Source organism: Anguilla rostrata, chromosome 2, assembly GCF_018555375.3.
Source record: "Anguilla rostrata isolate EN2019 chromosome 2, ASM1855537v3, whole genome shotgun sequence".
Classification (NCBI taxonomy): domain Eukaryota; kingdom Metazoa; phylum Chordata; class Actinopteri; order Anguilliformes; family Anguillidae; genus Anguilla; species Anguilla rostrata.
Genome location: NC_057934.1, coordinates 32,974,401 through 33,117,184, shown reverse-complemented (window position 1 = coordinate 33,117,184; position 142,784 = coordinate 32,974,401). Strand labels below are relative to the sequence as shown.

Here is a 142,784-nt window from a genome sequence, read left to right as displayed (position 1 = left end):
TGTGAAAACACAGGGAACAGCAAAGAACACTCATGATAAACAAAACAAAGGGTTGTTGGCCTTCACAAATCAGGAGGCGGGTACAAGCCATTGCATTTAGTCACTATAAAAGTAGAATGTTTCCATGTGTTTAAGAATGAAAATATAGCTCAGTAATGGTCTTGTTTATTTTATGTTCTTTATCAAGGGTTTGAATAATTCCATCAGAGCAGAAGTGTACTCACTGTTCACTGTTGCGGAACTATTAATATTGCTATAGTAGCATACAATATATGGCAGGTGATGTCCAGACAGAAAATTCAGCCTGGACATTGCTTACTATGCTTGATTCTTCTCCTATTCATTTAGTTCATGCCTTTGTTGGAGTTAAAATATGTAACTGAATCATATACTAGAATTATATTTCGATACAAGCTTGTTTTTACTAATATAACTTTTATTTTAATATTATTCACTGTATGTCTTATACAATTAATACAATAACTAGTCAATAATATCTATAATTGTAACTGATGTCTAAAACTGTAGTCTAGATGGAGGGAGCCTGGGCATGGCGATGGAGTTCTGCCCAAGCTTTCTCTCAGAAGCAATAAATCTGACCTTAGTTACTAACCTTACTTGGGTTTTACTTACTTACTTATACCCGACACCCCTACTGGGGTATAGGCCGTCGACAAGGGACCGCCAGAGTTCTCCACTAAGTTCTCATGTTGTTCCCTTGTCTGCGTTTCTGTAGCAAGTGGAGTTTTTACGGGGCAGGGGTGCTAACGCTACGCCCAACCCTCCTCCTTTCTCATCCGGGCTTGGGACCGACCATGGCGGAGTTTTACTTGGGTATTAGTGGAATGTAACAAGTGAAGATTTGCTAAGGCTTAATGTAAACAGAAGTGAAATGACATGAACGAATGAGATGCATGATCAGAGGGACAGCCCCACTATGGGATTTGGGCGTACGTCTTGTGTAAACCGAGTCCCGTTCTACAGGATAAAGAACACCAATTATTTACAGTTACCGCCAATTTTTTTTGAAGTCTTACACCTTCAAAATTAAAAGGAACAACATGAGCTTTTTTTGGGCCACGGGAGAAAAAATTCGCACAAAACGGCTTGTCTGGAGACCCCGGCTCAAAGAAGCAGTCGGTTTTACACGCGCCCTCCGTCCCCAACGTAACAAGCGTCCGTGCTCGGGGCCCGCGATGTGAATGCGATTCTCTGAAACGCTGCGTTTTTTAAAATCTCTTTCTGACCAAAACGAGAGCGAAGCCCCCCCCCCCCCCCCGTAGCGGGGCGTAATTACCGCGAAGCTCCCGGGACTCTCGGCGCAGCTGCTCGGCACGCGGCCTCTCGTTCGCTCGGTGCGGAGTTGGCGCCCGTCGATGGCGTGGCTCCAACCCAGTCCCCGCCGGAGTCTGGAGGGAGGAGGAGGAGGAGGAGGAGGGAGGCAGGGCCCAGCCCTACGGCTTTCCATGGGCGGGTCCCACAATCGACCAACTCAGGCAGCGTTAATGTCGCTCTGGGGACAGCCGTACACGCGTAAGTAATGTGACGGGGGGGGCAGGTGTGTGTGTGTGTGTTTAGTGTGTGTGTGTGACAGAGAGAGTGAGAGAGAGACTAAGAGAGAGAGAGAGTGTGTGTGTGTGTGAGAGAGAGAGAGAGTGTGTGTGTGTGTATGTATGTGTGTGTGTGTGAAAGAGAGACAGAGAGAGAGAGAGAGAGAGAGAGAGAGAGGGGGGAGGGTAAATCAAAAGGCTTTATTAGGCCTGTAGGTTGTCCCCTATGCAATCCAAACCCTTTAAAATTCTTCTTCAGATACATTTCTCTCTCATTTAATCCTGGTTATAGCAGATTATAATCCTAATATCGATGATGGACAAAGATTTACATGTTCTTGGTGTCAACCCCAGCTCTACTCATCTTGATGCCGGGAAAGTGCTGTTTGGTGGTGGGGGATGAATCGCTGATAATAATATATTTACAGAAAATCGTTGAGACAATCTCTTAGGCCACACACCCAAGCCATGCCAGCTTTTGCTCAAATTTAATACATTAAAGAACTAAAGGTAATAAGATAAAATGAAGTCATCAGGACAGCATGCCGTTGATGTCATTATTGGGAGGTGTGACATGCAGCCTGTTCTTTTTTGGTGATGTAGAAAAGGGCTGGTCCCAGATCAGCCCGAGCTCCTGGAGCGAAGGGCCCCTCGGTTCCTCTGTCTGTTCTCCTTTTGGAGATTTGAGTAAAACAGGACCTGACCGCTTCACGCGGAAGGCAGCGCACGTAGGAGCCTGTGCCTAGCGATGGCCCAGCCCGAAAACCAGCTGAATGCTGCTCGGCTCCTCTCTCCTCCTGGCTGCGCCGCGTCCCTCCCCTTCGCCCCAACCCCCATCCCAGTCCCCCCTGGTGCACGGGGGGCAGGCTGCTGCTTTAAAAGCTGTAGCCTGCCGACGGTCATCAGTGCAGGGCTGGGATTAGACCTCTGCGACTGCACGCCTCTGCCTCCGTCTCACTCTCCTCCTCCCTCTCTTTCTCCTTTACTCTCTCTCTCTCTCTCTCACTCGCTTGCTTTCTCTCTCTCCCTTGCTTTCTCTCTCTCCCTTGCTCTCTCTCTCTCTCGCTCTCTCCCTCTCTCTCTCTCTCCCTCACTCACTTGCTTACTGTCTCTCCCTCTCTCGCTCTGTCTCTCCTTTGCTCACTTTCTCTCTCTCTCTCTCTCTCTCTCTCTCTCTCTCTCTCCTCCCTGTCCTTGGGTGAGCTCCCTGGCAGTGCTCGTCTGCCGCTGTGGGATCGGCGAGCCGGGTTTTAGCCCAGCGGATACGCCCGAGCGCGCTCCGTCTCCGGGATACCGAGCGGCGGCGGGGGGGGAGAGCCATGCCGTCCTGCCGCGCGGTCTGAGCGCCGCCGCGGCGCAGCCCAGCCGTGAGGTGAGTCCCACCGCTTCTCCGTTTACCCCCTAGCATCCCGCGTTCAGTCAGCCCGTTCGTCTCTGCTCTCTCTGTGTTTGTCTTACTCTTACGTTCTCCGTCGTTTCATTTCCATTCCCCCTCTTCTCCTCTTTTCTTAAGGACGCTTATCCGGTGAAAGAGTGATCCAGGAGGGTTTTTTGAACTGTTGCCATTGTTTTTTTGTTTTTTTTCCTCTTTCAAGTGAGGGCAGCAGTGAGAACGGCATCCACTAAATGTCAGACTGCTAAGATAACTTTAAACCTTAAATAAACTCCACTCCCTAATTTTCAGCATCCCAGCCTACCCAGCATGCGCTGCTTCTCACTCATTCTATTACTGTATTCTGTAGAAAAGTCACTGTAAGCCGAAGACTCTCTGAGGGGTTTGAGGCTCTGTCTCCATCGCTCTGCTGTCTGTCTTGCTCTGAACTGGTCCGCCAACTGCTGAACACGTGTTGTATTCTTTGAGGCTAACTCTTATTCTCATTTGTAATATCAGGCAACTTGCGCAAACTCCAGTGTTGAAATTTACAGGGTTACAAACCCCCCCTCGCTAGTAGCCTGTACCTGGAGTGTGCCACGTGTCCGGCTAGCGGTACACCTGTGGTTGGCACCGGGACTGAATTGGGATGTGGATGTGCACCCAAGTGTGGCGCAAGTGCACCTGTCTGTGCGGTTTAGTGCCTCTCTCCTTCCTGTCTGTGCAGTTTAGTGCCTCTCTACTTCCTGTTTGTGTGGTTTAGTGCCTCTCTCCTTCCTGTCTGTGCGGGTTAGTGCCTCTCTACTTCCTGTCTGTGCGGTTTAGTGCCTCTCTCCTTCCTGTCTGCATGGTTTAGTACCTCTCTACTTCCTGTCTGTGCGGTTTAGTGCCTCTCCTTCCTGTCTGCGTGGTTTAGTACCTCTCTACTTCCTGTCTGTGCGGTTTAGTGCCTCTCTCCTTCCTGTCTGTGCAGTTTAGTGCCTCTCTACTTCCTGTCTGTGCGGTTTAGTGCCTCTCTCCTTCCTGTCTGTGCGGGTTAGTGCCTCTTTCCTTCCTGTCTGCATGGTTGAGTGTCTCTCTACTTCCTGTCTGCACGGTTGAGTGCCTCTCTACTTCCTGTCTGCACGGTTGAGTGCCTCTTTCCTTCCTGTCTGCATGGTTGAGTGCCTCTCTACTTCCTGTCTGCACGGTTGAGTGCCTCTCTCCTTCCTGTCTGCACGGTTGAGTGCCTCTCTCCTTCCTGTCTGCATTACCACTGTCTTTGTCCCTCTTTCCATCTTTCCCTCAGTCTTGCTAATCAGTTGTTCTCTACACCTCTCTTTATGTGCTTGTCAGCCTTTTCCCTCAAGTCCCGAGGAACACCAGAGGCTTGGCCGTTGTGTCCTGCTGTGTCACGCTCGTTAGCTTTTTATTGCCCGGGATGGCTCGGGCATCAGAAAGCGTGCGCGGTTTCCGTCTGAATCTGTCATGCACGCGTCACGACGGCGGCCAGAGAGCGTCGCCTGCGTGTCGGTGAGCAGCCCCACCGTTTAAGAGCCCGTTACCCACCCCGAGGGGTCAGGGGAGGGGTCAGTGGGCGCGCTGTGTCTCATGAATGTTTAACTGCAGCCTGTTCCCCACCGACGCAAAGCCTGGTAATTGAGGTGGAGTCCGTCTCAGTGTCAGTCAGGGGCAGGGCGGGGCGGGGCAGGGACTGTCACTCATCAAGAGTCCCGGGTCTATGCCTGCTCAACCTCGGGGGTCGTGGGTCAGCCCCTCCATAAAGCACTGTATCTTCCGCTCTCCGTTTGTCCACCTATCTACATTTTTAGCTCCATCTTGTCTATATCTGTAAGCAGCTCCTATAGTGCTTCCTGGTTATCTGCCAATTGGCTCAGCTAACACGGAAGAGCCAACTGGGAGATAACCAGGAGCTAAAAACTAGATGGACAAATGGAGACAGGAAGATGCAGTGCGCTACCGATACTCACCTGTAAGTCAGTGTCCGGTCCGCCCTCTGCCTGTCCGGCCGCGGTCCATGCCATGCTATGCCACGCCCGCCCCTTGCTGGTCTGGTGCATCCCTCCTCTGCCAGGCCCATATGGACACGCTGCCCGCAGGTGGCAGGCTGTGGCAGATGGCTCATCTCTCCTGCGCTGCCCACTCGCTCGCTGCCCGCCGCCACACCGAGTGGCCCTCGTGTGCCCGGGCTGGCGGCACTTCCGTGGGAGAAGCCTCAGAGAGAGAGTCCGCACCTACGCCAACGGCTTTGTTTATGGTGCGAGGCTCCGCATTACTGCTGCATTGGAACAGACTGCTGCGTGGCTGCAACTGCTACTATGCAAAGAACTACTGCTAAACACAGGACTAATACTCAACACAGAACTATTACTACACACATAACTGCTACTAAACATAGAACCATTACTAAACACAGAACTACTACTAAATACAGAACTACTACTAAACACAGAACGACTACTCAACACAGAATTACTACTAAACACAGAACTACTATTACTGCTAAACATATCTGATGCAAGGTGTCACTTTAAGTCAGAGACTCTGTAACAGAGCAATTCCAAATGTGATCTTCTCATTGGCCCATAGATTCAATGCGCTTATCCCAAGTAAAAACAAGCTAATTTATCACAATGTTAGAAATGTTATTGATGACTATAGCTGCCTTAAACATTACACCACATGAATACACCGTGAGCAACTTGGAGATTTGAGTGTAAAAACAAAACCAAATTGAAAATGTACATGCATGCCACCGGGTCACACGTGACCCTATATTAAAACTTAAATGCGACCAGCATATTGATTTAGATAACGAGGAGAGACAAATACACGGTGATCAATTCCACTGGGGAGATCCTAGCAGTACGTTTGTGTTCAGTGAGTACATAGTGAGTACATGACAGTCCTGGGTTTCCATAGGTGCATAACAACATTACCCTTTCCTAGAGGCGTTTGTGTAAGGGCACTTGTCAGTGGGAGAATTTGAACCCTGGGAAACAACCGTTGGTATAGTTGAGCAGTTATACCTACATTCAGTAACATTGTTACGGTCAGCGAAGTCATCCGACGTAATAATTTCTGAAACGCATGAACCGATTTAAAATGCACGATTCAGCGGCACATGTTCAACAGACCTCTTTAAAGCAAAGCTTCCTCGCTGTGGATGCCGCACGTAATCCTGACAGGGTAAACTACTGCGTCCTGGAACGTACGGTCCTCTGCGCGAGTCCCTTTGCTCGCGCGGCATCCTCGGCGAGATCCTCTTCCGCCCCCACGGTTTAGTCAGCGACAGCCCCCGAGGAAATGGGTCAGCAGGCGGACGGTCAGCTAAATGCTGCCGATCGATAGGGATGATGGGAGCCGTAGAGCAGGGCCCGGCCATTAGGCATGCCGAAAGCTCAGGTGCCTCCTTCGCTCATTTGCTGACGCTGACGGTCGACCCTGACAGAACCTGCTCTCCGCTGCTGCTGCTGCTGCTGCTGCTGCCGTGATTGCGTTAGAACGTGACCCACGGCCTGTTCATCAAAATGAAATTTCTGTCAGACTCACCGCAGGATAGATTCCTATGAGGTATTTCCATTATAATTTCGAAACAGAAGAACAATCATACGTCCTTCCGTTTTGTTTAAAAACGATGTCATGAAGCTGCAAAAAATTCAAAAAAAAAATTATTCTTTGAAAGATTTGAAGCCTATAAGAAATGCAACAGTGCAGGTTTTTGTAGTGCTGATTTGTTCTTGAATGTACATACTGTACAAAATCAGCCTCTGTGGGATGGGAGTGTCAGTTTAGCACAGAATTAGCTGGATCCTTTGCAGCAACCAGACTGCAGTACAGTATTAGTACAGTTTCATCATGATACGTCAGTATACATTCGATATCAATGAAGTATTTCTCTCGTTCTCTCCCCCCCCCCTCTCCCTCTCTGGTGCTCTGACTCTCTCTCTCTCTCTCTTTTTGTCTTCTCTCTCTCTCTCTCTCTCTCTCTCTCTCAACAGAGTCCACCGCACGATGTCTGTCTCACAGCCAGACGAGACTGAGCATGTGTTTGGTGAGTGCCCTCCACCCTCCACTCTACACCCTACACCCTCTGTCCTCCGCCCTCTGCCCTCCTCCATCCACCCTACGGCCTCCCCCTCCACTCATGCCTGTCTGAGGCCCGCAGCAGTCGGCCATTTTAGCCCCCGGGTGAAGGCTTCATAAGGATGGGCTTTGTCAACAGCCTGGTTCATAGAATAGGGGATATGTCCTCCATTAGGCTTCCTTGGCCTATTGTGAAGTCAATTGGATTACGATAATAAGAATGCAGAGCTTCCTGGAACACAGACGTGCAAGTGGGCAGTGGTGAGGTCTTTTGTGTGGGCTCGGCCTTCTGTGCCAGGAGAGCAGCCATTTCCCAGGGCCCATTTCCTTGATGCACCAGGATTTGGCATCTAAGCCTATTGGTTCATGGCCTCAGTGTGCTCACTTCTGGTTAGCAAGGGCAAAATCCAATCACTGTACAGCATAATTACTATTAATAATTAACATAATAATTACTTTCCTGATGCTGAACTTTTTTGTGTTGTTTTCATGCTGTTAAATTGATATATGAGTAATGTAAGATATTAATCTTGAATTCTAAAACGGAACCTGCATAGGAAAAAAAGTTAAAACGTGTGTGTATGCAAATGTACTATCCTCCCATTTTGGAGAAGCACAAATAACTGGACAATTGGGTGCTCAGCTGTTTCTCAGCCAGCTGTACGCTGCTGCATCGCTAGTTCATGCGTAACCCTCGTCAGACATCCGTAATCGAACCTCAGCTCAGTTGAAGACGCGTGTTCAGAGTTAGTCACCCTATACAAGCAGACAGCATTAAACAGGCCTCTCGTGTGTTAATGAAATGCTCAGTGTAGCAGACCCAGAACACGGCGTTCACCCAGAAACTCTGGGAGGACAGACGGGATTTGGGAGAGGGACGGCTGGTGGCGTGGGGCGCCTGGTGGACAGCCCCAGAGGGAAAAAGGAAAGAGGCCTGCACTGGAGACCTGGTCTGTTGTCTGGTCCCAGGCCTGCAGGGCACGGACCTACCATCCCCCTCCCCCCCGTCCCGCATCATCCTCAGGGGAACGCGGCCGGGACGCGAGCGAGGGAGTTACGGGTTGGGGAGGTGAGGGGAGGTCACCCTACGGGGTTTGGGGGAGGCGGTGGTCTCATTTGCTCTCCCCTCCTGATTTATTTACAAGCTGTGAAGGATGCAATAACGGGGGGGAGGGGAGGGGGAGGGGAGCTAGGGGCGGGTCGATATTTAATGGAAGTAGGGGTGAGGTGGTGGTGGGGGGGGGGGGGGGCAGTAGAGCAGGGAGCAATAATGCCTTATGAGAGCCTTAACGGACTCAGCAAAGTGCTCCGCTGTCCGCGGGAAAGAAATACGTCCGCGGCTGCTGTCGCCCGCCCACCGCAGCGCGGGGGCGTTCGCCGGGAGCGCGGAATATGCGAACATGAGCGACGCGCTGCAAAATCACATCACATATTCTCACGCACCTAGTGATGAGTACGGCTGCGCGAGGCTCCGATGCATTTATTGCGTCCTGCAGCAGACTGGCTGCGGCACGCTCGCTCGCTCGGATACTGCGGGTTTCATAGATCTCTGGCGGCGGTGCGGAGATGGCGGAGGCGGGAGGGAGGAAGCTGAACGCCGCCGCAGTGTGAATGGCGGGTGTTTCAGATGGCCGCTCTCTGTGGGGCTGTGCTCTCCCCTGTAGTGTCAGCCAGCAATCTGATTGGGCAGGAAGACCAGAGTCAGCCTGACTCAGGACTTCACGGGACCCAAGACCTCTCTGCTTGTGTGTGTGTGTGTGTGTGTGTCTGTGCCTATCAGGACTTTACGGGACCCAAGACCTCTCTGCTTGTGTGTGTGTGTGTGTGTGTGTGTGTCTGTGCCTATCAGGACTTTACGGGACCCAAGACCTCTCTGCTTGTGTGTGTGTGTGTGTGTGTGTCTGTGCCTATCAGGACTTTACGGGACCCAAGACCTCTCTGCTTGTGTGTGTGTGTGTGTGTGTGTGTCTGTGCCTATCAGGACTTCACGGGACCCAAGACCTCTCTGCTTGTGTGTGTGTGTTGTGTGTGTGTCTGTGTGTGTGTGTCTGTGCCTATCAGGACTTTACAGGACCCAAGACCTCTCTGCTTGTGTGTGTGTGTGTGTGTGTGTGTGTCTGTGTGTCTGTGCCTATCAGGACTTCACGGGACCCAAGACCTCTCTGCTTGTGTGTGTGTGTCTGTGTGTGTCTGTGCCTATCAGGACTTCACGGGACCCAAGGCCTCCCTGCTTCTGTGTGTGAGTGTCTGTGCCTATTATACTGAATGAATATGTTTGTGATGTAATAAAACCTAGCAGCCCACGCTGGGAATGGTGCTTGCGATGAAAGGGTTCTGAGGGCCCAGCCTTGCATTGGACCTGCTGCATGGCTAATGGGAGAGACAGGACAGACTCCCTGCAGGGTATCTGCCTGTTTCTGTATGTTAACACCCATCCTATGTAAAGACAAGCTAGATTTACCCCTTTTATCTGCCTGTTCTTCCTCCTACAATGAGCTTCTGACTTTTTAATGAAACATTTGTAACCGGGACGTGTAGAGACAGGGTTCGAGAGCTGTGCTCCACTCTGCCGCACAGTACTGCCGTACGGACTGGAGTCTTTTTTTTTTTCCACTTGAATTGAACAGATTCATCATTTCCTGTCACACTTTTATTAGCGGGTATAAAAAAAAAAGAACTTTTATTGAGAAGCAGAATCAGACAGGATCGCGCTTACACAGACAGACACGGTTGCTACTCGCAGAGTAGTCCACCGCTTTGTTTCACAGCTGCCGCTTACACCAATTACACAGACACAATTGCGCAATTTGCCAATAACTGCCCAAAAGAGGAGCTACTCAATTCTTCAGCCGCGTGTAATTGACGCCGCAGGCACAACCATTATGGTCCACCGTCCAGCTTGCCTTTGGGGCGAAAGGGACAAGCGAGGGGTCAACAAGTGCATCTGTCAATGCACCGCACATCCCGGCTTCAGCAAAATTGTTCCTGTTCGACCTTCTCCGACGGGGCCGCCATTCCTTAATAACAGTACAGAACAATGTAATATTCACATTTGGAGACTGCATTTCATTGCGATATGGCAGAGAATGTCATTTGCTTGGATTTAACTGTGAAATGTACCTTGAAATGTCTTGCAGAATGATCTTTTTTCTGTAGGGCATGACAGTTTGTCTGTTTTTGTTTTGTTTCTATGTGATATAGCATCTTAATGTTTATAAAGTGCTTTTGCTGAGGTAATATTACTGCTAATGATTTTTCCTGAGTAAACAAAATTCTGGCCTGGCAAGACATGAATGCGCTTAAATTGCAGCTGAATTCCAACCAGGTTGTTGGAGAGCTAGTCCTGCCCGTTGATTCACATGCAGCACATCTACATGCACCATAAACTTGCATAATTAGTTGGAATCTGAAGAGGTTTATTACGCAGGAGCTCATAAACAGCTTGTTAAGAATAAAATATTCAAGAGTTAATTCCAAACGTGAAGATGACAATTATGTGGGCTAGGAAGTTCCAGTTTCAAAACGGGAAACAACAAATCATTAAACGTCAAATCCAGAATGCTTAGTTCATTTGGTGACACTTAAATTCCCATTCAAAATAGTTAGAAATTCTGCAAGTGACTAAAAAAGGAAAGAGGATGCCTCTAAAAATGGATAGAAAATTGCAGGGTAGTTCTGAAAGGAAACAGACACATTAATTGCATGGATTTTGTGACAAATCATGTATTGGATGAAAGCCTCATATTTTCAAATTCTCATTATCTGATCTAGATGTGAGGTTAAGGAAAAATATTTAGCGTCTATTTTATGGCTGTTTTGTCTCAATTTCAACGTCTGCGACATCTAAAGGTGTGAGAGTGAATGCTCATGCTGCTGTACCTGCTAAAAACCTTTATGCTGGAAAAGCAGTGATTATTGAAGTCCTAGTTTGCATCTGCGCTTGAAAACGGCTACATTAGCTTGGATTTCAATTGGAATCAGTCTGAATGCAAATCTTCAGAATTGCTGTTTTGAATATTGACTGCATTTAAACATGGTCTCAAGCATGGTCTCATTGTGTTGGCTAAATTATTTCATTTAGTCCACGGGCACAGTCGAGTGAATGAACAAATCCCCAATAAGCAGACTGCAAGGTGCACAACCTTGTGAATGTGGGGATGTAGATAATTAGCGAACATGTTAATTAGCAGGCTCTGCAAGGGATAAACATAATGAGGAGTCTATAGGCTGTGAATACAACTGGGTCCAAGGCTAGTCCACATGACAAGGGAAAATTTTACAGCAGAACTAACCATTTTGAGATAATACTGTAAGTGTCAATCCGTTCCTTACTGACAAAATATTTACATCTACATGACTACAACACTCAAAAAGGCAGGGAATGGGGAATGTCTGTGATTGTTTCCATGCATTAAAATAGTTTATATTTTCTGTTATTTTGAACTTGATATTACCCTTTATTGTTCAGGAGAGAACTGTTCCTGCTTTAATTGGCTTTCTAGATGTATCCAGGAGATTTTCCCTCCTAGTCTGGCTCTGGTTCAAACGAGATAGCATTTTTCCTGTTAAAATGTTCAATTTAGCTAGTCAAACCCTCAGAGTTCCTGTGACTTTCTGTTTATACATTCAGGGACAGAACTTCCTTTCTTCCATATAGAGAATCTATCTAAGGGGTTTTCAGTATGATCTTGTGTTACACAATGGTGATTCACAGAATTGTATGCCTCGTACAGAATTTAACAGCAGCGATCAGAGAAATATATGAATAATTTATATTGTGCACAGCGAACCACTTAGCAACAATATTCAAGAACACTCTGTTCCTTTATACATTTAATTCCCTGCGGCTCAGTCTTGGTGGCAATCAAAAACCATAGTGAGGAAACAGATCTGACACAATAAAACACATAGTTAACAAAGAAGGTGATTGACATCAAACTCAAATTTCAATAAAGGTGGAATTTAATTCTGTTCTGGTGCAGGCAACTCTTTCACAGTCACGGCTCACTAATTCCACGAGGTGCACCTTGTGCTAGGAAGAATGGAAATCCCAGACCTCAGAAATCAGATTGTCTGAAATGCACCTCCCATAAAATTCAGCTTGCAAAACGTGTCCCGCCCTCATGCATGGCTAACATCACCGCTGTAAAATGTGCAGAGCCGAAATGGCCGTGCAGATCTAATCAGCTTGTGTGTTAGTCACAAACCGGTAATCTGCAGTTCTACACGTCCATGGTCCTCCACCCTTTCGAATGCTCCATTGGGGCCGGTATGAAAGAAGGTGAGATGACAGCATCGGCCCTGCCGTAGAGCTATGCATTAGCCCCAGCTGGCAGCCGAGGGGAGGCGGTGTGCAGAAGGCCATTAACCCATCGGAAGCCGGCCCACTTTGTCCCTGATGAATCGCCTCCCATCACTCACGCTGGTAATCTGCCAGGGCTGACAGCTTAATAGGATCTCCCTCCCGCTCCACAGTGTCAGCGGGCTTTATGGGTCGTAACGGAGAGCGGCGTAAAAGTTCTGCGGTTGGCGGGCTCCCCGTGCGCGCGCACGCACGCCGCCGGCTTGGGCGCGTCCGTGTGCGCGCCTCGCGTAGCTTCGGCGCGTCCGCGAGCGTCTTTTGCGCGCACGCGTGTTTCACGCGCGGAAGTTCTACGTCTGGTGGACCGTCCCTGTTTCTTACGGTCCGCGTGTGAAAAGCACTGCGGTTCGCCTTCTGCCTCTCCCATTGCACGCAGTGCTCAGCGAGGGAAAGGGGTCCTTTAGCCTCTTCCGCTTGAGAAATTACATTAGGAGTGCCATTAGGGCAAAGGCATGGTGCTGGCTAATGCAATTATCAGAATATGAACTCGCTGGGTGAGTAGAATTTTCATATAAAAGGCTCCTGGTGCCAAAAGACGTTCGGAGAATAGCTAACAATAAAGAGCTGCAATTTGGGAACGTGTGTGGGCCTATGGCTGGGGTCAGGAACGCGCTGAAGGTTCATCAGGCAGATTGCACCGCCAGGTGTGACCAAACCTACTGCACTACAAATCAAATCTGCATCTCCCACAGTTTTTGCCTGATGGATGTTACTTCGTGGTGAAAGCTGTGCTGTACCTCAACGTTAATTAAAGGAGCTGCAGAGTCGTCCTTTCATCCTGTCTAGAAAAATATTTTTCGTTGCGTGTGCATGACTGACCAGGAAAAATGAAAAGACTGAGATAGAATGAGAGAGCCAGAGAAAGAGGATTTTAAGGAGAGGAGTTTAACACAAATGTGTCTTGGCTTGTTTTAACATTAGCTATTAACGGTTGAAGGTTTAATGGGTGACATTGACTGTCGTTTGATACGAATTACTTCCATCGATCAATTACAGCGAATGCTGCTGCTGCTGCCCTGAGCAGGTGTTTCTCTCTCTAGGCTGGCAAGGGTGACTGCCAGTTTGGTCAAATTCATGCTGCATTTTGAATTCATCACTGTTTTGAAAAGCAATGAGCGTCGCACATGAAATGCCCAGAGCAAATTTGGTCAGGAAACTCCATTGGTCAGCTTCAGCGACTACATTTTCTCATATTCAACCAATCACATACACACATCACTTCATGTTTTCATACTCAACCAATCACATACACACATCACTACATGTTTTCATACTCAACCAATCACATACACACCTCACTACATGTTTTCATACTCAACCAATCACATACACACACGACTACATGTTTTCATACTCAAGCAATCACATACACACCTCACTACATGTTTTCATACTCAAGCAATCACATACACACCTCACTACATGTTTTCATACTCAGCCAATCACATACACACATCTCAAATGGAGCACCTTTTTAAACCAACATTCTGATCTCTGGTGCTGCTCTTTGCATGCTCTGCTTGCTGCTGCTCACAGGATTGCTGCTCACCCTCCACTACCCCAGCTTCCACCCGTTGTTTGGATCTGCTTCTAGGTACAGAGGGGGTTTTTGATATTCCTCCCATTTAGTAGGGTAGATGTATCATGGTCCCTGTTTGATAGGATAGTGCACGCTGGTGCATGCACAGACGTTCCTAAAGCTTATCCATTCATTGCCAAACCAAAATAATTATATTGCATGAGTTGGCCTGACTGAATTGTGTAGATAAGGCACTCGTATGGGTTCATCGGCCGCGGAAGATCAGACATAAAGGAAAGATGGCATGATAAGGGCCAAGGTCAGTGATAGATCAGAAAAAGTAGCGTTTGCTCTCAGTTGCATGGGTGTTTTTGTGTGAACTGGTTGGAAAACATGACTGGGTTTCTATGTGAGGTGCATTGCACAATTAAACATTGCAGGTCTGGAGCCAGGCAACATGATTGCTCCCATTACCTGCAACAGCACATACAGAGCCATAGAACTGCCATGAGATGGACATCTGCCCAGACAGAGACCGAGACAACAACCTAAACATAACCTCTCCATCAAAAGGCCTAAATCTTAATATTACTTATCGATTTCCCTATATTATTTTTACCACTGGGTTTTTGTTGTGATTAGTGGTCAGATCATCTTTCATCGCACAGACACTGATAACAAAGCGATGCTGGTGGGTGTCTTGCTGACTCCTCCCACAGCTTGCTTATAGCAGAACAGCACCAGTAACATGAATGAGCTAAGCTGACATACAGCACCCAGTCACCAGAGAGGCTCTACTTGAGGCCTGAGGTGAGTAGACCAGCCTGGTCCCAGCTGTGCCATTGAGAAAGACCATTGGACACAGTGGACACTGGCGCGATGGATTGGGTCGGTGAACATTATTGAGCTGTGTTCTTCTCATTGCTCACATGCTCAGACTCTCTTGGGGTCTTTTGCCACAGATGCAACATGATCTACTTTCCCACACGTGTCTTGCGAAACATAAGGATATTCTGTCAGTTACGTAAACTGCCGCTATGTTTCGCTCTAGCTTTCATTGTGCCATGTTGTGCCACTTTTTCATACAGCTTTCAAATTCATACTGCGACCAGCATTCTGTACCTTTTCCGTTTCCATTTGCCAAATTTATTGGCCATAAAGACAATTTGGCAGGATTCAGGCCGAGCTCAAGGAAGACAATGGGAAAAGGAGGCTTTCATTGCGTTGTGGATTTTACAAGTACAGTTCCTGGCTTCTGAAGGCAGCCAAAAGGTGCTTGTGAAAAAGGTAATGTGCAGCTGGTGGCTGAGACGCACCACGGTTTATTAAACAAGAAACCCAAAATGCTGCTAGGGTGGCAACACAAGCAAAACACAATTTAATTCCCAGGTCACCAATAAACGGCACTCTTGCTTGGTTCAATCAAAACCAATGTGAATGTCTTTCCCTGCTCCCCCGCCCCCATCCCAAAAGGAGAACAGATACAGATTACTGCTGATTACCTGGCTGCCTACAGCTGCAGCTGCAGGCTGACTTAACCACTGCCCCCTGCCCTCCATTGGCAGTTGGCATTGTAACCACACCTCTCCTCCGCAGTCTTGTTTTTAATAATAAATAGTTGTACACTTGCCTACAAGAAAATTTGGCATACTGTCTTATGTCAGCGTGTAGCATGTCATCCTATTACTTCATGTTATGCAAATACAAAAGACATCTTTTCAAAAGAAAATAAATGGCAAAGACCACACGCCTGTTGATGTCCAGAAGACAGTGACTGATGGGAAAGGCCCCGGTGAAAACGCGCTCTCCGCAGAGCGGGTCGTGCAGAGCGCCGTCTCATTAATGCAGCCGGCTCGGATTGGCTCGTACCCCCCATTTCCCAGTGACAGCCGGGCAGCGGGCGACCCCGTCGGCCCCCCCCCCCCGCCTCCGTGACACCGGGGGCCCCAAAGGGACTGCCGTCAAATAAGCAAAACTCAACGCTGCGTCTCTAGGGTTGGAGGGGGGGCACCTGAATTAATTGAATGTCGGCCCCTTTCTGATGGCGGTCAATGGTTCAGGTCCAAGGAACAGCTGCAAAGAGCGCAAAAGAGTACTTTAGCCACTGCGAAAAGCCAATTCTATGTTGTGTACATTTGTTGTGTTTCCAAAGTGTTCATTCATGGGATTGCAGTATTTTATCATACTGCACTGGGATCCTTGTTCATAAAAAAAATAAAAACTTAATTACAACAATGAGTTATTTTCCCATGTTCATGAAATGGATGAAATTGACAGATTTAGTATGCTGGGGCTACAGCTGATCTAAGCCAAATTGTATTATTGGTCTTGTGCTGTAACCTTTGTGGATTTCATACCTTAATGTCTAGACATTAAATCAAATTCAGTCAAAAAAGGAGTAAGCTGACATTATATCTGTGATGAATTGTCCCTCAGATCTGAACGAAGCCATTCCTGAGACTGAACTACTGGACAGCAGTCTTCAAAAGGCCCGGGCGCAGCTGTCCGTCAAAGCGAGAAGGCACCGCCCATCTCGCTCGCGGCTCCGCGACAGCGTCAGCTCCACAGAGGGAGAGGAGAGTCTGGAAAGAAAGGTGCGGAGATGACAACGGAAGGTTCCAGCATCTGAATTTATCACCACAAGCACACATAGTTTAAGGAAGTGTGACCATTAAACACAATTTTTGTACGTTTGCGAACTAATACACTGCAAATGCAGTTCTTTCCTTAACTGCAAAATAGGTGCTTGCATTTTTAACGAACAACAAAAAGGTTACAGGTCCATGAGTTGAAGGAAATGTCATTCAGTCAGCCCTAAAGAGAGACAGTATTGCAGGGAAAATTCCAGATTGAAACTGAAAACTGGAATGAAACTGACAGAGATCATGATGAATGCATATGCCCACGAGCTCTCGAGTGGCTCATTAGGTGGAGCCATGAGCATGTGCTGGGCCCTAGTCTGAACAGCAGTCCTGAGTTACGGCTCAACGCTGGTCTTCCACCGCAGTGGAACACAATTGGCTAGCTGGAGGGTGGGTTAAATCCCACAGGCCCCTCCTGCTCGGTTGGTGGCAGGGGTGTGTCTAAAGGGGTGGCACGGGGTGGCCCCCTGAAATATGGTTGGCCCCCCCTGGTGCCCCCTCAACGCCATTGGGCTAGAGTACTGTCAATCTGACAATGCCCAACGCCATTGGATCAGAGCGCTGTCAATCGCTGCCTGACTCATGTAATACCACCTGTATTAGGGCACAGGGCACTGCACAAGAGCCTGAAAATCATGCCCAATGTTTTCGAAGCCAATTTTCAACGCTGTATTTATTTCTGATATAATTTTCTGTTTTTCCATGCCCCCCCCCCCCCCCGACTGGTTCCTGGTCCCCCCTGTTCCACCTCATCTTTAAAATCCTGGAATCGCCCCTGGTTGGTGGTCAGATCCCTGGCCATGGCCCCATCTGAGCTTTGATCTCTTCTCGATGTTTTCTTCTCTGCTTTCTGCCTGTCCAAAATAAAGCAGGAAAATATGAAAGGAGGGTGGAATGTCATCTCCTTTCAATAAAAAAAAAAAACTTTTTGAAGAAAATAACTGTTTTTTTATTTTATCAAAGTAACAATTCAAAGCATTGCTGCAGCAATTGAATTGACCAGCTTGTGTACTGTAATGGAAACCTTTTCAAAAAGGACTTTGGATGAATCAAAGCTTCAAATAAATTTCTAGTGGTTTTCAGTGGCAAAGGCCATCGCCCAATTCCTCTGTAATTCTCAGCATGCCCTGTGATGGATGTTACCTTTAAAGATGAAAGCTGTGTGTGTTCAGAAACTATAAGAAGTGATGAATTACACGGATGGTGATATGATGTGAATGGGCTCATTGCATTCTCTGAATCTACCAAGCTTGGATGTCTATGCAGTACACAGCTACCCATATAAATAAGTATACTACAGCATATGTGAAGCATAACTATATAAACTTCAATTACACTTCAATTATGCTGAGGTTTGCTATAGAATAGTATACACGGTTGATGTTTGTACAAGAAAAGCCAGACATGTTTCAATGTTCCTCCTGAATCAAATGAATATAGAAAATGAAGTTATTATGAATATGAAGTTATTCATGTTTCTAAGCACTAATTCACTTCTATATATAATTATTGGGAGTATATTGAGTTGCTGAGAGTAAAGTAATGGGTTAAATATGACGGTGATTCGTGGACCTGTGTCTTTGTCTCGGAAGTCACTAGACAGCTATGGCAGCCCTCTGCACAGCGCCCGCTCTCCCCTCCACTCGACCCTGCGGGGATCCTCGCCCTCCCCGGACTCTCTGCTCTCCTCCTCGCCCGTGCCGAGGGGCCCCGCCTTCGCCTTCGACGCCGCCCTGGTGCGCCGCGCCCCGGGGGAGGGCGAGGCGGCGTCGCCCGCGCCCAAAGGACGCTACAAACAGCTCACCAACACCTCGTCCCAGGAGGCCCTGTGCTCCAGCCCGACCAGCTCCCCGTCGAAGTCCTGCCCGAGCTCCGACGGCTCGCCGCTCTACGCCCGCCAGGAGCGCCGCCCCGAGGGCGAAGGTCAGGGTGAGGTTCAGAACGCCGCTCTATGTGGTTAGGGAACTGCGCAGCCCAGGGGTTGCAGGTTTGAATCCTAGACGGGGCACTGCTGCATGTATCCTTGAGCAAGGTACATAATCTGAATTGCTTCAGCATATATCTAGCGGCATGAGTAATGGATATAATGTGTGTGATATTTCTCTTGAGACTATACTTTCTCTGGCTAATTAACTACTGCTCTACAATCCCTGACCTTTGCACTTGTGTTTGCATTATTAGTCACTGGATAAGAGCATCTGCTAAATGGCAGTAATGTACTGTAATGTACATGGATGCTATGTTAAACGTGTAAGTTGCTCTGAAGAAAAGCATCTGCTCAAACAATGCTTTATGGCTTGATGGCCCACAGTAAATGAACAGTTATGTCATGGAGACATTTGTGTTTCAGACGACGCCCATGACAGAAGCCTGGTAGAGCCAGACAGCCCAACGGTCATCCTGGATAAGAAGACTAAGAGGAGATTCCTTGATCTGGGGTCAGAAGTTATGCAGGGTGCTCTTATAATGTCACAGATCGGCAGCCGTAGTGATCATACTGTACCTGTACCTCATTGAAATGTTCAAAGTTTTATCAAACTGTTAATATAAACATTTTTTTACATATTCATTATGAATGCATGAATAAAACTAAACGAAATATAAATCAAGCAGCTAATTCAGTGCAGTAATGGGAGAGGTAATTAAATAGCAATATCTATTGATGTTAGTTTGTTTTAAATGAAGGATAGATAACTGCCTCCTCTGTCCTGACAGGGTCACCCTACGACGCTCTTATGGAAAAGTCCGGAAGGAGAAGTCCAACAGGCTATCAGTGGGAAACCGGTGAGGTCACCTTATGACATGGTATTTAAAGGAATAGTTTAATGTCTGGGGTTTTCAGTATAATTTTTCTTTTAGTTTTTGCTTTCATTGGCCCAGACAATGCAAGATATTTTAGATACGCTACATGGCCAAAAGTATGTGGACACCCCTTCTAATTTGTGGTTTTGGCTACTTCAGCCACTCCCATTGCTAACAGCTGCATAAATTATTTTTGCATTTATATTTATGTACAGCTGGAGCAATTTCCTACAGTACCTTAGGCCACTGCTTTCAAAAAAAAAGATGTATAAAAATTTGATGTATATAATTGTGAATAAACTAATCTGTTCACATGCACTCAACACAAAACCGCTCTACAAGCTGCTTCAGAGTTATTGAAGTGTATTGTCTTGCTTTAAGACCACAAACCCCCCCAAATGCTCCGATACCAGCCATCGGTCATCAGAAACTGATAAGATCTGTAAGCATGTAAAATATCCTTCAATGGACATAAAAATTGTCTGGGCCAATCAAAGACATACACTAAAACTGAAATCATATTTATTTTAATACCTCTAATATCTCTATTTACTTGAACTATCCCTTTAAGTCTCTGTACCTGGTATACATGAACAAATGTGAGGCTTTATTTTAGTCATAGTAGTTCAGGTCTGTGAGAGGACTTTTAAATATTGATTTGTGTCCTAGTCTATTGGATGAGATGCCGTGTTATTGAGGGGCGGCACGCTTGACAGCATGCAAACAGAACTGTCTGTGCCTTCCCGGTTTTGGCGGCCCTGTTAAAAGCCCCCCGTGGCGTATCCTTGTTTCCCCCCCCCACGTCTGGCCCGGCGCGTCCCCCGGCAGGGAGCCCTCGGAGAGCCCGTCCCGGTCCTCGGGGCCCCCCTTCGTGCCTTTCTCCTGGTTCAGCGACAGCGCCCGGGGCTCCGCCTCCTCCTGCAGCACCGCTTCCTTCTCCCCGAAGGGGGCCTCCCAGAGCCACAGCCCCCGCAAGTCCAGCTCCCAGGTAGCTCTGCAGCCACCGCCTTTTCACTGGTATTGTTCAGCGTGTGTTTGACCGCCAGTCCGTACTTATTTCATCATTTCTGGAGTAATAGGAATACTCAACAAAAAAAAGTTAGTGAATGAACGCCAGGGAACGCGTTTGGACATGCTTATTAATCTATGAGGGACGCAATGGCTGTTCAAGGCAGATTCATAAATACTTGGTGCATCCAAATATTTCCCCCCTTTTTAACTTTCATACAGAAATGCAAATACGTAAGGGTACTGAAAAGGAAAGTGAGTAAAGTTTGGACGTCTCTGAACAGGCATTGTAATTTTTTGGACTTAAGCTTTATGTGCTGTGGTTTTACTGTGTAAATGAAACCATAAAAAACATCAAAGATCAAACAAACAAAACTGGAGCAAAATCAGTCTCTGGGTCTCTAAGGGACTCTTCTCACAGGCCACATTCATCTGCTTCCAAAAGCCGCTAGCTATTTTTTGTCAGAGGTGGTTGCTTGGAGGGGGGGCGTGTCCAATCGTTTCTATGGTGACATTGCCAACAACCGCGGAGAGAACTGAAGCCCTCGCGGTTGTACATTGTCGAGTCGAGCGACCAAGCGGTGAAAGTTGAAAAAATCCAACCGCCGAGAGGCGGCAGAGTGACATCGAGAGTCTGCGGTTTGTTTCAAAATTCGAGGTAGCAAGCGTCCCTTTGAAAATAACAGAGGCAGCTGTGAAGGTAGTGGCCTCTGAGAACAGCCCCCAAGGCTAAATTAATCCATTAGCCTGACTGGCTGGCCTAATACCTTTGAGCTAGAACAGGTATGAGGTGCTAATAGAGGTGAACACAAGGAATCAAGCACAAAGGAACTGGGGAAAAGACAAGAGAAAGGCATGGAATAAAATCCTGTCTTGCCTTTGATGTCTGCCATAGCCCTGACAGACCTCAGCCTCCAACTGACTTGAGAGGGGAGAGTCGTTATTTGGATCCTGTGTGGCTTCTTTCCACTGCGTCAATTCCTTCTGAGAAAAAGTAGAGCCAGGTGCTATATTTACACAACGGACCATTTTGTGTTATTTCATCCCCAATAGAAATGGAAAAACTTCTGTCAATCAGATGAGTTTGCAATTGTACTTCTTATGGTGAGAAGGCATTGATCCAATCTCACTTCGGCTGTATTTAGAGCGAATCACAGACAAACAAACAATCACAAATTCCTCACTAAACAATGAAACGCTATGCAGCTATAAAGAACAGGAATGTGTACACCACTTGCTTGTTCAACAGTGACTCAACAGAAATACAGTACTGAACCCTTCTGGATGGACACTTTGAAAGGATTTAAAGACAGGCTTAGTTTAAACTTAGTCTAAGCTAGCAGAAGTTCTGTGACTTAAAAAAAAACTGTGACCATGGTAATGTGATCATTTATATTTTCATTTTTACTGTATGAATGGAATCCATATTAAGCACATACATGTGTAAGACACACTAAATATATAAAATGTAATTTTCTATTTCTAAAAGGTTGTCATTGCTCTCAGCAACATAAATTTATTCATCAACCAGACATGCAGTGTATATATTTTACAGGGCATACATTTATCTCAAACAATACCTCTCTGGTATTAATAAACAAAGAGGCTTTACAGGATGCTTATTCCTGGGTCATTGTTCATTAGAAATCCTGCTCTGCCTAGAAATAAAACCTCAAAATGACAATGATGCATGAGTCAGAGCACCACAGCCCTGCAATGGGCTTGTATCAGTGTGAATTTGGACAATTAAAAATAAATATTGAATCTTCAGATTGCACAGTTGCACTTTTTTCCACGAAAGCAGCCGCAAACTGTTTGTCCCTTTTCACATAACTCTCTGTGGCTTCATCCAAAGAGCTCTCGCACCATCTTGCATTTTAAAGATAAAGGTTTTGAGCTTCAGAAAAATTTGATGCATAGCCTTTGGGTTGTGTTTTTTCCCCCAGCTTTCCAACGTAAGGCTCTTACTCATGGTTGGCATAGCAATTAGAGGCTCCGTTGAAAAACAAAGCCCATTTAATTCCCCGCGGCTGCCTGGCCGGGAATAATGGCTTTCTAATAAGCGTGGTATCCGGGAGAGGCAGCTGCTGCTTCTGTTCGGTCCTCCGGGCTGCGCGGCGGCGGCTTTCGGGTCCGCCGTCCACGCGGGGCCCGCTCTGTCCGCGGCACAGGATAACAGGACGGGTCATATGGGGGCGAAACCACGGCAGCTTAGCCTGCGTTATGCCACTTTACCGCGCAGCTAGAGAGCGTCTCGGAAATTTCGAACAACGTTCGCGGCTCGGTTTTCCTCTCAAAAACCGCAAGCGCCCCAGTGTGAGCTGCATGTTCAAAGACAGATGAGAAATCCAAGCCTGAAATAAGAAGCACTTGACGGCTGTGCCGGACCTGGGGCAGTCCCACCGTAGGCTACAAGGTGATTAGCCCCTATAGTTATATAGAATATAGAATAGTTTCTAATTACACGTGGAAACGAGAAATGTATCTAATTAAAATCTTATCCGACAACCCAGGTCCAGTGCACTTGCTGTTCGTTAGGTAATTAATAAGGACCGCTCAAAACGTTCTGTTTCTACCAGAGCGTTGTACCTCTAAATTATCGATTTCCGTGCTCTTTGAACAAAGTAAATCACCGGCACTAATGAACATTGAAATGTGTGCCCACCTTATCCCTCGTAAAGCTGCTCGTGGTTAATTGCCGCTTGGTTTTATTGATCCCATTATGGTCATTGAGGTCATTTCAGATATGAATGTGAAAAGGTTGGGTGTAGTAAGTACATTACATTGTGCTTGGTTCTGGTGAAGACATTCCTAATTCATGAAAATACATTTCTGTCAAATGACAGCCTCTAATATGTTTCAGATCTGTTCACAGAGATTGTCTTTGATTGTTCTCAGTAGAACTTTTTTCCCCTCAGTATTTAAATTAACCCGTGTGACAGTAGGCCTATTTCTTAGCCGAGAGATTGGGTGGCCCTATCACCTGCCGGCTTCTCTCGCTCTTGCAGGACTCCACTCTCAGTGATGAGGTCTGCCCCCGGAGCCCTCGCGTGTCCAGCGGGTCAGTGGAAGAGTCCCGGTCCTCGCACCCGTACAAGACCCTGTCCCAGTCTTCAGACGAAGTGAGTGTCCACCGGGGGGAGGGGTCGCTACATCCTTACCCGTCTCCTCCATTCACCAAACTGGAAAGACTGCCGATGCTTAGCTGGTTGAGATACCGTGCAACAGTTCAGAGGAGGCTATATATCATTGCACCCGGCCAATCATGTGACTTGGCTTGTTGCAACTAGAATTCGTCAGACATGTTGGTGTGAGGATGAGGAAATCGGTAATGTTCGGTAAAACGGACTCCCTCGCGGCTACTCTGGTCCGCTTCGGTAGCTCCGTGCTGATAGGGTCGTGCCGCTACTCTTCGCCTGTCCGTCACCGCCTGAGAGGCGGGCCCCGCACTGCTGCTCGGTCTGACTGAGGTAGAGGCCAGTGCCCGTTTATCGGTCGGCTTGCCTCCTCTGTCGCTCCGCTCGTTACGCGAGCGCAATCAGCGGTTTCTGGGCCCCTGCAGACCGTAGCTGTGGAGCAGCTTCCTACTGCCTGCCAGTTTCAGATAGCAGCAGGGAGGCTTAATCACCGCCGCAACTTAGCTGCGCGTTTCATTGCACGATAGCTCATAAAATCCACGGACGTGGCCTGAATCGCAACTATGCTATTTGTAACGTGATTTAGATATTCTGTAAAATCACCCCTAACTCTGAGTGCTGCGAAACTCTGCAGTCATGGAAATATAGACCATTTGCAGACTACAAAAACAGTTGATTGTAGCTGAATAATTGAGACTATAACTCTCCTGTCTGTATCAATATCTCTATTTTAAATGTTAAAACTACCTCTGAAACCTGTTGTTCTGATTCTGATTTTTACATAAATTTACTGCTGCATTTGCTTTAACTGTAACCTCAGAAGAGTTCATATTTGACTAACTGTGCAAGGTCCAGCTGAACTACGGTCGAAATCGTGTCAGTCAAGGGAAATGTCAAAGGAATGGAAATCAAGCTGAGCCATGCTAATTCAGTCCTCTTTGGGCACCCCCGGGCCCTGTTCTCCAGCTCCTGGACGAGCCCCTGTGCTTGGTGTCGACCTGGAGCACGCAGCAGGTGTGCCAGTGGCTGAAGGGCTTGAATATGGAGCAGTACATCCCAGAATTCACTGCCAGAGACATCGACGGGGAGCAGCTGCTGCAGATGGACGGGAGTAAGCTGAAGGTGAGAAGGGCGGAGTGGCGTACAGTCCCGCGGTAATACTGGCCATTCGCCCCACTCTTCTTCTGTGGAATTGTGCCGTGTCAGCCCTGTAGGCATGCCGTCGTCTCTGTTCGTTTATTGAGCGGATGCAGAAGTGCACCGCTAATGCAGGCGTGTTACTTACGCTAGTGTATAAACCCAGAGAAAGCCATTCATTACGTGAGTATTACATCAGTCTTTTAAGTGCCATCTACTTGGTGTGTACATAGTACATTTAGTGTAAAACACTCAGAACACCACAGTTCCAGCGACGAAGGTGCCTAGCGCTTCTATGATGGTATGGGGTGCATTTTTTGACGTGACAAGGCTGAGGCCTGTCATTACTTTATGGCACTGAGTGACCATCGCCCACATTAAAGTATTGTTTTCTGCAGAGAGGGATATCTTTCAGGATGACAGTGGCCACAGCCACAAAGCACGAGCCTCCCAATGGTTTCAGGAGCACGATTCTGATGTCGTGACTGAGTGCATGTTGTGATATGACTATGACTCAGTCACCTGATCTGAACATAATCCACCGTTGTTGGAATGTTCCGGAACGTTGTCTGAGATGGCGTGTTCCCTGTCCATCAACTCAGTGCGAGCTCACTGACTTTCTCAGGGAAGAGTGGTGTCATATTCCTCCTGCATAATCCCAGACACTGGCAGACACTATGCCATGAGGCACACAGGCAATAATGGCCACACTTACTGGCCCTGCACCTTAATTAGTGAATTGACATTGGTGCTAGCATTTTTGTTCACAACCTGTACCTCCAACTCAATAATTAATACAGACATTATCTTCACAAACTGTACTTACCAAGGTACCTGTTATGATTTTGGATTCATTTTTTCATTTTTATATTTTTTTTTGCTCAGGAGATGCCCTCATGGAGGTTGACGTGCAATGCTTGGTTCATTTTTTCATATTACAAATTTCGGTAGCCGTTTTATACTGCTGGTGTTAGTGCAGCAAGTGGTACAATTGCAGTAAAGCACCATCTGCGAGAATACAAGAGCAATGTCACGCCCGGATGCAAGAATCAATATAGATATGTTCAGCAATTACAGAGAGGCACACCTCTGATAACATCAAGGGCCCTGTCCGTGCCCTTGAAGCTGTACAGGTGAATATCAATTTCACCCCAGAACCTTCTAGAAAGGCCAGTGGCTCATGACCCCGCCACCGAAGCAGGGTCATCCACAGACGTGACACCTTTGTGGATAACAGGAAGCTACAAAGGCTTCCATGGCGCAGTAAAGCACTGCACCCTGACCGGCAAACAGGCTCCTCCGGACCGTCGGGTCTCAGCTGTTTCAGTGCGGTCAGTCCCCTCATTAATTCTGAAGAGCAGCTGTAGAGCTGGGCGGCGCTGACCTCAGTCAGCAGGGCTGTACATCACGAGCAGGACAGCGCCCCCCCGGAATCCATAGCGCGCGGCGCGAGGAATCTAAATCATGTGGGCCAGCGCCAGGCCTGCGGGGGCGGGGTCACCCAGCAGCCTGCCCCTCCCCCCCCCCCCCCCACCGTCGGGGGGCACCGGCACTGCAGTCTCTCTGTAGGGCGGGGCCGGGCTAGCAGGCTAGCACGAGCGTGTCCAAAAGCAGGCCCGGCACAGGGGCCCTAAAAGCAGAATAAATGACAGCGAATTAAAGTTTATGGTGCGTTTTATGCTCACGAGAAAACGGCCGGGATGGCCGGGCTGTTATTTAACCTGGGCTGAGCTTGGCTGACAAACGCTTTTGTAAGACTGCCGATGGGTACCGACGCTACTACGTCTTGTCCCAGACATCACTTCCTATTAGCATCTTTGGAGTGGCCTCAACCCAATGCAGTGATTTGTTTGAGTCTCTGGAATATTAAATCAAATGGTACGGTGCCTTGTTGCCACCTAATGGTCTGAACTGCAAACTACACTGCTCTTCAAAAATATTGCAGGAATATTTCTATTGATTATCTATAACATTTAAATATATTTGCCCTTCTTAAACACCTTATAGACTTAATATACAGCAGAAGGAGCTTTAATGTAGCGTGTTAAGGTTTGACCTTGCCCAGAGGTAGGAATATTCACTCTTTATTGGAAGGAAAAGTGCTGACGCAGGCTGAATCTGGATGAACTGTGACTTATACTACTGTATGCTGTATTTTCCGTATGCCTTCCTGTCCTAGCTGGCTTTGCTTAGTTTGGTCGCAGCTTGAAAGGCTTGTTAAAGGAATGCGAACAGATACAGCCCGACATTGTCTGTCTGTCTCCCTGACTGAGCTGTGCTTGCTGCTCAGGGCCTTGAAAGGCTTGTTAAAGGGATGCTAACAGATACAGAATGACATTGTCTGTCTGTCTCTCTGACTGAGCTGTGCCTGTTGCTCAGGGCCTGGGTGTGAGCAACTCATCAGACCGCAGCGCTCTGAAACGCCGCCTGAAGGACATGCACGCCGCCGCCGAGAAGGAGCGCAAGGCCCAGGAGAAGCTGGAGAAACAGAAGGAGAAGCAGCGCAAGAAAGAGCAGGAGCAGCGCAAGAGCTAGAAAGGCCACTAGAGGGCTCTACACACACACACACACACACACATATATACATATATATGCACACACGGACACAGACGTACACACACATGCACGCACACATGGACACACACGCACACACACACACACACACACACATACATACATATATACATACATACATACATGCACACACACACACACACACACACACACACGCACACGTACACACAAACGCAAAGCTATTTAGTGGTATGAACTCCAAACTACACAGCTCTTAAAATATTGCAGGAATATTTCTATTGATTATTCATTACATTTAAATATATTTGTCCATCTTAGGGTATACTTTTTATAGACCCCTAAAATACAGCAGAAGGAGCTTTAATGTAGCGCATTAAGGTTTGACCTTGCCCAGAGGTAGGAATACGCACTCTTTATTGGAAGGAAAAGTGGTGACGCAGGCTGAATCTGGATGAACTGTGACTTATACTACTGTATGCTGTATTTTCTGTATGCCTTCCTGTCCCAGCTGCCTTGGCTGAGTTTGGTCGCAGATTTAAAGGCTTTACGATAGTCTGACACTAAACAAAAACTCTAAAGATTTCTGCCCTAGGCCTAAGCATATCTCACAAACATGTCACACAACTATAGACAAAAGAATCCATCTCTTCCTCTCTTGGGATCCATCTATTTTTTTTTTCTTCTTTATTTCTGTACCACGAACAGAGGAAAAATAAAACTCAGTAGAATTCTTTGCTATTATTATTATTTTTTTGTTACTTTCTTTAATTACCACTAATTTCAAAATATAATAATAGTATACCATATTATAGAAAGCCACTCTCTGCCAGAGTGTCAAGTTAGCTGTTAACGGCCTTTGTAAATCTGGAGATTACCTTTTGCCTTTTTACCTTAAAAGATGTCCTCCTTGGCTTGAGGTTGTTGTTAAGCAACCAACATGGTGACCTTAGCTCTTCTGTAAATTCCTTCCGTGAGACTGGCCCAAATATTCAGATTCAATATCTAGATGACAGAAGAAGTCGTTGAATGTTGGTAAAACATGAATACTTGACTTACTGTGAACTGGGTATCCCCCTCCAATTAATGAAAGTTTACAAGGCAGTCATGAAGTGAATGTGTCAAAACATAAAATCCAGCATATAAGGAATATATTTGAATATATCTCAGAATATATCAAGCTGTAGATTCCATTTCACATGAAATTACGCTTTTTATGGTAAGGACTGTATTGCAAAATTCTTCCAAGCTTGTGAAATAGATTCTACAATTTATGCATGGAATTGTGTGGTTGAATTTGAAATTATCTTTTATATATTTTGAAATATTTTTAAAAATATTCCTCATATTTCGGATTTAATACTTTGCCATGTACTGTTACTATCGAGGTCACACATATATGAGCTGTACTGTATAAGAGATGACACTTTTTAATTGAAGAATGTTCCTAAATGTATTTGTTTATGAAGAACATAGTGTGATTGTTTTTCTTGGCTGTTGTCAATGTTGTTGTGTTTCAAGTTGAAGTACTGTATAGTGCAAAGAATGCATGTTGGTCTCCAACAGAATGAAACGTTGGAAAGAATTTTCTCTTTTTCTCTCCCAATTCCCAACATGTAGCAGTGACAGAAATGTGTAAGAAAGATGCATTGCTGTTTTGAATTGATTTACTTGTTTAATTATCAATTTGTATTGCTGTCATTATATTACAGTCCTATAATTTATTTTTCCTTTGGGCAAATTCATAACATGACATGACATACAAATGACAAAAGTGTTATGAGAATGTCAATTGATCATATTAAAGTTTAATAGGCCTTACAGGGCCTCAATGCTGCAAGTCTCTGATTAAACAGGAATTTTTAATGTTATTAAAACAACAATAATAAATGTAAACCACAACTAAAGATACATTTGCCCATGGCTTTGTTTAATGCACAGCTCCCATTGTACACTATTTTAAACCATCTTCTTTTCTGCAGGATTGTCTTTGTGCACTTGTATGAACAAAGACCAATTTAACTTTGCCAAGTTTTGTGTCGTGAATTAATTTCTCCTGCCTTTGTTTAATTTGTACAATATGTGAATGCTCATTAAAACTCTGACAAAATAGCCTCCTGCATCTGCTAAAAGATTTCCCCCCTTTATGGTAATTGTATTCTGTTCAGTTACATTGATACTTAAAGCTTAGTTGACAAAATGCTTCTTCAAATGTTCCTCTTCAAGAGCAGTCACATCATAAGTAAATCTTTTTTTATCCGTCACAATAAAATTCTGTCAGAGATTCTAATATATATCCTGCTTAGTTTAATTTTTAACTGTAGATTTCCTTAAATTTCATGTCCTGCCCCTTGTCTTACTAACTTGTTTGAACTATTTCTCCAAAATAAATGAATGAATCAATCAATCAATCAATCAAATAAATCAAGGAAAAATAAATAAATAAACAAAAACACAGTCAAGTTTCTATTTCTCTTTGGTCCCAAATAATCTTTCAAACAGCCTTCAAAACCAGAAATATAAATTCCAGTAATCCCAGTACTAGCAGAAAAAAAATCAATGTCTGCTGCCCTAATGCCCCATTTGCATTTGAATGGATATACCAAGTTGTTTTGTTTTGGTTCATTTTTTTAAATGGCTTTCTTCATTTTAGGTTGTGTTGAGGACTGACAAATAATAAAAGGTAGTTTTGCAGTCTAATACTTAATAGCACCAAGATTTTCAGACCAGCCTATACTAATTCACATTTATTTACTTTGACATGCCTCCACCTGAATAATCTGTGTGGTCACATTATTTATTATTTTTTCTATTATGAGGGAAGATTTTTAAATAGAATTGATCAATTGATAATCATTAATGAACACAAATTTTTTCACTGCATCATTTTTAGAGAACTGAACTGCCTGCTGGTTAAAAGTTATATAATTTTGTTAAATTATAATTAATAATTTAGAAATTGCCTGCGTGAATGTGAGACCAAAAGGAAGAAATCAGGGCCAACAGAAATAGAGTCATCCCAAGTTTATAAACTGTTTAACTTTTTGGAACCAAGACTGACTACATAGTTCACATATATTGGGGTTATGCAATTGCAATATCACAATAATGCATGTACTGGGTGAATTAAAATATTTGTCACATAGAATGTAACAATGATATAAGTTATGTTGCTACATAACAAAGTCTCCCGAGACTGTGCGATGTATGAATTCATAGTTGAGATATTAACGTATGTCGTGGAACAAAACGTGACACTCTCTTAAGCTTGTTACAGTAATAGAGATGCCTACGGGAAGAAAAGCATTGCAAACCTGCCGAGGGAAACCCACGGCTCAAAATGATAACTTACTTTCGGGTTTTAGGACAACAAACTGCATTGTTACTGTCCACCTACATTGGTACTAATAAAGAGCAGTAGTTCAAAAGTCTCCCGTCATGTTTTTATATTTAACCAATCACATGGTCGTATATTCAAGGTAAACATTTACATCCAATCAGCGTCAGGGATGCTTGAGCCAAACATGGCGTTTTGTCGGTGTGCTAATGCTGTTTCGGTCGAGTGCTGTTAACGAAGACTGAAAGACGATATACAAAAGTCAAGACGTCTTTAGAGGTAATGCACTGTTGTCCTGTTATTTTATGGAAGAAATTGCATAGTGTCTGTCCTTTTGAACATTGCGTTCCTTAGTTTTCTTGACCAGTAAAGGTGTGTTTCGCGGAGGGGGCGCATGTTAGCCAGTTTTTTCTACATAAATACAGATCGAAGGGAAACTGGAAATGTTCTAACTGTTATCCGCTATTAAATAACTAAACTACGTATCTAACTGGCTAGATGTGTAATACCTTGCTCAAGGAACTGATCGCCAGGTTTCGTTTAACTCGCATACTTAGTAAGTTAGTTATGTACTGCAGTGGTTCCCAACCTCAGTCCTGGAGTACCCCTGTGTATGCTGGTTTTCGTTCCAACCACAATTGCAATACCAGAATTTTAAGTTGTTAAATTTTCTTAATTAGTTGATTTTCATGTTTAGAGGGATTATTAACCAACTTTAGCCACATCATGTCAAAAATAGCCATAAACAATAGAGTTACCATGTTCATATTGTGCTTATTGTGCTTTATTGCAAACAATTACATATAAGAGGTTACAAACTTTTTGGACCGATTGAAAGACTGAAAGAAAGTTTAATTTCCTGCAATTTATTGACACAGTGCAGGTTCGACTCCTTATCATTTTCTTTGTCTTTGAACTCTATCTTCCAGATGGTTAGTTTTAGTGGCCAGATGTACACAGGATGACCAGTTAGAAGCCTATTGACTCACTTCAGTCTTGACTTTGATATGTTAAAAATAATTTACCTTTTAATGTAATTGTTTGTAATGTAGCACAATAAGCACAGTGTGAACATGGGAATTTTATTCTTCTGATGTAATGAACCGAACCTTAAATCTTAAAAAATAGAAGGAATAATGGTAGAATTTAACCAAAAATGTCCTTAAACTTTAATTGATCAAGAGGCTGTAACAAAACCAACATATACAAATGGGTCACCTGTACCAAGTTTGAAAACCATTAGACCAGTGGTCTCCAACCCTGGCTGCAGGGTCTGCTGGTTTTGAGTTGAGACCCAAGACACCAGGTGAGTTGAGTTGATTGCAAGCTATTGTCCTAGCCCATTAGTTAATTAATTTTGTAGTGCTGGGCTAGAACAAATACTTTCACCCACACCAGCCCTCCTCAGACAAGATTTAAAACCTCTGCTTTAGACAATATGGGTGCATGTCCTAAACAGAATGTGTCATTGAATGCATTGAAGAAAATTCAGTACCAGCCTCTGCCTTCAACTCTCAAAATTCCTCTGTTTTCTTAATTTGGAGTACATTCAAGATGCACAATGTTTTTTGACCATTCATCTTCAATGCTGCATTCACTTAAACCAGGCTTTCTGCAATTCTGGGTTGCGTCCGAATAGTCAAAAAAATGACGTCCTGTGTCTTTTCCTAAACACTTTTCCTTGACCTTGATGGAAAACGTCATGAGGTCAAGGAAAGATGTGAAGGAGAATTCATAAGGATTTCCTGTAATCCAAAAACAGTAACACTATTTCACATTTTGAACTCCCTGCCACCTCTCTCAACAATTCAAATGCTCAGTCCGTGTATTTAAGATCATCTAATCAGTCTACTGTGCTAATCTCAGGTCTGCGTGCGCTCTGTTTAGTTTGTTTTGGGACAGCCTTGTGCACTCTTCTCGGCGTCGGACTCCCCGGAGGGTACTTCAGCGGTGCCGGCGGACTGCGCGAGGTTCCCGGGAGGATGAAGGTGGTCAACCTCAAGCAGGCCATTCTGCATGCGTGGAAGGAGCGTTGGAGTGACTACCAGTGGGCCATCAACATCAAGAAGAACTTCCCCAAGGGAGCCAAATGGGACTACCTGAACCTGGCAGGTCAGTGTGGGCAGTGGTGAGGGGGGGGGAGATGTCGGGATGCACTTGTTAGCGATTCTGTTCTGACCGTATACATGTGATTATTTTAGCTACGGTAAGGGGAATTATTCAGTGTTCTCTTATTGATTGCTGTGTTCTCTAAATGGCGTCCAACTGAAAATGGCGAGTGACGTAGATTGGGATTGTGTGTACCAGGGCTGCCCCGCCCGGTTCCTGGAGATCTATCGTCCTGTAGGTTTTCACTTGAACCCTAAGAAAGCCACACCTCATTCAGCAGCTGGAGGTTTTGTTGAACTGCTAATTGGTAGGAACAGGTGTGCCAAATTAGGGTTGAAGTGAAAACCTACAGGATAATAGACCTCCAGGAACATGGTGGGGCAGTCCTGGTGTATGCTGTGTGTAAGTGGATTCACCAGCCTTAAGAAAGGACGGGGCTTCCCTTACAAATTTCCTTCTGGTCCAGCAGCCCCAGTATTGTAACCACTGGTCCAGGACGTGTCGGGGAAAAGTGGTGCTGCTCAAAATGGCGCACAGTGAACAGGTTTATTCATGATTTTCACAGTGAAGCTTGCGAGGGTGTGAACGCAGTCCCCAAACGTAGCGTGCACAAGCACGTGCTGGAGGAAGACACTTTGCTGGCCCAAGCCATCGAAAATCTTAATTCACTGGCCCAGAGAGGTTTGGAAGATGCCCCAGGGGCAAATGGGGATCTGGAGGCCCAAATAAATCCTTGAACACCTGTCTGATTATTAATGCTAGAGATGGAGAACAGTCAAGGTTTTCGAGCCATGTCTATTGCCTTCTGATATTCATAATATTGCGGACGAATGAAGAAAACATGGTTGAGCTGAATATATATATATATACACATATGTGTGTGTGCGTATGTATTGTGTATATATATAGTAATAAGTACTGAAAATGACAAAATAACAGCTGTATGACTCGTGCCTGTCTTCCTGTACAGAGGCTCTATTGGAGCAGGCCATGATTGGCCCATCGCCCAACCCCCTGATCCTGTCCTATCTGAAGTACGCCATCAGCTCCCAGGTGAGGAGGAGGAAGGGTCCTTAGAACTTTGGCTGACCCCAGCACTGCAGTCAGAGGGAACTGGGTTGCGAGAGTGGGGGAGCGATCACTGTTTATTTGGTTCGAGGAGCTTTCAAACAAATCAGAATCAGAATCAGAATCGAATTTATTGCCAAGTACATTTACACATACGAGGAATTTGCTTTGGTCAACACACCGAGGCAGCCATCTGCGGCGCCAACTTATTAGATGAGAAATGAGAGGACAGGAGGAAGGAGGAGGAAGAAAAACAGTCCTTTCAATGAAACGAGAGGGCACTCGTTTCATTGAAACGAAGAAAAAACCTCAGCACATAGCAACATCATAAAAACATTACAAACATTACAAACATTACAACAAAAACTCGAAGACTTGCACATGTGGTAGGGGGTAGGGTGTCGGGGAGGGGAAGTGTCGCAGCACAGACACTGGGGGGAGCGCGCAGCCGCTCAGGCGCAGCGCATCAACCCTCAGCAGACTGCACTGTAACGGGGGAGGGAGGGGGGGTGGGAGCCAAGAAGGCGTTGAGTAGGAGGTGGTGTGTGTGTTGTCTTCATGTGCGTGTGTGTGTAAGTCCATGGACTTCATCTCCACCACAGTCTCAACATTGTCTCTGCCGTCTGATACTGATGACGAGGACACGGCCGTTGCCGTGGAGATAACCTCGAAGAGTCCTGATCCAGAGACAAAGTTCCATAGGAGCAGGGAGGTGGGGGTAGGGCCGAGCATCTGGCTGCATAACAATCCAGGAGAGTGGAGAGATATCAGCCTTCCAAGGCCGATGTGGGGGAGCCAATGAGGATAAGGATTGTTTTGGGTTCAGGCAGACTTCTGCATTTTTCGTCTACCTTTAGTCCTGTGGTTCTCTCAGCGTTGTTCCAATCATCCGAATTAGTGGCCCATTTCAGTGAGCCGAACCGACAACTTCTCCAAGTTGGTATCCGTCATGCGAATTTGCGATCCAATCGCATCCAGTTTGCGATTGAGCTCACAAATCGCTTGAGTCTGAGTGTTGACAGCCCTGCCCGTTCCCTCAATGGCGGGCAGCTTCCCAATTAGTGCTGCCAACGCCTTCGGCATTTTGCGATAAATCAGGATGCTGCCAGCTCCAAACAGCAGAAAGCCTGTTATCATAATTCCAATCAAGTAAACGTCTTCAACATCCTCAACGGAAAGAATCGACAGGCACACGACCCTCCACTCGATGAGCGGCGTCATCTTATCTGTAACCGTGCGTTTTACACTTGAGTTTCTAGAAGTAATGATATATGCTGTATTATTAGTTCTTAAATATTTTGCTGAGGAGTGTACACTGTATGACGCTTTTGGAAGACCTCACTGTCTGGGTCTGTGAGTTAATCTCTTTAAAATGTAACTTTCCCTCCCTCAGATGGTGTCGTATTCAAGTGTGCTGACGGCAGTAAGTAAGGTGGGTGCACATTTTGTGTTTTTTTTTTGGTTTGTTCCTTGGCACTAGGGTTGGGGTTAAATTCCATTCGTCTAATTCAGAATAATTTCAGCCAATTCATCTCAAGTGGGAGAAATGTCTGTAATGTTCTGTGTGGGTTTTTAATACATTAACTTTGGCAAGTTTTGCGAAACGAAACTGAGTGGTCCCCCAGTCACTGTCGCCGCTCATATAAGGGGCGGTCTGAAGTGTGTCAGAATGACTGACAGGTGCTGTTCTGCGTTCCCCAGTTTGACGACTTCTCCCGGGAGCTGTGCGTCAAGTCCCTGCTGGAACTGATGGACATGTTCTCCCACCAGCTCAGGTACGGCCAGCCCTTATTACGCCCTAAGGAACTGGGCTTGTAACCGAAAGGTCATAGGTTCGATTCCTGGGTAGGACACTGCCGTTGCTTCCTTGAGCAAGGTACTTAACCTGCGTTGCTTCAGTAAATGTCCAGCTGTATAAATGGATGGTCTGGTGCAGAGGTTCCCATGCGTGTTGAGATCCCTCTTGTGTGTAGTGCGGGGCTATGTTTGGGTGCTGGTACAGAGGTGTAGTGCAGGGCTATGTTTGGGTGCTGGTACAGAGGTGTAGTGCAGGGCTATGTTTGGGTGCTGGTACAGAGGTGTAGTGCAGGGCTATGTTTGGGTGCTGGTACAGAGGTGTAGTGCAGGGCTATGTTTGGGTGCTGGTACAGAGGTGTAGTGCGGGGCTATGTTTGGGTGCTGGTACAGAGGTTCCCATGCGTGTTGATCCCTCTGGTGCGTAGCGCGGGGCTATGTTTGGGTGTATTTTTAAGACGTGCGTAGCATGGCGCTATGCTAGGTGAAGCGGCGCTCTGCGTGGGGAACAGCGCCAGGGCCTCGTGCGGGCCTTCGCTGACCAGCGCTCTCCTCTGCTCGCGCCAGCTGCCACGGGAAGGCGGAGGAGTGCATGGGGCTGTGCCGCGCCCTGCTGGGCGTGGCCGTCTGGCTGCTGCAGGGCTGCGCCTGGTACGCCAAGCGGCTGCGGGAGCAGGGCGAGGCCGGGGGCGCGGGCGAGGCCAGCCTCCGGGCCTGCCAGGAGCGCCTGGAGAGCCTGCTGCTCAGCACCAAGAACAGGGCCCTCATCCACATCGCCCGCCTGGAGGAGCAGGGTCAGTCCTCACTGTGCGTGCGTGTGCGTGCGTGTGCGTGCGTGCGTGCGTGCGTGTGTGTGTGAGTGTGCGTGTGTGTGTGGGTCTGTGTGTGCGTGTGTGCCTGTGTGTGTGTGTGCACGTGTGTGTCCGTGTGTATATATATGTGTTTGTGTGTTTGTGTGTGTGTGTGTGTGCGCACGTGCGCCTCTGCATGTGTGTGCGCACGTGCGCCTATGTGCATGTGCGTCTCTGTGCACGTGTGCGTGCGTCTCTGTGCGCGTGTGTGCGCGTGCGTCTCTGTGCACGTGTGCGTGCGTCTCTGTGCTCGTGTGTGCGCATGTGCGTCTCTGTGCACGTGTGCATGCGTCTCTGTGCTCGTGTGTGCGCGTGTGTGCATGTGCGCGTGTGTGCATGTGCGTCTCTGTGCGCGTGTGTGCATGTGCGTCTCTGTGCTCGTGTGTGCGCGTGTGTGCATGTGCGCGTGTGTGCATGTGCGTCTCTGTGCTCGTGTGTGCGCGTGTGTGCATGTGTGTCTCTGTGCTCGTGTGTGCGCGTGTGTGCATGTGCGTCTCTGTGCTCGTGTGTGCGCGTGTGTGCATGTGCGCGTGTGTGCATGTGCGTCTCTGTGCTCGTGTGTGCGCGTGTGTGCATGTGTGTCTCTGTGCTCGTGTGTGCGCGTGTGTGCATGTGCGCGTGTGTGCATGTGCGTCTCTGTGCTCGTGTGTGCGCGTGTGTGCATGTGTGTCTCTGTGCTCGTGTGTGCGCGTGTGTGCATGTGCGTCTCTGTGCTCGTGTGTGCGCGTGTGCGTCTCTGTGCGCGTGTGCGTGCGTCTCTGTGCGCGTGTGTGTGCATGTGCGTCTCTGTGCTCGTGTGTGCGTCTCTGTGCACGTGTGCGTGTGTCTCAGTTTATGTGCGTGTATGAGAGAGAGAAAGACAAAGAATGTGTGAGGGAGTGACTGTCAGAAAAAATTAGTGTGTGAGAGTATAACAGCACAGAATTATGTGCATGTGTGTATGTGTACGTGTGTGTGTGTGTGTCAGCTGAGACTTCTCCTGTCATGTTTTCACGCACTAAGCTCAACCCATATCATTTTATGCCAGCCAGAGCATATAACTGGTTTTTAGGTTGTTTACAAGTCTTTCTTTTCTTCTGTTCAATCAATAAGCTTCTTGGTCCAGCGTAGAGCAAGCTGTGTCCAGAGTGTCAGAGAACCTCGGCGGTCTGTCCAATCAGACACTCAGAAGCAAGCTGGAGGAGTGCCTGTCATTGGTGAAGAGGTAAGAGCACACACTCTGGTTGGTTGACGAGCTGAATTTTCTTACTTCCAGATCTGACTGAAAGCGCATGGCTCCCTGAAGACTTCTCTGAAGTCTTTTCTAAGAGCGTACATATCTGGCTAACTTCTGGTGGTGTGACATAATTATGTAAATTCAGTATAATTTTAGTTTTCTATTGTACAATAGTTTTTTGTTCGTTATTGATTATATAGGATTTATACATTCTCCATATAGTTCCATCAAAGTGTTTTTTGGTCTGCATTTTATCATACAGTGACATATATGCCTGTATGTTTTCTACCTACTGATAGGCAAAAGATATTTGACAATCCCTAATCTGTTGTTGGTTCCGTGTGTATTTCTGCACAAGGATCGGTGTGACTTGACCATGGCTTATAACACAGTGCCCCCTTCCACCTTTAGTATCCCCCAGATGCTGACAGTGCAGTCCGACCCTCCCTTGCACACCTCCTTCCCTTCCGTCCACGCCTTCATCATGCTGGAAGGTACCATGAACCTGACTGGGGAGACGCAGCCGCTGGTGGAGCAGCTGATGATGATCAAAAGGATGCAGGTGTGTTGGCAGCAACGGCGCCTCTGCTGGATGGCTTCGGTAGTGCAACTTTCCTCGAACGCTTGCGCTCTTGAACCTGACTCTAGACAAAAATCTGTTAAGAGCATTGTGACTTAGTGCTGGGCAACAAAGCTAATAAATGACAGAGTATTCTTGAGTGCGTTGAAAAATTACTGAAGTCAAATAAAGTCTGATGCAGCAGTGAACCTCCAAAGTTCAGAGGCCTCATGAGATGTTGCCCGGGGAAAAAAAAAATCATTCCTGTGTGTTGGGTGTTGACATGACGGTCGGAAGCACGGTCATACGTGTTCCATGCAAGGTTTCATCCCGGATGGAGACTTCTGAGGCGCCCGCCTCGATCGAATTCAGTGCCGCCTCGGTGGATTTCTCTCATTTATAACTGCAGCGGCGGCATTACTCCAGTTTGGTGCTGTGTTACAGTCAGCACAGTCCACCAGGAAAGAAGAAGAAGCTCTCGAAGAAGAACTCAGAACTACAGCACCGTGTGCGCAGAGTATGGGGTCAGAGTTCGTGGGGTTCATACAGGCAGCCTGAATCTCGTGTTCTTCTGCGCCCAAGCACGTCCAGTATTTTCAAAAAGGTTTCCGAAATGACATGCTATCGGCTTAGTGTTTTCAACCTTGCAGATACGGCCCGTGCACATACCGTAGCCGAATTTTTTTTTGAAAGCAAGTTTGCGAGGAGGAGTGGGCGAAAAGGCTTAGTATAGTCACCTTGTGATCATTACTGGCCTTTAAAAAAAGTATCATTCACATTGCTAACAGGATGTGGGAAATTTCGTCACGTGATCACGATTGAAGTACCGCCTCTGCCTCATTTTGAGCCAGGGAAAACCCGGCCATGTGATCACCAAAAACACGTCACATGATCACGTGGAAGCTGCATGGCCTTGCTCTTGATTGGCTTATCGGCACCCAACAGAAAGGAGTGGTGGTGTTCACTGCCAAGTAGGGCAGGGTTACGGTAAAATAGATGAGACCACGTGCTGCATGTGAGCAATGTTAGTTATGGCTCTCACTGAATATTTGCTGCTTATTATTATTATGGTTTTTTTGCCTGGCCCTGTTGTGATTTATTCTGTCAGGATGTAATCTGGCCATGCCTCAGAAGGGCTTGGCTGCTGCTAGCTAATCAATCATCTGGCTGTGGTAATGTTTCAGGGTCCTTGTGTCTTAACATAACATAACATTATGGTTGGCAACTAAGTGTATGTGTCTGTGTGTCCGTGTGTCTGTGTATCCATGTGTGTGTCTGTCTGTGTGTCTGTGCGTGCGTGTGTGTGCGTGCGTGTGTGTGTGTGTCTGTGCGTGCATACGTGTGTGTGTGTGTGTGTGCGTGTGTGTGTGTGCACGCGTTCGTGTGCATGTGTGACCTCCACAGCGCATCCCAGCCCCCCTGTTTGTGCTGGAGATCTGGAAGGCCTGCTTCACCGGGCTGATCGAGTCTCCGGAGGGCACGGAGGAGCTCAAGTGGACCGCCTTCACCTTCCTTAAGGTTGGTATCAAGAGTGCGGTCAAACACTTCTGATCCGCCGCCTCGCGTAACCGTTCCTCGCGATGAACCGCTGCCTCTCACTGAACCGTCCTTGTGCTCTCCGTTACTCTCTCTCAACGTCTCTCAGATTCCCCAAGTCCTCCTCAGACTGAAGAAGTATCCCCAGGGAGAGAAGGTACAGGTAGAGTTGTGTTCAGGTTTCACACAATACTTATTACCTTAGATCCTTTTTATGAGATCAAACTTAACGGGATAATTAACTTTCTTAGACTAAAACATAATCTTATTTTAGTTTTAGTTGTTTTTGGTTGGCAGTTTCTGTGTGCAATTTTGGGCACTTTAGATATTTTCAGACGTTTCTGGTGATCTCTGTAGGCTTTATCGTGGTGGGTGGGTGTATGGGCATTCAGGCGTTTGTGGTCTAAAGCCAGCAAATCACCAGGAAAATCTGAAATGTCCTCTGTTGCACACAGACACTTACTGCCACTGTTTTTCAGAGTTTGTTTTCTTTCAAACGCCATTTTTTCCGGATATCAGGACTTCATGGAGGACGTGAACGTGGCCTTTGAGTACCTTCTCAAACTCACGCCCCTGCTGGACAAGGCCGACCAGAGGTGCAAGTAGGTGTCTCTGTCAGAGAACGCGCATTTCAGTGGGTTTGGAGCCGTCTGACGGTTCTCTAGGGGGCAGTGTGGTACAACGGTTAGGGAACCAGACTTGTAACCTAAAGGTCCCCGGTTCGATTCCCAGGTTTGTACCCTTGTGTGAGGGACTTGAATCGCTTCAGCCTATCTATAATCTGGCTGTGTAAATGGATATGATGTAATGAGAAAAATAATACAAATGTAAAAGGCTGTGTGAGATCAGTGGCTGTGATGTAACATCTGTCGTCTCGCAGCTGCGACTGTCTCAGCCTGCTGCTCCAGGAGTGCAACAAGCTGGGTCTGCTGTCGGAGGCCAACACCGCCAACCTCACCGCCAAACGGTATGGGGGCAACCCCCCCTGGTTTTTTTTTTTTAGCTGTGACCTCATAGAAATGCGAAACTTCAACCCCCCCCCCCCCCCGGTCTCTCGCCCAAGTCCGGCGCTGACCCCTCTTCATTCTTCTCTCCCGCTCTTTTGTTGCTCTCCTCTCTCCTCCTCGCGTCGTCTTCTTTCACTTCCTCCATTCTCTCTCTGTCTTCAATTATCAATGCTGGCACCCTTCCTGTGGTCTCTCTCTCGCTCTCTCTCGCTCTCTCTCGCTCTCTCTCGCTCTCTCTCGCTCTCTCTCGCTCTCTCTCGCTCTCTCTCGCCCTCTCTCGCCCTCTCTCGCCCTCTCTCGCCCTCTCTCGCTCTCTCTCTCCTCTCCTCTCTCCCTCTCTCCTCTCTCTCCCCCTCTCTCTCTTTCTTCCTCTCCCCTCTCTCTCTCTGTCTCTCTCTCTCTACCCCTCTGTCTCTCTCCCTGTCTCCCTCTCTCTCCCCCTCTCTCTTGCTGTCTCTCTCTCTACATCCCTCTCTCTCTCTCCCTCTCTCTTTCTCTCCCCCTCTCTCTTGCTGTCTCTCTCTCTCTCTCAACCTCCCCCTCTCTCTCTCTCTCTCTCTCTCTCTCTACCTGCCTGTCCTTCCTCGTGCTTTGATTTTCTTCAGGGCTGAGGACAGGGAGTACGCCCCACGTCTGAAGACAGCCGAAAACGCAAACATTCAGCCCAACCCGGGGCTCATCCTGCGGGCGGAACCCACCGTCACCAACATCCTGAAGGTGCCCGTCCTCCTCCTCCTCCTCCTCCTCCTCCTCCTCCACCCTCCCCACCCCCTCTGCACAGGACAGCACACTCGGTACACCTCACTCGCCCTGTCTGATCCAGCGGTCACTGCCATAGGATCCCCTTTACTGTTGTGGTTAATGGTTCTCACAGCCCTGGTCCTGGTGGGGTCCTAGTGCCTGTTAGTTTTCACTTTCACTTTAAAATCTGCAACTAGTTCACACTCAAGAGACCAGGTGACCTGAGTTGGCCGTGTAATCGCCAGCTCTCGCTGAACAATCGCTGTGCTTGTCAAGTGCTGAGTAACAACCAAAAAACCAGCAGGCCCCGTGGCTCTCCAGGACCAGGATTGAAGACCAGTGCTATATAACTGCTTCAAGTAACAAATCTTGGCAAACTGACTAACACAACAACTATATGACTTGCAGTGACATGTAGGGTAGTAGAATCATGAATTTTGTGACTAAGTAAAAAAATAAACCTTTTCACTCAGCAAATGCCATTATTCTGATGTCATATGCTGTTTGTTTCAATGCCGAAGAGCCGTTTTTCCATTGGTCTGGTGTTCATTGGAGATTGTTGAAAAATCCACCCACTCTGTGCTATGGAATGCAAATGTAAACATATTCTCATTATAATAAGCCAGCTTCCAAAGTGGCATTGCAGATGTTTAAAATGATTATTTGACAATCTGCAGCAAATGCACATTATGACGCCTCTACTGCCTAGCGGACAATCCATTGGTCAAGATGCACGACAGTTTGGTGCCAACTATTGGCTAGAACTGAGGTGGAGCTATTGGCCTTTTTGCTCGCGGGCACACCCGTGGCCGGCTGTCCGTGTCCGTCGTCCGCTGTCCGTCGATCACGCGACGATATCTCAGGGAACCTTGAGGGAATTTCTTCAAATTTGGCACAAACGTCCACTTGGACTCAAGGATGAACTGATTAGATTTTGGTGGTCAGAGGTCAAGGTCACTTGTGACCTCACAAAACACGTTTTTGGCCATAACTCAAGAGGTCATGCGCTAATTATGACAAAGTTTCACACAAATGTCTAATAGGATAAAATGATGAAGTAATGACATGTTGTATCCAACCTGGCTGCTGGTTGGCGAGGGCATACAATCGCGAAGGTGGCATTTCTAGTTTGTGTGTAGGGGGTTTTCTTGTACCCTGCTGTCCAGTTTCACATTCAGTTGCATCCACTTCCTGTGAACTTAGAGCACCTCGCTGATTTCCTTCCGTGTTTTCACTCAACAGATGCTTGCGTACCAACTAGGTTCCCATACAGCACAATGTACATTTTATTTTCTTTGGCCTTAAAAGTGAGGGACTTCTAGCGTCTTGCCCAATCAAATCGGTCCTCAAGTCAATCAGTTTGGCCACGGCTACGTTGTTTTACACGTTGGTAGTTCCAACAGTATTTCCAGTTCATTCGGTAGTGCTTCCGCCTTCACTGGCACCCATGTAGTGAAAGTCACGGCCAGAATGAAGCTAGCTAGCATGCTGAAAGGGCGTTCCTTTCCCCCCTCCCCGCTCTGTCTCGCACCCCCTGCAGACCGTGGACGCGGATCACTCCAAGTCCCCGGAGGGGCTGCTGGGAGTTCTGGGACACATGCTGTCCGGGAAGAGCCTGGATCTCCTGCTGGCCGCCGCCGCGGCGACGGGGAAGCTCAAGTCCTTCGCCAGGAAGTTCATCAAGTGAGACTCAGGGCGTGCTTTTCCCACCAGCCCCCCCCCCCCCGTTTGACGGGAGGCCTGGCAGTGGCGGGGCATTGCAAAGTGGAATGTAAAATTCAATGAATGAATAAATAAATCGATGAACAAATAAGTAAATTAACTTCAAAGTTTGAGCCCCGGTAGCATGTAAGTTTCACTTTGCGTGGTGCTCCTCTTCTTGTAACAGCGTGGTTGTCGGTCTTGCGAGGGGAGGGGAAAAAGGAAATTATGAAAGACGGGCTTCTTTGTCTTGCACGTGAATCTCTGGTCTTTGCTTTCCAGGCTCAATGAGTTTCCCAAGCACATCACCGGTGAAGGATGTGAGTATTTCCCCCCGCGATGAATCATCCCTGCTCATTTTACAACTCATTCTGAAATTCTCTCGCCTGTTGCAAGCAGGGACACTTCAGGATTCTGAGGCTTTTCTGCTGCCTGTACTTTTCACTTCCGTGTTTTGAAAATAAGTTCTGGTCAGTTGCTTAGTGATAGAGCCCTCTAGAACTGGTCTAAAAACAGCCCTCTAGAACTGGTCTAAAAGCAGTCCTCTAAAACTGGTCAAAAACAGACCTCTAGAACTGGTCTATAAACTAATGTGAGTGAGAGAGAGCTCCAGTGTTAATGTGCATGAGAGAGCTCCAGTGTTAATGTGAGTGAGAGAGCTCCAGTGTTAATGTGTGAGAGACCTCCAGTGTTAATGTGAGTGAGAGAGCTCCAGTGTTAATGTGTGTGAGAGAGAGCTCCAGTGTTAATGTGTGAGAGACCTCCAGTGTTAATGTGAGTGAGAGCTCCAGTGTTAATGTGAGTGAGAGAGCTCCAGTGTTAATGTGTGTGAGAGAGCTCCAGTGTTAATGTGAGTGAGAGAGCTCCAGTGTTAATGTGAGTGAGAGAGCTCCAGTGTTAATGTGAGTGAGAGAGCTCCAGTGTTAATGTGAGTGAGAGAGCTCCAGTGTTAATGTGAGTGAGAGAGCTCCAGTGTTAATGTGTGTGAGAGAGAGCTCCAGTGTTAATGTGAGTGAGAGAGAGCTCCAGTGTTAATGTGAGTGAGAGAGCTCCAGTGTTAATGTGTGTGAGAGAGAGCTCCAGTGTTAATGTGCGTGAGAGAGAGCTCCAGTGTTAATGTGAGTGAGTGAGAGAGCTCCAGTGTTAATGTGAGTGAGAGAGCTCCAGTGTTAATGTGAGTGAGAGCTCCAGTGTTAATGTGAGTGAGAGAGCTCCAGTGTTAATGTGAGTGAGAGAGCTCCAGTGTTAATGTGAGTGAGAGAGCTCCAGTGTTAATGTGATTGAGAGAGAGCTCCAGTGCTAATGTGAGTGAGAGAGCTCCAGTGTTAATGTGTGTGAGAGAGCTCCAGTGTTAATGTGAGTGAGAGAGCTCCAGTGTTAATGTGTGTGAGAGAGAGCTCCAGTGTTAATGTGGATGAGAGAGCTCCAGTGTTAATGTGTGTGAGAGAGAGCTCCAGTGTTAATGTGCGTGAGAGAGAGCTCCAGTGTTAATGTGAGTGAGAGAGAGCTCCAGTGTTAATGTGAGTGAGAGAGAGCTCCAGTGTTAATGTGAGTGAGAGAGCTCCAGTGTTAATGTGAGTGAGAGAGCTCCAGTGTTAATGTGAGTGAGAGAGAGCTCCAGTGTTAATGTGTGTGAGAGAGCTCCAGTGTTAATGTGAGTGAGAGAGCTCCAGTGTTAATGTGAGTGAGAGAGCTCCAGTGTTAATGTGTGTGAGAGAGAGCTCCAGTGTTAATGTGGGTGAGAGAGCTCCAGTGTTAATGTGAGTGAGAGAGCTCCAGTGTTAATGTGAGTGAGAGAGAGCTCCAGTGTTAATGTGTGTGAGAGAGAGCTCCAGTGTTAATGTGAGTGAGAGAGAGCTCCAGTGTTAATGTGTGTGAGAGAGAGCTCCAGTGTTAATGTGAGTGAGAGGGCTCCAGTGTTAATGTGTGTGAGAGCTCCAGTGTTAATGTGAGTGAGAGAGCTCCAGTGTTAATGTGTGTGAGAGAGCTCCAGTGTTAATATGTGTGTGTGAGAGCTCCAGTGTTAATGTGAGTGGGAGAGCTCCAGTGCTAATGCGAGTGTGTTGTACTGCCTGGTCTCCTGCAGCCAAGTCGGCCTCGGTTCGGGCCCTGCTGTTCGACATATCCTTCCTGATGCTCTGCCACGTGGTGCAGACCTACGGGTCTGAGGTCAGTCACTTTGCAGTCTTTCCCGACATTACATTACATTACAGGCATTTGGCAGACGCTCTTATCCAGAGCGACGTACAACAAAGTGTATAACCATAACCAGGAACAAGTATGAGGAAACCCCTAGAGAGAAGTACTGGTCCAAGTACAGGGAACAACCGCATAGTTCAGCTTGGACCCTGATGGTTTAAACTGATTAACACTAACAACGAGAACGGCAACAACGCAATTTATGGAAAAATAAAAATAAATAAAAATACAAGTAGTCGTTTAGACAGTTGATGCGCCTAAGTCACCTATGAAACAGCTGCCTAGTTACAACCCTAAGTTTAGTCATTTACAGGGGGGAAGGGAGGGATGGGGAGAGGTGCAGCTTGAAGAGGTGGGTCTTCAGTCGTCGTTTGAAATGGGTCACAGTCTCAGCTGTTCTGACCTCCACAGGGAGGTCATTCTACCATCGTGGGGCCAGAACAGACAGGAGACATGTTCTGGAAGTGCAGGTGCGAAGAGGGGGAGATGCTAGGCGTCCTGAGGTAGCAGAACGGAGGGATCTGGCTGGCATGTAGGGTTTGAATATCTTGTGGAGGTATGCTGGGGCTGATCCCTTGACTGCCTGGTATGCTAGGACCAATGTTTTAAATTTGATGCGAGCTATAACAGGCAGCCAGTGGAGGGTAGTGAGCAGGGGAGTTACGTGGGAGTGTCTGGGGAGGTTGAAGACCAGACGAGTCGCAGCATTCTGAATGAGCTGCAGGGGTCTGGTGGCAGATGCCGGTAGTCCAGCCAGGAGAGAGTTGCAGTAGTCCAGGCGGGATAGAACCATTGCTTGGACCAGGAGCTGGGTTGAGTAGGTGGTGAGAAAGGGGCGGATTCTGCGGATGTTGTATAGGAAAAATCTGCATGCCCGGGTTACTGCTGCAATGTTGTTGGAGAGGGACAGCCTGTTGTCCATCATCACTCCGAGATTCTTGGCGCAGGGTGATGATGTCACTACGGTGTCCCCTAAGGAAATGGAAAAGTCGAGGAGGGGAGAGGATAGAGCATTCCGTCTGAATTTGAACCGTTTAATGCTGGTCTGTAACTGAGCAGCAGCAGCAGTCAGTGTTCACAAATACTGAAAATCTATAAGCAGATCGGCTCACTTCATAAAACTGGCCTGTGGGCACAATTGGTCACAGTGACTGTTGTATTGCGCTTGAGTAATTGGAAATTACCCATAAACCCTTTGGCACAATGCTGCATTTATTCTATTTTCTTCTGTGTTGACTTGAATGTATTGACCAACTATTCTTTAGTGAATGTGATTCCTCTTTGATAAAAATAGTTCTTGATATAGCTATGCTGTTTACTTGCAGTACTGGTCTACCCGGTGTTTTCCTGTCCGACGTCATCATTGTGTTGTTCAAATTTATGCCTCGGAAGAACATGTTAATGTGGCCGGTTTCCACAGAATATTTTATTTCACCTTCTGCGTATTGTCATTTGTGAAAGTGAGCCTACTTGCCTGTCTTGGCTTATGGATGGTTCCTGCCCCTCCAACCCTTGCAGGTGATCCTGTCTGACCCCAGCCCTTCTGGGGAGACGCCCTTCTTCGAGACCTGGCTCCAGACCTGCATGCCGGAGGAGGGGAAGACCCTGAACCCGGACCACCCCTGCTTCAGGCCCGAGTCCGGCAAGGTGGAGAGCCTGGTGGCCCTGCTCAACAACTCCTCCGAGATGAAGCTTGTGTGAGTGGCCGTTTCTGCTCTGCCTGCCAGGGGTCAAGGGTCAAGGGTCAAGGGCTAGATGTAGTCCTCCTCCCACTCTCACCATGTGATGCCGACCAGGTGGACGGTATAGTTGTTTCACGTTGGCCTCCCCTCCCCTCCCCTCTGTCGCAGTCAGATGAAGTGGCATGAGATTTGCCTCAGCACGCCGGCGGCCATCTTGGAGGTGCTGAACGCCTGGGAGAACGGGGTGCTTTCGGTGGAGTCGGTGCAGGTGAGTCTCGGTTTACGTTCTCCTGACCTCGCCGCTGATTTTTGAACGCCTGGCAGGATGTACGCACGTGGCCTCCGTCTCGGTACAGAACTCCTTTTGCCTTATTCTGTTTGCTGGACAGCTCGAGATTTCTGCCCGCGCGCGTCTCATGACCTTTCTCGGTCTCATCCTTCCCTCTCTCCCCCCCCCCCCCCCACCCCCCCGAGCGCAGAAGATCACGGACAACATCAAGGGGAAGGTGTGCAGCATGGCCATCTGCGCGGTGGCCTGGCTGGTGGCCCACGTGCGCATGCTGGGCCTGGACGAGCGGGACAAGCCCCAGACCATGATCCGCCAGCTGATGACGCCGCTCTACGGGGAGAACACGCTGCAGTTCTACAACGAGCGGTGCGAGGGCCCGGAGAGACGGAGCCGCTGTGGGAGAGCGTCTGCTCGTTTATAGTGGTCCTCCTGGCTGTTGAGCACCATTCCCCTTTACAGTAGCTTGGCTAAAGTGTGTCGTACATACTTTTCAGGCCAATTTTAAGTCATTGGTTATATATTCAAAGCTTGTTAGTCTGCCCCCTACAGGCAGCTTGCTATCAGTAGATTAACTTTGTGGCTGTTTCTGTGCCTGAATTGACGTGTGTGCACCTCCTCCTCTTCCTCCTCCTCCACCTCCTCCTCCTCCCCCACCACCTCCTCCTCCTCCTCCTCCAGGGTGGTGATCATGAGCTCCATCCTGGAGCACATGTGCGCCGACGTCTTCCAGCAGACGGGCGTGGCGCTGCGGCCGCCCGTGGAGGGCCAGGAGCCCGTCCCGTACCGGAACCTGCTGCCGGCGCGCGAGCCCATCCGGGAGGCGCTGGGGAAGCAGTTCCGGGCCGTCCTGCGCAAGGCCTGGGTGGACAGCCGGGCCCTGCACCTCTTCGAGAGCCTGCTCCACATGGGCGGGGTCTTCTGGTTCACCAACAACCTGGTCAAGGTCAGAGCCCTGGGGAGCAGGGCCCTGGGGCGGAGTGTGTTTGCTACTGCAGCTGCTTAGAGTGCGTAGAGTACCAGCATTAGTGTGTAGAGCAGTGGTCTCCAGCCTTGGTCCTGGAGAGCTACAGGGTCTGCTGGTTTTTGTTTTCACTTTAAAATCAGCACCCAGTTGAGACCCAAGACACCAGGTGAGTTGAGTTAACTGTGTAATCAACTGCTCTAATTGATTCATGAAGTGCAGAGTCACTATGAAAACCAGCAGACCCTGTAGCTCTCCAGGACCAGGGTTGGAGACCACTGGTATAGAGTAACAGCATGGAGTGCTTGGAATATTTATAACAGTTAACATGATGTAGGTTAAATTTATGAGTTGAACAGTAGAAAATTCCTACGGGAATATAAAGAATGAGTAGAGAACATACTGGAGGTTGAGGGGATTTTAGAGAGGGTAAATTGTACAAAAAGGTTTTTAGCGACCCGTCGCACAATTACAACATCGCACACACAGCTATATTTCCAGTGTAATAAATTATACGGTTCCTTGTTTTGTACAGTTGTATATATCGCTGTAAATATTTTTGTTGTGTTGTTGCTGCTGTTCTCATTAGTAATTTCCGTAAGTTATTTAAGTAATTTCTTTAAATTTCTTTGCTGGTTACTGGTAGGCTAGCATCGACTTAGTGCATAGTATAGCATAGTGTTCGCTTGCTGTTGGCAAAATAATTACATTGGTTGGAAAGCTGCATCGGAATTATGTGGATCCAGGGCCACTTACACGTTATTAATGTGTGCGTGTGTGTTTGTGTGCGTGCGTGCGCGTGTGCATACGTGTGTGTGTGTGTGTGTGTGTGTGTGTGTGTGTGTGTGTACGTGTGCGTGCGTGTGCATACGTGCGTGTGTGTGTGTACGTGTGTTTGTGTGTGCATACGTGCGTGTGTGTGTGTGTGTGCGTGCGTGCGTGTGTGTGTGCGCGTGCATGTGTTTGTGTGCTCATACCTGCGTGTGTGTGTGTGCGCGCGTGTGTGTGTGCATGTCCACGTGTGTCTTTTTCAGGAGCTGCTGAAGGAGACGCGTCAGGAGTGGGCGATGCGGGCGGTGGAGCTGCTCTACAGCATCTTCTGCCTGGACACCCAGCAGATCACCCTCACCCTGCTGGGCCACATCCTGCCCAACCTGCTGACCGACTCGGCGCACTGGCACAGCCTGGCCGACCCGCCGGGCAAGGCCCTGGCCAAGTAAGAGCGCGGGCACGCCGCCGCCTCCTCCCCCCCTCCCCCTGCGCCCGCGTTCAGCCTGCAGAGCGTGCCCGCGACTCACCTCCTCTCTCTCTCTCTCTCCCTCTCTCTCTCCCTCTCTCCTCTCTCTCTCTCTCTCTCTCTCTCTCTCCCCCTCTCTCTCTCTCTCTCCCTCTCCCTCTCTCTCCCTCTCTCTCTCTCTCTCTCTCTCTCTCTCTCTCTGTCCGCAGGCTGTCCGTGTGGTGCGCTCTCAGTTCCTACTCCTCCCACCACAAGGGGCAGGCTTCGGCCCGCCAGCGCAAGAGACAGCGAGAGGACATTGAGGTACGACACACGCGCAGACACACATGCGTACGGTCAAACGCTTGCTCGCGCACGGCAACGGATTCATGAAGTGCGTTCAGTAGAACAAACGTACCGTTCTCTATCTGGGTTTGGTAGAGAACTGAAGGATACCCTGTCATCATGCATACAATCCTTCATCACAGTTGAAAAAATACAGCAGTTGTGATTATCCATATTAGAAATAGCAGTCTTCTAGTCCCCAGTGCTCAGGTTCAATAGACAAGCATGATGGTAAAACCAGGTGGACAAGATGCGCTGTAATTTTATGGTTAAAAAGTCATTCATACCTGCTGAAGACCATTATTTTGAATTTGTGCGGTTTATGCCTAGCAAGTTCTTACAACTTCTGAACTGTAGAGGACGCAGTTACTCCAGGGTGTGAAAGCAATGGGTATGATTTTGCAAAATAGATTGTGTTGTCTCCACTGTTTGCAATCCACTAACTTGTGATTTCGAAAGTTAGCTTGGGTACTTCCTCTTTTCGCCACACTTCTCCGGAAACCTTTGGTCTGCTCCATTGAATAAGTGAAGGCCATTTCATCTGGCTTCTGTGACTCTTTAGTGTTAGCTTGTGTGTGCATTAGAACCCATTAATGGAAGCGTGCAATACAAAGTAATATCAATGTGTTTACATGTAACTGTCAGATCTAAAATCAGCGGTGTTGAAGTCTGAGGTATCTCATTGGCCACAGGATTACAGCAGCTTGTTCCCATTGGATGATACACAGCCATCCAAGCTGATGCGACTCCTAAGCTCCAATGAGGATGAGCCCGTCGTCCTGTCTAGCCCAGGTGAGAAGTATACCCCTGCAATACCCACTTCCTTTGCGGCTGCATTGGAAAAGGCATCCCCCCCCCACCACTCCCCTTCCTTTACTAATGGCCCTTTTCCATCGCCATACCGTACTGTGAGGCAAGGCAAGTGTATTTGTATAGCACATTTCAACAACAAGGCAATTCAAAGTGCTGTGAAACCAAGATCACGGCTTCTGGGTTCTGGATCCATTTCCAGCAGAGGCTTATCGTGTATAGTTCTTAAAACTAAATTTCGCTACTTGAGAGAGGTACAAACAAAGGTATGAGGAACTATGGGGTGGAGCTAGCAGTCCTGTACGTCGTTGAATGGTCAACCGCAAACTTCCTGTGAATCGTCTTTCGCCTGGCAAACCAACTGCCATTTTTAAGTACCCGGTAACTCCAAATTAGGTTACAAATTTGAAAGAAATTAATTTAGGACAGCCTTACCAAATTAATCTATAAATGTGACTTGACTTTATCACCAATAAGCTTTTACTTGCAGCAGCATATATTTATATTATATGGCCAATGACGTCAGCGCTGCCAGAAGAAAGAACTTTGCATTCGAAGAAATAACGTTATGACTGAATTAGGTGGGTGTGGTCTCTGGTGCATTAAAGCTAGCATAGCTAGTTAATGTTACTACATTTGACACATTGGCTAAAGTGGTGCATCAGATATGTTAATAATGACCACAGATGCATAATTGCAGGAAATAAAGCATAAGCACGTAACTATAACTTGTATAAAATCTGTGATTTTATTGCTTGCAGTTTGATGTCACTGAGTAATTATTCCGAAAATCCTGCTGAACTGGTCAGCAGAGTCGGATTTCCCGCTTTCGCCGCGCTCCGTGTGAAAGATCGCCTCACCAAGCCTGCCTGTGATGCTCACTGTGACCTCTGTTCCACCCCACATATTTGGAAATTTGGCATATTTCTAACAAAGTGATTCACAATCAAGAGAATTTCTCTTTTTCTCAAAGAATTTCTCAAAATACTGTTAGAGAAAGCTAGGCTATGTAAAAACAGGCATCTTCTTTGCTGTCACTTCCTTCCACATTGTCATGGTTGCAGTCCTCCGAGTTCAGTGGAAGCAGAAATAGGAAGGCATTCCAGGAACCACACAAGTTCCTGATAGTACCTGATAGTGTGTGGATGGTTCCGGAACTGTTCTGTGCAGTGTAAATGGGCCGAAATGAACTGTGGTGATGGGTTCCTGTGGTGAGCTGTAAAATATGGATCGAGGTCCATCAATATCCGCACTTTAAGGCCATATTTACCCCAAATGTATGTTTTACTCATATTTCCACAATCCCCTTGGTCGTATTGCGCACGGATGACATCATTTGGTATCATGAAGTGAGTCGGCTAAGAGGAAGGAAAATGCTTGCGTAACGGAGTCCTATTTTTGGCATTTGTATCATGTCTGCCTTATTGTCCTGGTGGCGTTAAGTCCTTTCCATTGTAGTGACAGCACCAGGAGTGTATTGCGCGGGAAAGAGGATGATTCGTGAGCTGCTTTCCGCTCTGCCTCGCATGTTCCCTCAGCGCAATGCACGCTTTTGCCGTTGCTGTCGGCAAGAGAGCCCGAAATGGCTGATTGATGAGAGATTGTATCGTCAATAAGATTGAGAGGACGTCGCTTTGGTTTAGCTCAAAATATAATATTTGGGCAAAGGATAGCGCAGGCGCTGTGACTTAAATTAGCCTTTGAATTAGGAGGGCCTCCACCAGCCTGATCTCATGTCTTGCACTGATGGCTTTCTTGGAAAGGACAGGCTCTGACAAGATCTGCACAGTCGTGTCCGCTGTGGCGAATTTTTTGCTGTTGTCAGGCTGATTGTGTCAAGGATCGCTGACCTCAGAGGAAACTCCTAGCCCGAGGTTTCCCGCTGTGTCATTTTCAGACTTCAGACTGGCACGACGCCTGCTACGCTGCTCACTCCGGCTAAGCTGCTCACTCCGGCTAAACTGCTCACTCCGGCTAGGCTGCTCACTCCGGCTAGGCTGCTCACTCCAGCTAGGCTGCTCACTCCAGCTACGCTGCTCGCTCCACCTAAGCTGCTCACTCCAGCTAAACTGCCCACTCCAGTTGAACTACACAGGCACCGAGGATGTGCAAGGGGCATTTGCCTAGGACAAAATTCAGCTCGAGAACCCCTGAGCTGGCCATGCACCCGGTTTGAATGCTGCTCAGTGCTCCCAAAATAGTTTTTCATAAATTAAAGCTACATTTTGTCAGCAGACCCAGACTTCCGGAGACAAAAGACATCTGTGGTTATAACTTCATCTTTAAAAAGTGCCCAACATACAAGGGAAACTTTGTGAAACGTATAAGGCAGTGGTCCAACCCTGGTCCTGGAGAGCTACAGGGTCTGCTGGTTCTCATAGTGACTCTGCACCTCATGAATCAATTAGAGCAGTTGATTACACAGTTAACTCAACTCACCTGGTGTCTTGGGTCTCAATTGGGTGCTGATTTTAGGTGAAAACAAAAACCAGCAGACCCTGTAGCTCTCCAGGACCAGGGTTGGAGACCACTGGTATAAGGAAATATGTGTTTTATATTTTTTTGCTTTACGGATTTCTGAAGAACATAAGTGCAAATTCTTTTGTTGATGCTGTGGGTGTGTACCATCATGATAGGAGAGAAAAGGAAGTAATTAATGAACGATTTTGAAGTTCAGGTTGAAAGTACATTACGTTAGGGCTAATTCTCTATAAGGTTGTTGGAACTTGGAATTGCTGAGAAACGTTATTTTTGGCGCAATGAGCGGGAGTCTTGCAGCAGGACTTGTCCAGTTGACCTGTATTCCATTTGAAGGGTGCCAGATTTCCCAAAAATCTTGTCATTTATCATTGTTCCAGAGCAGCCTAAGTTTCCATTTCCTGCATTTCCGCCTGTTAGCCTGAAGAATGTCAGATGAACATGAAAGGAACTGCAGTATTGCAAAATGTGCTGTAACAGTTACAGGCGGTTAAAAATGAATGTGAATATGGACTTTCCTTGCCAGCCCATCTGACGTAATGCTGTTATCCGAGGCGACGTCAGTGTCTTCAACCCTTTGCCCCTGTCGGATAAGGACACTTCTGCTTCTGCTGGAAATGCAAAATTCCTTCCGTTCAGGGCTGCTTCACTCTCTAAAATCTCAGTCGATTGCGTGGACCTGCAGATTGCGAGTCGAATGATATGGAGGGCCAGCATTCGGCTAAAATCGATGCTAACTTCAAGTGCGCCGAGGGGATTTCTTGGAAAATGCCACTTGGTGTTAAAAAAAGAGACTTGCAAGGAGCGCGGTTTACCAGACTCATTTGCATCCTCCTTTGTTCCCCTCGAGGTTCACTCTTTACTCATTCAAGGTTCCCTTTAAGTATTTGCTTCATTTCCAGTGACCAGAGGAGATGGTGTATGTTGCGGTGTCAGTTCCTTGGTACACAACGACCGAACCATGCCTGTTTTTATGAAAGGGCCTCATCCGTTTGGCTGTCTGTGTTTTTGGCCGACTTCACCGGTAAAACCCGAGCTCTGCGTCTGTGGTCATTGAGCTGCCGCTCTCTCGTCCAGTCGAAAGGGAAGTGGAAACGTACTTTTAGCACCGCGGGACGTCCAAAGCTGTAGACTTGGTTTCCGGTCGCCTGGCTACGTGCGTAAGCACGCGGGCACAGTCATAAGCACGCGGGCACAGTCGCGAACACGCACCACCTTCCCCCCTCACGTCAGTTCAGCCGGACGGTGGCGTCACCTTGACCTTTGACCTTTTCCCTTTGCCCTCTCCAGGCGACCGGACCATGAGCAGCTCCCTGTCCGCCTCCCAGCTTCACACGGTCAACATGAGAGACCCCCTCAACAGAGTCCTCGGTAAGAGCAGCGCGCTTCCAACACGTCCGAATTCCACGCGCTCAGCCACCGGTGTCCGGAAGTGGCGCACATCTCAAGCTTTGTCCCTTTTTTTCTTCTTCTTCTTTTCGTCGTCGGCGTTCCTGCAGCGAATCTGTTCCTGCTCATCTCGTCCATCCTGGGCTCGAAGACGGCCGGCCCGCACACGCAGTTTGTGCAGAGCTTCATGGAGGAGTGCGTGGAGTGCCTGGAGCAGGGAACCCGCGGCAGCATCCTGCAGTTCATGCCTTTCACCATGGTGAGAGACCGCTAATCGCTAGCTAGCTAGCTAGCAGAAATCTCAGCCATCACCCCATTTTTATTCGGCCCATTAACAAGTGGTTTCTTTTCATTTAATTTGTCCATGGCAGTCCTTCTTCATGATGCTATGACGGATGGCGCTTACCGTTTACGATGTAAATCGCCTGTTTGGTGGTGAGAAAGGGCGCTAGCTAGCTGAAATGAAAAGAAACCACTTGTTAATGGGCCGAATAAAAATGGGGCGATAGCTGAGATTTCTGCCGTCCCGCATCTGAAAGCCGCGAGGTTCCGCCTCTGTCTAGAGCCGTGTTTTCTGTGGCAGTACGTAGCTGACGCAGTACATCACATTACCTGTGCAGTTACTGGGCCCGGTGCAGTGTGACTCGCATTGTTGCCCTTGACCGAGCCCTGAGCGTGTGTCCCCGTGTTCTCGTGCCCAGGTGTCGGAGCTGGTGAAGCTGCCCGCCCTGGCCAAACCCAAAGTGGTCCTGGCCATAACGGACCTCACGCTGCCCCTGGGAAGGAGGGTGGCGGCCAAGGCCATCGCCGCCCTGTAGAGCTCGATGGCGACTTCCCGACCCCCCCCCCCCCCCCCCCCAAAACCAGCGCCTGCGAGACCGTGTCCCCATCGCCACGTCACCCTCCGCAAAGGAAACGTTGGAAACGTTTCCGTACCACGCGGGGGGAAAGACCCGCGAGGCAGATGAACGCGTCTTCGCCGCTGTTCCTCAACGACACGCCTCCTCTGTGACGAAGCGGCTGCCTTAATCCTTATGTGTAGGCCTTTTCTTTCATGTGAAAAAAAATGTATTCCTTAGTTTTTCTTTTTTTTTTTTTTAATAAAAATTTTGTATGCGAGTAATGTGCGCTGGTATCATTTCAAAAGCAGGGATCTAAACCCTCGGAAAAGCTTTGTTTTTTCAACATACCATCATTAAAAATATAGAGGCGACATAGCTCAGGAGGTAAGACCGATTGTCTGGCAGTCGGAGGGTTGCCGGTTCAAACCCCGCCCTGGGCATGTCGAAGTGTCCTTGAGCAAGACACCTAACCCCTAACTGCTCTGGCGAATGAGAGGCATCAATTGTAAAGCGCTTTGGATAAAAGCGCTATATAAATGCAGTCCATTTACCATAGATTCATTGTGTAGTAGAACTGGAGACGTGTCAAGGGTGAAAATAACTCTTATTCCAACTCCCTCGTAAAATATCATGTAGTTTGAATGGAAGAAGGTAATCCACAAACTCAGAGTGAAACGTCTTGAAAGGTTCTGTAGAAACAGTATGGAGAGGGGTTTAATTTTCAACTAATTTCTCTTTGTGCTGCTGGCAGAACTCAACTTCAAATATCTTCTGTAATTCTCTTTATTAATCCCTTTCACATGTAAAAACCTGAAAACCTCAGTTACATTAAAGCACGTTCATGTGCCTGTGACCATGTACCAGGTTAACATTTGTGAAAATTAGGACACAAAGTCAAGCCTTATGTAACATTTGCCATTTAGCAGACGCTCTAATCCAGAGCGATTTACACAACGTTTTACATAGCATTTGCATAGCATCCATTTATGCAGATGAAGTACCTTGCTCAAGGGTGCAACGGCAGTGCCCAACCCAGGAATCCAACCTGTGACCTTTAGGTTACCAGACCAGTTCCTTATCCGTTACACACTACATATGCTTAATGTCTCAGGAATTGTAGTCACTGTAGTTAAACAGGAGCAGGGACTACATAAAATGAAATTACCCCTCTTTATCCAGGGTTTCATTTACTCAACAATTCATTCCCTCCAAAAATTTAAATACCAAAGAAAGTAAAAAAAAAATTGTAACAGAAGATGGCTCAAAGTTTGACTTTGACCATCAGGTCAGAAAGGAGAAACCCCACGCACTCTGATGCATCTATATTTGAGGCCAAAAGTTTACATACACCTAGGCTAAAGGCATTCAAACTCAATTTTTCACAACTCCACACAATTCATATTACCATACATGTCCTGTGTTAAGTCAATTAGGGCATCTACTTTATTTCCTTAAGTGGTCATTTCAAAATAATAGCTAAGAGACAGATTTCAGCTTTTATGTAGTATATCCGATTTTCAGTGGGTCAAAAGTTTACATACACTTTGTTAGTATTTGGTGGCATTGCCTTTTAATTGTTTAACTTAAATCAAATGCTTGGGCTAGCCTTCCACAAGCTTCTCACAATACAATGCTGGAATTTTTGCCCATTCCTCCTGACAGAACTGGTAACTCAGTCAGGTTTGTGGGCCTCCTTGCTCGAACACGTTTTTTCAGTTCAGTCCACAAATGTTCTATGGAATTCAGGTCAGGGCTTTGTGAAGGCCATTCCAATACTTTCACTTTGTTGTCTTTAAGCCATTTTGTTACAACTTTGGAGGGATGCTTAATATCATTGTCCTGCTGGAATACCCTGTTGCAACCAAGTTTGAACTTTCTAGCTGATGTCTTGATGTGTTGCTTCAGTATTTCCAGATAATCCTCCTTCCTCATGATGCCATCTAATTTCTGAAGTGCACCAGTTCTTTTTCCAGCAAAACACCCCCACAACATGATGCTGCCACCTCCATGCTTCACAGTTGGGATGGTGTTCTTCGGATTAAAAGCTTCACCCTTTTTCCTCCATTCATAGCCCTGATCATTATCGCCAAACAGTTCATTTTTTTTGTTTCATCTGACCAGAGAACAGTCCTCCAAAAGGCTAGGTCTTCGTCCTGGTGATCACCTGCTAACTTCATTGTTTTTTATGCCGGTCTTGGAGTAGGGGCTTCTTCCTTGCACAACTGCCTTTCAGGCCATGATGTAGGATTCTCTTAATGGTGGATGTAGATACTTTGGTATCTGATGCCTCCAACTCCTTCACCAGTTCCATTGTTGTTGTCTTAGGGTTCAGTTGAACCTTTAACTCCAAAGTTTGTTCAGCCCTGGGAGTTAATTTGTGCCTCCTTCCTAAACGATACAGTGTCTGTGTGGTCCCAAGACAGTTGGCCAATCAGATGGTTCTAAAAAGTCATTAAATCAATTTCTGGAATTTTCCAGACTGTTTAAAGACTGTAAAGTTTTGACCCACTGGAATTTTCATATAGTGAATTAAAGCTGAAATAAATCTGTCTCTAATCAATTGTTTTAAAACGACCTCTGATGTGAACAAAGTAGACGACCTAATTGACTTGCCAAAAGAAATGTATGGTAACATGAAATTCTATTTTTGCTTTTTGGTCATTTAATTTTTGCTAAAACTATGCTTAAATCTCCAATTGGTGTTGGTGGTGGTTGTACTTGTTAAGTGATTTTAAAAGTAGTAGTTTTTCCTTAGGCCACATTTCTGGGTCTCCTTCCCATTCTCTTGCATGCATCTCTCACCCTCTCTGTAATTTTATGCGATGAAACTGTTCAAACACTTTTGCCAAAGCCAGCATTTACACTGGTTTTGTCCCTCCCGACTCTTGAATTTACATGGAACATTGAAGATATTCAATGCATGAGTAGCTATTTTACAGAATGTTATACATCTAATTGTATTTCACCCAGCACCTTTTGTTATGTAATTGTCAGAAATGTGCCCTTATTCTTTGAAAACCAGGCCTTCTTGCATTCTAGATTATTTCGCGACAAATAGAATCATGCAGTTACTGTACAATTACGTTTCAGTGTTTGAATAAGTTGTGGTTTCTACATATAAGTATGAAAATTTATTTTCCCATATACAAGGCCTTTCGAAACTCTTCCACAATATTTGATCATCCCAGGTATCCTACATCTTGAGTGTACTGGATATAGCCTTGGTGTGGGCAGCAAAGTTGGTGTGGTAAAATGCATATTTTTCTTAGAACATAACCCATTAAGAATACCATGATGTCATTCTGTCACATGGTGTGATGCTGTTCTTACAAGAGTTCCCAAGGTGGTGGCCCCACATCAGGGCATCATGGGGCAGGTCATATGTCTGTGATATCATCAGGATCTGTGATCCCATGTGATCTATGACTACAGGAACATTCCACAGAATCCAGCAACCTTCACTTGCTGTGTGAACAGAATGCACTGATAATGCAGTTGACCATTTGGAGCAATATCACAGTAGTATGGTCAAATACTGTTGAAGAAGTCTGGTGGTTTGTGAATAAAGTCAGAGGATTTCTGTTAAAATTGGTTTGAGTTGTGCTTTCAGTTTCTATTTCTTGTTTATTTCTTAAAGGAATTTGTAGTAGACATCCTTCCCCCTCCCAAAAAAGGGCAACTTCCTATTTCCTTGTGTCTCTGCAGTCATGAGTCAGTAGGGCACAGGCCACGTGTACGATGAGTGCTGGTGCTGTGCCCTGGCACTAGACTGTGGCAACACAGGTAAACTGTGCACAGTCTGTTATACAGCTTAGCTGGCTAAAGCAGTTACAGTGCCCTCCAAAAGTATGCCAAGAGCTTGTGATGTCATGGGTCAAGATTGATGAGTTAATGAGTGAGACTGTCTAGAATGGTTTTAAAGTTTTGGTTGATCCCATTTTCAGATGATAGCTTTAATATTAATTTATTGCATTAAGCAAAGGAAGTTATTTCAAGGTCTAAGATTCTAATATTATTTTTAAGTCATCTTTTTGTGTTATTGTAGATAGAAATGGCAAATAAAATGTTTGTACAGAAATGTCAGGGATATAAGTTTTGGGGGACAAAATGTCTGGTTTTGCATCTTCACATTTCTTCTATGAAAAATTCTTTGAGATTTATTATAAAGAACACAGCATTCCATATACAATGAACTGTTTTATTTATAAAATGTGACAATCTTAACAATGATTTCATTTGTGCAAACAATCCAAGTGTCAATTCAAATATAAAAATGAAAAACATAAAAAGCAGTTATTTATATAAATATAATCCAAATAAATATGCATCTTAATTTCAGCGTTTTGCACGGGATGTGGTTTTGTTTAATAAATTAATTTCAATTACACGTTTCATTGAGATGTGTAATCTAAAAATAACCTGGTATCTCTCAGCCCATGGGGCCCAATAACCAAAGACAAGCAAGGAGAGTAGATACTACCGACAGCCTTGAACATTACCCACTGGGCATTACATTGACCCATACGAACATCACAGCAGTACCTGAACAACATACAGGTAAACCCAGGACATTGCACACAGGTATTTTTACAAATCCTTTTTTTCATGTCATTTCATCAGAAGAAAAAAGTACAGGAAAGGAAACGCACACCCGAGTTGAAGGTCTAAAGGTGTGTGAAGTCACAGCGCTTTTCATTTCACCAAAGTTTTGACAGAACATAACCCATATACTGCATAGTTTATTCCACAAATAGCTATGTTTTTTATAGCTATTTGTGTCTTCCTGAGACACAGAAATTATAAATATATAAATAAGTCTGAAAAATCATTAAAATACAATTGCATACATAGGCATAAATAACAACTGGCAGCATATTTAAATAAATAAATTCATAAATACGTAATAAATAAACACATACATACATACATACACACAGTCAAAGTATAAATAACAGAAGTAAAAAATGTTATCTCACGTTACAGCATCAAAAGTAGTCATAAGCCACGAGCCAATGCAAATGAGGTGCTTTGTGAAAGTCCCCACAGGAAAGCTAATGGTTAATGGCTATGAGCACATTGGAATTTTCACTGGCTTCAGTATCAGCTGATTGCCAGCATAGCAACCACAGGTGATTCAGCAAAACAGCCTAAGCCATTTTTTTCAAGTATAAAGAACAGGTCACTCTAAGCACAAGAAGTTTCAGTATATTACATAATGCACTGCTGCATAATTGTGGCAGCTGGTGTTCCACCCCACTTGCCAGAAGTATAGTGCAATGGATAGAGAACTGCATTTGTAAGCCAGACACTTGCGGATTTGATTCTCAGATGGGACGCTGGCGATCAATACCCTTGAGTAAGGGTACTTAAACCTGGGGACTCTTGAAAATAGTGTCTGCTAAATGCCTATTTATTACGCTTCTGCGACCGCACAGGCAGCCCGGGGCCTACTCGTCCAGGTCTGGCTCTTCCCGGGTCATGTTGCGCAGGCTGCGGAAGACGTCCCGGCCGAAGTCCTGCAGCTGCAGGAGGGAGAGGTGGGCGGCCACCTGCACCTCGAAGTCCCCGCTGAGGCGGGAGGCCAGGCCGGAGCCCCCGTACTTCGCCCCGGTCTCGAACCGGCACAGTTCCTGCATCTGAGGAGACGCAAGAGACGCTCAGACTTCCAGGCTCCGCAAGCTTCGCTGACTCACTCTCTCACTCGCTCAAATATCTAGATGCACATGCACAAGGTAAACTGGGCGTGCTTCCCAGGCCAGCGGTATTACTGTAAGTCATGATTAGATCATTCTAGTGAAGGTTCAGAAGCTTTGCAGAAGGCAAAAGTCTTCTTCCTGTGGGATTCCTGTGATGTAGCTCTATGATCTCATCCATCTGACCTTGATCAACTAAATTAATGGCTTTCCATTGTGGAACACAGTTTTATACCTGACATGTTTCAGATATGTCCTGCTAAGCACATTTAGCATGGTACAGTCTGAAGGTTTTACTTGCGCTTGCTTTGGAGAAATGGAGCAGACCTCACCTTTGTGATCTGGGCCAGCAAGTCTCTGACGTCAGCGTGCATCCCTTTCATCTTCTCTGGGTTGGACACTCGATTGTGGAGGGTACTTAGCACATCCTGGTACATCTGTAGCCCTTCTGAAATGCGCTTCAGACACATTTCCTGCAGGGTGCAACACGGAGGTCAATCAGGGCGGCAGCGTAGTATAATGGGTAAGGAGCTGGTCTCGTAACCTAAAGGCCCAGGTTAGATTCCCAGGTAGGACACTGCCATTGTTCCCTTGAGCAAGGTACTTGACCTTCAGTATATATCCTACTGATAAATGGATGCAATGTAAATTCCATATGAGAAGTTGTGTAAGTTGCTCTGGATAAGAACGTCTGCTAAATGCAAGTAATGTAAATTATCGGTCAAGAAATATTTTATTCAGTTTTCTACACACCTAGTGAGACAGACAGGCAGACAGACAGGCAGGCAGGCAGGCAGACAGACAGACAGACAGACACAGAGCTATGGTCAGCACTCACCAGCGTGAACTCATCAGACAGGCCCTTCAGTACAGGGGCTCGGGGGATCTTCAGGGAATCCTCCATAAACTGCAGGTTACTGGGCTCACTGATTGGTTGAAGAGTCGGGTGAAGAGTCAGACTCTGTGTGAGAAAGGTGTCATTAGTGTGCTGTCCCCATACTAAGCAGCCAGACCACACCACACTACCACCATCCATTCAGTCCAGCATCGGAAGCTGATTCAGAAAGTAAACATAATTCATTCAAATTTTCTTTCAAACCTAGTTGGACTATCTGGCTTGGAGACAACAAAGAATGTAGCAGCAATGCACATGTTGTACAGTGCACAATGTGAATGCTGTTTAAATCAGATACAAATCTTCACAGCCCAAAATATTTTTGCTAGGCTCTTATTTGTCTTGATTGTGTGAGAATTCCATAAGTAGATAAACTTGCATTACTGCCTGCATTAAATGCCCTGTAGCAGTTGCCAATTAACAATGCCATTTTTGAAACAGTGAAAAACCTGCTCCACTTTAGTACATTCCAGATGGGCTGTTTGTGGCCATGAGTCTTTTCTTGTATACCAGAGCAATAAATTATGTCTAGGCTGCTCTATGTGGCTTCAAGCTTTGAATACCTGACATTAGGCCTGTGGTAGCTTGGATTGTATTGTTCTCTAAAACAGTATTACTACTATCCATGTCGTTGGGACAGCCATCTTTGAACATTTGATATTTCTAAGGACACAGCAGTAAGCTGAGAAGCTTTTCTACTACTTCGGGTACATAAACTACAGGGAAAAATAGCCCACGAGTCGCGTCTAAAAGGGTACGGTTCGACATCAAAGTATAATTCAAGAAAGAAGAAATAAAATTTTGGTTGCAGCTCTTTCGTCTATGCTGGGCGTCTGATACCTGATCAGGGGTGCGGTACGAATTAAAATACAATGACAAAGCATGCACCGTCCTCTCAATTTGGTAACCCGGAGTGAACATTCAGATGCGTAACAAGCTATAGTATCCAATGAATTACGTCTCGTCGCGTGTTCCGAGTCATGCTGTTAACACCTACCGTTTAATTCAAGGGTTTTCAGAATTATAGATGTGCAATCGTAAATATCGGTATTTGTATGAATGAACTAGATACTGAGTCAGGACTCAAAATATATCATGGTATTCAGCAGAAAAATATAAAACTGGGCTATGTTGCCAACAATACATTTTAAACGCCCGGAGCTCATCGAACTTGGCACAGCAAAAATTACTTGCATCGCCAGTCTTTCCGAATAAATGTAATTTGCTTATTATTTTCAGCTAAAACCCAGGCAAAATGATGCAGGTAATGTTAACACGAGAACATAACTGTCCTTGTCCTAATAACCGACCAGCATTCATTCTCGACCGTCCTACTCACCTTAGAACTGACGCAGGACTTGTGCGTGTCGGGTATGTCTTTCAGGATCTTGTTGACCAAACTCTGACTGTGTTCAACAGCACGGAGAAAATCGGGGCGTTCCATAAGTGCTCCGTCTTTAAGTGAGAACTCCGTTAGTGGGGCGGCAAGGACTGCTCCGACCAGATAACAGTGCAGGGAAAAGGCTGTGGGGTTGAAAAAAAAGCGTTATCTCCGCCGCCCTCCAACGCACGATAGCAATGTGAAATGGGTAGGCGGTAAGTGCTGAGGCCTTAGGAGAACAGATGTGTGTAAAATGAGTGCACGCTACAAAAATAGTGCACGCCGCACAGCGCCTCCAGCAAACTCGAGTCGGGATTGAAGTAAATATACAACAATAGTCCAGATTGGTTTCAGTTCATATTGGGGACAACCTCGCATTGGCTGGTGATTAGAAGACAACCAGACACCATCCCATTAAGATACCGTCCCATTAGGTCACTGTATGGCTGCTGGAAATCCATATTGAAAGACGTTGTCTTAGACCCCCGCACCCCCCGCCCCCGCCCCCAAACAACAAAAAAAAGAGAGAGAGAAAAAAAACTATTCCAGTAAGTAAGAAACATTGAAGTCCAAACAAAATATAACTACAGCAATAAATAGGAAATATACTCACTGTAAACGTTCATCCTACTAAATTCCAAGATGTAGTGGTTTGGTGGTGTTATCTGTGGTCTGTATGGTAAGATATGTCTGGCTCCAGTGAATATTAGTTTTGAGTAGAAACGTATTTATACCTCATTTTGGGACTTTCCTTTCAATACTCACGAGTGAGTGACAGAAAATTGTGACATTGTGTGAGTGCTCCCACACTCTCGGAAAAAAACGTAAATATGTTGCAATGTATGTATATTTATGTATTATTCTCTAAATGTTTGGAAATTGCATTGTTAAAAAGAATAAAGAATATAGTAAAGGACAAATAGATTTTATCTTTGTTTTCTCTACTTTGTGTTCTTTTTTACCTCTTCTATAGAAGAAGTAAAATATAAATATAAAGAATATAAAGAAATGGCTAAGATAAGAAATATCAAGAGGCGGTGATTTCAATATTATATCATAATATTATTTCCCCAGTATGTTCGGGGAAAGTCAGAAATTGTAAAGAGAAAACAAATGAATTATTTTACAAAATTAAAATGTGACATTGCCTTATTACAAGAAACACACTTAATGAAATAAAAAAGTGGATGCAAGAGGGGTGCAATTTAAAATGAAGGTACAATTAAGCATGAGGTGAAAGTACAAATTGAGGATTCTAATACAAGGTTTATTTATTTATTTATTTTTACAGATAAATACATTCTGATTAATTTTGCTCTGTGAGAGGGAAATTAAATTATAGCTAACCCAGAAAAATAAAGGAATGCTGTATAACAGTTATAGTGATCTGATTCCTGGTGCCAAATCTAGGCCTACTTGGTTTTTTAAAATCAGTTTTCATTTATTTTGGAATAAAATAAAGGAATTCAGTTCAGTTTCCTTTTGGCTACTACATGACCTGGCAGCTTCTAAATCACTATCACACACAGGTTCACTCTCCAAGCCAAAATGGTTACTTTTGTAAATTTTCCCATGTTACCCATGCAGTAGACAGACCTATGCAATAACTATGTTGATGCACACTGAACATTAAGTAAACCAACATGCTACGGTACCATATTAGTACGAGGATAAGTATTAACATTCACATAAAATCTCAATATACTGTCAGATATCTAGTATTGAATATTACCTTTTAGAGACAGACAATATAATTTGATTTGGAAAATTTGATTAAATTTTGATTAATTTTGAGTCCACATTTTGATTAAATGGCCTGCTCTCTGTTTGAGCTGAACTAGGACTGCGATGTATCTCTCTTCTCCCCTCATTCCTTTCTTTTGTGACCTCTCCTCCCTTTCATTCATTCCGTGACTGTAACCTGTCCATGTCTGTAACATGCATTGTCTAAGGTAGTTGAAACTTTGTCTTTAGACTTTGAGTTGCACATTTTGATGAAGGCTGATCCGACAGGTTGTTCTGCTTATCAACAAATTGTGCGATATAATTGATAATAATTACCAAATTAAATCAAATAAATATATTTTATATGTTGGATAAGTGAGAAGTTTTAACTGTTGCTGCTCTTTTGTTCGGTATAGCCAAACGTTAAACAAGGGTGTTAGCTGTTAAACCCGCTGAGTTCAGAACATAAACAAATCCTACCCAATCATCACTACCCTGAAAATGCAGTCCCAAAGCCATATGTTTGAATACCAAACCAACTGTCAGTCATTTAAAACTTGCCTAATAAGAAAATGCAGCATTTAACGTTTCAAAACTACAACAAACCATTTTATTTATTACATTTTAAGAACATATTTGATTTGTAAAAATCAGCTGTGTCCGACTGCTTTGAAAATAATTAGAAACAATTATGTGTTCTCATGAATGTGTGTATGTGTGTGTGTGCATTTTGTCTGACTAAAAAACGAAATACCAGGCCAGTTCATGTTGAATTACGCATGGGACTGTTATTTCACAGTTCTGAAGTGTACATTTCAACTAGTTAAAATAGTGATGTTTAACCAATTAAAACACATTATTGTGATCACCTTATCCCTCATTGGTCCCTTATTAACCTTTAATAACTAACCTAACATACTACTTTTTTAATAGAAAAATATATGCTATTGGTTTGCAATTGTAAATATATTAAAAAAAACAAGACTTAATTGAAATTTTTACCACTATTGTTTTCATGTCTTATTTGAGAATTATTTTTAATTATTGAAATTAAAAGGTTTGCTCCTCTTTTACAACATTCCTCATGTATTTTGTGGTCATTGCAAGATTCTGCAGCTATTTGAAAACTAATGAATAATATTTGAAAAGTATTTTATTTTTCAACATCATATTTAAATACCATTATCAAATAGTCAACCACATATTTATTAAATATTATACTCAAATATCAAGTGGGTGCCAGTAAAACTCTCATGGCAATACTTACAGCATGTATCAGAAAATGCCACTAGCATCATTTATGATTTGAAGCATCTTGCAGTCTTGTAATCTCTAGGTAATATATGTAATGTTTAATGGACATTTTGTTTTGATTTATTCCTGTGAATTTATATGGTTCTGTAATGCAATGAAAAAGCAAGTCACGATTACATACAAAGAATGCAATAATTATATTAAGAATTATTAGAATTAAATGTGATGAAACTAAAGAAACTTCTAAGTGTTCTGCAATGTCAAAGAGATACAAGACACCAAGACTGAAAGAGCATATCAGGATATCAGGAATCACTCCATTTCCATTATCAGGTGTTTCTTCGAGTAAATGCAGAAGTATATTTCTTTTGATATTGCAAATTTGGCCCACTTCCACAGTTGGCAGTCCCGCAGGGCGAGGCGTAATTCTGCACTACTTACCACATCCCCGGCAGCGAGCTGCAATGCGGAGAAGCATTTGTGATGCAAGACATCCTCCCAAACTAAGAGAATGACGGAGGGGCAGGCCAAAACTCCAAATGGACATTCCAAATTGGGGTTAAAATGGGTTAGCATGACAAAAATATACGCTGTCATTCCACTTCATCCAAGTAGGTAACCATCTGAGAGATGCAGTTTTCATCAGTTCAATTTAATGAACCAGTATCAGTGCAATGCCACAGTCATTGGCTAATGCTGTACTTCCTGGTACAAAAATAGCCTCTCGGCATGCACCCAGCGGATACGATCAGCTGAAAAGGAAATGGAGGAAATCCTTAACATTCCTGACATGAGTCCACTAGATTAACACTGAGGGACCCTTTCCCAGTGGTTTTTGGGTTTCTGTCAATTGAATTCACCCTAACAGAGAACCCGTCTGAAGGAAAGACGTGGCGATCGCATTGAGAGCTACGAGGGACAGGCCCTCGGGTTGTGCAAAGCACGGGAGATGCAAAAGATCTGTGGTGTCAGAAGGTGTTGCAAATCATCATCCCAATCCATTGAAGTGGTTTACACTTGCATAACGCATTGCGATCTGTCAGAAATTCCCCAATTTGCATGTACCGGCCCCAAAATTTGCTCACGCGGTGCCTTTGAAGTTTACTTGTACTGAAACCGAAAAATCAAACTGCCCAAATTTCAGATTCCAAGAGAAGTTTCCATGTGAGACAAACATGACCATGACAATGAAATTTATCACTTTCTGTTTTTCTTTCAAAAAGCCTCTGAGGGCAATCAGCAAAAGGAAGTGTCTGGAGTTTGATAATCTGTATTAAACCAGGTGTTTTTTGTCAGATAAAGCCGTGATTGGGTTTTTGGCCACACACACAAGCTGTGGGTGCACTCTACGTTTAGACCAAAGGATCTTAAAAGATTCCCCAATATATGTTCACCTATCACATAAAACATTATAGACGACACTACAGACAAACAACCAAGTTTTTTCCCCTTGCAAAAAACTGAAAACGGGTATATTAGTATTTTTTTTGTGGAAATAAATTTTAAAAATTGAGTGCTATTTTGGCTGTTTCCATTCAGATAGATTTAAAATACAGCTCAGGACTAACATTTCTTTCACACATTCTTTTTTTCATCTTTATATCAAGGGTATGAACAATTTTTGAAGGCACTATATAAGCCAACGTTATCATATTATCTGCTTCTGAATACAAACAACACAAAACAACCGTGTCATTATAACACATAGAAAACGTTTTAATTGAAACAATCCATCTCCCCACTGACCGGTACAGTAATGCATCATTCTACAAGGATGGGTAGAGGGTGACAGTGACTTTTTTTTGTTTTGTGTGACAGTGACAAACCTTAGCTAACAGAAACCTTGCCTTCCCAGCCCCACGCAGCCTCATTAACGGACGACGGTGGACGTTCTGTCATATTAAGGATTACATGATGACACCGCATTCACGCATAAATCAGCAGCTCAAGACTTCTTAATAAGGGGAAACGATTGGATGGAAGGACGTTGTACGGGCAGTACAAACGTTCCGGCATCCCAGTTGAGCTGTATACGTGAGACCCCTTGATCTGACTGCTCAAATATGTTTCCCCAAATGTTTCACTATTAAGTTGTAATGTGGCTATAACAATAAATATATATCTTGAATATCTCGGAACACTCAAATGTTGGACGTCTTGGTTTGTTGCAGTTTTATAATGTAATTTGTCATGCAGTTTTATAGAGACAAAACAAACGAGTTCAGTTCTGCTGAACTGAATCAATTACTAACTGCCTCTTTGAACAGACTGGCTAGACAGATTATAGCAGTGAACACCAGACCTGGGTCAAATACGTATTTGTTTTGGATTCAAATACTTTTCTACGCTTTACTGATCTTGTCTGGTGTATTGGAACCAATGAAATACTCTCAAAAAGTGCAAACCCCGCCTTCTGGCCATACTGGCAGGCTCAAATACACCAGGCAAGATCAATAGAGCACATAAAAGTATTTGAATCCGAAACAAATGCGTATTTGACCCAGGTCTGGTAAACACCTATTCCAAGGAGTCAAAGATCGACTGAACTGCTCTGGCAACCTGTAAGCAGTGCAAAAGAAGTTGTTTAAAAAAAAAAAAAAAGAAAAAAAAAAGAAGCCCAGAAAAGGTGTGGCGTCATCGCTGCACAGGATCATGGGAAACTGTCGTCGTCGTCCTCGGCCATCTCCTTGGCGAACTCCAAGTCCTGCTGCTCCCTCTCCCGACGCTCCTGGGGGACGAGACGCGCTCAGTGCCAGGGCAGGCCGCATGTCAACCACAAACCACCCACCGCTATTTTTACTTTTGGCAAGTGAAGGCGACTGTAGCACTGTCATATTTGCCCCCCCCCCCCCCAGAGGAAGTTCCAGACCAGGAAAATCCCGCCTCTTTTCAACTGGTCAGCAAACATCAAGCAAGTTTTAGACAAGACTGCCACCCTGTGGTCTTTCCAAATTTGCCCATCAATGAGGCAAATTGATGATTAACAAGTAAGCTTTTACTTAAAGCAGCATATATTTACATGATATGGCCAATAACATCAGTGCTGCCACATAAAAAAAAAACTTTTGTATGCAAAGAAATAACACTAAGGCTAAGGCTAAATAAGGCTAATAAGGCTAAATAGGCAGGTATGTTGAGTCTCAGGTGCTTTTAAAGTGTAACATTTCACCACGCCTACTACTTCCCTCATATTCGGAAGCGGTTTATTTTAGTGATCCACAGTTGAGAGAATTTCTCAAAATATTATTTATTAAGGGAAGGTTAGGCTACGTAAAACAAGTTTTTTTTTTTTGGCGCTTCCTCCCAAATTCTCATTGTTGCGGTAAGCCAAGTTCGGTTAACACAAACAGGAACGCGTTCCAGGAACTACCGAAGTGCCCGACAGTTCCAGGACAGATGGTTTCAGAACTGTTTTTGCGCCGTGGAAAAAGGGCCATTAGATCCATTCTCAAACAGCCAACGCTTTCATTTTACGCGATGCGGCAAATGATACCTTTTGAAAGGCGTAGCATCTTCAACTGACAAACGATGGACCATCGACCATTTACGGAAAACGAAGGTAAAGACAAAGTGGAAAAGGAAATGACTCACAGCTGCATTGTGTTAAAGCTGTTATTATGGAACTTAAATACACCTTAAATTACCTATGTCGAAGTGAAATATCTCTTTAATCGGCTAACTTGCTGTGGTTAGCAAGCTAGCCATTTAGCTTTCTGGCGAACCAGAGCTAATGTTATACTTACCTTCATGACCGAATATAAACTTCTCAAAAAAGAATTTATAGCCCTTGTCTAGTTTAGACCGCTTAACGTTCACTGGCAATGCTTTGACAATGCGGATAACATCGGACAGTGAACGTTGGCAGAGCTATTAGGGACTGTGAGAACACACGTCGCTGTTTAGGCTCAATTTTTCGCTGTCAGAAATGGACTTGCGTCCGTAGCAACGCTAACCGGAAACAAAGTATCCCTACATCCGGTTTTGGTCGCCATCTTGTGAAATAGGCCTATTAATCAGGAAACTGAGAGGAACAAAAACCATCGTACACATGGGAGTCGGCGACCCCAGTTCTACAGATAGCGATTTGTAATGGCTGACTTGTGCGTGCACGCCTGTGAATCACACCTCTGCGCTCCTGCTGCAAAAGATCGGTAAAAAGGGGAAAGATGGGTAAGTCTACGGCAGCGTTTCCCAACCGGTGTGCCGCCGCGGCGCTCTGGTGTGCCGCGTGAAAAATCCTTTTAAAAAAATCTTAATGTTCAAATGAATTAAAAAAAAAACTTAAATGAACAAATCCCATTCACAAAAGCCAAAATAAATCTCATTAAAATGCATATCGCTTAATTACAGCCCCAAAAGAACATTTAGGCCTGCTGCTGGCACGGTCACTTCAACGTGGAGGGGGGGGGCTGCAGGGTGTTTACTCTTTATGCTTTTGAGAGCGGCGTGCCACGAGATTCTGTAAATTTGGAAAGTGCGCCGCGGAAGGAGAAAGGTTGGGAAACGCTGGTCTAAAGCACAGAGAGGGGCTGAGCAGGGGGGGGGGGGACGCCACCATACCTCTGCGGACTCCAGGTCCTTGTTGTACGATTTTGGCGGAAACCGCATTGCCTGTGGAACGAGAAGGACAGAACACAGGTTGCAATATTCCTTCGATGGCTTCGAAAAACTTCCACAGAACAAAAAATGAACACGCCTCGCGCCAACTACACAAAAGGAGGAAACACACAAGCAAAAAAGAAAAAAAAGAAAAAAAGATTTCATAAAATCATCACCCAGTGAAGGGCGGGGCTACCTTGACGGACATGTTGTGGATGTCCAGGCAGAAGGATATCCTCTGGTGGAAGGCAAGCTGTGGTTCTCGGGTGCCGTAGATGTCCATGGTCTCTTTGGACTGGACGTAACCCTTCTCGTGGTTGATGCTGGCCTCGATCACTCCATCGCGGATCGCCTGGTTTGTGAAGAGGGGGCAGGGCTTGTGGTCTACATGTTCTGACCTGGCGTTCTTAAGTCGTCTGTCTGAGGATTGGTTTCAAACTTAATTCACTGCCTTGGCCTATTATATTCCTTGCAGGTATGAGGGAGAACCTTATTAACTGCTCTGGCTTCTAATAGAACTGCAGGTATGAGGGAGAACCTTATTCACTGCTCTGGCTTCTAATAGAACTGCAGGTATGAGGGAGAACCTTATTCACTGACCTGGCTTCTAATAGAACTGCAGGTATGAGGGAGAACCTTATTCACTGACCTGGCTTCTAATAGAACTGCAGGTATGAGAGAGAACCTTATTCACTGGCCTGGCTTCTAATACACCTGCAGGTATGAGAGAGAACCTTATTCACTGCTCTGGCTTCTAATAGAACTGCAGGTATGAGAGAGAACCTTATTCACTGCTCTGGCTTCTAATAGAACTGCAGGTATGAGAGAGAACCTTATTCACTGCTCTGGCTTCTAATAGAACTGCAGGTATGAGAGAGAACCTTATTCACTGCTCTGGCTTCTAATACACCTGCAGGTATGAGAGAGAACCTTATTCACTGACCTGGCTTCTAATAGAACTGCAGGTATGAGAGAGAACCTTATTCACTGCTCTGGCTTCTAATACACCTGCAGGTATGAGAGAGAACCTTATTCACTGCTCTGGCTTCTAATACACCTGCAGGTATGAGAGAGAACCTTATTCACTGACCTGGCTTCTAATAGAACTGCAGGTATGAGAGAGAACCTTATTCACTGCTCTGGCTTCTAATACACCTGCAGGTATGAGAGAGAACCTTATTCACTGCTCTGGCTTCTAATAGAACTGCAGGTATGAGAGAGAACCTTATTCACTGCTCTGGCTTCTAATACACCTGCAGGTATGAGAGAGAACCTTATTCGCTGGCCTGGCTTCTAATAGAACTGCAGGTATGAGGGAGAACCTTATTCACTGCTCTGGCTTCTAATACACCTGCAGGTATGAGGGAGAACCTTATTCACTGCTCTGGCTTCTAATAGAACTGCAGGTATGAGAGAGAACCTTATTCACTGCTCTGGCTTCTAATAGAACTGCAGGTATGAGAGAGAACCTTATTCACTGCTCTGGCCTCTAATACACCTGCAGGTATGAGAGAGAACCTTATTCACTGGCCTGGCTTCTAATACACCTGCAGGTATGAGGGAGAACCTTATTCACTGCTCTGGCTTCTAATACACCTGCAGGTATGAGAGAGAACCTTATTCACTGCTCTGGCTTCTAATAGAACTGCAGGTATGAGAGAGAACCTTATTCACTGCTCTGGCTTCTAATACACCTGCAGGTATGAGAGAGAACCTTATTCACTGCTCTGGCTTCTAATACACCTGCAGGTATGAGAGAGAACCTTATTCACTGACCTGGCTTCTAATACACCTGCAGGTATGAGAGAGAACCTTATTCACTGCTCTGGCTTCTAATACACCTGCAGGTATGAGGGAGAACCTTATTCACTGACCTGGCTTCTAATAGAACTGCAGGTATGAGAGAGAACCTTATTCACTGCTCTGGCTTCTAATACACCTGCAGGTATGAGAGAGAACCTTATTCACTGCTCTGGCTTCTAATAAACCTGCAGGTATGAGGGAGAACCTTATTCACTGCTCTGGGCCAGTGAGCACATGGCAGCGAGGTGGGGGGTCCGTTACCTTGGCAACGATGAACTCAGCATCCTCGGGGCTGTCCAGCTGCAGCTTCTGGGCGATGTCGGCCAGAGAGATGCGGGAGTAGGACAGGCTGATCATGCGCACACCTGTGGAGAACGAGGCGGGAGAATCTGAGCTGCTGTTCTCTCGCTACACGGCTGCCTGGGTCGGTTAATGGCCAAATCTGGATTCTGTAATCATTTTTTTAGCTAGTGGTTTTAGCCAACGACGACAAAAACTACAAAGCCAAAAAAGTCGCTTATGCTGCCTCCCACGTTCATACCCTGTTTGGCTGCAGTCAGCATGAGGTAGCGACGTCTGAGTTTCTGTTGCACGATTTTTATTTTATTCACCTGACAGCAAATGAACTTGACGAGTTCATTTCAGCCGAAAAAGTACAGCACATTCCCACTGGAACGCTCAATGCTGTACTGGAAATAAGGGCAGCGCCTAAGGTCCATTTAAACAGGATAAGTGGCCCTCTTGCAAGAAAGCTATAGGGGTACATTTCCTAATAAGACAGTGATGATATGTTTATATCGTAACTTGAGCTAAGCTAACTTTGCCGTTTGGCAGGTTAAAAGCCTTCATCCTTTCATGGCGAATGTGTTACGTGAGAACAGAGGCTTCTTTGCAAGCAGCCAGATCAGATCCAATTATCTTTCAGTAACCAACCGCAGGACATCGCCAACCCTCCCTGCCAGGAACTTTCCAAAAGAAACTGCGCTTGTATTTTTCCACACATAAATCACAAGTGCAAAACAGGCGTTCTCTCTCAGTTTGAACGTTTGAAGTGAAGCAGCTCCAGCTCGATCTTATTCATGTATCCAACCTAGTTACCAGAGCATCAAAATTATTCTCTGCTTCATCAATGACACTTGGCTTCATCAAGAATGTCAGAGGCCAGAGTTGTAGTTTTTAGAAAAACACTAGGACTTCCTGAATGTGTACTTAACTTCTTGGCTGGCTATACTTCCAGGGCCTTGGTGCTCTTCATCTCTAATAGCCTCAATTGGAAAAGCAGTTCATGTCAAGATGGCACCAGTATTTACCGTGGATAAGCCCCAGTCCTCCTACACAACAGCTCTCATAAATGAATACCTTAAAACATGATTTGTAAGGATATCATTGGGGCAAAAACCGAACAAACGATACAGTTTGACCCACTGAAAATCTGATACAGTGCATAAAAGCTTAAATAAATCTGTCTCTCAGCTATTATTTTGAAATGACCTCTTATGGAAATAAAGTAGATACCCTGATTGACTTACCACAGGACATGTATGGTAACATGAAATGTGTGGAGTTGTGAAAAATTGATTTTGAATGTCTTTAGCCTTGGCGTACGTAAAGTGTAAGTTTGTGAACGTGGGGTGAAGTGTTCAGAAGGAAACTCCACGGTAACTCTTTCTTTGGGGGCGGAGCATGTGACGGGTGACCCGGCTCAGGCCCTCCAGGGGGCGCTCACCCGTTTTGATGACGTTGTGTCTCAGGCGGATGATGAGCGTGTAGGTGCCGTCGGTCTGGAACTTCTCCCCGAACTGGTCCAGGGCCTGGTTGAACTTGGCGAGGTTCCCTGTTCGTACGGCTGCGTTGGGGGAAGGGGGGGGAGGTTAGGATTAATGCCAGTCTCACTTTCTGTGGAGTATGCCCAGTGGACTGGGGCCATCAATATCGAGGCATTAGCCTTTTAGAATTCCATACAAACCATTCTCTGTTAGCACAACTTGTTAGCTTAATAATTCGGGGATGTCCTTACATTCTGTACCTGTATAACAGTCTATTTTGTGTTCAGTGGAGATGAAGTGCTTGTTAACTGAAGATACAACTTTTTACACAGCATTTACATTTGCATCTTGGATTTATACAGGAGCAACGCAGGTTAAGTACCTCGTTCAAGGATACGAAAGCATATTCTCAAAGAGTCTTTCACTGCAAAAGACTTACAGATTTTAGCATTTTCAGAACGGGTTAAGATTGGCCCACATAATTCAATAAATCAGTCGATGTGGCTTAGCCCATCGGCAACTCAGACTTGTAGCGGGCAAGCGTGGCTTGCAGTATTTCATGCTGGAGTCCAAACAGGAGAGAAAGGAAGGAAGGAATGATGAAGAACAGCAGTGGCTATGAAGGCGAAGAATGAGAATGCTGGTACTGGTGTGAACGAGGGTGAGGGGCAGCAGGCGAGAGAGCGCGCTTACCCTGGGTGAGCAGGAAGTAGGGCATGAGGGACCTCTTGAGCGAGGGCTGGCGGAACTGCAGCCTGTCCGGGATCTCCCCGAGCAGCAGCTCCACCACGATGAGGAGCTTGTGCACCTGCGGCAGAGAGAGAGAGAGAGAGAGAGAGAGAGAGCGGGCGTGAGGAGCGGGAGCCGCTATGCCCGCCCGTGGTGCCACGGAGGGGCGTGAGCCAAGCGCCGGACCCCAGGGGCCGCACTGCGGGGCCGGGGGCCCCGTCCCGTTCAACGCGAATGTGCCCAACAGGGCGAGAGGCTTTTCAGAGATGAGCACAGCAAGTCTTTCCGGAAGGTTCTACCCACAGACAGCACAGCTTTGAGCTACAGTATCAAACTGCTGAATTTTGAACATGGCATGACTTTGTGTTGCATCAACTTTTGTATTTAATGTTCAGTAGATGGGAATCACACAAAATTTGCAACATAAATATTCCAGTTGCATACATACACAAAGCAAACTATACAAATCAACGTAAACAATCCCTAAAAATCTTAACCGCGCACCGAATCATCGATGCCAAAAACGCCAAGTTTCAACTAGACTTTCACCGAAAAGTTTCAGTGCTCAAATTAAAAACGTTTAAAAAAAATAATAATAATTTGGTGTTCAGTCCGTATAGGAAAATGGACACAAAAGCGTTCCAGCCGTAACCGTCTGATTTAAACGTCAGACGGAAGGAGCCCTGCGATTCTAAGCTGTTGAGATCGCGGCGCGGAGCGGAGACGGAGCACTGTGTGGGCGGAGCCTCTCCCCGGCGCCGGGCGGAGCTTGCGGCTTGTCTTTTGTTCCTCTTAGCGCCGCTTCGCCCGCCGCCGAATCCCGCCGCTTGTGCGCGCGCGGCATCAAGGACCTCCGCGCCGGCACCCTCGCCGAGACGCCCTCCGCGCTCCCACAATGCCGCACTTCTCTCAAGGCCTCATCTCATAGAAGAAGAGTCGTGCGAGGCTTTTATGAGCCGTGCAGGGTAGCCTTCGCAAGCTGACCCTGAACACATGGTCTATACAATGTGTGATTATAATAATAATGGCCTTTTTATAATAATAACGAATATATTTTCATTGATTGTTTCTAACTTTACAGGGAAAATCTCAAACCGTTTTATATTGCCATTGTGGTCATGTAAATTCAGGTCAGTTGCTACCCAATATGAAAGAAGAAGTGCTACATACAAAAGCAATGATTTGAATAATAAGACAAAAACGGGTCAAAGGGTCTAAAGAGTGGAGTCATTCCACAGCTAATGGACCAGGCAGTCAGGTACAGTATGTTCCTCAGACTCCCTTCTTTTGTAATAAACACATTCCTTACCTCTCTGTAAAGACTAAAACTGAAGCTAGAACTCCAGATACCAAATATTTATTGAGAAATAAATCATCAGTGATCCTCCAAAATGACCACATTTTACATTTCAAAGATTTTTGATCTAATTGTCATATGTACTACATTCATATTTGGGACAAAATTGTACTCAATTTGTATTCTTTGCATTCTGTGTAGGGCTACGAATTAACTCTGATTTTCTTTTCATTCGTGTCCTACCATATAATCAGAAAAAACGTTAACCCGCCAAACTGGCAGCCATTTTGGAATATCTTCAGATGCCTGAAGGCGGGTGAAGGACAGAGACCGAGATTCTGATTAGGCAAATGTGATTTCAGTGCTAGCTTTGTACTTGGCAGGATTGTTTGTTTGTTTGCTGAACAGGTTACCCTACAGGGTTGGAGTCCTGATCTATGTGGTCACTTCTGGCACTACGATCTTTACTTCACTCTAGTGTGTTTTTTCTGCACCTCTGCACCTTGAACTGATGCACCTGTTGTACGTCGCTCTGGATAAGAGCGTCTGCTAAATGCCTGTAATGTAATGTAATGTAATGAGACAATCAGGAAGAATGTTCCAAAAATGGGGTACAACGCAACGGAAATCCTGAGCGTCCTGTGGCGCGCGGACGTACGGCCAGCACGGCTACGAGCCCACAGCCGCCTGACCGCAGCGAACCGCGCGCGGGATCTAAAGTCGGTTCCGCAGGGTGACTGGATGACGCCGCGGCAGGAGGCCAGGACGGAGGTGACGGCGGCTAATTACCTCTCGCAAAAAGCATTAAAAAACAAAAAAACTTTTTAAAGGCAGTGTCTTCATCGGGGTGTAGGGTGACCCTGAAGAAGACAGAGCGGGCTGAAACGTAGAAATGGCGTGCAGAAATTTGCAACTATCTTTCTCTTTTTCCCACGGCGTGCAGGCAGGACTGCCGCCATGGGCTATGCGTGGCAAATTGTGGTCACTCACTCACTCATGGATGACCTGAGAGGGACGTTTTGTAGGACGCATGCGCGGGTGGTGCTTCGTTTAGTGTGCTTCGTTTAGTAGGACGCATGCGCAGGTGGTGGTGCTCCAGAAATCACCACTTCGAACGGCACGACATTTTTAAGCACAGCTTTATCGCCTAACGTTACTTTAGCTAACCCTAACATGTTAGCGTTTTGCCTACTTTAGTTAACCTAGCTAGCGCTGTGGGTCTGGAAAGTTTCGTGCTTGTTATGATTGATCTTGGTTAGTCAGCACCTCATTGTATTTTTGACTTTGCATCTTCCCTATGAAATAAAACAGTTTTATCACATTTATACACTGTTTTGTCCTCATACTGCATTGTGTCCACTAAGTATGGTGTTAATCCGATGGACCTTGATGAAACCGATGGACCTCCTTTCCAAAACTGATGTATCACAACTGTGTGACTCTTAATCGCTCTTAGGCTGCCTGAAAAGACAATTATTCATCCAAAGTAAAACAGTTAATCCTGATGATTTACTGCAAAGACGAGGAGGGGTGATTACTGTAGGGGAAAATTCACAATCTTACATTATAATCACGGCATTGTTTGTGTGCCGCTGAAGTAAGCTGAGTCAAATAACCTCTGCTCTAGTTTGTGCAAGCGCTTACGGAAAAAGGGGGAACTCAGAGTGATAACCACAATTAAAGTCGAAAACACCTAAAAAAGCCAATATCTGTAAGCTAACAAAGCTAATATGGGTTACAAGGGTGTGAACTACTGTTGTGCCCATGCAATGACGAATATTTTTCTTACACCTACTGGTAACCAATAAGAAACCTTCACAAGAGCAAGGTCCAAGATTTGTTGACTATATATTGTGTGTTCTCTCGTTCATGCTTTGGAACTACTGTGACTTCTCCATGTGAGCGTATTAGACGTTTTCCCTGGTTAATTAATCATGAAATAATTTTCAAATACAAGAAAACGGTCTCTCTTCCTTCATGCTAAAGAGAGATTTCCACTACAATTATCATAATCACAACTGATGACAGTAACCTCTTTGCACAAAAGACTGGATGAATTGTTTCATGACTGCCGTGTGTTCATCTAAAATGACCAATAGTCTGGGTGGAGGGGGAGAGAAGGAGTTGCCATGGCAACGTGTCGCGCGTGTGCGTGTTTAGCTCTCTGGCTCGGGTGTGCTGACCGTCTGTTTGAAACCCACGGCGGTGTGCTGGGGGGCCTTCCTCAGGGCGTTGGTGAGCGTCCTCCGGGCCTCAGTGTACTCCAGCTGGATGGCCTTAATGCGACCTGCAGCAGGGGGAGCAGAGAGCGCGTCACCGAGTGCCTCAACATACACACACAGCGCATTAGCGTGTGCACCGTCAGCTACACCTGTATGCCTCTCTCCTACATACACACACAGCACATTACTGTACGCCTCAACATACACACAGAGCGCGTCACCGAGTGCCTCAACATACACACACAGCACATTACTGTATGCCTCAACATACACACAGAGCGCGTCACCAAGTGCCTCAACATACACACATAGCGCATTAGCGTGTGCACCGTCAGCTACACCTGTATGCCTCTCTCCTACATACACACACAGCACATTACTGTACGCCTCAACATACACACAGAGCGCGTCACCGAGTGCCTCAACATACACACACAGCACATTACTGTATGCCTCAACATACACACAGAGCGCGTCACCGAGTGCCTCAACATACACACACAGCACATTACTGTATGCCTCAACATACACACAGAGCGCGTCACCGAGTGCCTCAACATACACACACAGCACATTACTGTATGCCTCAACATACACACAGAGCGCGTCACCGAGTGCCTCAACATACACACACAGCACATTACTGTATGCCTCAACATACACACAGAGCGCGTCACCGAGTGCCTCAACATACACACACAGCACATTACTGTATGCCTCAACATACACACAGAGCGCGTCACCGAGTGCCTCAACATACACACACAGCACATTACTGTATGCCTCAACATACACACAGAGCGCGTCACCGAGTGCCTCAACATACACACACAGCACATTACTGTATGCCTCAACATACACACAGAGCGCGTCACCAAGTGCCTCAACATACACACACAGCGCATTAGCGTGTGCACCGTCAGCTACACCTGTATGCCTCTCTCCTAAATACACACACAGCGCGTTACCGTGTGCCTCAACATACACACACAGCACATTAGTGTGCCTCAACATACACACACAGCGCGTCACCGTGTGCCTCAACATACACACACAGCGCGTCACCGTGTGCCTCAACATACACACACAGCGCATTAGTGTGTGCCTCAACATACACACACAGCGCATTAGTGTGTGCCTCAACATACACACACAGCGCATCAGAGTGTGCCTCAACATACACACACAGCGCATTAGTGTGTGCCTCAACATACACACACAGCGCATTAGAGTGCCTCAACATACACACACAGCGCATCAGAGTGTGCATCAACCTACACACACAGCGCATTAGTGTGCCTCAACACACACACACAGCGCATTAGTGTGCCTCAACATACACACACAGCGCATTAGTGTGCCTCAACACACACACACAGTGCATTAGTGTGCCTCAACATACACACACAGCACATCAGAGTGTGCCTCAACATACACACACAGCGCATCAGAGTGTGCCTCAACATACACACACAGCGCATCAGAGTGTGCCTCAACATACACACACAGCGCATTAGAGTGTGCCTCAACATACACACAGAGCGCATTAGAGTATGCCTCAACATACACACACAGCGCATTAGAGTGTGCCTCAACACACACACACAGCGCATCAGAGTGTGCCTCAACATACACACACAGCGCATCAGAGTGTGCCTCAACACACACACACAGCGCATCAGAGTGTGCCTCAACATACACACACAGCGCATCAGAGTATGCCTCAACATACACACACAGCGCATTAGAGTGTGCCTCAACATACACACACAGCGCATTACTAAGTGGCTCCACATACACACACAGCACATTACCGTGTGCACCGTCAGCTACACCTGTGTGCCTCCATCCTACCTACACACACAAACTATCACTGCCGGTGAGTCATGCCTAGCATGAGCAGTTCCTTTACTTTCAATGAGTGGGACAGAATTTACGATATTGATGTCCCTATCGGTCCCCATCATTCCAAGCCCGAGCACATCAGCAGGGCACTGAGGGAACACAAAGGCATGTTTACCTGCCATCCCATTTGGACTACCTCCCTGAAATCCAAGCAATGCCTATCGAAAGAGTGTAAGGGAATTCTGGGAAATGTAGTGCAGAGTCAAGGAGGTGGGTTTTGGATGCAGAACATATTAAGAATTAATAAAACATAAGTATATCAAACTATGTGTATGTGTAGTAGAGGTAGCAGGTGACTCACTGACCTGTGTAGTAGAGGTAGCGGGCTGGCTCACTGACCTGTGTAGTAGAGGTAGCGGGCTGACTCACTGACCTGTGTAGTAGAGGTAGCGGGCTGGCTCACTGACCTGTGTAGTAGAGGTAGCGGGCTGGCTCACTGACCTGTGTAGTAGAGGTAGCGGGCTGACTCACTGACCTGTGTAGTAGAGGTAGCGGGCTGACTCACTGACCTGTGTAGTAGAGGTAGCGGCTGACTCACTGACCTGTGTAGTAGAGGTAGCGGGCTGACTCACTGACCTGTGTAGTAGAGGTAGCGGGCTGGCTCACTGACCTGTGTAGTAGAGGTAGCGGGCTGGCTCACTGACCGGTGTAGTAGAGGTAGCGGGCTGACTCACTGACCTGTGTAGTAGAGGTAGCGGGCTGGCTCACTGACCTGTGTAGTAGAGGTAGCGGGCTGGCTCACTGACCTGTGTAGTAGAGGTAGCGGCTGGCTCACTGACCTGTGTAGTAGAGGTAGCGGGCTGACTCACTGACCTGTGTAGTAGAGGTAGCGGCTGAGTCACTGACCTGTGTAGTAGAGGTAGCGGGCTGACTCACTGACCTGTGTAGTAGAGGTAGCGGGCTGGCTCACTGACCTGTGTAGTAGAGGTAGCGGGCTGACTCACTGACCTGTGTAGTAGAGGTAGCGGGCTGGCTCACTGACCTGTGTAGTAGAGGTAGCGGGCTGGCTCACTGACCTGTGTAGTAGAGGTAGCGGGCTGGCTCACTGACCTGTGTAGTAGAGGTAGCGGGCTGTCTCACTGACCTGTGTAGTAGAGGTAGCGGGCTGGCTCACTGACCTGTGTAGTAGAGGTAGCGGGCTGACTCACTGACCTGTGTAGTAGAGGTAGCGGCTGAGTCACTGACCTGTGTAGTAGAGGTAGCGGGCTGACTCACTGACCTGTGTAGTAGAGGTAGCGGGCTGGCTCACTGACCTGTGTAGTAGAGGTAGCGGGCTGACTCACTGACCTGTGTAGTAGAGGTAGCGGGCTGGCTCACTGACCTGTGTAGTAGAGGTAGCGGGCTGGCTCACTGACCTGTGTAGTAGAGGTAGCGGGCTGGCTCACCGACCTGTGTAGTAGAGGTAGCGGGCTGGCTCACCGACATGTGTAGTAGAGGTAGCGGGCTGACTCACTGACCTGTGTAGTAGAGGTAGCGGGCTGGCTCACTGACCTGTGTAGTAGAGGTAGCGGCTGGCTCACTGACCTGTGTAGTAGAGGTAGCGGGCTGACTCACTGACCTGTGTAGTAGAGGTAGCGGGCTGGCTCACTGACCTGTGTAGTAGAGGTAGCGGCTGGCTCACTGACCTGTGTAGTAGAGGTAGCGGGCTGGCTCACTGACCTGTGTAGTAGAGGTAGCGGGCTGGCTCACTGACCTGTGTAGTAGAGGTAGTGGGCTGACTCACTGACCTGTGTAGTAGAGGTAGCGGGCTGGCTCACTGACCTGTGTAGTAGAGGTAGCGGGCTGGCTCACTGACCTGTGTAGTAGAGGTAGCGGGCTGGCTCACTGACCTGTGTAGTAGAGGTAGCGGCTGACTCACTGACCTGTGTAGTAGAGGTAGCGGGCTGGCTCACTGACCTGTGTAGTAGAGGTAGCGGGCTGGCTCACTGACCTGTGTAGTAGAGGTAGCGGGCTGGCTCACTGACCTGTGTAGTAGAGGTAGCGGGCTGACTCACTGACCTGTGTAGTAGAGGTAGCGGGCTGGCTCACTGACCTGTGTAGTAGAGGTAGCGGGCTGGCTCACTGACCTGTGTAGTAGAGGTAGCGGGCTGACTCACTGACCTGTGTAGTAGAGGTAGCGGGCTGGCTCACTGACCTGTGTAGTAGAGGTAGCGGGCTGGCTCACTGACCTGTGTAGTAGAGGTAGCGGGCTGGCTCACTGACCTGTGTAGTAGAGGTAGCGGGCTGGCTCACTGACCTGTGTAGTAGAGGTAGCGGCTGGCTCACTGACCTGTGTAGTAGAGGTAGCGGGCTGGCTCACTGACCTGTGTAGTAGAGGTAGCGGGCTGGCTCACTGACCTGTGTAGTAGAGGTAGCGGGCTGGCTCACTGACCTGTGTAGTAGAGGTAGCGGGCTGACTCACTGACCTGTGTAGTAGAGGTAGCGGGCTGGCTCACTGACCTGTGTAGTAGAGGTAGCGGGCTGGCTCACTGACCTGTGTAGTAGAGGTAGCGGGCTGACTCACTGACCTGTGTAGTAGAGGTAGCGGGCTGGCTCACTGACCTGTGTAGTAGAGGCAGCGGGCTGACTCACTGACCTGTGTAGTAGAGGTAGCGGGCTGACTCACTGACCTGTGTAGTAGAGGTAGCGGGCTGGCTCACTGACCTGTGTAGTAGAGGTAGCGGGCTGGCTCACTGACCTGTGTAGTAGAGGTAGCGGGCCCACTCGTTGTTGTTGGCCTGCTCGGGGAAGACGGACTTGGACACCAGCTTCTCGGCCTGGTCGTACAGGTTGTACTGCAGGTAGTTGCGGAGCAGCAGGTTGAGCAGCGTGGCCTGGCCGTCCGCGTCGTGGCGAAGCGTGGCGGTGCGGAGGCGGGCGTGAAGGAAGCTGATGAATGAGAGGGGGAGGGGCTTAGCGAAACCAAACAAGTCACATTCCAACAGCCAATGAAAATCCCGGCCTGGCCGCGCTTCTAAGCGAGGATGCCCGTCAGAAAGAATCGGTAGAGATGGAGCAAATTCTCGCCTGCAAAGCACTGTAAATGGTGGTGACAAAACTGCTCAAGCAACATGTTGTTTTATGTATGCTGAATAGATTCTAAGATATATTTTTCACTCACCATTACAGGGAGGGAAAAAAATATGTGATCCACTTATCCAAGTCTGGGTTCCAGCAACAAACAGCCTTACTTTTCAAATGTCAATTCAACCCCAGTCTTGGGATCTCTCAACATTCTTTAATTTCATTTAATTGTAATTGTCTTGTTCTCCACCTTTTTTTTTTTTTTTTTATTCCTTATTTTTATGTTTTCTTCCAGTTTGAAATGGACATTATATTTTCATGTCTGACCCATAGCTTTACCCTTTTCCGTCCAATCAGGAGGCACAGACTACTGACGCAACAGGCCTAACAGACACACACCTTATGGTAACAGACAACCTGGGAGATGAACAGGAGAGGTATTGCCTGTCCAGTGAGATCTGTGTGTGCGTATGTGTGTGTACGTGCGTGTGTGTGTGTGTGTGTGCACGCTGTAGGTGTGTGTGTGTGACGCGCTGATGTGTGTGATGTGTGTGTGGGGGGGGACGCCTCACCTGCGCACTACATCCAGCTGGTTGAGGAACTCGTAGACTCTGGAGTGGTAGTAGTAGCACTTGGCGGCCACCAGGTCCAGAGCCCTGCGGTTCTGAGAGCTGATCTTCTGCAGGAGGTCGTCTGACACCTTCTGAGCCTGCGGGGGGAGCAGAGGGGGCACGATGGAAGGAGGGTCGCAAAAGACATACGCATAAACACGGCACGTGCATCTGACATTCACACACATCACAGTGTTCACAGAGCACTCATTCATGGGATCACCATAAAACATTTTGAGGGTGAAAACATCTGGTTTTTGCTTCACCTCACCTCCACATCGACTGAAATGCTGACCTGGACAGATTATAGCCAAATCCTTACTTTGACAGTTTAAATGAATTTCTTATTTGGACAGGAAGCAGTTTTCTGGTGCAGCACGACCAGACCAGATGAAGACGACACTAATTCCAGCAGCATTCCAGGCCTGCAGGACTGCGTGGCTACACCCGCTATTTCACATCTGCACACAATACTGCGTTAACAGCCGTTCGCTCCATGAGACCTTAGCGTACACAACAAACAGCGCGGTGGCTATTTTCGATTAGAAAATAAAGCGCGGACCCTCACCTCTGCGTAGCGCTTGTTGTTCGTGAGGTAAACCACCACGAGGAGCTGCAGGTAGGCCTCCACCTCAGGCAGCAGGGGCGTGGCAGCTGCCTTACCCGTCCTCGGCCGGAACTGGACATCGCCCTCCATGTCCATTGGCTGAAGGTACGATGCAAAGCACACAAGAGAAACAGCCACGTTAACGATTTCTGAATACAAAGCACAGTCATCTCATCACTGATTGGTTGAAGGCTTGAAAACTTCCAGCTGTACTATAGGACTAAAAAACCGAAGGGTCTATGCAAAATTCTATACTAAAGGTCTACTTCCAATCTGAAAACTTGAAGAACAGAAAAGAAACTGAAACTAAAAGAACAATGACTGAGCCAGTGAGGCTGAACTGATTCCTATATAGATTTTTTTTATCATTTTTCTGTCCAACTTGGAATGGTAAATTGTATTTTTCAGCACTCATTGCTGCAACCTCCCCTGTCGATTCAGGTGAGCGCAGACAAGCGCCCTCGTCCAAAGCTTGTGATGTCACCCTCCACAGTTCAGCGGCAGTGAGGCCGGCACAGAGAAGAAAACGCTCTGTGTGCAACCCAACGAGCGGACTTGGAGGGGTCTCATTAACCAGTGGGGGGGTCGGTGATACATAATGAGACACTTCTAACCCAGCCAGTTGAAAACCCCCCCCCACCCCCGGGTGCTGCTACAGCTAACTGTCCATTGGCCCGCAGTGCTGCTAGCCACAGTGGGCAGTGGGCACAGACACGGCCTGGGTTTTACACCATCCATGTACTGAAAGAGAGCCGTGGCAGGATGAGCAACAAGCAGCCCTGCTGAACCCAATTCTAACAGGGAACTACTTACTATAAATCGCTCGTCCCAAACATGGAGCCTCTCCACCCTAGCTCCCCAGTGGTGGAACGAACTCCCCGTTCCTCTAAGAACCACTGGGTCATTGCCCATCTTCCGCTGTGGTCTGAAGACGCATCTCTTCAGACTGTACCAGGACTAACTATCACTAATCTAACATCATTCTTATCAGTTGAATCCTTCTAATATGCTCCTGCAGCAGTTTCATGTTACACTTGTACCTCCATTCAGCACTTATATTGCACTTAATATGTTATCTTGATGTTGTAGCTCGTCGTCTTGCATCCTAGTTTGACTTACCATAACTTTCTGACCTAGCCTATGCCTGTGGACCTGTGTCTTGTACTTGTTCCAATGACCTTTAGTATGCACTTATTGTACGTCGCTTTGGATAAAAGTGTCTGCCAAACAAATGCAATGTCATGTAAATAAAAGTAAGTGAGATGTCAGAGGCGTGCAAGAGCAGGTGCTTCAGAGCAGCTAAACCCATCAAGCCAGAACTCAATACCATTGAAGCCTATGCAACTTTGCCTTCATGCTCTGCTGTTAAAACACAAAACCAATCCCACTACCTTCGCGCTGCCCATCCCTAGGACGCCAGTCACGTCACGCAACTCCACCGCGAGGGAAAGGGCGGGAAGAGGGGCCTCACCTCCTCCAGGAAGCCGAGCAGGAACTCCTTGCCGGAGGCGTTGGAGGTGTAGAAGCCGGAGACGGCCTTGTGCAGGACGTTGGGGTTGAGCCTGCGGCTGGTGGAGGGCAGGGCCCGCAAGGCGCGCAGCACGAAGCGAGGCTCCTTCCCGGACACGGCCTTCTCGATCTGCTTCACGTGCTCTTTAATGTCTGCGTCACGGCGACAGGTAAGGGGGAGAGAGGACGCAAAAGCACAGCCACAGGGCAAACAATGAAAACAGTGCGGCCAGGAGAATCAAATTCTCTCCCCTTTTCCATCTGTCTGAAATTACTCCTGTTTATTTAAGTTACAGCTGAACATACAGATGAACACACCAAGATTTCTGTGGCTTTATATACGTATGTAATAACGTAATCCACTAAATTACTTTTTGGGGGAATGATAAATGATTTAAAGAAGTCTCAATAAACAAAATACAACGGATTATAGGACAAGGGAGAACTAGAATTACATTACAAACAATTAGCTCTCAATTTCATCCAATATGCATTAATTGAAACCATCTGCTTTTAATCACACTTAATGCAGGGAACTAAAAAATACTGCCTGCAACTTAGTGTTTGTTTATAACCATAACAAACGCTTAATGTGGGCTAATATAGACTAGTTAGTTAGAGAGCAGCAACTACAGCATAGCTGACTACCAAGCTGAGTTAATACAAACCTAGCATGAGTCAGCCCTTCGCTACACAGCTATACCAGCTAGTGTAGCCATAGAAAGCATGGACACTGTTTTGATGCATCACAGCTTTTGTGTTGACAGACACAGGCCTGTGTGAAATGAACGGGGAATGCACTGACACTGCAGTCTTTTGAATAAATGTTACGTTAATGTTATATCTGTCCATCCAGGCTTCAGCTCTGGCTTTCGTCTTACCTTCAAGCGTGAGCGTGTCCAATTCCTTATGAGGCTTCCCGGCGGCTGCAGCATCTTCCTCCGGCATCTCCACATCCTGAGGCTCGGGGCCTGGCTCAGGTTTCTTCTCGGCTTTGTCCCGGGGCTTCTCTCGCCGTTTCGATGTGGTTTCTTTCATTGCGTCAATACTGCGAAAGGCACTGTTTAACTTATTATTAATTTATAAATGTTACATGTGATTGGGCACCTTTATTATTATCAGTGCAGCTAGCTACCCAGCTAAATTCCGTTGCGAGCAGAATGACTGGCAACTCCGAATGAACCGCAAAGGATTGTGGGGATAAGGCAGAACTAGTAGAGTTAGGCAAGACTGGAGGATCGCAGAGCAAGGTATAACCACCACGTTACATTATATCAGGAATCGCTAATTTGTAAACAATAATAAATCTTTTAAAAACTAGTAATAATAACAATAGTCATCATTATCACAAGGACATACTAACGGTTTTTGCTACATAAGTATGATTCATGTTTATATTAACCTGTTTTGTTATATATTTTTATGTATTATTTGTTATATTATCCACAATGCATTACATAATACATTCCACATAGAAATGCATTACAAAAGAATTAACAATGTTAATTTTATTTAAATAACGAATGACCTATTTTTAATTATGCAGAAAGTAATAAATATGCTGTCTCGGTATACAGCCAAATATTAACTATTTAAATTTTTGTAAATGTTTAACCATCCTTCTCAGATCGCAGTTTAGTGAATATGAAGGTTGTCTTTTAGGGGCATATGTAAATTAATTTTAAAATGAGTTTCAATGTATGTTTATTAAATTATTTTACAATATATTTAACTCTTGCCTCAATGAACAATGAATTAGGATGCAGTTCTCCCAAACAGGGAAACCAACTTTCAGCATTTGTGTATAATTTAGAAACTATCACTGGTAGGGTGCATCATGCTTGTCTTGAACCTTTGCTCAACCCAGGGATCTGGATGTAAGGAGCACTGCAGTCACATGTCCATGCAACACATCTCAAGCAATTACATCATACTCAAGCAGGGTAAAGTGAAATATGTTATGTAATCAGGTCACCATAGTTAGTCTTCAAAGGAAGAAGGGAAATGAAGGGGGGTCAGGGGAGAGGAAAACGTGGTTTCCATGGAGACAAGGGGAGTGCTGGCATGTGTAGTTGTGAGCAGGGGGTTGGAAGTAACAGATCAATGCTCCCTGTGTGAGGAGAAGACAGTCCCGAGCTTTGACGTCCCCCTCTATCGTGGGCTTCTGGGAAGTCTGCTATAAAGAAGTCTAACACACTCTTTTACCCTCCAGGGGACCAGCAAAATGGGATTTGTAGCGTGTGTGTGTTTGTGTGCGCGTGTATTTGCGTGTGGGAAGAGAGTGTGGGAGGTGGCTTCATGCCTGCAGTAGCCGACTATCAGCACCCTGCTGTCCATTGGCTGGCACTGCCTGTTTGAAAGTGAGCATGTCCCTGGCATCTACTACTGCCTTTTCCAGCTGAAAACCTCCCCCAACTTCAGTCATGTAGCTTTGTCCTTTTTTGTGACCAGTGTCAATTGTTGTGGACAATATTAGTCAAAGGAAGCCCTTATAGAAAACAAATGTATGCAGGTGAGTCTGCACAAGCAATTTTTGCATCTGAAATGTAGTATGAAATACAAAAGCAACACGAGCCTACAGAGTTGGCAGGAGTCCTTTCTCTCTCTTCAAAGTCTTCAGAAGGATTAAGGAGGAGTTGAGCAGTGGCCTAGGATTTCTCTCATCACTCTTCTCAGCAGTGCAGAATCAAGAGTGGTAGAGGATGGAGGGGGTGGGGTAGGGTCGCAACGCAAGGTGACGAAAGGTGAGGAATTCATCACTCTCTCTTCCCCTCTGCCCAGCCAAAATAGAGAATCTGCCCCCTACCTCATGACCTTTCCCTTTAAAGGCCCCAATTCTCCAAGGTGATGTACCAGGGGACATTTTAATCTGCAACTCAATCTGGTGTGGGGCTGCGTTCTGCTTGATTGGATGCGTCACCCTATCCGCCCCTTTGTGTCCCATTACTCAGCAGTGGTAATGCTCACCCCAGTGTAACGTGTCTGGGAGGCGGGGCAGTTCCTGCTCCAGCCACGACTGCAAGGCGAGTCGGCCTGAAATTTGAATTAACTGCAGGTAAGCGGAAGGCGAAACTGGGGTTGCCTTACCAGTGAAACCCCTGCATGTGGCAGGAAATGTCAGCGAGAGGGGAGGGGGGGGTTACCATCTATATTTTAGCATTGTGGAACTTCCTACTTGTCACAGATGGTTGTTACGTGAAATTGCTGGTGATTACCTCAATTACCTTAAAGAATACCTTAATGTTTTTGTTTTTTTTAAGCAATTGGTTCTGGCCCCTTTCTGCTTTGTAGATTTAGTCTGTGGAGGACCTAAACTCCAGTCTATGTTACTATTGAAATGTGCAATTTTTTTATTTTGTTGCAGCCATTTATAAAGGAGATGGTTTCAGAACTGTGACACCATTTATACAAAGAAATGACTAAACCAGAAATTAATTATACTGCCATGCATAAATCACAGACTGAGAGCTTGTACTGTAGTTCACAAAAACCTTGAATCTTTTCTGTATAGCAGGAAACTGCAATTATTTAGCATTTATTTGGTGTGGAAGGCATAGAAGTGACAGACTTTGTCTTGGTGACCTCTTAAAACGAATACAAGTGAGAAAGAAGGGGAAGAGTCACTATCGGGAATCCTAGAGAAAATGGCGGTGGCGACAACAGAGGCCTTAAACCATGTGCACTCATAGCTTGAAGAATGGGCTAGAAGTCCTAAATTTTGCCGGCAGGTTGTCACATTGAGCACAGATGTTCCTGTGTGGCTCACTGGCGAAAAAAGGAGTCAGAATTCTGTCAAATGCAGTTCATACTCTATTTAAAGGGCACCTTGGGATGTTTCTGTAAAGAAGTGCCAGTTTTATCAGCTGGAGCCCGATGAAAATAGTCAATATCAGTGATAAAGAAATAGAACCCAAGGATTATCCTTCCCTCCCTACATGGCTGCCTGTTCCTCTCTTGGCCTGAAACCAAAGGTGTTTAAATGCTTAGATTCTCTCCACAGAAATACATCATAAGGAATTCATTAATAATGTCAAACATCACACAGGCACACACACACAGCCTACTTTCATCACATTATCTTTGTTGAAATGCCAATAGGATGCATCCTGAAGGGCCGGGGCCTGCCAATTCATTTCCTGCTTCGGTGCTGCTTCGGTAATGAAAATTAATATTTAGTTTTAATGTGTGTAGGTTTGGATTCGCACTGTATCGCCTTTGCATAAATTTTCCGTCGATCTTTCCACAATCTGGACCTCAGCTGTGCGCGTTGCGAGAGAGCCGGTCACGCCGAGAGACATCCGGTGGAGCCGACAGCTACTCCTCTGCGCTGTCACCCTGTAAGGCCAGCTGTTACCTGATCAAGGGCGAGCGGCACTCGGCGAGCTTGACAGGGCGCTAGAGGACCTGAGTCGTATTTCAGAGACAATATTACTTACACGCGCTGCGAGCGCGGAGCATCACGAGCCGCAGGAGGCCGCAGGCTCCGCCGCATGAAAACAGGTTGGGGGAGCACTAATGAAAATGGAGTTTCCTCTTCCCTGGGGCAAGTCATTTTCAACAGCACGGTTTATTTTTAGCGCGGTAGATGAACATGCAAGCTTTCGTCCGTTGGAGTTCGGTGTCCTCTGGGAACACCCTCACCAGACGGCTCAACTCACAGGTGGCCTCTGAGCAGGGCCGTGGGGACAGAGGCTTTCTAAGAGAGGAAAAAAAAAACCCAAAAAAAAACATAGCATCTGCAAACAGGTAATCCCAGAGCGTGTTTCTGGTTTCGGTGTTACAGTGGAGCAAAGGGCTGCTCCCAGACAACTGTCAAGGGACCTCATCTGTCAGGTGCAAACCCTCACTTGAAATTACTGGGACATCACAGTACCACATCACGCAACGCTGCCACATTTCACCCTGTGACTAATTATGTGAGTGCGTGTATCAGTGCAAAGGTTCACCCAGTAAATTTTTTCTTACACATGTATAAGTCTATACGACGAACAGATCAATAATGATGCAACACTGGTTTCTGGGCTCGAGCTCCCAGTGGACTCTCAGTTACAAGGGTGAAATGATACCAATGGCAAAGAGGAATGACCCTTAACTTCAGTATCCTGTGCCAAGGTCTTGCTGATCCTTATCTGTGTTGACTTTCATAGTTTAACTGAGTAGGTCATACTCGTTCTAGTCACATTCTGTGGGCACAGTGAGAAAAACAGGCCTAATTGAGCTGGGAGTGGTTTCCTGTTCAGAAGTCTCGTTCTAGCCCAAGCACTTAGAACAAATCTGGCCCAAGACTGTGCTGAAAGGGTTTTCTGTCCACAGGAATGGGTGAGAGCATTATATATTTAATAGCAGTCTGGTGTCACAAACAGAGCCGGCAGTAAAAACCCACTGGCATGGTCTAATGTCCCAAACAGCTCTGCGCAAGCATATCTGAGACACAAGCGAGAATTTATCTCAGTTATGCCTGGGAAACAAGACCCACAGAGAGGGAAAGCTATGCCTACTCAAAAGCTATATTCACTACAACCTGTACCTAAAGCTCTAAAGCTGATGTATGGTTTTGCAAAAAACAAAATGCCTGTCAGAGCACCCAAAAATATTTGGTGTCAGTGGGGTGCATTGAAATATACGGCTTTTAACGTGTTCTTAGCATGTTCTGTGGCACACACCTGAGGACACTGATGTTGGAAATGTTATTAAGGAACAGGACTTTTCAATTCAAATATTTGAAATATGTGAGGGGAGGTGTTATTTAGGAAATCACTAGATGCTCTATTCTCTGCGTATTTTCTGAAGCCAGACATATTTTCTATTTCTATTCATTTATTATCTAGTCTAGTCATAATTTCTATTCAGGCAGGTCAAAATGTTCTGATCCACACGTGCAGTGCGCACTGCATTCGACACACTTTGGCTTCCTCAAAACAATAGTCCACTTACTTTAACTGTATGGCCAGTTCAAACAATTTACAAATACAGAACAGATTTTTTTTTTTAGGAAAATGTATTGGGAATGCTTACATTAAAAGTGGCAAAAACAAAAAATTTAAATGAGCCAAAAAAAAAACAATTGCAAAGACAAGCTGTAGAACATGTTAGTGTCGTAACAACTCATTTTCTTAAAATACTGCTCGGACATGTTTTGTGAAAACATGTTTAGACAAAGGGGATTACTGACACTACCAACGCAATTACATCAGCCTTCTTTTCTCCTGTGGATGACATCTTATTGCTGTTTGATGTGACTAAGGAAACTGCAACTGTCTTCCAACAGTTTCTTTAACAGAGGGCACATTTTGTTTTAAAAGAAAATGCCTTTGGTTAAGATTTTCAAGGACTTGACTTTCGTTCCGCAAACGCATGCAGCAGGCAACTCACTCGGCTAACACAGGCAATTGGTAGATTACTTAGGAATTAATTATTAATCTGAATTAGACAGCCCAAGACTCTCTCAAAGCAAGTCCTCCAGCAACCATATCTCCCAAATTGCACAGGAGAAAAATGACATTTGGCGAAAGCTGTCCCTAGCTGCTGCGGTTGAGTCCAGGCCTAGAACCCCGGTGGCAGCCTAAACCACCAGGTGCCCTGACCTTGGGCCTCATCCAAGGTCCCTTGGCCTCACACTACAGTGCTTATGGTGGAAGACTCCTCTGACTTCCCCTGCTTGCTGGGCAGGGACTTGAGGTACTCCAGGTGGCGGCGGGCGTCCTCCTGGTTGTGCCGCACGTAGTAGACCAGGTAGGAGATGACCATGGTGAACCAGCCGAACATGGTCACCAGCATGGCCACGTCGGTGGTCTTCTTCAGCACCGCGCACAGGTCCAGGTCCTTGGTCAGCAGGAAGGGGGTGCCCTGGGCTCCGGCGTCCTCGGGGTCGGCCGTCTGGCACACGATGCCGGCCAGCGAGGCGGTCTCCAGGCTCATGCGGGGCATCACGTTCTGCAGGTTGCAGTCGCAGTGCCAGGGGTTGTGGGTGAGGTTGGCCCGCGCGCGAACGCCCACGAACGCGTCCGGGTTGAGGGTCATGAGTTTGTTGGAGGAGAGGTCCAGGAACTGCAGGGAGCCGGCCAGACCCTTGAAGGCCTCCGGCTCCAGCTGCGCCAGCTCGTTGTGCGAGAGGTCCAGCTCCCTGAGCTGGCGCAGCTGCAGGAAGGCGTTGGCGGGGACTGTGGTCAGGAGGTTGAAGTCCAAGTAGAGGCGGCGGGTGTCGTTAGGGATGTCCTGGGGGATCTCCGTCAGCCGCAGGTTGCTGCAGCGCACGGTCTTGCCCCCGGCCTCGCTCTGCGAGCAGTAGCAGCTCTTGGAGCAGCTGGTGGCTGCGTGGTGGAAACAGAAGGTCATCAGCACCAGGCTGTGCAGTAGCAGACACATGACCACCGAGTGGCGCAGTAACCAGTCTGCCAGCATTGGCATTGTGGGATGCAGGCATACTCCTGGGAGGACTGAGCCCCCAACCACAGAACACAGGATAAATTCCCCTTCAGCTGGTCAGCCTAGAGAAATGGAGAATGGGGGGTTGGGGGAGAGAGGGAGAACAACTCACTTATTGGCATGGTGCAAATTACATCCTAGAAATAGCTGCAATTCTTCCTCATCCCTGTGACTGATAGCAAAAGCACCCAAGAGCCAGAGCGTGTTATTTTGTGCACAGATGGAGACTAGCTGGTCTAATTGCTCTGAAGAGGCAGAGGGGATCTATCTGTCTTGTTACAGCAAAGCCTGCAGTCGATGCTGGATTTGCACAGCTGTACAGTAGGGATAAAGGACATGTAACCAAATAGGCAATAACAGCCAGACATTCTCCCTTCATACATTACAACTGACATCTTCGCAGTGCTCCCCTTTTTCAGCTCTGTGCTTCTTAGAATTAACTAACCATGGTTCGATTCAGCATGACAGGCGACCCGCACAATATGTTCGGTCACAAACACTACAACAGAGAGAATACTGCCTGTCTCATAACCTTGGACATATTTTTTATCGCCTTTCTCCTTACCCTTCATCCTATAGGCTGCAAGTCAATTTTGTTACCTTTTATGCTTTCACCTTGCTTAAGGAACTCTGTTGAGCGTGGAGTCTAGGGAATAATGTTTCCATTTGGACATTTAATCCAACCACAATGGTGAAGAATCTGTAAACCACTCACTCAGAAACCAGGTCATTTTGTCCGCAGTGCAATTAACACTCAGCAACAACTTGTTTGGGTTCACTGTAATTTACACTTTTTATTTTGCATGTAAGCCTCTAAAAATAGATGCCTTCCCATCTGAACACAGTTCATTAATATCTGAGCAGCACACAACAACCAGTTATCCTGTTACTAATCCCCTAAAGAAAACTTCTCAAGGTAATGCAGAGCTAATGTTGATTGGCTTATCCCAATACGATGACAATGTACAGAACAAAACTGAAACTCTTTCAGCGAAGCAAAGATGTTTCATTTGGCGTCCTTTGATTCAGCTCCATTCCACAGAGTCTCCGTTGCCTCACATTTGTGAAAAAGCACACGGCTAAAACTAACTTTTTCAGTTTTGAAAAATGGCTCCAGACCAGGTGATATCCACTTACCAAGATTAAAAACGAAATCGATCTCTAAGTACCTTTTAGTATCACATAATGGTGGGAGTCTTCCATGAAAGGTTTCTAATAAGACTCATTGTGATTCAAAATTTGAAGACAAGCCAGGGAACAAAGGCCCCTAATAAGAGAGAATGGGTTCAAAACGAATACTCAGAGCAGACTTTGTGACGACAATATCAGTGGGCCCTGCGGTACACGTGGAGATGAGCTGAGATATTTATCTGGAATTTTTCATTACAACCCAAAAAAAAGCCCATTATTTTCATTATTTCAACTTACTGGGGGAAGGGGACCGGGATGTTGGATGGGATAAGAAGGGATTCATGGATACTGAGCAACTGTACATGTTAATAAGTGCCCCCTGAGCAAAATCACGTCCTTTCGACGTACAGTATGTGGAATGTTGCCGTGTTGTCTGTGGGACATCTCCCGAGTAGCCAGAATGAAAGTTCATAAAATATTGCACCCAAGCGTTGCCTCCGAATGCCCCTATGCCTCACTCTTTTTTGTAATTTCGGGTGAGTTAGAAGACATCGTTTAACAGTATTTTTGTGGTCTTGGTCAAGGTCGACACACACACACCATCTAATGTGGATGTCCACCGGACGTTGACAGGAGGGCCAAGAACGACAAACCCATTTCGCCTGCTCTTCCGTAGGACATAGCTAGTTGTTGCTCGCTCAATGGGTAGTAACATGGTGGCTCTCTTCTCTAACGCATGAGCCCCCTGCCCTAACATTTCACTGACAGAGAGTGAAGCAGAAGGAAGCGGAGTGTGTGCAGGGAAGGGAAACGAAAGGCGAACACAGGAAGTGACAGAGAGAAGGGACGATCCGATGAAAAAGGCAAAGAAAGTGGCTGTTTATTTTCATGTGGTACAAGAAAATGAGACAACATTGAGATGGAAAGAGGTCAGCAAAGGGGATCACAAAGATGGAGGGCAGTGAGACAGAGAGGGAGAAACTCAATGGAAAAAGGAGGACGGTGTAACATGGGTAATGAGGGGAAGTGGAAGGAGTCTGGAGGAGGAGAGGGGAAAGGTAATCGCAAAGATGAGAAAACAGGAAAGCATCAAGGAGGAGCGATACTGAGAGGCTGTTGATCTAGGGTCATTTTGTCTGTTTGCTCCAAGGCCATTATCCACCCACAACCAAGGGCTTCTCTAGTGCTTTCTAATGATGCTACTTTTTAGTCTATATTTCTGTTGCCCTAACAACCTCTGTCAGCTCCAGCTTTTAATGAATGTATTTATTAATGTGGAACTGGTCCACTTGGAACATGATTATATAACTCAATCAAATAAACATTATGGCCGCATATGAAAAACAAGCTATAACATGGCAATTTATGCCCGTTTTTATGTTTATTCAAGAAAAGTAAAAACTAAATGACGAATAATGACCGTACCATTGCAGTGCCAATGTAATGCATAAATGGGGATGGTGGGGATTCAATCTCTCCGGCGTTGCTGAGGCCTTTTCCCCAGGCAACGGTTTAGTCTTAACTTAATCTTTAGCCTTTAGTGCCCTGCAGAATCCACGGTATTGATCCCCTGTCCAGTGTGACTTGTGCTGCTGCATTATGGTTTGGATGAAGGGGATTCAGTACAGCCTCCCATTCTGTCGCACGCACCACTTAAATTACAGCGGTAACCCTCATTAAAATGCACTTATGTTGAAAGGTAATTCTGGCTATGAGATTGTGAAACCTATTGTCCCCAATTATTCCTATCATTACACAACATAAAACCAAATGTCAATTTGAATGTACCTTGTTCTGTTTTATTTTTAACTAAAAGTTTGTCCCTGCTGCCTATTGCTGTAGTTCGTAATTTAGCGGGCATAGGCCTGTGCTCACAGAAACGACTCCCAAAGATTGATAGCTTGACAGCTTCTCGTTTACCGAGGGCTCCCTCTTTAAGATCAACAACTAATTCCTCACCGACTGATTAGAAGTGTACATCAGTCAATCATTCCGACGTAATCTAATGCACGCATATTCCGCCAAATAACCGCTGACCTTGGTCCCTTCACCTCAAAGGACAGTAAAATATGTTTAATTTACTGTTTTCATTTGGTTGAGCGATTCGATTTAAAGACAGTGATGGGGCAGCAGATCATAAATTAACATGAGCTTCTTCGATCCGTGTTCTTCATTGAAATTCACAATCAATTTTAATCACTATTCACTTTGCAAATTATTAATATTCATCCATGCAGGTTTAATTATGAGAATATCACCTCGGAATAGTGACAATTATTGTGATTATTGTAATAATTAAGGCAGCTGTCACAATTTAGTGCTATAGCTATAGCCTATGTCACTGGTAGTATCGAGGCTATACATAGATTTTTTTTAAATCTGCAATATTAACGAAAACATTTTATGGCATACATTTTCTTAAATACACTGAGGTTTGTGTTTCTCCTTACCGGTAGCAATGATAGCTTGCAGCTTATCTTTCCAGAATTTCTGACCAGAGCAACAGGCTCTCACGGCCCGGGGTCCTTTTTTCTTCCAGCAAAACCACTTGCAAATAGGAATAGCCTTCCTGGTATAAATTTTCTCAAGAGAACATAAGCACAGCATCCATATTCATACTAAGTTTGTCGTTCAACTATGGCACATTACAGGCTAAACACCGCTCCCATTCCCAGCTCCCAACAGATAGCGCAGCGTGCGCTTTGGGTTGGGTTGGTGGCAACCGACGGATCACTTCGTAGCAGGATGCTGCTGTCAAAAAGAGTTTTCGCTCCTTTACATACGTTATTATCAGGTAAGTTAAGTGAATATATTCAGAGAGAACATCGTAATGCGGAAAAAGATGAAGTCTGACAGTAAAAAGAAGTTGACCCGATTTAACAAAAGAAAGTTCATCCTTGCTTCGTGCGTCTTCCCAGCCTCTCTGCTCAGGTTCAGTTTCTCGCCTATATGTTCTTGCTTTCCATTCCTTTCTGTGTTGGTATAGAGTCGCTTGTGAAACGACCAATCCTTATTATTTTACCTTCTTGAAACTGTTCCGAGGAATCGGGGGAAGCAGAAATTGGTATTTTCACACAGTCTTTCCCCGTCGCACTACGCATTCCGCTCACTTCTCCAAAAGCTTCGCGAATGCAATAGGCTACAGTGGGGTTGGAAATGCACCCATCGCCGCTCAGCAGTGCTTCTAGTTTCCACGCAACCGGCAAACTAGGCAACACACCGGGAGCAGTCGGAAATAGCCAGGAACGGAATACAAACACAGCGCACAGCCCTGCCAGTTATGACAAACATCCTGTAAAAAAAGGCGCAAGACCTGTTATTTCTGTTCCGTTAGGTTACGTAGCCTAAGGTGGGAGACTCAAAGGGAAACACGTTCCTATATTTTTAACAAACCAAATTCAACTATTTGGAGAAAATTCTGCAGCCGTGCCACACGTTGCCAGTAGAGTAATAATTATTGGCATAGCTACGTAGTAAAATGTTCTGTGATAAGTCAGTTCACAGTGCATTTTACTCTGATAGAGTACATTTAAAACATATTCGACTAATATAAACGAATGTAGGCAGTTACCACTGACCATTTTTATGTGTGCCCTAAGGATTTCACGATCTCTTATAGATTTTTGTAATGCAGTGCATGATTAAAGATAGTGTTTTGCTTTAAACTCAATTATCCCTCATTCTGACGGATAATTATTGAGTCAGTGCTGACAACATCCAAACTGTGTGGCTCTGCTTTCTTTAATGAAGGTGGCCATGACTTGAAACATGAAAGCTTTTCTAATTCTTCTGAGTGAGATTAATCCCAGTGTACACCAGACTTCCGTGACGAAACAGAATATATGTGAAGTTCAAACTGTGTTTTGTGAATTTATATTCTGAATTGACATTAGTGTTCTCTCTGGGCTGCACATTAATATAGGCTAGTTGTACAATGCAAAGTGAATACATCAGTAGCACCAAAACACATATTTTAATAATATAGATATTGTATGAACGGATGTTTTGTAACTTGTGTTAAAATGAACTACAAGAGATTCCTTGGGTTGAGTTCTGTAAGTAGAATGAGGGGACATAGATGGAGATTAGCAGAAGCTTTTTTTTTATTTTTTATACCATGCAGATAATAGTCAATGAATGGAATAGCCTGCCAGGTCATGTAGGAGAGGCAGAAACTCTGGGGGTACAGTGGGGGGGACCAGGCTTGATACAGTGTTATATACTATGAGGCCAGTAGGTAATCAGAGCACTAGGTATAACTTAGTTTGGAAAATGGCGAAAAAAGGCATTGTTGGGCTGAATGGCCTGTTCACGTTATTATGTTATGTTATGTTACTATGTTTTGTTATGTATCAAGAACATAACAGGTAAAATTAACCTGGATATTAGCATTAGACACTGAAAAAGTAAAGGGGGGCGACATAGCTCAGGAGGTAAGACCGATTGTCTAGCAGTCGGAGGGTTGCCAGTTCAAACCCCGTCCTGGCCATGTCGAAGTGTCCTTGAGCAAGACACCTAACTCCTAACTGCTCTGGTGAACAAGAGGCATCAATTGTAAAGCGCTTTGGATAAAAGCGCTATATAAATGCAGTCCATTTACCATTTACTAAAGGCTATTTCTATTTAATTGTCTCAATGCAGTCAGATGTTGGTGTGATCCTACATCCTTTTGGCATTCAAGCAGGCCGTTTAGCCAAAATGACCTCGTTGACAGTTATGTAATTGTGGCCACTGTGGCCAGCCCCATTAATCGGTCTCTACCGGGTTTGTGGAAAGGACTGCAATTTTATGACCTTCAGTGCGCCAGCCCGTCACGTGCACATGACCTAATGTTCCAGGCTTCTCTTCCTTCCAGCCCATGATTTTAAAGATCTATAGCACAGTGGCCTCTACCTTAAGCCTAACCACGAGCTATGGTTTGTGTCCTACGAAGGTGCCTTGATGATAGCATATATTCAAGGATACACAGTCAGGTTCCATCTAGTATTACCAAAGGCATTGAGGTTGTTTTGGGTTCCCCCATTTACTGTAACCGCTCTCTGACAGTGCTATTGTGAATACCTGGCTAACAGTTGTAGAGGATACAGTAGTAGCTATGCAAATGGTTAACGATGATAGTCAATGATGATACACACACACGCACACACACAACACAACACATACAGTATGTATGTGTGTATTTATATATAGGTGATAAAAATGGATTGGAACTTGCTGCACATTTGCTCGAGGGTTTTGAGACAACTAGGTAGTTATGAAGCTAAGTTCTTCGTTGGGAGCCAATGGTTAGCTAGCTGATATTTTTTTAAGTTAAATGAATTTAGTGTACAACAAATAGCTTGGTATCCAGTATGTTGTGAACCACCTAGTTGATACATTGATAAAATTGGTTTGTGTACACAAACTCACACCTGATTCAAAGAGCAGGCGGGTTGTCTGCTTAATTTCACACGATAAGAAAGATGGGGAAAGGGGGACAAAAGGGGAAGCTGACGGATTGTTTTAGAGGTTAAAAAATAATTTCTCAGCTTTAATGCCACTCTGTGAACTTGACATATTGTGTATTGTTACGGCTGGCTCGCCTGGCCGCAACAAACAAAGTCCGGATGGATCAAAAACACGACACAGAAACTGATCTAAAAACAAACCCAGACATTTATTAATCTAAATAACAAACAAAAACACACAAAGTTCACAAAACCAAAGCTCTCCACACAAATCACAAACCCCAAAATAAAACTCTCCCCTGCCTCATACTACTGGGCTTATATTGGGCCACAGGCAGGTGGAAGCAATCAGGCAATTAAGTAATTAAGCAACTACCTCCACCTGCACTACCCAGGCAAGCAGAGGCAGGGGACGTAACATGTATGTATTGAAAAAATCATTTTTAAAACGTGTTTAACAACACATTGAATATTTGTTGAATATTATGTATTGGAGAGATTATGTCTTGCAGAGCTCATAATTTGACAGCCAGTTTGGTGGCTGCTTTGAATTAAGTCAGAGAGTTTGTACCATTTTGTTATGTTTATTAATAATAACAATAACACACACGCACATGCACACACACACAGAGTGGCCACTAAGGTACACCTGCTCATTAACAAAGTTTTGGCTACATTTATTTACTAGCTGGTTCCCAGATAAGGCCAGTGTTATTTGTTTATATTACTTCTTAGTATGGTAATAATTAATGAATGTTAACTAGCTAGCTACCTCAGTTCCTAGCAAAAGTTGTCATTTGTTGGAACGATCAATAACAAGAACTATGCTGAAATGGTTGCCTTTGGAGTCTGTATTCATGTTTATCAACTTGAGGACCAGAGTTGTGCCACTGAAAGTCATGGAGGCCATTGTGAGGCTGAGAAATCAGGAAACAAATGTCAGAGACATCGGACCAACCTTTGACTTGACAAAATAAATTGTTTGGAACAGCATTAATAAGAAAGTGAGCACTGGTGAGCTCAGTAATCACAAAGGGCCTGGTAAGGCAAGGAAGACCACTACAGTTGATGACCAAAGAATTCTCACCATAATGAAGAAAAAGCCCCAATCACCTGTCCAACAGGAGGGAGGCAGGATGAGTCAGTGACAACTGCCCCCAGAAGACTTAATGAACAGAACTACAGAGGCTATATTGCAAGATGCAAACCACTAGTTAGCTGTAGAAACCGGATGGCCAAATTAGAGTTTGCTAAGAAGTACCTAAAAGAGTTCCAGAAAAAGGTTTTGTGGACAGATGAGACCAATATTCACTTGCATCAGAGTGATGGCAGGCACGAAGCGTGGAGGCCAATTGGAACTGCCCAAGATCCAAAGCACCCCACCCGGCTGTGAAACGTACTGTATGGCTGCCACTGGTATGGCCTCACATGTCTTCATTGATGATGTAACCGCTGCAGCAGCTGAATGAATTCCAGAGCGTACAGAAGCATCTTATCTGCTTAAGTTCAAGCAAATTCCTCCAGACTCATTGGACTGTGCTTCATTCTACAGCAAGACAATGAGCCCAAGCATACTGCTAAAGCTACAAAGAAGTTTTTCAAAGCCAAGCCATTCACCCAATCTGAATCCAACTGAACATAAGTCTCATATGCGGAAGAGAAAACTTTAGGCAATTAGCCCCCAAATTAAGCAAGAGCTAAAGATGGCTGCAGTACAGGCCTGACAGAGCATCACCAGAAAATAAAATCAGCACCTGGTGATGTCTATGGGTCATTGATTTCAAGCAGTCATTGCATGCAAAAGATATGCATCAGAGTACTAAACATAAAAAATAAAATTTGCTTAACATAAATATTATGGCACCCTGAAATAGGTGGGCTATGTGTAAAAATTGCTGTCATTTCTACAGGGTGAAACAATACCCTTAAATAAAAGCCGAAAATCTTCACCTTAACCACATTTGAATAGTTTGATTACAAATCTAAAATTGTGCATTACAGAACCAAATCAATAAAAAATATGTCTTTGACCCAAGCATATATACACTCAGCCACTTCATTAGGTACAACTGTTCAACTGCTCGTTAACGCAAATATCTAATCAGCCAATCACGTGGCAGCAACTCAATGCATTTAGGCATGTAGACGTGATCAAGACGATCTGCTGAAGTTCAACCCAAGCATCAGAATGGGGAAGAAAGGTGATTTAAGTGGCTTTGAACGTGGCATGGTTGTTGGTGCCAGACGGGTTGGTCTGAGTATTTCAGAAACTGCTGATCTACTGGGATTTTCACGCACAACCATCTCTAGGGTTTACAGTGAATGTTCCGAAAAAGAGAAAATATCCAGTGAGTGGCAGTTCTCTGGGCGAAAATGCCTTGTTGATGGCAGAGGTCAGAGGAGAATGGCCAGACTGGTTCGAGCCAATAGAAAGGCAACAGTAACTCAAATAAGCACTCGTTACAACCGAGGTATGCAGAAGAGCATCTCTGAACGCACAACACGTCGAACCTTGAAGCCAATGGGCTACATCAGCAGAAGACTACACCCGGTACTAGCAAGTACTTAATGAAGTGGCCGGTGACTGTATATATATATATATGCATATATATATGCATATATATATATGCAGTGAGTCCGATGGTACATTTTTGTTTTTTCAAAAGTATATACAGGCACTCTCAGACACACGCTCCCAGTTTAATGTAATTATCCAGGAGTTGGGGGCTCTGATAATCATGTTTGATGTGCAGGCTGCTGTTGAATCAGTGGGACGGTGTCTGTCAGTTTTACTGAACTGTTGCGCTGGCTTGCTGGCCGCCTGCCTGCTGCCAATAAGGAAGCCAGACCTCCGCAGTGTCTCTGGCAGGCTAGGCTACGCCGAAGACAGGGCCATGCCTAATAAATGGAGGATGACACAGAACAGATGCCCTGTGGTCTTTTACCCAGTGGGGGAGGGGTTCAAGGGATCTGAATCAATTTCAGACCCAATCTTGCTGGCCCTCCTCACAGCTGCTGAACTGTGTGCACAGTGCGCACACACACGTACAGTAAATATACATAGCCTTGGTATAACTGGGTCCCTGTCCTCCATTTCCCACAAATTCTTGTGTGGTGGAACAGATTAAGCATCGGCCATCTTGGCAGCTGGTGGGGCAGTCTAATTTATCTATTTGGAGCATCGACTACAAACTAGCTCACGGTAGCAATTAATTTAGGTTGATGGTTGTAAATTCATATCTGGATTATTTGTGGAGTGACCAGAGGTTTAGTTGGACTGTTTTTGAGCTGAGGATCTTGGTCCTCTAACAAACATCAGAAAGGTTAATGCCCCAGGTTTTTCAGCAAAGCTTAGCCATGTCCATCAATCGTAGCAATCATCGACCGTTGTCATAGCTACCTGTGGTAATAGGTGTGTTCCCTCAGAAGCCAGTCAGCCTAGACAGCTTCATCCAAAACAATGGCAAAGAACAAATGTATGAACAACAGGGAACTCTGACAGGTCTTCCTTTTTACAGCAAGAAGGGACAGGTGCAAATAACATGTACTGTTCCCACTGCAAGTAACTGCATTTTCCTTAGTTCACTGTGGTAATTCTGACATCAGTGATTATGTACAGACAACCAAACAGACTGTGGCTAGAGGCTTCCGTGTAAGTTATTTTCAGACCAGTCAATCCCTACTTATTTGTAGTTTGGAATACAGAACTTTTGCTACTTTAGCTTAATTACAACTAGCTAGTTTGCTATCTACAGTAGCGCTTCCAATAGTTAGCTAACGTGCTAGCTCAAAACACAATGTTGACATTCCTACATGAGGGCATACAAAATCGATGCCAGCTGCATTCCAAATGCCAAGAAAAACTTCTGCTTTTTAGTTTTACAGCCAGTTCAGATGACAAATGAAAAAAGTTCTTAGGTTTTAAAATGTTGGTTTGTCTAAACATTTGTGCCACAGCGTAACTTCATTAGATTTAGTCTTTTTCTGTTTTTGCATAGCTTGAACGTCTACAGGCCCTCCAGAACTGTAGTGGGAGACTCTCTTCGAGATCTAAAATACAAGTTATTTTTACTGAGCCAGTAAATGTTTTTTTTTTTTTTTTAATATTTCCTACTTGGCAGATTGAGATAATGTAGCTATGTCCGTTTCTTTCTTGGGAAATGTGATATGGATTGGACGAAGAGAGTAGCTCTGCAAGCAGGCGAAATGGCAGGAAATGCAATTATTTTCCCATTAGGTTCAGCGAGAGAACGCTCCCCGCCCTCGTGAGCCGCAGGCTTCTTAAAATCTCCATGCGGTATTGCCGCTGTATTAGATATTCACTAAGTGGACACCATTTTCCAGGGAAAAATATGACGCTTTGGGTTCACATGTAGTCCATTTGCGCAGCTGGATGTTCACTGAGGTAGCTGCAGTTCCACAGCCTTTTGCCGAGCTTTATACAAGAGCATTCCCATTGATTCGCCGGAGCTAATTAGTAGCACTTTATCACTTTATCCGCTGTCGGCTGTTCTGCAGGTCAGCTCCCTCCATTCAGCCAGTCACGAATATCAGCTGCTTGGCTTACATAAGGGTTTCCCAGCTACCCTCATTATCCTCCAATGAAGTCAAAATGCTTGGACCAATCCCGAATGAGAAAATAGTGCTGTGAGGACTGAGCGTGGACTGACAGGTGTGGAGTCGGAGGGTGGAGAGACGGGGCTCTGTTCGGTATGTTGAGTTCACGTCCCTGCATGTCCTCGCATGACTCTCTCTCCATGGAGGCCAGCGCGGAGAAGGACGGGCCGCGTGGCCACAGGAGGCTCCCTCTCAGCGAACGGCTTCTCCTCGTGACATGGGGGGGGGGGCGGAGGGGTGTGAAGGAGAGGCTTCTGATGGAGGAAGAAAATGGGTGTGTGCTCACCGTCCAAGGATGTTTCTCCTTTCTTTTTGCTTCATCTGCGACTGTCCTCAACTGTACTGTCTGGCGCGCATTCCCAGAGGTTCCGACATTTCAAAGGGTCGCGCAGAATCCTCGTGTAAAGGAACAGAAGGAGCCGCGCTCCAAAAGTGGCAACGCGTCCCGTCGGGATTTCACAGTGTTGCCTTAGTGTAAAATTGCACCCCGACGTCCCGACCAGTCTCCTCTCACCCCTCAGACTTTTGAAGTGGGGGTCGGGGGGGGGGGGGGGGTGCGGTGAAGCGGAGGCCAGGTCGATCGATAACAGAACGGTAATGGGGTACTCAAAGGACGGAGAGCGCCGGAGCAACCGATGTTGAAAATGTATCGGAAAATGTGTGAGAGTGAGTGTCACAATGCCGGGAGTCGACTCCTCTTTTAGCTGCTGTCCCTGATTGAGCTTCACAGGCTTGTTAAAAAGACAGCCTGTTAAAGCTGCAGGCTCTCTGTTGGCCACTTGTCTGTGAGCAAGTTTGTGCCAAGAAATATCTCCTAACTCTAACCCTAACCCCTAAGCCTAACACTCTGTTTTAAATTAAGGATAAGGTTCTGAAGGGCTGATTAGTGAACTCGGGACCAGGTTGACCAATCCTGTGGTTTGGATTGCGATCACAAACATTAGGCATTACGCCTTTTATCATACTGTAAGGCTCAGTGGATATATGCTTATATCATATCCTGTATTGAGGTAATTTGTAAAATTCAATCTAATATATCTGCCTATTGTTTGCTTGGTAGATTGTGTTTCTGGGTCTAGCAAAGGTTTATTTTAGAATTCACCGAGACAGGTCACAGGTCACCAAGGTAGGTCAGTGCACCAGTGCAATCCTCCTCTGATCCACAGTGTATTAAGGGGTCAGCACCACCCTTCCCACCCTATTTCCATCACTATGCCTCACCGAAAAAAGGAACTGTCTCTTAAGCCTGGGTCAGTACAACCTCTATGAGACACAGCTGCCTGCTATCTGCTACTGCGCCCAGAAACTCAGCGGAGAGACTCCGTCAACACTCGTGCTCTCGCAACGTAAATGCAACGCCTCTGCAATGTTACCAGAATGTTAAGCTTCAGCCAGGGAGCTTGTTGCTTTCGTAGAAGTCGATCAAAATCAACCTCAGTGATGAGATTTGGAGCCTGTCCCCCTCCCCCCCCAACTCCCCACAGCACCACCTCACCCCTCCCACCTCCCCCTCTCCACCCCCAGTTCATCCCTCATCCCTGGAGAAGATCAAAGCCTATCTTGTCTTTGTGAAGATGACATTCCTCCAGTTTATTTATTTGTTTCCCCGCTGTTTCAATTTTACTCGCTCAAAAGTAACTGAGGAACTGGAGGAAGCGCGTCGCCTCAGGAGCGGTCGGGGGTCACGCCGTCGGCGGCCCGGAGCCCCGGCTCACCCGCGGCGCTGCGGTCGGCGAGTACGTGCGCGCGTACCGGCTGCTCCTGAAATTGCCTCTGACTTCACTTATCTGTTTCCTGACCCTACCTTTGCACCGCGTGTGGACAGTGTACTTCTCTCTCTCACTCCCCGACGGTCACAGCACAAGACTATAAACATTTCTTTAAAATGGCGGCACGCGATAATCACGTAGAAACAGCCATGCAACATTACCCAAATGGTGATTGAGGTTCAGCTCAATTCCCTTGAGGCTTAATTGAGTTGCTTACTAGCTGTGCATTATCATTCAAGACCAAGGCTTGGTGAGGAAAAGTTCGCACGCGGATACAATTTTACAGCTGTAATTTATTCCTTAGCGCAAAACTGTCACAAACCTTTAAGTGAGAAATGGCTGGGTCATGTAAAAAATGACATATCAACCTATGTAATATCATATATCGCACACACTCCTTTAAGTTCAACACGTGCTTCACCAGAGTGGTTTGCAGAGATTTTGCAGCTGAGGCCATGGCTGGATGTTGGGAGACAGGCAATGCTGCCAGCCTGGAAGACACCGGCAGCTGGAGTGGCTACAGGCTAGTGATGGATGATGACTTCTGAACCGTGTCGAGTGGAAGGAAAGAGGCGAAGTAGGGTTTGAACGCAGAGCTGACGCAACAGGCCAGTGCTCTTACCCGGGCTGAAACGAAAGCAGCGCGACGCTGCGCGCGCTTAGCCAGTAGAGTCATTGCCTCCATTTTCTCTTCTGCGGCACCCTGAACCATGCTGGAGAATTCACATCCGCCTTTCGTCTCTCTGTGGCGACCGACTGTGAATCTTCACTAGTGAAGTTCCCGATTAACTGCACTGAACCCTGTGTTTTCTCACAAAGGCCGCTTGCGATCGCAGATTACACGCGGTGCGAGCCTTCCGCCGGCCGTCCACGTGCACGCTTTCAATCAGCTGGGTGCCAAGTGCAGTCACCCTAGATCATTAGAGGGCCGGTGGAAATTTGAGCGCTAAGCTCTGCCACCTTATTCTGAATTTGCCAGCTGCCACGCTACTTGGCCCTGGCTGGCTGGCTGGCTGGCGGGCCCGGCTCATTAGCGGCCCCGCTAGGCTCCTTCCCAGGTCAGGTGTGGAGCGGCGGCTTCGTAGCGTAAGCCTGGCTGGGCGGAGTAGCTCTGCGTGACCGCACTCCGATGTGGAGGTGAAATGATGGAGGGAACAATGGCACTGGGAAAGAGGGGGGAAGACAGGCCCGACCACTGTTTCCTCCTGCCCTTTTGGAAAGGTCCACGCTGCCTCCCTCTCCATTGTGTCGGCCGGATTTTCCCACGTAACCTACAGAGGCTGCTGATAGATTGTAACAGAGTGGTTGGGTGAGGCTTGAACTCTGAAAGGTCAAAGGCGTCCCCTTGAGCCAGCACCCAAACAGTACAGGTAATAGGTAATATGCTGCAAGGCAGAATGACTCACTGCTGGATTTCGTGATGTAGAACTGATTAGTATATGAAAAAGGGCCACAACCAAGAATTATAATCTTGTTATCCCTTCATACTTTGTGTTTAGGGAGCTACAAATATGTATAGTCAAGGATGCATAATGGCAACATGTTTTAGCAACCTATCACAAATGGTTCATATCCAACAAAGAAAGTATTGCTACAGCTTTAGGGAACTTTCCTGTTAGAGTCCCATTTGGTTGTGCTTTAGCTAACATTTTGAAGAGAATGTTCCCCCACACAGTCAGTGAAGCACTGGGAATATTGGCAGAACTTGTACTGTGAGTCTGACCAGGTTGACATTCTGCTGTAAAATAGGTCTACTTCTCTGAATGTGCTTTGATAATCAACCAATGGTCAGTTGCTACTGATGAGTCATACTAATAGCCAGTAAACTGCACTTTCCGTGGTGAATAGCTAGCTATGTTTGGTTTTAATGACAATGCCAGCAAGGTATTATTTAAATCAGCACACTTAATTGCTGGGATTGGGTATTTTTATAATATGGGAGAGCTACAGGGCTGCATGTGTGTTGGTTAATTGGCTGGGCAATTGATGATCTGGCTAGCTCACTCATCAGTTACTTGTGAAACATTGAGAATATCTCAATAACATTTTCCAAATGTTCCAGTATTGACATTTCAGATTTGTTGAACATGGCTAGCTCTCCCAATAAAATAATGAAAAACCATTCAAAATTCTAAATCTTTTTCAAAACTGGAATAACAAAAACGACACAATGTTTTTAGACCATTCCTGCAATATTGTGACTTAAAAATAATGTTCAAGGTTTATTCTCTCTTTCTGGGAAATGTTCTGTTTGCTTGGTATCCATATGTGATTTAAATAAGATTAAAATTGAGGATATTACACTGTGTTGTAGGACTTTACTGGTGTTTGGGTGAAAAGGTAAATATTTCAAATTTCATGTCCCAGTGCTACGTTATATATGATTGATATATATCCATTGAAATTCCAGCATTTCAAACTCCAAGGCTAGAGAAATATGTTAGGTTGCCTGAGCAATGTCTGCATTTAAATGAACAAGTTCCGCTGGAAGCGAAGGACGAGCCACCAATCTGCTCGTTGACGCACGCGCTACATATTCATATCAGAGCAACCTGTCGTCTGGCTAGTGATGAGAGTGGGCTTCGCAACATGGTGGCAGTCTAATTAGAGGCATTCTTAGCGCTTCCGTTGCCTTGGCTCAGTTGCGTGTTGTAGCCCGCGCTGTGGCTGGACGCAAGAAAGGGGGGGGGGGGGGTGAGTCAAAGGGAATGGTCTCACTTCACAGTTTGCCTAAAGCACATCTGTGGTTTTTGGCACCGGGTGAAGCGTGGCTCCATTTTGCTGTCTGACGTTCGCTGTGCCACCCTGGGAGCTTCACCGGGGGGCCTGCTCTCTGGCTCACCGCAGTCTCTGTGAGTCTTTTCGTTTTCTGTGCCTCTGCATGCTGACAGCAGATATCAGGCAGCTCCAGAAAGGCCTGAGACAGCTATCGCCAGATCTGCTCTAATTCAGATCTTACCAGCTGCTACTCTATTCAGACAACACCGAGTGCTGAAATGGAGATATCAATAAGTAAGAGGTGTGTTCCAGGGAGCGGCCATTTCGCGGCACTGCTGATGTGTAACGCCGGATCTGCGTCAGATAACTTGCTATTTTTGCAAAGGGTGTTTACAGACTTTAGTATGTGTGCCTGCGTGTGGGTGCATTCTTGTGTGTGTATACGTGTATGTGTGTGTGTGTTTGTGTGTGTGCAGGTGTGTGAGTGCGTGTGCGTGCGTCTGTGTGTGCGTGCGCGTGCTCGTGTGTGTGTGTAGGTGTATGTGTGTGAGTGCGTGTGCGTGTGTCTGTGTATGTGCGCACGCGAGTGCGTGCGCGCGTGTGTGTGTGTGTATACATGTGCATGTGTGCATGTGTGTGCAGTTGTGTGAGTGTGTGTGCATGCGTCTATGTGTGTGCGTGCATGTGTGTGTGTGTGCGCGTGTAGGTGTATGTGTGTGGGTGTGTGTGTGTGTTCAGGTGTGCGTGCGTCTGTGGGTGTGCGCACGCGTGCGTGTGTGTGTATGTGTTGGGGGGGAGCACCCATGATCTCAGTGTAAGAGCAGCACTAGCCCCAGCTGAAAGGCTGTTCTTTCAGACAGAAGCCAGGCACATGTGTTGGCCCTTTTCACCTGCCACTCAGGGTCACCTGTGCAGTGCAGGGTGGCGCCGACACAAAACATCCCTGAGGAGAAGCACAAAGAGCGAGACGGAGCCTGGGCTGACCCAAACAGCCTGCCCCGCCCCCATCGCATCTCTCCCTCTCTCCTTCCATCCCTCCCTCCCCCCTGCCTCCTCCTCCTGCCTCCCTCCCACCCTCCCTCCCTCCCCAGTATTGCTAAGAGTCCTATAGCTCATCTGTGTCTGCTGAGAGGATCCATTAGGGTTTCTCAAGAGAAGGAGTGCATCTGGACCGTCTCTCTCCCTCGCCATGAAAGAGTGAGCTGAGGACAGTCTGCAATCTGCGGTCTACCTCATCACTCTCCTCCTTCTTTACTTATTCACCGTTCATCCCCCTTTCCGTAGGCAGCTTCTCCCTTTCCAGAAAGCACGTCATGCTACGTGTTCTCATCTGTCACAAATCCACTGTGCAAAACTGGAATAGTTTCTAATATGTTGATGCACACTAAGTGTATTGCTCTAAAGGAGTGCAACCATTGATTAATGCCATTTATTTTAAAGAGGCACTTCATTTCAGTGTGTTTAGGAAAATAATTTCATTGATCGATACCTTCAGGCTCAGATTTAATGTTTCTGAAAATATTTGTGTGTGTGTGTGTGTGTGTGTCCTGTCCAGAGTTTTGCCTGGTTTTCTGGCTCATAATGATCATTATATGATGGATGGCATGGTTACTCAATGCCAAGAAGCAACTGACTAAATAGGTTGAATTGGCACTGTTTTTATTTAATACAATTCATTTATGAATCATTTATGATCAGAAAGACACTTTGAATGAATTAATTTGAATGTGATTTTTTCTTAATTTCTTCATTGAAAATTGTTAAAAAAAAATGGTTATCCTTAATATTTCAGGACATATACTACATGGTCAAAAGTATGTGGACACCTGACATTCAACTCGTCATCCAAAATTATGGGCATTAATATGGAGATGGGCTGACCCTTTGCTCCTATAACAACCCCTACTCTTCTGGAAAGGCTTTATACTAGATGTTGGAGCATTGCTGCAGAGATTTGCTTCCATTCAGCCAGAAGAGCATTAGTGAGGTCAAGCCCTGATTGGGCGATTAAGCCTGGCTCGCAGTTGGCTTTCCAATTGATCCCAAATGTGTTGGATGGGGTTGAGGTCAGGGCTCTGTGCAGGCCAGTCAGGTTCTTCCACACCATTCTCGACAAAACCATTTCTATATGGACCTTGCTGTGTGTCTGAGGGCATTGTCATGCTAAAACATTGTCATGCCTTCCCCAAACTGTTGAGGAAGCACAGAATCATCTTTATTAAGATTTACCTTCACTGAAACTAAGGGTTCTAGCCCAAAGCATGAAACACATGCCCCAGACCTAGGGGTGTCCAGACACTTTTTGGTCATATGTGTCATCATCAGTGTATCTGAAATACTCACAGGCTAAATCACACAGCTATACGTGCAGACCTGCTATCAGGACCGCACCGACAGCTTTGCTTTACACAAGCTACTGGAACTCCAGTCAGCAGGAGAGCTCACTAGAGATTAGAGCGGGGGTCACATGCTAGGGATGCAACTGGTTGTTAGCGAGCCTGCCGCCTGTGGTTGCTGATTGTCCCAGATTAGCTGAGTAAATTTCTCTTAGCCTCAATATTTTTTTCCATTGTAACAAATAAAATAGTGAAATTAAGTATTTGTCATGTAGGGAAATAATTATTAAATTAATGTAACATTGATAATTTAATGAGCAGCCATATTTAAAAACATTCTAGTTTTTTTTTGGGGGGGGGCTTTTTTCAGCTTTATTTGACAGATCAGTGCAGAGAGACAGGAAGAACTAGGAGGAGAGAGAGGGAGAGACATGCGACAAAGGTCAAAGGTCGGCATATGGGAAGTGCTCTACGGGCTACACCACACGAGACACCCCTATTTCACTGAGTTTTTCCCACTTTCCGTAGTTTGTTGTGATTCAATCGAGATGCTCCATTTGAATTAAAAACTGGTTAGATGCAGTTGATAGAAAAATATTTTAAAATTTGAATTTACTAAAGAAATGAAATCTATAAAAATGAGTAACTGGAGCATGATGCCATCCCCCCAGGGGGTTTTTACCCCAGGTTGGGGGCATTTTGCCCCAGTCGTGGGACAAGGTACACCATTTTTGCGAGAGAGGTCTCTGGAAGAATTGATTAGGTTAGCTATGCCTTCCAAGCTACCCTTATAAGACAGTCCTAGCAAATATAGTTTGAGGGTGAATTTTCAAGCAGCAGAGAATAATTAAAACAGTTTCCGGTTTCAGCCCATCTTAGCCTTAATGTCCTCTTGTCTTTTGCGAGGCTTTGCTCATAAACCCCCGATTTACTTAATGCTATTTCTGTAACATTTTCATTGAGTTAATGTAACTTTTAATTTGAGTTGGTTGGGATTAACTAAAGTTCGTACCATGAAAAAGAAAATTGAGTAGATATCTCTGAAATCCGGAGTAGATACTATAGAAAACCAGAGTTCATCCAAATCATGTACAAAGCATTTAACTTTTTTCTGAATAAGCCCAATTCATTGCAGCATCTCTTGAAGGTCTGTGTGCTCACAATAACACTTTTCCCACGAAGGTAATGCATCTTCTAAAAAACATGCACCCTTTTAGCAGCAAGAGATGTGTCATTGTTAAGCACAATGCTAGGGTGTCCTTACTGTAATAACATTTATTTTGCAATATCAACCTGAATCTTGCTGAACCGCATTGAACTCTGGGTTAGTGGAGGGCAAACATAAATTATACAAGTAAATTTCTGATGAAGTAACTTGTTGGACTTATTGCTATTTATTTACGTATGGCTTCAGACATCAAGGATTTTCAGTCATTTTACTGAGACATTGTAAAAAAATTTTTATTGTCACATTTACGAGGCCACTGAATTATTTTTTACAATGCTGAATCAATCCACTGTTGTGTATTTGACTAGATGGATTGATAGTGGGCACTAATGGTAACATTAACACATCAACATACAATCAATATCAACCGAATGAATAAACATGGACAAAGCATGTACCTTCCTCTAACCAAGTGGGCTGCGATCATCTTTCTCCGTATCATTTTTCTTTTTAATTTTTACAAAAGAGTGATTTTGCATCATGCTGTAAAATCCCCATGATAAATCATATTTTATAATTGGATCTTTTGATGAGACTGAACAAACGAAAACAATAGTGGCAGCCTGTGGAATTGGAAACCTCAGGTACCAAAGTGACCGGCGCCACCTGCTGGGCCGCAATAGCAGTGACAGAAAGTCTGGAGAAGTAGTCAGTTAAAATCCAGAGCTTGAGCCTAGAGCCATCGGCCTTTTCCCCGCAGAACATGCTGTATAATGACCTCAAGGACCTCTTTTCTCTTAAACTTGATAGTAGACAGATTTTTTTTTAAAACAAAACACAGAGAACACACCTTCACCATCACCTACAGTGCATTTGTATTGTTCAACGGGAGAATAGTTCATATTGCATTTTAAATTGCATAGCAAACTGGCAAATAAACAGACATGAATCCAATGTATATTTTCAAAAATTTGTTTGCAGACTTTCTAAAGGAAGTACATCTTGAGGTCCCTTTAAAGTCATATCGTAAGTCTTAAAAAATTGATAGACACATTGTTTATTTTTATTCTTTCATCTTTGAGTTTTTACTGAAGCCTCTAATCTCTCCCACTGGTTACATTATGTATTTTAACAGTTTCACCTGCAGAAATTTCAGGAATTGTTTCACAGTGCAATTTTAGCTACAAACCAACGGATGCCTATCTTTTGAGTGGATTTGGGCACATTTCAAATGCAAATCAAAAATTATATATACAGTGAACTCCATAATGTTTGGAACAAAGAAATATTTCTCTTCGATTTGGTTCTGCACTCCATAATTTTAGATTTGTAGTCAAAAAATTCATATGTGGTTGAAGTGCAGATCAAGAGGTATTTTAATTCATTTTGGTTTCACCATGTAGACATAAAATAACTTTTCATACACAGCCCCCCCATTTCAGGGCACCATAATGTTTGGGAGAAATGGCTTCACAGGGGTTTCTGATTAGTCAGGCGTGTTCAATTGCTTCCTTGCAGTGCAGGTATAAAAGAGCATTCAGTATCCAGTGTTGATTTTAAGCTTTTGATTGCCTGTGGAGTCTGTTATTGGCATTTGTCAACGTGAGGACTCGACCTGTGCCAATGAAAGTCATTAGGCCATTTATGAGGCTGAGAAATAAGAAAAAACAGGTCAGCTGGCTAGTAAGACCTCTACAGTTGATGGCCAAAGAATTTGTTTCAGGTCTGGATAATATCTGAACCCACAGACCCAAGGTTTTTCCCCGGAGTTCCCCCAAACTCAAGCGTCTCCTAATTAATCAAGATCTTCCTCCTTCTCTCAGTGTTGATAGTACATGGCTTAGTTCAGAATGCTGGTAAATAAAGGCTCATCTTTACCTTGGTGTGTCAGACAAGCACTCGTGTAAAAGTAGTTCATCTGACCAGTCCCATTAAAGACTACTTGTTACACACAGATTTATGCATCAGACATACGAACAACAAATCATTCTGCTTCCCCTGTTGCCATGGTACCCTTTTTGAGCTGTACCCCAAATTTATAATTTTCTGTCCTGATGATTTATTTCTCTTCCATGGCTTTAGTTATTCTTTCCTTCAGAACTCAAATTTTGGCTCGGAAATTATCTGCCAGTATAAGAGCAACTGTGTTCCCTCCACAAAACAGCACAACTGATCAACACAATTGACTGAAAATTCGAAGATCCCAGAATATACTGATACTGTTGCTCTTTCTTTAGGGAATAGGAGAGTGGAGACAGCAATTTCACAATAATAAAAGTAACCATTTAAATGCTTTTTAGTGGACAGTGGTGACCGGTGGTGACCTCTCGCAGTAGTGTTGTTATGACAACACATAAAGGATTATTGCAATGAATTCTATTTGTGCATTTACAGCTGTTTCTGTTGCATCTCTGTTCTCTCCAGTGGCATTCAGAACAGTTCTATTGTACTAATAGCAGAATTCCAGCCCTTTATTGTTCAATGAACAACTGACAGTCAAACTTGGTAGTTTCTATTTGGGATGCATCATTACTTTCAAAAGCTGTGGCGATGCTTCACGTTTTCACAGACCCTTGTGATGTTTCCACATTTGCCTGAAATATAAACCTAAACATTAAAATAAACAATTGCTGTATTTGTTTTCCCTCTAAATTTTTCCTAATTGCTTTCTAATTAATCATCTCAGTAATTGAAACGAGTCGTTACGATTCTGTTGTTCTTTTGAACACACAAGTTATTCTTAATTTAGCAATTCAGCAATTTCTCGGAAATTTCACTTTCATATCCCCGTGCTCTCAAAAGGTAAAGCAATTCTAAAATTATAAACAGAATATCGTCATGCAGTACATCATTGTCACTGTATCATGTGGTGAACAAAAAAGAGTAGGTCCAAGTGTGGGTCTTGGGTCCGAGAACTGAAAAAACCAACAGAAACACTTCATAAAACAAGCAGCAAGGTAATGGTTACTCAAAAATATCCAAGGGTCAAAGCAGGAACATAGAGTCCATAGCAAACTAACATTTTAAAATACAGTAACTAATAAATAAATAATAAACCCCTCCTTAGGCCTTGGAGCCAGGACCTTTCATAAGGCCCAATGATTAGGCGATGGACAGCATATGCAGTCTGCTGGAATACCTGTAAGCTGAAAGGACAGCACACAAGCACTCTTCCTGGTGCCACAATAACGATAATGTATAACAAGCGAGAATCCACAATAGCTGCGACCGCACATGAATCCCAGTGTGCATGTGACCACGCACACACCCTCACACAAACATGCAACCTCTTCTTTGGCTCATTACCAACCATTCCACAAAATCTTGTGCAAATCTGTGAATCCATTCGGGAGTTATGCGCCTTTTCGTGTTCGGCCACGCCCATCGCCACACCTCCTCTTGGTCAATCGGCCTGAAAGTTACTCAGCTCTACCTTCGGTCATGACCAACCTCCATGCCAAATTTCAGCCTCCTGGGGCGAAAACTGTGGCCGCTACGTAGTGGGACACTTTTGTGGACCAACCGACCAACCGACCAACCAACCGACCAACCGACAGACAGAGCTATAGAGCTGAGGTCGCAGCTAATAATATACAGTATATTGGGACTATTTCTTTCAAAATCGCTGTGCGAGACACCAGTAATCACCAAATGTAAATCATAAAAGATCTTTCCTTGGGTTGTATTTTGAAATGATCTTGTGTTTTTAAAAGTAAATGTTTCAAATGTATTTAATATATTTCAAATTGCAGCAGGCTATACATTTTGAATGATAACTGTGAAACAGGTTAAATGATGAAATATAGCCGAGCCCATCGATTACAGCGCGCAAGCACATAATATGACTATCAACAAGCGCGGATTATAATGTAAGTTTAATGAGTAAAATACAGTTGGAAGATGCATGAATTTTCATTTATGGTTTGTTTTTCCTGCACATTAGACAAAGACAAAGAAACTGCTTAGCTGAAAAGTTGGTCAGCGGATCCCAGCAGCGTGCTGAAAAGCAGTGCTGGGTTTTTACTTTTACTTTATTGTGGTTTAGCTGCTCTTATGCTTAATGGGAAACAGCTCGCTTGATTACATTTTTAGCTGCAACCTGTGAATGCAGTGAGAGTGGTAGGAGCCTTTCATGCTTACTGCGCTGTGGCCCAACCACAGCCACAGCATGTGAGCACTTACTAAAATATTACAAAACAAGTTACACAACATATTTTGGGCAAGCAGGGGAGAGATTAAAATGGCTTTGGGAGAGAAGACACTCCATAGAAAATGTACATTTATGCTATTATTATTATTATTATTATTATTATTATTATTGATTTGGCATCCAACATGGGGCAGTACATACCCAATTCCCATCGTAATTTGGAATGTCTAATTGTCTGCAACCACAGCCACGTTTATGCACACAATGACAAATCAGGAGAATATAGACATACGCAGTTCTCCTCCAAAACAAGTGGTGTCACCAGCTGCTTTTTTTTACATCGCAGTCTACCGCTACACTCACACGAGGTGGAGTCGGAGGAAGACCTTTCATATGCGGCTTTAACATACAGTACAGTCCACGGGCACCTGATTGACCAGCAGGGGTTGCTAGAGAGTGATAAAATGTGGAACCCCAACTGACTGAACCCTGGGCACGCAATCGTCAATTGCATGCCACTCTTTTGAGGTACCAGCCACAGTCAGTATACAATCAAGCACAGTCTTGATTCAGTTCAAGCTACAGGGCTCATCCGTACACCACAGTGTGGTGCCTTAACCGAATGAGCCACCCAGCAGCCTTTCCCCACCATTCTTTCATCATGGCAATATCTTTCCATGCATGTGTGACCAACGTAAGATCACCCTTTATTTAGATTGTCAGCTTTTACTTTGAATGCTTGGGCAGGCTTTACCATTCATAATGCACTTCCCGTGAATAATTCAAGTTTTCCAAGTTGACATTAATATCTGTCAAACCATCAACTGACTTTCTCTAGAACCACATCACAGGCTGCCCTGTCAACTGTTTTCCCATATAATACAGCCTATATTAATTATCCACACCATGATTTCACTCCCAGGTGATAAATAACAAATGCAAAGAATGCATTCATCATATCTGTTTCCCAGTTCAAAGCTCTGTTAAATATTTCATTCCAAGTCCCCAGAGGGGAAACTCGCTCTTTGATAAATCCCAGAACAGGTGTATTACTTTCTCTCTCTTAGAACATGCCAATGGGAGATATTTTGCGTTGGCCAGCTATCTGAGCGAAGGGTAAATGGTAGTCAGATGAATAAAGGCCATCTGGATGATTCCTCGATAATTGAGAGTGGCAAATTAATAAAGTTTAGTTCTGCTACCGCACAATTTTATTCAAGCAACAAGCAAGTTATGGCATGACTTTTAACTTTTGTCTGTAGGAATTATTTGAAAATGAATGTGCGTACGTTTATGTATATTGTGTCACGGCGCGGGTAGGGGGAACCCAAACGCAGAGGGAAAAGAAAACACAAATCCAAAATGGGAGGGGAACAAAGACTTTACTATAGACAGGCAAACAAGCAGGGAACAGACAAGGCCACAAAGGGAAAAAACACGAACTCAAAAAATCTCTAAATAAAACAGAAAACAAGAGGAACTCAAACACGGGCAGGGCAGAACACGGTCAGGGCAGAACGCAGGCAGGCAGAACACAAGGGCAAATCAACAAGTCAGGAACAAAACATTAGTCAGGAACAAAACACAAGTCAGGAACAAAACGCAAGTCGGGAACAAACACAAGCAGGCAGGTACATGTAAGTCAGGAAACAAACACAAGCAGGCAGGTACATGTAAGTCAGGAAACAAACACAAGCAGGCAGGTACATGTAAGTCAGGAAACAAACACAAGGAACCAGCACCTGAGTCAAGGGAACAGAGAACTTAAATAGACAAGTGGTAACAAGACACAGGTGAACTCAAAAAACAATCAAACCAGAAGGAGGGGATAACAAGACACAGGTGGGAACAATGATGGAATAACGAGACAACCAATAATACAATTAACAGGGGGGAACAGGACACAAAACAGAAGTGCCGCCATCTGGCGGCCCAACAGGGAAAACGCAGACAGGAACACCGGAACATGACATATTGATTGCATTGTTAATTTGGTGAATTGTTGTGTTGCCTTAACACAACATGTGTGAATCAGTGATTTTATTAATTTAGCTTCTAAGTCACCAGAACATCAAGAGCACCTTTGAGCAGATGCTGACCAGCCATTCATTTAACAGCACATAGGCAGGCGTCCTTCACTTAAGTACAATCTGACATATTTGGATGTAGGTCACTAATCACCGTCACACCCAGGGGACGCTGGACTGTGTAGTTCTCTTTCAGCTCAGTCCCAGCTCTTTCCTTTCCCTACGAGCTGACAGGTTGTCAGTCAAACAAATACAAGAGGAGAGTTTCATTGACTGAGTCACAAAATGACAAAAATATGACAAACTCAAGCAGGCCTGTCATCTGCAGTTCCACATTTAAAAGTTTTATTTTTAAAACTGGGTGAATGGCTGAAGTAGGAGGGTGAAGATATCCATTGCAATAAATATGCGAAACTGCGATAATTAAATGCTACCGAAGGCCCTCATATCCTTTACACTAGGACATCATTCAGCCCTACAGCATGGTGGAGGATGGTCACAGAGAAGGTCCAGGAGATCTATCACCAAGCCCGGTGTCTCCCGCCACACTAATTAACACGGTCACTACAAAGTAAAGACTCGGCCAATAACGGAGTGCTATTTAGAAGGGGCGTGTTCAGAGATGTATACAGTCACCACACATGAATGACAGCAGAACTCTGTGACATCGACAAGGCAGCAAAATGTAACTTTTTCATTGCAGGCATTTAGCAGACGCTCTTATCCAGAGCGACTTACACAACTTTTACATGGCATTTTTACATTGTATCCATTTATACAGCTGGATATATACTGAAGCAATGCAGGTTAAGTACCTTGCTTAAGGGTACAACGGCAGTGTCCTACCCGGGAGTCGAACCTGCGACCTTTCGGTTACAAGCCCAGTTCCTTACCCACTGTGCTACACTTCGTCTTTTTCGTCATCTCCAATGATAAAGAAGTTTATCTCCTCCTCCCTGGTCCGTGATCGCAGTCTCCGACCCTCTGGTTTGCGATTGCCGTCTCTCAACATCCGAACGCACAACAGGATGTAGCGTGTGAAATGAGCCTCGTTGCAGGGTGCATTATAAAACAGTGGGATATCCTGTCTGTGCATCTACAGTTGCAGAGTTGCGGTGTAATCACACCCTTGTTGGATCAGATGTCATGTACGCAACTGTTTAGTTGGTTTAACGGTGAAGGATGGCTGTTGCTACTTCAGTCGGGCTATTCTCAGATCGGTGAGGGCTGTTAATGGACACTATGACACTTCCTGCTGTCTGTTTCCTGTTGGAATGAAGGTGTCTTCAAAGTGCAAGGCAGCATTTTATAGACGGTGGGCACATGTGTTGTAAAGTTTTTGAGGTCCTGATCTGAACCTTCAGATATTGTGCCTTTGGATCAGGCTGTAAAAACTTTATTTCCATATCTCCAGAGGAGCCAAGGCCAACCTCTCATACGAATCTTCAGGAGAGGCACTGTTTCTCTCTCGTCATCAAGGCCTTCCTCTTCAAATGAAGGAATGAGTTTTATCATTTATCTACACTGACAACCTTCCTGATTTCATAATTCGTTCTTTAGTTTTAAGCACTTAGCATTCTGCCTCTGTGTACCGTGGCACTGAGAACTGAACGTTCATAGCGGGTTTGCGCTAAGAATGAAAACAGGCTGAGGAGTGTTGTGTGGAGGAGGTGGGAGGGATGGGGGGTGTGGGGCAGAGGTAACTTCTGACACAAAGACCTACATGCTCAACATGCCTATGCAGTTCCTGATGGAGGAAAAACTGAAGAAGGCCAAGGCCAAACTGTTTATGTGTGAATAAAGCCAGGGTTGGCATTCCTGAACACTTGCTTCAGAAATCTGCCGATTCACAACCTAATAACATTCACATTACCAGGCCGTTACATTAATGGATTAAGCAGACAAAACTTGTTTTTACATTACATTACATTACATTACATCCATTCAGCGACATTATTTCTTTCTATTGCAAAAGAAAGACAGGACGTCAAATGGAGCTGGTACACCTACCTATTCTCAAACCACACCTTTTCTCCTCCCTTCGTTGATATCTACTTGAAAACCTTTTTAATAGCTGGCGTACTGCACCCTCAGCTGTGACAACACCACATACTTTGTCTCTCATTTCTCCCAAAAAAGGCCTGCACAGTTTCCTTCACTGCGTAACTACAGGTCTTCAGTCGACCCTTTGTCTCCCAAGCAACAACATAAACTGTACATTTGGATGGAATGTAAGGATAAGGTAAACACAGATGGCCTCTGGTGGTCAGGTTTGGGAAGTCAATGTATACTGTTATGTGAAAAGATGGCCACTGATTATTTGGTTCTTGTTTGTATTTTCGCACCCCATACTTGGGAACTGGGTGGAGAGTTTTGCCCTCTCTCTGCTATTTTGGTTTCAGATTTACCCCAGAAGGCTGTTTTTCTTTCACCCTGGCAGAGGAGGGGTGTGGAAGAAAGGTGGTGGAGACTCCCAACACATGGGCTCTCTTTCGTAAGCATTACAGAATTTTTTTGTCTTTGGTTTCAGACATGCATTATTGTACATCAATCTACATATCTGTTATTAATGTGTTACGAAACCTAGATTTGGTTACCTGTAACTGTTACGTGTTCCTGCCCTTCCATGTTTTTTTCTCTCCCTGTCTTGCAGGTCCACGTGTGTCAGGTGTATGGAACAATGTGGGCGGAGCTTATTGTTTGAATGATGGCAGCAGAGAGTTGACACTCTCTCTCTGAGCTGATGCACCCATACAAGCTCCTGTACTTTGTAGTTTTAATCGGTTCTTGGTTTTTTTTATACTTGTTTAAGTTAGTCGTTATTTTTCATGGTATTTTTTTGGTTGCAGTGTGGAATGGGATCTGTTCTGTGAACATGCGGCTTCCCATCAGGAACAGTGGGGTGTTCCTGCCGTCCACAGCCCTGGGATTGCCTCGTGGGTATTTTCGAAGAAACCCCTTAACCTCCCTGCCAGGGTTACAGCTTTAATTTGGTCCGATTGTTTTGTTTCTGGTAAATCCACTGTACATTGTTTGTGGTTTAATAAATATTGTTTTGTTTTTTTGTCTTCATAATGCCTTGTTGGGTTTGTTACTACGTATGTTGTTACTACGACTGTTGGTTCCTTTCTTTGTTGACTGACGTTTTGGCCCTAACATCTTATGTGGTTTTAGACATGTGGAAGAATGAGTGAATATTCTCATGAATCATTTGGAATTTATAATGTGAAACTCCCTTTTCAGTGTCAAAAACTGGAGAAATTGTAGCCAAGGAAGACAGATGAAACTGAAATATCAGGCCTCCATGTTAGATGTGAACATTATGGTGGAAGTGGCCACATTCTATGGTATATGACTGAGGTCTCATAAACCACAAAATGGAGCTGGAGTGTTTGAACAAACCAAAAGGATTGACTCTCCAGAGAATTGTGTTTTTTTGAAGCACTGATTGCAAACAAATGCAATACCCACTGCAAAGAAGATTAAAGACGTCTCACAATAAAAATGTCCAGTATGAATTCAATTTCAAGTCCTCTCTGGCCAGACAAAGCACTGAACATTTCATTGTGCACCCACCACCAATTATAGAACAAAATGTCTGCCATTTACTTTCTGTAAATTTATTAGCTGTGCAAAACAGAAGTGAAAAGCTGAATGGCATAGAATGCACTGCATCTTAAATGAAAGAAATGCTAAATATATTGCATTAAATACATTTTTTTACAGACACCAGAGTAAAATGCTCAGTGTTAAATCAACTCATAGAGAGTATATACTCTGTTACTTGAATTAACACTGGACATTTTACTGTGCACTGGTCTATATAAGGAAATATCTTGTCCTCTTCCCTCAGATGACTATACTGTGGAAACTGTTGACAGTTACTGCTATTATTATATCCAGCAATGTTTTAAACTCAGCCAAAACACACTGATTGAGACAGAACAGTCACATCCGCTGCGTGATTAACATCATTACGTTTCTATGTAAACATTAAACAACTGATTATTCTGTTATTGTTGTTCTCCGTGACTGATTATTTAATCATTCTTAATGAGCCATGGATAGTGTCTCACCAGTATACCACTTATCATCTGTACCCAATACAAGTGACAGGAACTTTCTTCCACAGACCAGTGCAAGACAGAGCATTTCAGAAAATAATTATATCTAGCATTATATCTCTAATATCTAGCAACATTTGGGTAGTGCCATTGGTAGCCTCCATACATTGTCAACCAGTTTTCCCCAATTAATTCATTCTTTTTTTTTTCTGTGTAGTTGCATTTATTTTATGTGTATTCTTTGTTTATTTTTTTTATAGTACTTTGTTGAGAACCCTGTCAATAATGTGCGTTATAAATGTGTGTATTACCACTGGTGTTACTAATTGTATTATTACTGATTATAATTGTATTGTTACTGATTGTGTCTATTTGAGATATTCATTGTATTAATCATCTCCCAAAAATTCCATACATTTAAACAAAAGTGTCTACGCTAGTGTTTTTATCAGTTGCTATATTTCATACAGATATGGGCTTGTTTTTTTAACAGTAATGTGCAGACTCCAGCTGTCAGCATAGAGACATCTTTTCAGCTTTTGCAGTGCCACTAAGAACAAAGCTTCACTGGTAAATGATTATTCCAGTCACATAATTTTCTTTTTTACATTTAGTTGGGTTTGGGAGAGCTAGTAAGAGCATCGATAAGTGCCATTGTCCGAATAAGTGAGAGAGCCAGCCATGCTGCAGTACTTGAGAAAAACACTATAGGCCCCTTTCACGTACTTGTGAACTTCCTCATTTTGGTTTTTTCAATAAAATTAGTATTCAGTAACACTGAAATACAGCTGTCTTATGAACATGACATTTCCTGCACTGTTTGATGCAGTGATATCATTTATATTACTGTCCTTTTTGCTTAATTATAGGGGGTCTGAGTGATGCCTGTGTGCGATCAGCTCAGTGTTCAGTTCCAGCCATGAAAATGGGAAAACTGGTTTCAATTTTTCAATTTCTGATTTTATTCATCCATTTATTTCTTGTGCTTATATTTAAGTTTCTGATTGGACTCATGCTGTCTGGCAGAAATACAGAAATTTTGATGTTGGTCCAGAACAGTGCTTATTTTGTGACTTTTAGAATGGAGCTCTGCCCGTGGAGGAACGTAAATGTTTTTCCACTGGTGTAAGGGAGACCGGTTTAGAATACAAAAAAAACAACATCCCAAGTCAGCAGCTGAGCTTGAAGGCTATTAACTAAATAGCCAATAGATGGCAGTACAGTGACAAATTGATTCGACCCAAAAGTGCGTTTCAGTGCTTAGTGCTTAACTTCCATTTGTATGGGTTGTAATTCACATGATCAGAGGTACCTGGTCCATGTGTATGTTTATTTTTGTCTTAAACATACTATTTCTGGACAGCTTATTTAATATTTCTGTCTTTAACATAAATGGAGGAAAACATTTTGTTTGTGAGGGAAAAAGGTATATTGGTTCAATTGGAACGGGGAGGGCATGGAATCGCATTATAACGTTTGGCACCCTATAGCCTAAAGTGTCTGTTTTTCTGTTTCTCCTTATGTAGGCTGCTCCCTATGGGGGAAATTGCCCTAACTAGAAAATTATCTTGTTACAGTAGCTAACACTAACGATGTACGCTCGGTAATTACAGTGTCTATAGGGAGGTGAACCTTGCCTCATAATAAATTATTTTATTGGTGGAATTGTTCGGCAAATCCAACATTTGAAAATGAAAGTAAGTAGTCATTCTTCTTTCACACGTGCAGACATTCCGTATTCTCACAAAGGTAAGTCTATCGGCGGTGGAGAAATTCCTTTGCCTTATTCCGTATACATTTCAGTCAGAAAATAAAAGTTCATATCGTTTTTGTCCAATTTAGCGTTATTATTTTATTTCTATTATTTTTTATTGTTATTCTATGCGAGAATATTTATATTCATCTAATTCATAGTGCTAGATGCATTATATGTAGTTTCATGGATGTGGGCATAGGAAAATCGAGAAAAAAAATATTATCATAGAAAGTTATAAACATTAAAACGTATTCGAATATTTATTAAATATGTGTTTATATAGTATTCAGCTACTTGTATTACGAATCAAATAAGTTGCTGAAGCGATGTACAGGTATGTAACTTGTGTATGCGGATTATTTCTCCTTCATTTAATCATTTCTGCTAGTTTGATGGCATGGATTTGTTCCCTTCGTGGTTGGGTTTAGAGATGCCTGTCTTTTTTTAATGATAGGTCTGATCTTTACAGTGTGTTTCAGTGTGGCGTCAGATAATGCTGTCTGCTTTGATATTTGGAGAATTCCAATTGTTAACTAGTATAGGCCTACAGATATTTTTGTTGTCTTGTACTGTGCAACTGGAGATTATATTTACATCATGAAGTCAATTATTTGAAATAATGAAGTAAAGAATCATATCAGTAGAACAGAAACGGAAACAAACAGTTCTCTGAACATTGTACTGCCATTCACATCACACTCATCTTTATATTGGCAAATTATGTTTTATTGTTGACCCATCCAGGGTGCATTTCCGCCTCCCCAATGCAGCTTGGATAGGCTCCAGCATCCCCCGCAACCCTGACCAGGAATAAGCAGGTATAGATAATGGATGGATGGATGGATGGATGTTTTATTTCTCAGGATAATATTTTTAAAATTTCCTCGGAAATCACTGTTTCAAAAGTACATTTACATTGGCACTGTACACCATGCCATAGCAACCTCCTTTCATCACGTGCATAAAATAATACTTCTCAATTGCTATGAACTATCAGCTAAGTTTCTATGATCTTTGTATGGGCTGGATTTTTACTGAAGCTTTTTTTTTTTACTGCTTACAAAAAGTCCCTTGGGTTCTAAAAGCTGTACCCCACCTGCCGTTCAAACCTGCAGCCCTAAGATCTTTTTCTGAACCGGTTGGCTCTTCTGTCAGTCTGAGGCTGAATGGTTTTAACTAGGGCATAAAAAAAAGCAAATGGAGTAAATAGGCAGTAAATGCGTTTATGAAACATTGTCCAATTTACACACCGGGCGCATGATCGAATGCTTGGCGCTGAGTTCTGTAGCAGGTGAGGGAATGAGCTGGGGTAAGAGTATTATGTCACAGGAGGAAACTGACTTGGCGGTCTAAAGAGGATGGGCCCGTCTGGCAGGGCAAGTGATATGGTTTGCCGGGGCACGGTGACGCTGTCCGGCCTTCCTGATTGGCCTCCCCCCCTCTCCCTCCCATGGCGTCCCATTGTGAATCGGACTCTAAACGGACAGCCAAGGCGCTGGTGTTTAAGGAGATACGCTTCCTGAAACGAAGGAAACTCTTTCATGCGCTCATCAAGAAAACCGAGGCTTTTTGGGTAAACATGGATTACTGCTGCCCTTTGATACTCCGGAATTTCCGTTTCGTGGTGCCGCCCTCTCGCCGGTGGACCGTCACCATTCTTGCCCCTTTGCTTCTACGGGCAGCAGGGTAGTCGGCGAGCGGAGCGTTGCGTACTTGAATGGAATGCCAACCCGTTACTTGAAGGAATTGTTGTGGTTTATCAGGACTGCCACTGAGGGGAGCAAATTGTGTAGCCTGAAGTAGGTCTCTGGAGGCCGTGGTGCCGGTGGTTTGGCTTCTCCAACGAGCCTTTTCGACTGACAGTCTGTCAGAGCCGGTCGCGGCTGCAGAGCGCCTGGTTCTTGCCGGTGATACGTCGCTGTGGGTAGGGGGGAGAGAGCAGAGTTCGTATTGCGCTCTCTGTAATGACAGCTGTTTGTTTCCAGCTCCTCCTCCCCCTCAAGTTGTCGTCTCATGAAAATTCAGGTGCCGTCAGGATGTCCGCGCTTTAAATCTGGGGTCCAGAAAGAAGTCCGCAATTCGGTAACAGTTTTTCATATTGACATTGATTCATGTTCTTCATGTTCTGCCATTTCTTTCACAGAATGAAATGGCATGTAATGAGTAATATAATAATTGTATTATAATGTATATTTATGTAATTATTATTCTTATTATTATAGACAATGGACAGAAATATACACATAGCAATTTACTGATTATGTTGAGTTTTAGGCCAGACAGTCTTTGGGAAGTATGACAAATATTGTTTGAATTGAGTAAATGTTGGTTGCATTTGTACAAGGATATTGCTTTGAAAAGATGACTGAGAACAACCAGATATTAATGACGATTATAACAAATTTGGATGTGGCTGCTTATAGCCAGGAATTTTGATCCATACCTTTGAAGAATGCTTGGTTGCCACACGAGGAGTGTGACATGCAATGCACAGTGCCTTGAAAAAGTATTTGCTACTTTCTGATTTACTTATTGCATATTTGTCAGTTTGTGCTCTAAAACCTACCAATTTGTCTGAATTAAAGCAGTTCTACAAAGAAGAGTGGGCTAAAAGTCCACCACAGCGATGTGAAAGGCAGATATCAAATTACAGGAAGCCTTTTCAGTTAATGCAATGTGGGGGAAATTCATATTTCACATGAGTGACATGGGTGTTTGATAACTCTTTTCATTAAATAAATGACATAATAATCTTTAAAATATGTTTTGTGTTTCCCTTTGTCTAATATTACATTATGTCTAAAGATATGAAAACATTCAGTGATAAATGTGCAATAATAGAGCAAAACAGAAAGGGGGCGTATACTTTTTCATGGCACCTTATTTGTTCAGTAGCCAGAAATGAATTCTCCAGCACCCTCCTAGACACACAAAGTTTCAACCCGTTCAGAAGTTACATGCCTTTTCGTGAGAAGCCACACCCACCACCACACCCCCTTTGGCAATCGGTGTAAAAAGTTCAACCGTTCTTCTTTCCACGGCCAACCTTTCCACAAAGCTTTGTGGTGTTATGTGAAAACAACGTTTGTGCATGTCGGGACTTCTTACACGGATGCAATAAAACAATATATTTATTTATAATATTTGAGTGCTGTTCATTTCAATGTGCTACAGTTGCAAATACAGCACTGCGATGCATGAGCGTCCACTTTAATCTGGTTTCCTGGAGCGCGTCATAATGCTTGTTTAAATAGCAACTACTTCAGATGTTCTAACTTTTTCCTCGTTCCTGCAGAAAGAACTGGCTTACGAAAGCACCTTGTGGAGCTAGCAAGGCCCCAGCAAGCGAAGTTGGATCGTGAGGGGAAACGCCAAGGGGAGCGCAACATTGATTCCGATTGTCCCACGTTGGCCACCGTGACCCGCAAATTGGGTCTGCTTTGAGGGCACGCGGCCTCGAGGTTTGGGACAGAGAGCGACGGCGCCATGGGGGAATGGGGCTTCCTCAGCGGGCTCTTCGACGCCCTGCAGGCCCACTCGCCCCTGCTGGGCCGCTTCTGGCTGCTGCTCATGCTGGTCTTCCGCATGCTGATCCTGGGCACGGTGGCCACGGACCTGTTCGAGGACGAGCAGGAGGAGTTCGCCTGCAACACCCTGCAGCCGGGCTGCAAGCAGGTCTGCTACGACCAGGCCTTCCCCATCTCCCAGTACCGCTTCTGGGTCTTCCACATCGTGCTCATCTCCACCCCTTCGCTGGTCTTCCTCATGTACGCCATGCACCACAACAACAAGAAGGCGGCGGGACGCTGCCTCGACTCCGCCTCCTGCGCCCGGGAGGAACGCCGCCTGCGCCGCCTCTACATGGTCAACGTGGGCTTCCGGCTGCTGGCGGAGGTGGCCTTCGTGGTGGGCCAGTGGTGGCTCTACGGCTTCCGGGTGGAGGCCCAGTTCCCCTGCAGCCGCTTCCCCTGCCCCTACACGGTGGACTGCTTCACCTCCCGGCCCATGGAGAAGACGGTCTTCCTCTGCTTCTACTTCGCCGTGGGCGTGCTGTCGACCCTGGCCAGCCTGGCCGAGCTGCTGCACATCACCTACAAGCGGTTCTCCTCCTCCTCCTCCTCCAGGGAGGCGCGCTGCGGCAGCCAGAACCAGCGCAACCTGGCCCAGGAGGAGGCCTTGGCCCTGCGGGGGCCCGGGACCCCCCCGCCCAGGCGAGGCCGGGCGGGCAGCGGCAGGCACAAACGCGGCTCCCTGCTCAGCACCGGCAGCAGCAGCAAGGTTTCCAGCATCGGCCGCAAGTCTTCCAAATCCAAGAGCCTCAACACCTCCATAGCTGTATGAGGAAGGGTGGGCTGTGCAGGGATTTAGATACTTTACAGCACTTAGAAGCTGCCAATTTGTATGCACTATAAAGTAGAATTCAGGGTTAATGATGCATATTTTATATTATTTAAAAAATGGACGTAATTAACGGAACTGATATCTCAGTTCTGTTAATGCATAAGGGAATTCACTGGAAATGTGAAGGGCTGTAATAGCATGGCCAGGACATGTTTTACTTTTAAACATCTGAGCACACAGACTAAGGGAAATCAAAGTGCAGAGTTCATTCCCTTAGCATTTCATAGGAACAGGAAAGGCTTGTTTAGCCTGATGTTTTAGCCCGAATGCACCAGCCAAACATTAATCACGTGAACAATTAAATCTTCAGAAAAACTTTCCATTCATCCACCATTCCATTACAACAGAAAATGTCTACATGGTATGCGCAGTATTTATGTGGATGCCATATCAAATGTAATGTCTGAACTAAATCATTATTTTACTGTTGATCTACAATGTGCTGTGGAATTCGGTTCATTTAAATTTCATTTTTTTAAATTGGCTTAATAAGAGTTTAAAGTTGTCCTGGTCATTTCATTCGAAAAACTACCAAGATGCGGTGGCTAAATGTTGTACTTTTTATTTTTTTTATAAGATATTTACAAAAAAAATGCTTTGGATACCTTTTGAGTTCAATTAAATGCGGTCCAGGAATTTAGAAATGAAAGCTGTTTGAATTAAAAGGTTAACCTGCTTTGGAGATTCTGAACAATGAATGTTCAGATATATCCTGAGGCACAGCCTCTTGTTCTATTACCAGGAAAAACAGAAAGCAGCTTATTTCTTCGAAATTCACATTCAGACAGTTTGTAACTGACCTCAGAACTGACCTTGGAGAACATTATGACAGAAGGTGGTTGTGCTTGAGGCATTTTACACCTCATTACTGTAAGACTCCCAAGTTTCCTCATCGATTCAGGTGTCCATTTCCTGCCATTTCCAGAGTTTTCTATGGAGGGCAATAATGTAACGATCAGGTATATAATAACATGCTGGTATAATATGTACTATTAGATACGGGCATTAAACAGAGGGGCTCAAAGATGTTTATGGTGTTCCTTTGAACCACCTTTCATATTCTTCAACAAATATCTTATTTTGGTGTATCCTGCCCACCCCCCAGTGTTCTGTGTTTAGAGTGGAGTATGATACAGAGACTTTGTGTTGACTCTGTAGTGCCTCTTGAATGAATGAATGGCAGATGGTTTCTTATTGGGAGCTGGTTTTCCTGCTTTGTGTCAGTCATGCTGCTTTACAGTTGGCTGATTAAACCTACGTGAATGTTACCTTCGAGCCTGTGTTTCCTCATTCCCCACCGCGCTGTGAACTGCCATTGCATTCTTTTCATGATCGCTGTGCATTCTATGAGTGGGGGGTGTGTGGCCTCATTGGAAGCATAGATCTACTGTACCATGTCAGTGCCTTGTAGAAACTATGCAAACTGGTCTGTTCTCTCGATCACTGAACCAGTGAAAATACACGGTGGCTTTGATCTCCCATCAGCAGCCTCAATGTCTCTGATCGTAAGGTGACTGCACCCAAATGCTTGAAATTCTGTATTTTCCACTCATTTCCACTCATCTGACCACAGAGGCTGAGGCTGCAGTTTTCATGCCTGCGATTATCCAGCTGTCCGTTTTCAATAGTTTTAATTGTGTCCTCTAGAGGGGGACAGTGAGCCCCGAGCCAGCCCGAAATGGGACAGCCGCCCAGATGGAAAACCAGCGCTGCACACACTAACAGACCACTGAGCTGAGAGGAGGGGTATCCCCATAACCATACCACACTCTCCAAATAAAAGCAATGAAAAAGTGTTTGAGAAGTACGAGTGCTTGTCATTAGGGTGATACCCTATAGGTACACAGAATTGTACCTAAAAAATTGTAACTTTCATGATACATTTAGGGAATTTGTCCACTAAAGGACAAAAAATGAACCTCCCCTAGTGGGATATTCAACAGATGTACCGTATGTGTCCTCTAGTTAGGGGTCTGGGGTACATCTTTGATAATTTCATAAAGTATAAATACGAAAGGTGTCAGTGCAGACTACAGTGTTATCTGCACTGAGGCACAAGGGGGCAGCATTGTCAGTAAAAATGTCATAATTTTGTGATTTAAAGAACAAGGCACTGTTCAGTCACATTTTTCTCAATATTAAAGTGTTTGTCAGGCTGTAAGATAACGATTCATGTACAAATGTGAAAATAATAACATTTTGTTTTGAGGTAAAGTGTGACATTTCTAAACACAAGCCTTAGGTCTGACATCAAACGTCTGTTCTGTATGGCTATCCGCCTCATGTCCATGTTCCGATTGGCAGCCTACCAAATGTTATGCACAATGTAACTACTAAAGATTATGATTTTGATTGCGCATGGTCTTGAAACACAATGTAACAAATCAAAAAAGGTTTTGCCAATAATATACAAGTTGAAGTAAAAATAGAAGACGTTTCAATAGTAAGCATAACCAAAATTTAATTCATTCAAGTTTTAGAGAATGATGATGTAACTACACTGAAACATTTTTAGCAGTAGTGCACACTGTGTTATTAAAATGGAAATCGCCTTTGTCAGCTATAGTTAATTCTTCCCAATGGCAGTGACAATGCATTATGTGGATCTAGTCTCTCAACATAACATAATTGTGGGTTTTCTCCTCACTTCAATTCTGCACTCAGGTCTGATGACTTTTTAAATAGATTTTTGCAAAGCTGGGGGGGTACCAACGACTGTAACCACTGGTCTAAAGAGCTAGTGTCATCCAGATTTTTTTTATAAAATGTAAATTAAGAAGTCATATTTGTGGTGATGTCATGTTGCCATATTTAGAGATAAGTCTTGGAAGAGTTTTTATTTATTTATTTATTTTTAGAAAATCAATGCTGTCAATCACCCAACTAACTTACCATTAGTCCAATGGGGGGTTTAAGTATGTTTCTCTGTGTTCCAAAACAAATTGTTATCAGGTATGTAGAATCCACAATTTAAATAAATTTGTTACTTTACTGAAATAATGTAAATGTATTAAGTCCATTACACAGGTAACGTTTCAATAACAAAAACATGATAGTGTACTCATGCTATGAGGGGGAAGTCAAACTGTAAATAAAGGTTCACTGGCATTATTTGTAGAGTCACTGATTTTAATGTGCCCTCAGTGTTTCACTGCATGTGGTGGATAAACAATCAGCTGTGAAGATGAAGCCTGAGTTGCCTGCTGTATGTTAGGCCCTGCATCGTGAGACACAGTGAACGCCACCTGGTGGCCGGAGGGTTTCTATCCTCCAATCCCGCAGGGAGGCTGTGCCTCCCACCTCACGCCGTGAAAATCAAACCTGACTCAAGGCACTGCACGAGGGCGTGGCCACACGCATCAAGCCCCGCCCACACACAGCCCCTGTTCTGTCATAAGATTCTGAATGATGTGCATGAGAACGGTGTGGAGGGGATGAATTTGGCAGGGAGCTCTCCCCCATCCCCCCTCCCCACCAGCCTGCTGCTGGAAGCGGAGAGATCGTTCCTCTTTGATGTGCGCGGGACAGCATTACGGATGCCTTTTTTTTACAAAAACGCTTTCTCACTGGAAAGGAAGGAGATTACCAGTCGAAACTTTCTTCTCTTTCTCTTTTTGTTTGTGTGGTAATTCTCTGAGGCTCCCGTGGTTGCGAGCTGTGTTGAGGCAGAATGTAGGTCATCCGTTCCGCTGGCTCCCTCGCTAGATTAGAGGGGTGGGGGAGGCGGCCGCGAATGCGCTTCCCGCCCCTCCCTCCGCCCGTACCCGTCCAGACCCCTCCGCTGCCATGCCAGCTTCTGGCGCCTCTCTCTCCGGGGGGATTCTGGGAACATTATTCATGAGAAACTATTACACAACCGTTAGGTCCTGAAATGAATGTATTGTATCTTTCTTTCGTTCTCCAGGATGAAAACAGAACTCTTGCTTTGTGCTCTCAGTGGTAAGCCAAAGGTCTAAGTTTAGGTCAGCGTCCTGACCAAGGTCAGAGCCTAACTGAGGACTCTTTAAAGATGATACACGTGGGAAATACAGTACCCACTGAAAGCTGTACTACATTTCCCATGGGTTCAGCAAGCATCACTGTTCCAACCGTAGATTTGTAGATTACCAGAAGATGAAGGTCTTTATTGGTTCTGCTACACAGCAGTTCTTGTGTTAAAATACTGATATGTAACACTGGTCCTGTACGTGATACACGTGTATGCGTATTGTAACAAGGCTAGCTGCTGTCCACCACCCTCGGCCAATAGGACGTCATGATAAACACTCGAAGAAGTAAAGCTGTCGTGGGTGTCCATGCCATTCTTCAACGTTCAGGTCATATCTCCACCTGGTGCACAATCAAACCTGCTCTGGTCGATTCTCCCCCTCTGTCCTGGCTCGCGCTAGCGCATAGCCAACAGCGAGCGTGAACCCAAACTGAGGGACCGTTCCACCCCGGTGACGAGCACCCGCTCCGTCTCGTGACCAACAAGACCCAGTGGGGTCACAAGCTGCCAGTGTCCCACCAGCTGCTCAGTGCTGTACAGTATGTATTCACCACAGCCTGCTATGCGTACAGTATGATTCACACCAGCTGCCAGGCCTTACGTATGTATCCACACAGCTGCTCAGTGCGTACAGTAGTTCTCACACACAGCTGCATGCCAGTATGATCTCACACAGCCTAGCGTACTAGTATCACACACAGCCTGTCATGCGTAAGTTGTATTCACACACAGCGGGCCTGCGAGTACTCCCCACGCCTCTGTACAGTATGATCTACACACAGCTCCGGCGACAGTATGTTTCAAAGCTCCACTGTAAGTATGAAACAATTCATCTCAGTCACAACGCTGCTCAGTGCCTGTTTGTCAAGTCTAGTCTGTCATTGTTCTAACAAGCCTGTCAGTGCCTGACAGTATGTATCCCCACGCGCTCAGCCCTTCTCCCCGCCTCGTGCCTGTACAGTAGTATCTCACACCAGCTGCTCAGTCCTGTACGATTTCTCAACACACCTGCTCAGTCCTGACAGTATGTATTCAACCAGCCTCTCAGGTATGTATCTACACACTGTCTCTGCTTGTTCTACAGCTGCAGTCTGTCAGTGTATCACCAAGCTGCTCAGGCGACATGTATCTACACAGCTGCTAGTGCGACAGGAAACACAGCGTCGTGCTCGTTCATCTCACACACAGTGCTCAGCCGTACATATGTATCTCACCAAGGTCGGCCTTAGAGTTCCAACAGCTGTATCTTAATATATCTCACACACTGTAGGCTGTACGTGTATTACACCTGTCAGTGTGTACAGTATGATCTCAACACAGCCTGCTGGCTGTCGTGACTCACACACAGCCTGCTCAGTGCTGTACAGTAGACTAACACAGCGCTCAGTGCCTGTAAGTTGTTTCCCCACGCCTGCTGACGATGTTTCACACAAGCTGTCATCCTGACGTATGTATCCACACGCCCTAGTCCTTATGTTCTCACACAGCCGCGTGCCTGTACAGTAGACTCACCACAGCCTGCTCATTGTCGTTGTATCCCGGAGGTAAGTAGATCACACACAGCTGCATGCTGCTTGCTACACGCTCAGTGCGTAAGTATGATCCACAACAGCGCTCAGGCGTCGTAGTTTAAGCTGCTCGGTTCAGTATTTCTCAACACAGCTGCTCAGTGCCTGTACAGTGTATCTACACAAGCGCAGTCCTCGGTCTCCACCGGGCCAGTGCGTACAGTATGTTCTCACACAGCGTCAGGCTTACGTTCCGTGTGCTGTACATATGATCTCACCAGCTGTCAGTGCTGTCGTAGTTCCCACAGCCGTCAGGCCTGCAGTATGTTCTCCAACAGCTGCTCAGTGCCTGACAGTATGTATCTCACACACAGCGCTCATGCTGTACAGTATGTACTCACAACGCCTGCTCAGGCCTGTACAGTAGTATCTCACACACAGCCTGCTCAGTGCTGTACATATGTATCTCACACACAGCTGCTCAGTGCCGTACAGTATTATCTCACACACCTGTCAGTGCTGTACAGTTGTATCTCACACACAGCTGCTCGTCTGTGTGCTCAACAGCCTCTCAGTGCCTGTACAGTATGTATCTCACAACAGCTGCTCAGTGCCTGTACAGTATGTATTCACACCAGCAAGCTGCTCAGCTGCTCAGAAGTGTCTCAAACACGTGTATCTACGTATGTTACATGTCCACACACAGCCTGCTCAGTGCCTGTACAGTATGTATCTCACACACAGCCTGCTCAGTGCTGTACAGTATGTATCTCACACACAGCCTGCTCAGTGCCTGTACAGTATGTATCTCACACACAGCCTGCTCAGTGCCTGTACAGTATGTATCTCACACACAGCCTGCTCATGCCTGTACAAGTATGTATCTCACACACAGCCTGCTCAGTGCCTGTACAGTATGTATCTCACACACAGCCTGCTCAGTGCCTGTACAGTATGTATACTACACACAGCTCAGTGCCTGTACAGTAGTATCTCACACACCCTCCAGTGCTACAGTATGTATCTCACACACAGCCTGCTCATGCCTGTACAGTATGTATCTCACACACAGCCTGCTCAGTGCCTGTACAGTATGTATCTCACACACAGCCTGCTCAGTGCCTGTACAGTATGTATCTCACACACAGCCTGCTCAGTGCCTGTACAGTATGTATCTCACACACAGCTGCTCAGTGCCTGTACAGTATGTATCCACACACAGCCTGCTCAGTGCCTGTACAGTATGTATCTCACACACAGCCTGCTCAGTGCCTGTACAGTATGTATCTCACCACAGCCTGCTCAGTGCCTGTACAGTATGTATCTCACACACAGCCTGCTCAGTGCCTGTACAGTATGTATCTCACACACAGCCTGCTCAGTGCCTGTACAGTATGTATCTCACACACAGCCTGCTCAGTGCCTGTATGTATCTCACACACAGCCTGCTCAGTGCCTGTACAGTATGTATCTCACACACAGCCTGCTCAGTGCCTGTACAGTATGTATCTCACACACAGCCTGCTCAGTGCCTGTACAGTATGTATCTCACACACAGCCTGCTCAGTGCCTGTACAGTATGTATCTCACAACAGCCTGCTCAGTGCCTGTACAGTATGTATCTCACACACAGCCTGCTCAGTGCCGTACAGTATGTATCTCACACACAGCTGCTCAGTGCCTGTACAGTATGTATCTCACACACAGCCTGCTCAGTGCCTGTACAGTATGTATCTCACACACAGCTGCTCAGTGCCTGTACAGTATGTATCTCACACACAGCCTGCTCAGTGCCTGTACAGTATGTATCTCACACACAGCCTGCTCAGTGCCTGTACAGTATGTATCTCACACACAGCCTGCTCAGTGCCTGTACAGTATGTATCTCACACACAGCCTGCTCAGTGCCTGTACAGTATGTATCTCACACACAGCCTGCTCAGTGCCTGTACAGTATGATCTCACACACAGCCTGCTCAGTGCCTTACAGTATGTATCCACAACAGCCTGCTCAGTGCCGACAGTAGTATCTCACACACAGCCTGCTCAGTGCCTGAAGTGTATCTCACACACAGCTCTCAGTGCCTTGTTCTCCACACGCCGCTCATGTTACAGTGTATTCACACACAGCGCTCAGTGCTGTGTGTCCACACACTGTCATGCTGGTAGTATCCACACACCTGCTCAGCTACAGTATGTCCCACACAGCCTGCTAGTGCTGTACGTATGTATCTCACACACAGCTGCTCGTGCCTGTACAGTATGTTTCACACACAGCCTGCTCAGGCCTGTACAGTATGTATCTCACACACAGCCTGCTCAGTGCTGTACAGTATGTATCTCACACACAGCCTGCTCAGTGCCTGTACAGTATGTATCTCACACACAGCCTGCTCAGTGCCTGTACAGTATGTATCTCACACACAGCCTGCTCAGTGCCTGTACAGTATGTATCTCACACACAGCTGCTCAGTGCCTGTACAGTAGTATCTCCACACAGCCTGCTCATGCCTGTACAGTATGTATCTCACACACAGTCTGCTCAGTGCCTGTACAGTATGTATCTCACACACAGCCTGCTCAGTGCCTGTACAGTATGTATCTCACACACAGTCTGCTCAGTGCCTGTACAGTATGTATCTCACACACAGCCTGCTCAGTGCCTGTACAGTATGTATCTCACACACAGCCTGCTCAGTGCCTGTACAGTATGTATCTCACACACAGCCTGCTCAGTGCCTGTATGTATCTCACACACAGCCTGCTCAGTGCCTGTACAGTATGTATCTCACACACAGCCTGCTCAGTGCCTGTACAGTATGTATCTCACACACAGCCTGCACAGCGCCTGTACAGTATGTATCTCACACACAGCCTGCTCAGTCCCTGTATGTATCTCACACACAGCCTGCTCAGTGCCTGTACAGTATGTATATCACACACAGCCTGCTCAGCGCCTGTACAGTATGTATCTCACACACAGCCTGCTCAGTGCCTGTACAGTATGTATCTCACACACAGTCTGCTCAGTGCCTGTACAGTATGTATATCACACACAGCCTGCTCAGCGCCTGTACAGTATGTATCTCACACACAGCCTGCTCAGTGCCTGTACAGTATGTATCTCACACACAGCCTGCTCAGTGCCTGTACAGTATGTATCTCACACACAGCCTGCTCAGTGCCTGTACAGTATGTATCTCACACACAGCCTGCTCAGTGCCTGTACAGTGTGTATTTCACGCACTCACCAGCAGGGCCTCTTATTCACGCTGATAGGAACAGTTTACAGGGCTTCACTTCTCTGATGGAATGACGGCGCTTAAGGATTTGTTTCATCTCAGGCTCCAGTGCGTTTAGTACACAAGTCAGGGGTACGCTGTTCGATTGTTCCGTCCATGAAATGGAGGTTTTTAATTGGGCAAGAATATGAGTTGTCGCTAACTTGTATTACTTTAGTGTCTGCATGTTCAGATACATGGACTTGAGACCGTTACCATTGTGCAATGTGTTTTTTATACAGTGGAATTTGCTGGTACATTTTCTTAACTTACACATTAGTTTCAGGTGCACTGGAGAAAACAGTGAATAAAATAATATAATAAAATAATTTACTATGCGCTAACCACCTCAGTATTCTGTCCTTTGGAACTGAAGGTTAAGTGATGGAACACTGGATTTGCTAAGAGTACAAATGCAAAGAATACAAATGAGTACCGGGAACATTTCCTTCCTGCTCTCAGGATTGATCTTTACCATCTCCACTTTGCTGCACCTTTGTACTTTGGATATTTTATGTGTGTGTGCGTGCATCCTCATGCATGCTGTGTGTGTGTGTATGTGTGTGTGTGTGTGTGCTTGCATGTGTGTGTGCTTGCGTGTGTGTGTGCGTGTGTGTGTGTGTGTGTGTGTGTGTGTGTGCGTGTGTGCTTGTGTGTGTGTGTGTGTGTGTGTGTGTGTGTGTGTGTGTGCTTGCATGTGTGTGTGCTTGCGTGTGTGTGTGTGTGTGTGTGTGCGTGTGTGTGTGTGTGTGTGCTTGTGTGTGCGTGTGTGTGTGTGTGGAGCTGTCTGGTACAGTGTGCTCAGTAGCAGTCAGTGCTCAGCTCCTCTCTAACACGATGTGACAGGGCAGAAATACCACCGCCGCTGTTCCTGCCCACCCACCGCCTCCATGCCACGCAAGGCTCTCATTGGCTGCCTATGCTACTCCAATCTGCTTAGAAACAGAACCTTCCCTACCATCTAGTTCATCTCCTACAGCTCCTGGGCCAACTTTTAATCAGATGCGCGCACATAAGATTTCAAACTTCGCCCTGTTTCCCTGGATTTGGTGAGGACAGTTTTTTTCTTTTGAGTCTCTGCTGTAGACCAAATGCAAAGCCGAGATGACAGCCTAATCTGCTGTTCCTAAAACACAGGTCATAGCTGTCACATTGCGCTTACAGCTGCAGTGTGTCCATGTTATAATGCAATAAGGTGGGGGGGGGGGGGGTGCTGCCAGATGCGTTCAGAGACGCTATGTTCTGGCATTATCAGTTAAGGCTTCAGTGCTCTTGGACTGCATTCATCTTAGGTCTTAGCTGCTTGACATTGGTCCCAAACTTATGATAACTGTTTTCCCTGAAGGCATTGACGAAACCAGCGTTACCAAACCAACAGGACCTCTTTCTGTGATCTCATTTATTAAGATTAATTAAGATATTCCTTTTATCCTCCTGAATGGGCTCTACCAATGCATTAACTGCATAGCACTCTTTAACAGTGTGGAGCTGATTTATTCCTGACTGTATCTAATACTGAAGCAGTGTGCAGCTGATGTATTTAAACTGTATCTAATACTGAAGCAGTGTGCAGCTGATGTATTTAAACTGTATCTAATACTGAAGCAGTGTGGAGCTGATGTATTTAAACTGTATCTAATATTGAAGCAGTGTGCAGCTGATGTATTCCTGACTGTATCTAATACTGAAGCAGTGTGGAGCTGATGTCTTCCTCATTGTATCTAATACTGAAGCAGTGTGGAGCTGATGTCTTTAAACTGTATCTAATACTGAAGCAGTGTGGAGCTGATGTCTTTAAACTGTATCTAATACTGAAGCAGTGTGGAGCTGATGTATTTAAACTGTATCTAATACTGAAGCAGTGTGGAGCTGATGTCTTTAAACTGTATCTAATACTGAAGCAGTGTGGAGCTGATGTATTTAAACTGTATCTAATACTGAAGCAGTGTGGAGCTGATGTATTTAATCTGTATCTAATACTGAAGCAGTGTGGAGCTGATGTCTTCCTGACTGTATCTAATACTGAAGCAGTGTGGAGCTGATGTCTTCCTGACTGTATCTAATACTGAAGCAGTGTGGAGCTGATGTCTTTAAACTGTATCTAATACTGAAGCAGTGTGCAGCTGATGTCTTCCTGACTGCATCTAATACTGAAGCAGTGTGCAGCTGATGTATTCCTGACTGTATCTAATACTGAAGCAGTGTGCAGCTGATATCTTCCTGACTGTATCTAATACTGAAGCAGTGTGCAGCTGATGTCTTCCTCACTGTATCTAATACTGAAGCAGTGTGGAGCTGATGTCTTCCTCACTGTATCTAATACTGAAGCAGTGTGCAGCTGATGTCTTCCTGACTGTATCTAATACTGAAGCAGTGTGCAGCTGATGTCTTCCTCACTGTATCTGACACAATGAGGCAGCATGGAGGCTTCATCCGCCCGGCTGCGTCTCAGATGGAGAGCTGGCAGGTGCCAGTGGTCCCCGAGCCTCACAGCAACGTGCGAGGCAGCCGCACGGAAACAACCTGCTTCCCATTAGCCTGGATTCCCATTGACTGGGTGACACAGAAGTGAAAAAAGGATGAAGGGAAGTGCTAATGCTTTCTAAAGGCGTCTTGCCTGTCAGCAGCGCTCAGCGCACCACGCCCTTCACAGCCAGATGGGCACTGGCCTTTAACGAATGATGTCATCTGGGACTTATTTTGTGTGTGTGCACGTGCATGTACACGTATATGCCCGCGCATGTACATGCACGATAGCGGAATACCCTCTTGGTATTTCCCCTTAAAATAGCCAATCAATATGTTTGCTTATTGGTTGTTTTGTTTAGAGGGCCATACAAATGTCAAATTTTGTGTGTGTGCGTGTGTGTGTGTGTGTGTGTGCATGCGTGAATGGCTGTGTGTGTGTGTGTGCCACATCCACAGGGAAAGTGCTGTATGTAGGCTGCATGGGCTGTTTTAAGTGTTTTGTTATTATATATGAAATCATTGAAGTTTCTCTGTGCAGGAAGCAAGTATTATACTTGGGAGCCTGTCTGAGGAGATGGGCGTCAGCTTTTTTCAGTCTCTTTATTTGAATTTGTGCATATTGGTGTAGTTGTACATATTTTTGTCTGCCTGTGCCGGTGTGTGTGCTTGTGTTTGAATGTAGAGTAAGGTTGTGTGTGCTTGTGTGAGTGTGTGGGTGTGTGTTTGTGTGTGTGAGTATACATGTGTGTGTCTGTGCCTGTGGTGTGCGTGTGTGTATGTGTGTGTTGCAAGCTCTAGGAAAGACTGGAAGACTGCTATTTATTTGGCTTGGGTTGCTATCAAACTTTGTTCGATCTGTAGTGTAAAATCACACAGTGAGCGGGACTTAGCAAACTGATACATTTGAAACCCATTATTTACTTCCATTTCCCTCAAAGGAAATACACAAATCCCAGCTCCCTAAAGATGCCAACAGTATTACGCCTTGCTTCAGTGTCCTCGCTTCTTGCTTATGTTATGTCTCTTCCTCTCATGATTCCTCACTCTCTCTCCCTTTCTCTCTCTATAGATGATAAACTCAGAATTTGGAGTAAACAGCATGAATCCATGGATCCATCTTGCCTTGTGTCAATAGTGCAGGATGGTGGTGGTGTAATGGATTGGGGGAATGTTTCCTTTGTATACATTAGGCCCTACATCATTTGAATGCCACAGCATACCTGTGCTTTGTTGCTGACCATGTGCATCCTCTGTGGCCTCAGTCTAGCCTTTTTCAAATGGGCACTTCCAGCAGGATAATACACCGGTTTCATCAGCTAACTAGTTGTGTTCATCTTGCAGTGTAGCCTCTGTATTTCTGCTTGTGGAGTCTTCAGTGGACTGTAGACACTGGCACATCTACACCTGCCTCCTGAAAGAGTGTTGTTATGAACTGTTTGACAGCTGTTGGGGGTTGTTCTTCATTATGGTGAGAATTCTTCTGTCATCAACTGTACAGGTTCTCCTTGGCTTACCAGGCCCTTTGTAGCTGAGCTCACCAGCGCTCTCTTTCTTCTTAACGATGGTCCAAATAGTTGCTTTTGGTAAGCCTGAGGTTTGGACTATGTCTCTGGCTGATTTTTTGAGTTTCATTGGCACAACTCTGGTCGTTACATTGACGAACACCAACAACAGGCTCCAAAGGCAATCAAAAGGCTAGAATCCAAACTAGATACTGAAAGTTCTCTTATACCTGCTCTAAGTAAGCACTTGAACACACCTGCCTAATCAGAAACATCTCTGATGCCATTGGTCCCAAACAATAGCATGCCCTGAAATGGGGGGACTATTTATAAAAAGTGTGGTAATTTCGACATGGTGAAACCAAAATGTGTGAAAATAAACCCAAAAGCTAAGAATCTGCGCATGTGAATTGTTTGGTTACAAATGTAAAATTGCGGCGCACTGAGCCAAATCAAGAAAAAATGTGTCTTTCCCCCAAACATTATGATATACTCACTGTATATCTGTTGGTCAGCGTACTGTCTTCCTCCATTTTGATGCAGTAATCCCCCTCTACCACTGTTAATTACACAAAAGAGAAAATCTTCCACATTAACGTATCACATATTCCACATCGCATAACAAAGGCAAAGGAAGTATTTGGTATTTGTTTATATTCATTCAAAACATTCTAGTAAAGATTTTCATTGGGTGGAGGTCATGAACCATTCGTAAAATCTTTCAATGCATTCGTATGCATGATTTAAGAGG

The 142,784-nt window shown here is 45.4% G+C and overlaps 7 protein-coding genes across 10 annotated transcripts in view; 3 read left to right on the top strand and 4 right to left on the bottom strand.

Moving 5' to 3' along the window:
- The window catches only part of LOC135248549 (histone-lysine N-methyltransferase PRDM9-like), a 20,074-nt gene extending 15,128 nt beyond the window's left edge, over nucleotides 1-4,946 (bottom strand). Inside the window, exons 1-2 of the mRNA XM_064323327.1 lie at nucleotides 4,893-4,946; nucleotides 1,298-1,409 (exon numbers count right to left, since the gene is read on the bottom strand). Coding sequence (XP_064179397.1) covers nucleotides 1,298-1,409; nucleotides 4,893-4,946 — 166 coding nt within the window. The remainder of the gene's footprint in view (nucleotides 1-1,297; nucleotides 1,410-4,892) is intronic.
- samd14 (sterile alpha motif domain containing 14) lies at nucleotides 2,398-29,259 on the top strand. 2 transcript variants are annotated; one of them, XM_064321717.1, is made up of 11 exons: nucleotides 2,403-2,922; nucleotides 6,924-6,976; nucleotides 16,326-16,483; nucleotides 18,124-18,460; nucleotides 18,882-18,969; nucleotides 19,247-19,315; nucleotides 20,162-20,321; nucleotides 23,350-23,463; nucleotides 24,445-24,600; nucleotides 26,995-27,168; nucleotides 27,265-29,259. In XM_064321717.1, exons 2-10 carry the CDS (start codon nucleotides 6,937-6,939, stop codon nucleotides 27,148-27,150), a joined length of 1,278 nt encoding a protein of 425 aa, XP_064177787.1. In that variant the 5' UTR covers nucleotides 2,403-2,922; nucleotides 6,924-6,936; the 3' UTR covers nucleotides 27,151-27,168; nucleotides 27,265-29,259. The 2 variants fall into 2 exon arrangements, with proteins under 2 accessions (XP_064177788.1, XP_064177787.1); XM_064321718.1 differs by lacking the exon at nucleotides 27,265-29,259 and having other exon boundaries at nucleotides 2,398-2,922; nucleotides 18,124-18,454; nucleotides 26,995-27,150.
- A 1,374-nt stretch (nucleotides 29,260-30,633) lies between these two features.
- med24 (mediator complex subunit 24) lies at nucleotides 30,634-55,554 on the top strand. Of its 2 annotated transcripts, none has more exons than XM_064321708.1 (26): nucleotides 30,634-30,763; nucleotides 32,372-32,596; nucleotides 33,564-33,646; nucleotides 35,055-35,093; nucleotides 35,363-35,436; nucleotides 36,023-36,249; nucleotides 37,399-37,510; nucleotides 37,934-38,084; nucleotides 39,486-39,599; nucleotides 39,727-39,774; nucleotides 40,137-40,219; nucleotides 40,498-40,584; nucleotides 41,242-41,341; nucleotides 42,906-43,048; nucleotides 43,349-43,386; nucleotides 45,153-45,235; nucleotides 46,784-46,962; nucleotides 47,116-47,215; nucleotides 47,427-47,602; nucleotides 47,915-48,179; nucleotides 49,232-49,413; nucleotides 49,644-49,737; nucleotides 50,451-50,550; nucleotides 54,337-54,417; nucleotides 54,546-54,694; nucleotides 55,137-55,554. In XM_064321708.1, the coding sequence occupies exons 2-26, from the start codon at nucleotides 32,467-32,469 to the stop codon at nucleotides 55,251-55,253; spliced, it is 2,955 nt and encodes a 984-aa protein (XP_064177778.1). In that variant the 5' UTR covers nucleotides 30,634-30,763; nucleotides 32,372-32,466; the 3' UTR covers nucleotides 55,254-55,554. The 2 variants fall into 2 exon arrangements, with proteins under 2 accessions (XP_064177778.1, XP_064177777.1); XM_064321707.1 differs by having other exon boundaries at nucleotides 39,727-39,780.
- A 3,907-nt stretch (nucleotides 55,555-59,461) lies between these two features.
- On the bottom strand, nucleotides 59,462-64,008 carry csf3a (colony stimulating factor 3 (granulocyte) a). The gene is given in 6 exon segments (XM_064321706.1): nucleotides 59,462-60,748; nucleotides 60,751-60,913; nucleotides 61,303-61,443; nucleotides 61,809-61,931; nucleotides 63,205-63,389; nucleotides 63,860-64,008. Coding segments are annotated over 6 exon segments (690 nt in total). The 5' UTR covers nucleotides 63,873-64,008; the 3' UTR covers nucleotides 59,462-60,683.
- A 4,812-nt stretch (nucleotides 64,009-68,820) lies between these two features.
- LOC135247819 (26S proteasome non-ATPase regulatory subunit 3) lies at nucleotides 68,821-87,477 on the bottom strand. The gene is made up of 12 exons (XM_064321705.1): nucleotides 87,158-87,477; nucleotides 86,239-86,429; nucleotides 84,729-84,866; nucleotides 84,122-84,258; nucleotides 83,224-83,414; nucleotides 78,603-78,706; nucleotides 75,087-75,201; nucleotides 74,354-74,473; nucleotides 72,889-72,992; nucleotides 71,021-71,176; nucleotides 70,786-70,836; nucleotides 68,821-68,953 (listed from the first exon to the last, which is right to left on the bottom strand). The coding sequence occupies exons 1-12, from the start codon at nucleotides 87,312-87,314 to the stop codon at nucleotides 68,876-68,878; spliced, it is 1,542 nt and encodes a 513-aa protein (XP_064177775.1). The 5' UTR covers nucleotides 87,315-87,477; the 3' UTR covers nucleotides 68,821-68,875.
- A 1,938-nt stretch (nucleotides 87,478-89,415) lies between these two features.
- Nucleotides 89,416-120,079, bottom strand: LOC135247818 (leucine-rich repeat-containing protein 3B-like). 2 transcript variants are annotated; one of them, XM_064321704.1, is made up of 2 exons: nucleotides 119,958-120,079; nucleotides 89,416-93,763 (listed from the first exon to the last, which is right to left on the bottom strand). In XM_064321704.1, the coding sequence occupies exon 2, from the start codon at nucleotides 93,681-93,683 to the stop codon at nucleotides 92,889-92,891; it is 795 nt and encodes a 264-aa protein (XP_064177774.1). In that variant the 5' UTR covers nucleotides 93,684-93,763; nucleotides 119,958-120,079; the 3' UTR covers nucleotides 89,416-92,888. The 2 variants fall into 2 exon arrangements, with proteins under 2 accessions (XP_064177774.1, XP_064177773.1); XM_064321703.1 differs by lacking the exon at nucleotides 119,958-120,079 and adding an exon at nucleotides 97,283-98,195.
- Nucleotides 120,080-124,480: 4,401 nt separating this feature from the next.
- Nucleotides 124,481-130,553, top strand: LOC135247817 (gap junction delta-3 protein-like). The gene is made up of 2 exons (XM_064321702.1): nucleotides 124,481-126,966; nucleotides 128,180-130,553. Exon 2 carries the CDS (start codon nucleotides 128,371-128,373, stop codon nucleotides 129,223-129,225), a length of 855 nt encoding a protein of 284 aa, XP_064177772.1. The 5' UTR covers nucleotides 124,481-126,966; nucleotides 128,180-128,370; the 3' UTR covers nucleotides 129,226-130,553.
- The last annotated feature ends 12,231 nt before the right edge of the window (nucleotides 130,554-142,784 follow it).

Coding starts and splice junctions, on each gene's coding strand:
- LOC135247818 (XM_064321704.1), bottom strand. CDS start 93,683: ATGCCAATGCTGGCAGACTGGTTACTGCGCCACTCGGTGGTCATGTGT.
- med24 (XM_064321707.1), top strand. CDS start 32,467: ATGAAGGTGGTCAACCTCAAGCAGGCCATTCTGCATGCGTGGAAGGAG. Junction 36,250..37,398: donor CGCCCGCCTGGAGGAGCAGG/GTCAGTCCTCAC, acceptor TCAATCAATAAG/CTTCTTGGTCCAGCGTAGAG. Junction 41,342..42,905: donor CCGTCACCAACATCCTGAAG/GTGCCCGTCCTC, acceptor CACCCCCTGCAG/ACCGTGGACGCGGATCACTC.
- LOC135247817 (XM_064321702.1), top strand. CDS start 128,371: ATGGGGGAATGGGGCTTCCTCAGCGGGCTCTTCGACGCCCTGCAGGCC.
- samd14 (XM_064321717.1), top strand. CDS start 6,937: ATGTCTGTCTCACAGCCAGACGAGACTGAGCATGTGTTTG. Junction 6,977..16,325: donor CGAGACTGAGCATGTGTTTG/GTGAGTGCCCTC, acceptor ATTGTCCCTCAG/ATCTGAACGAAGCCATTCCT. Junction 18,970..19,246: donor AGGAGATTCCTTGATCTGGG/GTCAGAAGTTAT, acceptor CTGTCCTGACAG/GGTCACCCTACGACGCTCTT.
- LOC135247819 (XM_064321705.1), bottom strand. CDS start 87,314: ATGAAAGAAACCACATCGAAACGGCGAGAGAAGCCCCGGGACAAAGCC. Junction 72,993..74,353: donor ACACAACGTCATCAAAACGG/GTGAGCGCCCCC, acceptor CGTTCTCCACAG/GTGTGCGCATGATCAGCCTG. Junction 70,837..71,020: donor TCCACAACATGTCCGTCAAG/GTAGCCCCGCCC, acceptor CTCGTTCCACAG/GCAATGCGGTTTCCGCCAAA.